We start from the raw sequence: 144179 nt of genomic DNA, 5'->3' as shown, positions 1-144179 counted from the left end.
AAGAGTAAGGTTGAAGGCCCACTTCTCTGAGAAGGAGCACTCACCACATATAACGGTTGTGGATGAAGGTAACCAGAGAGGGCACTATGTTAAAATTGGCAGACATGGGTTTGCGGTTGGAAAGTAAGTTTACCTGTAACAGGGCGCCGAAGGCGCACACGGTCTCCCATCAGCCGCAGACCTGCTGCTTAGCTTCAGGAGCGAGGATCTGTATTTGGCCTCGTTCTAAGGGTGGCTTTGCTAGCTGGGAGGCTCCCTGCTCCTAGGTCTGCCTTGAGCGCCGAGCTGATCACTCGGTGCTCAACTTGTCTGTCAGTCATGTGACTCTGGCCACGTCACATGACCCTCACTCCTCACTATAATTACAGGCGGCCTGCTGACTACAGGTTGCCTGTGATTTTCGTCCTATAGGCTGTGTACTTTATTGTTATTAAGCTACCTCTGGAATTGAACCTCAATCCACCTCTTGACACCTCTTGTGCCTGCTCCCTGTACCTTGACGCTACCTCTTGGACTTTGACCTCGGGTTGTTTACAGATTTGTCTTTGCCTCTTCCCTTGTTCTGACGTGACCTCCTGGACTGACCTCGGCTAGTTGACCCGCCTCGCCTTTCGTTTTTGTTCTACCTCTTGTCCGCTTATTGTAACTTCTCAGTGGCTGTCCTCTTCCCTGCTGTCTCTTTCTCTCTGCTTGCACTTAGTAGGTTAGGGACTGTCGCCCAGTTGAGCTCTGTCACCTAGGGCGGGTGGTGCAAGTAGGCAGGGGACCGGGTGGCAGCTCAGGGGGTGCACCTCCGCTCTATCTTGATTCCCGTGACTCTACCCGTGACATTACTCCTCCCAAGAGTCATCATCCCGTGGAAACTTTTGTACATCCAGTGACTATGGAAACACAGCACACGCTAGAGATGGCTAGGAGAGGCGACCTACATATTAAACAAAATGTTACAATGGAGGAAAGACAAGCTATACATGCTTTAATGAATGACTCATCATTGATTGTTAAACCCGCCGACAAAGGCGGCTCCATTGTTATAATGGACAAAGAGAAAAATATATGTGAGGTTTATCGCCAACTCTTGGATACTGCCACTTATAAAATGCTTGATCATAATCCCGTATTCCAGATTAAAACGAAGATCATGGATGTGGTGATGGGTTATAGACATCGGGGAATTATTGATGAAAAGTTATGTGATTTTTTGGTTAACCGTTCACCAGTGATGGCGGTGCTTTATATCCTCCCAAAGGTACATAAAACCTTGATAGATCCCCCCAGATGACCGATTGTGTCTTCAGTCGACTCTGTGTTGTCACCCTTAGCGATTGTTTTGGAGAAAGCACTGACGCCACTGGTGAAAGTTACGGCCTCTTTCTTGTTGGATACTTCACATTTTATCAAGTGATCAGGGAATTGGGGAATGTCCCGTAGGATTGCTGGCTTGTGACTATAGACGTGGTAAGTTTGTACACGTCCATTGATCATAGTAAAGGTATAGATACGGTGACATTGATGCTACAGCAGAGCAATTATTCTGTTGAACAGCAGCAATTTTTTATTGATTTATTGAGGTAGGTTTTGTATGAGAACTACTTTCTGTTTTGTGATCAGTTTTTCTTGCAGCGACGGGGTACGGAGATGGGCACAAATGTGGCCTGCCCTACACAAATATTTTCATATCATCATTTGAGGAGCATTATGTTTATACGAATGTGAGTTTTTGCGAATTCGCAATAGTCTGGAAAAGATTCATTGATGACATGTTTTGCGTATGGGAGGGGCCACTCGCACCTCTCTTGCTATTCTTTGAACATTTGAATGATGTATGGAGCGAGTTGAAATTCACGATCACATATGACCAGAACACTGTACATTTCCTAGATGTCATGGTGAGGAAGCAAAGCGGTGGTTATTTATGTAATCATTTGTATAGAACACGTTTGCTGGGATTACTTTCGGAATTGATTGATGGGGATTGCCCCTTCCCGTGCAACGTAATTGGAGGATCATGAGCTGTCTGACCCAAGCTTAGTCTCAAGAAGATGACGGTGGTGAACTGCAATCATTTGTTCACGAGGTGGATGATGAGGAGACACAGTTGTCAATCACTGAGGTTGTGGTTAGGTCAAGTCAGGAGGATGAGCAGAGTGAGGAAGTGGGAGAGGAGGTGGTTGACGATGAGGTCCCTGACCCAACATGGGAAGGTGAAAAGCAAGCGAGGACAGCAGTACAGAGGGGGAGGGATCCGCAGCATCGCAACAGGCTGGAAGAGGCAGTGGGGTGGCAAAAGGGAAAAAAAAGTCGGCCCACACCAAACAGGCCTGCAACCGTTACACCGAGCACCCCTATGCGTAAATCTACTTTTCCAAGTGGTAGGTGTTCCGAAGTATGGCGCTTTTTTAAGGAACAACAAAAGAGTGGTAGTTTGCAACCTGTGCCGTACCAAAATGAGCCGGCATATATACCATTTAATATGCCAAAGGCGAGAAGTAAGAGACGGGGAAGTGGCTCTGCTGCTGATGGGGCACGCAGAGGCCGTGGCCCTGGGCGCGGTGAAACTGTGTCTGCTGCCAGAGCACAAGAAACACACTCATTCACTATAGCTAGCTTCATGTCCCAGTTTTCAGGGCTGCACAGGACACCAATCTCGAAGTCACACCAGTGCGACCAGGTGGTCGGTTGGATTGCAGCAGATAATGCTTCCAGTCGTTTAAGCACCACCCTGTCTTCCACAAAGTCCAGTCTCAGTAGCCAGGAGTCTGGTCAACAGAATCCTCGCCCTGATTCTCCTTCCGCCCACCATGGAGTCTTGCTAAACAAGTGATCCCACACTCGGATATTCCGAGGAGCTCTTTTCATCGCCATTCCTTGATTTGGCCCTCTCGCCAAGCCCGCTTGAAGAGGGACATGAGGAGATCTTGTGCACTGATTTCCAAACTCTTGAGCATCCACAGTCAGAAAAAGATGACGGTGGAAATGGCAATTAGTTTTTCATGAGGTGAAAAATGACGATGAGACACAGTTGCCAATAAGTCAACCGCAATTACTGTCTCAAGAGGTTCATGATGAGGATGGGACACAGTTGTCAATAAGTGAGGTTCTTGTTAGGTCAAAAAGTCAGGAGGATGACCAGAGTGAGGAAGTGGAAGAGGAGGTGGTGGACGAAATCTCTTACCCAACCTGGGAAGGTGGTGTCACGACTGTGACTGATCCAGACAGGTCTGGGAGGAGAAGGTCGCAGCGACTTGCTACTCGCGATAGCTTGTGAGTTTGCTCCGTGGTTCAGGGTATGTCATCTGGGTTTTGCCTTGTGAACCTTTTTGTCCTGACTGGGAGTTTGTAGGCATCCTTCTCAGGTGAGTCCTGTCTGCCACTCCCAGCTACTATATTAGTTTCACTTTCACTTGCAGTCATTGCCAGATATAGTCCTTACTTCCAGTTCTATTCTGACCTTTGAAGGAGATCGTTTGATGGTGTTGCTGTGGAGCTCTTGTCCGGCGTGGACTGTCGTGATTGGGATCGCCTTCTCTGCTCGTGACTGGATAAGTCTATCTCTGATATAGTTTGTTTGTTGCTGTCTTCCCCTGCTGTTCTCCTAGACATGAGTGATGGTGACTAGTGCTCCCATCGGCCTTTCCCCACTCTAGGCTTGTTAGGGTGACTGAAGGTTTTAGGCATCCTGCTCGCCGCACGGGTTCACACCCCGTCTAGGGTATCAGGGCAGACAGGTGCCAGCTTAGGGTTAGTCAGGGGTGGCCATACTATTCCCATCCGTAGATAGGGTCCCCCTTCCCCTCCGTCTGGTGCGACACGACTGCTGCTGGGGTAGCGGTCATAACAGTATATCTAGCCTTTTAAAAAAAAAAAAAAAAAGTGACATTTCTTTTTTTTTTTTTTTTTGCTTTCTGTTTTGCTTTGTATTTTTCTGTTCCACTATGGATCCGGTTACGGTTTTGGCAAAACAATTACAGAGATTATCCCTTGAAGTGGCAGGATTAAAAGCAACAGTGCTGCAGGAGCAGCAGCCATCCTTGGGTTCCACCGTTGCTACGGGAAACCAAGGTACTCCTGAGCCAAAAGTGGCTTTACCTGATAGGTTCTCAGGAGGGAGAGACCAATTTGTAACCTTCAGAGAAGCTTGCAAATTGTTCTTCAGGTTACGCCCTAGATCCTCCGGCGGTGAGGAACAACGGGTGGGTATTGTAATTTCTCTCCTTCAAGGAAATCCGCAGGCTTGGGCTTTCACCCTACCATCAGACTCTCTGGCCTTACGATCAGTGGAGGAGTTTTTTGAAGCCCTGGGTCTCGTGTATGATGACCCGGACAGGGTCTCACTGGCTGAGTCTAAGCTGCGTGGACTTCGGCAGGAGAACCGGTCTGCTGAACTATATTGTTCCGAATTCCGTAGGTGGGCTACTGATACGTTATGGAACGACTCGGCCCTTAGGAGTCAGTTCTGCCAGGGGTTGTCTGAAAAATTAAAAGACGCGCTGGCGGTATACGAGGTCCCTGGGTCTCTGGAGGCTGCTATGTCTCTGTCCATAAGAATCGACAGACGACTCAGGGAGAGACTATTAAATTTTACGGAGGCCTCTATAGGGCAGGGATCAGTTTGTTATGATCCAGTCGAACCAATGCAAATAGGGGGCGCCACTAGACGGGTGAATCCTCCTAAGTTCCGCTGTAGGTCAGAGGTTTGTTTTCGTTGTGGGGGGAGGGGTCATTTTGTAAAGGTTTGTCCCTCAGAACCCAAGAGACCACAAACAAAGGAGCCGCCGGGAAAACTAGAGTCCCCAGATTGTGCGGAGGATAACAGTCTGGGCGTATTCGTTTCCTCTATACGCATGTCTCAGTTTTTGTTGTCCTCTACCGTTGAGGTGGGCAATAAGACTCAGATCTGTTCCGTCTTTTTGGACAGTGGAGCGGAGGTCAACTTGGTGGATTCACGGTTTGCTCAGGCTCTGGGTTTTACTCCAGAACCGATACGCAGAACTATTCCTGTTTTTGCCATCAACTCCTCCCCTCTTACTCAGAAAGAGTTAACTCAGATCATTCATAATATCCATCTGCAGGTAGGGGACCTCCATAAAGAGCATATCTCGTGTTATGTCCTGGACGGTCTTCCGGCTCCTATGGTATTGGGGCTTCCCTGGCTGGTGACTCACAATCCAGTGGTGGATTGGCAGGCCGGGGAGATTGTGGAGTGGAGTGAACATTGTAAGGACCACTGCTTGAGTAGTAGGTGCTGTACACTCTCTGTAACATCTTTACCTGCCTTTCTGTCAGATTTTTTGGATGTGTTCTCTGAGAAGGGTTGTCAGGGGTTACCACCTCATCGTCCATATGATTGCCCGATTAATCTACTACCTGGGGCCAAACTACCTAAAACCCGGTTATACAATCTTTCCGGCCCGGAGAGGAAGGCTATGAAAGATAATATTTCGGAGAGTTTGGCTAAGGGACACATCAGACCCTCTTCTTCACCTGTGGCTGCAGGGTTCTTTTTCGTTAAAAAGAAAGATGGGGGCCTACGTCCTTGCCTGGATTTCCGGGAATTAAACCGGATAACTATCCGAGATCCCTATCCTCTTCCTCTCATTCCCGACCTCTTTAATCAGGTTGCTGGTGCTAAATGGTTCTCCAAAATGGATCTCAGAGGAGCCTATAACCTGGTTCGCATCAAAGAGGGGGATGAGTGGAAGACGGCTTTTAATACTCCGGAAGGTCATTATGAAAATCTGGTCATGCCATTTGGTCCTACTAATGCGCCTGCGGTATTCCAACATTTTGTCAACGATATTTTTAGTCACCTTATCGGGAGATTTGTTGTGATATATCTTGATGACTTCCTGGTCTATTCCCCGGATCTGGATACACATAAGATCCATGTGAGACAAGTGCTGCAGATATTAAGGGCCAACAAATTGTTTGCTAAGTTAGAAAAATGTGTGTTCGCCGTAAAAGAACTGCCATTTCTGGGGTATGTGTTGTCAGATTCAGGTTTCCGCATGGATCCAGAGAAAGTCCGGGCGATTATAGACTGGGATCTGCCTGAGAATCTGAAGGCATTGCAACGCTTCCTGGGGTTTGCCAATTTTTATAGAAAGTTTATAAAAAACTATTCCTTGGTGGTCAAACCACTGACGGACATGACCCGAAAGGGATCCAATTTTTCCAAATGGTCACATGCAGCCAAAACTGCCTTTGCATCTCTGAAGGAGAGATTCACCTCGGCCCCTATTCTCGTACAGCCAGATGTCTCGCTTCCTTTTATTGTAGAGGTTGACGCATCAGAGGTGGGGGTGGGAGCGGTACTATCTCAGGGCCGGTCCCCTGGTGAATGGCGTCCGTGTGCTTTCTTTTCGAAGAAATTGTCTACTGCAGAAAGGAACTATGATATTGGCAACAGGGAACTTTTGGCTATTAAGTTGGCTTTTGAGGAGTGGCGTCATTTTTTGGAGGGGGCGGTTCATCCCGTCACGGTGATTACTGATCACAAAAACTTATTATATCTGGAGTCTGCTAAACGTCTCACCCCTAGACAGGCTCGGTGGTCCTTATTTTTTACTAGGTTTAATTTTGTAATAACCTATCGCCCGGGGGCAAAAAATACTAAGGCGGATGCATTGTCTCGAAGTTTTCCTGGAGGGGGTGATGTTGAGGTACCAGAGCCCATTTTGCAAAAGGGGGTGGTGGTCTCTGCATTACACTCAGGTTTGGAGGGGAGGGTGTTGGAAGCTCAGGGGGACGCCCCGGCCTCCTGCCCCTCGGGTAAACTGTTTGTGCCAGAAAATTTACGACTGGAGATACTAAAAGAACACCATAACTCCACACTGGCAGGACACCCAGGTAGTAGGGCAACCTCTGAGTTAGTGTCTCGTCGGTTCTGGTGGCCTAAATGGCGCCAGGAGGTGTTGAATTTTGTGTCTGCATGTGCTACCTGTGCTCGTTCTAAGGTAGATCATACTCGTCCGGCAGGGCGTCTTTTACCTCTGGCCATCCCCAACAGGCCTTGGACGCACCTGTCAATGGATTTCATTACGGATCTACCAGTATCAGCGGGGAAGACGGTTATTCTTGTAGTTGTTGACAGATTCAGTAAAATGGTGCACTTTATTGCTCTTGCCGCATTGCCTAATGCTAACACACTGGATCAGGTTTTTATTGACCACATCTTTCCATCCACAGTCCAACGGTCAAACTGAACGTACCAATCAAAACCTAGAGACATATTTGAGATGCTTTGTTTCCGAAAATCAGGAGGAATGGTCATCCTATTTACCGTTAGCCGAGTTTGCCATTAATAATCGTCGTCAAGAATCCACCGATAAGTCACCATTTTTTGGTGCGTATGGTTTCCATCCTCAGTTTTTTACGTTTAGTGAGGGGGGGCAGTCTGGGATTCCCGAGGAGGAACGATTTGCGTCTTCACTTTCTTCAGTGTGGCAGAGTGTGCAAGAAAGTTTGAAGAGAAGTGGTGGTAGATACAAACGTGCGGCTGATAGGAAGCGCTCTGAAGGTCCGGACCTTGGGGTGAATGACTTGGTGTGGTTGTCTACCAGAAATATCAAGTTGAAGGTTCCCTCGTGGAAATTAGGTCCGAGATTTATTGGTCCTTATAGGGTAATTAAGATCATTAACCCGGTGGCTTTTCGTCTGGAGCTACCTCAGACTCTAAGGATCCATAATGTCTTCCACAGATCTCTGCTTAAGAGATATGTAGAACCTCCTGAACCATTGCCACTACCGCCTCCACCGGTGGTTGTTGATGGCAGTCTTGAGTTTCAGGTAGAAAAGATTGTTGATTCACGATATGTTCGCCGCTCTCTTCAGTACCTGGTGCACTGGAAAGGTTATGGTTCCGAAGAGAGAATGTGGGTTCCAGCATCAGAGATAAAAGCGGACAGACTCATTCGGGCTTTTCATAGCTCCCATCCGGAGAGGCCTGGTCTTGAGGGTCCAGGGGCCCCTCGTAGAAAGGGGGGTACTGTCACGACTGTGACTGATCCAGACAGGTCTGGGAGGAGAAGGTCGCAGCGACTTGCTACTCGCGATAGCTTGTGAGTTTGCTCCGTGGTTCAGGGTATGTCATCTGGGTTTTGCCCTGTGAACCTTTTTGTCCTGACTGGGAGTTTGTAGGCATCCTTCTCAGGTGAGTCCTGTCTGCCACTCCCAGCTACTATATTAGTTTCACTTTCACTTGCAGTCATTGCCAGATATAGTCCTTACTTCCAGTTCTATTCTGACCTTTGAAGGAGATCGTTTGATGGTGTTGCTGTGGAGCTCTTGTCCGGCGTGGACTGTCGTGATTGGGATCGCCTTCTCTGCTCGTGACTGGATAAGTCTATCTCTGATATAGTTTGTTTGTTGCTGTCTTCCCCTGCTGTTCTCCTAGACATGAGTGATGGTGACTAGTGCTCCCATCGGCCTTTCCCCACTCTAGGCTTGTTAGGGTGACTGAAGGTTTTAGGCATCCTGCTCGCCGCACGGGTTCACACCCCGTCTAGGGTATCAGGGCAGACAGGTGCCAGCTTAGGGTTAGTCAGGGGTGGCCATACTATTCCCATCCATAGATAGGGTCCCCCTTCCCCTCCGTCTGGTGCGACACGACTGCTGCTGGGTTAGCGGTCGTGACAGGTGGCAAGCCGAGTGAGGACAGCAGTACAGATTGGGTGGGATCTGCAGCACTGCAACAAGCTGGAAGAGGCAGTGGGGTGGCAAAAGGGATGGGCCACACCCAAAGATGGGCCACACCAAACAGGCCCGCAACTGTTTCCAGGAGCACCCCCTTACGGTAATCCCTCTTGCCAAGGGGTAGGCGTTGCACAGTCTAGCGATTTATTAAGGAAAGTGTGGATGATAAAAGAATTGTCATTTGCAACCTGTGCCATACCAAAATGAGCAGGGGCGTGAACACTAGCAACCTCACCACCACCAGCATGTTCCACCACATGGCATCAAAGCACCCTAATAGGTAAGGCCGAACGCCTGGGTCCACAATCAGTGTCTGCGGATAACACATGTTTTTTGCAGGAAGAGTTGATGTTTTTTTTGGTACAATTTTTGGGTACAAATGATTTTTTTTATCATTCATTATTACACTTTATAATGCAAGGTGACCAAAAAATTGGTTGTTTTAGTACAGTTTATATTTATTTATTTTTACAGAAGTCACCTGAGGGGATAAGTCATGTGAGATTTTTAAAGAGAAGGTTGTTACGGACGCGGCAATACGTAATATGTATACTTTTGAATATTTTTTTAAGTTTTACACAATAATAGCATTTTCGAAACAAAAAAAATGATGTTTTAGTATCTCCACAGTCAGGTAGCCATAGATTTTTTATTTTTTGACCGATTGTCTTAGTTAGGGTCTCATTTTTTGCGGGATGAGGTGATGGTTTTTTATTGCTATTATCTTGGGGGGGGGATATGCCATTTTGATCACTTGGTGTTGCACTTTATGTGATGTTAGGTGACAAAAAATGCCTTCTTTGGTGCTGTTTTTATTTTATTTTTATTAAGGTGTTCACGTGAGGGGTTAGGTTAGGTCATGTGATATTTCTATAGAGCTGGTTGTTATGAACGCGGCAATACCTAATATGCATACTTTTTTTTTTATTTCACTTTAACACAATAATAGCATTTTTGAAACAAAAAATGATGTTTTAATGTTTCCATGTTCTAAGAGCTACAGTTTATTTTTATTTTTTTGAGAGATGTTCTTATGTAGGGGCTCATTTTTGTGGGATGAGATGACGGTTTTATTGGTACCATTTTGTGGGACATACGCCTATTTGATCACTTCGTGTTGCACTTTTTGTGATGTAAAGTGACAAAAATGTCTTTTTTTGACAAAGTTTTTATATTTTTTTTATGGTGTTTATTGGACGGGGTGAATCATGTGATATATTTATACAGCCGGCCATTACGGATGCGTCAATACCAAATATGTCTATTTTATACTTTTTTAATATTTTTAATTTTTTTTTTTAATTACTTAATTGGGTTTTTATTTTTTTATTTAAAACCTTTTTTTATTTCTTATTTTTAAAACACTTTATTTATTTATTTATTTATTTATTTTTTATTCATTATTTTACACTTTGTGTCCCCCGTGCGGTCGTACAAGACCTCTGGGGGACATTTAACTTCATTTTTTTTTTTTTCACTATTGATTCCTCCTGTAACTGGGGCTGACAGAGTAGCCCCATTACAGGGGACATACACCCCCCAGAGAGGCTGTACAGAATTATACAGCGCTGTACAGCCTCAGTGCATGGCTGATCGAGGTCTGTGGAAGACACGACAGCTCCTGCATTTACCCGGCCTCGGTGATCACATGACCACCGCATAGCGCTTCCTGATCTGTATACACAGCGCTCTCTAAGCGCTCTCTGCCTGCTGGGAGACTCTGCAGCTTGTTGTATGTGTAGGACTACAAGTCCCAGCTGTATAATGACACTGCTAAGGGAGTGAATACAAGAGCTGCCCTGAGTGACATGTCTGCCTGCTGGGAGACTCTGCAGCTTGTTGTATGTGTAGAACTACAAGTCCCAGCTGTATAATGACACTGCTAAGGGAGTGGATACAAGAGCTGCCCTGAGTGCTGGGAGAAAACAGCAACTTGTAAGTGTAGAACTACAAGTTCCACTTATATAATGACACTGCTGATACACACAGGATCTTCCCCCTACCTGTAAAGCTTTGCAGAACTTCTCTTTCAGCTCCTGTGCTCAGCATTTGTCTCCTCACTGCCTGCAGCTACACAGTAAACACTTCAGCCCTGAGTCTGTGCAGCTGAAGGGGTTAAGAATCCTAGGAGAGAGGTAGTGAAGGGGGGCGTGGCCAGCACAGTGACGTTTCGTTTACAGGCTTGTAAACAACCTTTATCAAAGCAGGGAGAGAAGCTGACATCACAGGTCATGTGACCGTCAGTGAAATCTGAGAAAGCAGCCACTGGAGATAAAGTGAGCTAATTGGAAAGCTGTTACATTTGCCCAGTTAGGAACATAGAAAGAACAAAAAAATAACTTGGATAACCCCTTTAATGAACATATTAGGTATTGCCACATCCATAACGGCCTGCTCTATAAAAATATCACATGATATAACCCCTCAGGTGGACGCTGTAAAAATAAATAAGTAAAAACTGTGCCAAAACAACCAAATTTTTGGTCACCTTGCCCCATAAAGTGTAATAATTAATGAACAAAAAATCATATGTACCCAAAAATGATTCCAATAAAAACGTCAACTCTTCCTGCAAAAAACGTGCCCCTGCACAAGACGATCGGCAGAAAAATGTAAAAAACATGGCGATCATAAATTGGAAACACAAAAACATAATGTTTTTTAAAAATGTTTATTATGTAAAACTGAAACAAGCAAACAAACAAAGTAGACATATTTGATATTGTCGTGTCCGTAACAACCTGCTCAATAAAAATAGCCCATGATCTAACCTGTCAGATGAAAATTGTAAAAAACTAAAAATGAACAGCCATTTTTTTGTTACCTTGCCTCACAAAAAACTTAATAGAGCGATTAAAAATCATATGTACCCAAAAATACCAATAAAACTGTCACCTTATCTTGTAGTTTTCAAAATGGGGTCACTTTTGGAAGTTTCTACTGTATGGGTGCATCAGGGGAGGCTGCAAATAAAACATGGTGTCTAAAAACCAGTCCAGCAAAATCTGGGGTCCCCAATGCACGGAACGGCCGCTTAACGGCTGTGTGCATGAGGCCTAAGTAAAAGTGTTCCAAAGTTTTTACCACATAAAGTGACACGTCATATTTGCAAAAATTGGCTTGGGCAGGAGGGGGAACACTGGCCTGGGCTAGAAGGGGTTAAAACACGGTTGACATGTTTATTAATGGTTTTGTTTAATAATGTATTTTTGCTTATGACAACGGACATGATTCTTGATATTGGCTATGGCAGCTTGAATATTCTTTTGTGTTCATGTACTTTTTTTTTTTTTTTTCGAATGAAGACACTTTACAATATTTTATATGTTTTAGTAGTTTTATCCCTGAGAAAATGAAACACATTTAAAAATGAATCACCTATCATGTTATTAACCGAAAGTGGAAATTAAACTAAAATTGGTGCCTAGTGTTTAACTTTAAAGTCACACAACAGTACATGGTGCAGAGTAATAAAAGCTTTCACAAAATGTGTTCTTTATTTTCAATAAATGTGATTCCACATACAATGTGATTTATTTGTTAATGAAAACTCATTCCACCTGCTTAATTTCCTGCCTGAATAAAACGTCTGGGATTCCTCATTCTTATTAGTGCCTGCTCTATATTTGTTCCTTGAATATATTTGCCTTTTCAATGAGCTGAATTCAATTACAATTTAAAGCACTTTCTGAGGTTGCATCAGAGAATTTCTACAACAATCTTTATTTTTGTCATATCAGTGCTATTACTGTACAGTGAAAATGTAAATTTCTGGGTTCACTATAATTACAGACTGACAATAATACGCACAAAACCGAAGATAATATCAATTTTAGAGGAAATTTTTTTAGAAAACATTCTTTCCTGTATATTTACTTGTATATAAAGTTCAAGTGCTGCCAAAAATTACAAGGAAGAGGCACTCCAAAACAAACGGTATATCACATAAAGGAGGGCCTCATTCACATTGTGGTACAATTGCTCAGGTAGTGGGACTCCTACACTCATAAAGCCTATGCACTAAGGGAAAGGGCTGCCAAAAATTACAAGGCACTCAAATACACCCTTTATTACACATAAAGGAGGGCATCATACACACCCTTAAAAAATTATGATTGATGGCCTGCTGGTGACCATCTAAAAAATGTTGTGGGCGAGGGTCTGATGCCGGGCTGACCATCTAAAAAATGTTGTGGGCGAGGACCTGCTGCCGAACTGACAATCTAAAACATTATGGGCGAGGGCCTGCTGCCGAGCTAACCATCTAAAAAAAATTGTGGGCGAGGGCCTGCTGCCAAACTGACCATCTAAAATTTTTTGTGGACGAGGGCATGCTGCCTGATGCCAAGCTGACCATCTAAAACATTATGGGCGAGGGCCTGCTGCCGAGCTGACCATTAGTGTTGATGGAGCACCAAAGTGCTCGGGTGCTCGGGCCGAACACCTCGGGATGCTCGGGTGCCGAGCACAATGGTAGTCAATGGGAAAATCCAAGCATTAAACCAGGCACTCCCTGCTCTGGTTCACAAGAAAAGGTCAGAAATTGATGGAAATACCACTGAAATGATTCGGGAACAGCATGTGGAGGTTGTCTAGATTCATCTTGGACTCCAGGGTCGCTGCTGGGAACAATGTTGTCCGAGTAATGTGTCAGACTGACAATAATAAGCACAAAACCGAAGATAAAATCGATATTCGAGGAAAAATTGTTAGGAAACATTCTTTCCTGTGTATTTACTTGTATACAAAGTGCAAGTGCTGACAAAAATTACAAGGAAGAGGCACTCCGATAAAACCTGTATATCACATAAAGGAGGGCCTCATTCACATTGTGGTTCAATTGTTTCGGTAGTGGGACTCCTACACTCATAAAGCCTATGCACTAAGTGAAAGGGCTGCCAAAAATTACAAAGAACCGGCACTCCAATACACCCTTTATTACACATAAAGCAGGGCATCATACACCCTTGAAAAATTATGATTGATGGCCTGCTGGTGAGCTGACCCTCTAAAAAATTTAATGTGAGTGCCTGCAGGCGAGCTGACCCTGTAAAAGATTGTAGGTGAGGGCCTGCTGTTGAGCTGACCCTGTAAAACATTATATGCAAGGGCCTGAAGGTAAGCTGACCATCTAAAAAATAATATGCGAGGGCCTGCAGGTTAGCTGACCCTGTAAAAGATTGTAGGTGAGGGCCTGCTGGTGAGCTGACCCTGTAAAACATTATATGCGAGGGCCTGCAGATGAGCTGACCCTGTAAAACATTATATCCGAGGGCCTACAGGTGAGCTGACCCTGTACAACAATATATGCGAGGGCCTATAGGTGAGATGACCCTCTAAAAAATTATATGCGAGGGCCTGCAAGTAAGCTGACCCTCTAAAAGATTATATGCGAGAACCTGCTAGTGAGCTGACCCTGCAAAAGATTGTAGGTGAGGGCCTCTAGGTGAGATGACCCTGTAAAAGATTGTAGGTGAGGGCCTGCAGGTGAGCTGACCCTGTAAAACATATAGGAGGGCCTGCAGGTGAGCTGACCCTGTAAAACATTATATGCGAGGGCCTACAGGTGAGATGACCCTGTAAAACATTATATGCGAGGGCCTGCAGGTGAGATGACCCTCTAAAAAAATTTGATGCAAATGCCTGCAGGTGATCTGACCCTCTAAAAAATTATGTGTGAGAACCTGTAGTGGGGCTGACCCTGTAAAAGTTTGTAGGTGAGGGCCTACAGGTGAGCTCACCCTGTAAAAGATTGTAGGAGAGGGCCTGTAGGTGAGCTGACCCTTTAAAACATTAAATGCGAGGGCCTGTAGGTGAGCTGACCCTGTAAAACATTATATGCGAGGGCCTACAGGTGAGCTGACCCTGTAAAACTTTATATGCGAGGGCCTGCAGGTGAGTTGACCCTGTAAAATATTGTAGGTGAGGGCCTGCAGGTGAGCTGACCATCTAAAAAATTATATACGAGGGCCTTCAGGTGAGATGACCCTGTAAAACATATGCGAGAACCTGCAGGTGAGCTGACCCTCTAAAAAATAATATGCGAGTTCCTGCAGGTGAGCTGACCCCGTAAAAGATTGTATGTGAGAACCTCCAGGTGAGCTGACCCTGTAAAAAATTATATGTGAGGGCCTGCAGGTGAGCTGACCTTGTAAAACATTATATGCGAGGGCCTACAGGTGAGCTGACCCTGCAAAAGATTGTAGGTGAGGGCCTGCTGTGAGATGACCCTGTAAAACAATATATGAGAAGGCCTGCAGATGAGCTGACCCTCTAAAAAATTATATGCGAGGGCCTGTAGGTGAGCTGACCCTGTAAAACAATATATACAAGGGCATATATGCCAGGGCATTAGATTCGACGGATAAGCATGTTGATATGATGTAAGAGGCAGAGGAGGATGAGAAAATTAAGATTCAATCATATACCCTTGTTTGTGGTGGAAAGGGTGCATGGGAATACAGTGTATTCAGTACATTATAAACAACACATTTAAAGTGCCTTTATGTTCATCAGCTTTCCTCTGGTGGAGTCAAGAAGTCATGGTCAATCCAGGCCTTGTTCATTTTTATAAGAATCAACCTGTCAGTATTTTCAGTTGATCGGCGTATATGCTTATCTGTTATAATGCCACCAGCAGCACTAAATATCCGCTCAGACAAAACACTGGCAGCAGGGAAGGTCAGCACCTTCAAGGCGTAGAGCGCTAGTTCATGCCACGTGTCCAGCTTGGACACTCAGTAGTTGTAAGGCACTGAGAGACCATTGAGGATGCTGACATGGTCTGCTATGTACTTCTTCACCATCTTCCAAAATGTTTCCCTCCTAGTGACACTAGTCGGCGCATCAGGGTGAGGGTGCTGGCAGGGTGTAATGAAACTGTCCCAGGCTTTGGAGAGTGTTACCCTGCCTTTGTGGGAACTGCTGTGTGTTCACCTTGTCTCCCCTCCTCGGTTGCGAAAGGAACTACCGACTCTGCCGCCAGCGTTGTCAGATGGAAATTTTTGGAGCAATTTTTTAACAAGGACCTTCTGGTATTGCACCATTTTGCTCGTCCTCTCCACCAGAGGAATGAGAGATGGGAAGTTCTCTTTGTAGCGGGGGTCGAGACGGGTGAACGACCAGTAATCTGTGTTGTCTAAAATGTATATAACGCGCGGGTCGCTGGAAAGGTAACCTAACATGAAGTCAGCCATGTGTGCCAGAGTACCAACAGGCAAGACTTTGCTTTCGTCATCAGAAGGATGACTCTCAATCTCCTCATCCTCTTCCTCCTCTTCTGCCCACCCATGCTGAACAGATTAAATTAAACTTCCATGGGTACTACCCTCTGTAGCGGAGGCAACAGTCTCCTTCTCCTCCTCCTCCTCCTCTCCATCATCCAATTTGCACTGAAAAGACAAACTGAGGGTTGTCTGGCTATTACCCTGTGTAATTTCTTCCCCCATTTCCACTTCTTCCACTTGAAAAGCGTCGTCCTTAATTGTGAGCAGCAAGAGTTTGAGTAGACACAGATGTGGGATGGTTACGCTGATAATAGCGTTATCGCCACTCGCCATCTGTGTTGATCCTCAAAGTTTCTTAAAACCTCACTGGGGTCAGACATCCATGCCCACTCCTCGCTTGTAAATAGCGAAAGCTGACTGGAAAGGCGACGACCATGTTGCAGCTGGTATTCCACTACTGCCCTCTGCTGCTCACAAAGCCTGGCCAACATGTGGAACATCGAGTTCCAGCACGTGCTCACGTCGCACAGCAGCCGGTGAGCTGGCAATTTCTAGCGCTGCTGCAGCGTTGACAGACCAGCTGAAGCTGTCGATGACTTGCGGAAATGTGCGCACACGCGGCGCACCTTCACCAGCAGCTCAGGAAAATTGGGGTAGGTTTTGAGAAACCGCTGAACCACTAAGAGTAAGACGTGGGCTAGGCATGGGATATGTGTGAGCTTGCCGAGCTACAAGTTACGGCCATTATCAGAAACAACAATGCCTGGTTCTAGGTTGAGTGGCGAAAGCCACAGCTCAGTTTGGTCTCTTATTTCCTGCCACAGCTCTGCAGCGGTGTGCTGTTTGTCCCCTAAACATATCAGCTTTAGCACGGCCTGTTGCCCCTTTCCCACTGCAGTGCTACACTGCTTCCAGCTACAGACTGATGGCTGACTTGTGCTGCACGCGGATAATTCGGTGTTGGAAGTGGAGGAGGAGGCGGAGGAGGAGAAGTGGGGGTTGCAGCCACTAACGTAGATGGCAGCGTTAACCCTGATGGAAGTAGGGCCCAGAATCCTTGACATTGGTAGCACCTGTGCCATTCCATGGTACGACTCGCTCCTGGCCCCCACAAACTTCACCCAGTGTGCTGTCAGGGAAATGTAGCGCCCCTGGCTGAATGCACTTGTCCATGTGTCCGTAGTTTAGTGGACCTTCCCAGTAACTGCGTTAGTCAGGACACGTGTGATGTTACGGGACACATGTTGGTGTAAGGTGGGCACGGCACACCTTGGAAAATATTGGTGGCTGGGGACAGAGTACCGCGGGACAGTTGCCGCCAACAGGCTGTGGAAGACTCAGTGTCCACAAGCCTAAATGGCAACATTTCCAGGGCAACCAATTTGGAAAGATGTGCATTTAGTGCTATGGTCTGTGGGTGGGTGGCTGGGTATTTGCGCTTTTGTTCAAAGACCTGAGGTACAGACATCTGTACGCTGCGCTGGGACACGGAAGTGGATGTGGTCGCTGATGGTGCTTGCGAAGGTCCAGGTGCAGGGCGTGAGGCATCCGGGCCTGCTACTTCGACAGGGGAATGACCAGCACATAACACAGGGGAAGAGGAGGCAGTGGTGTGACCCGAAGACACATATTATGGACCAAGGCGTTCGTCCCACTTATTACGGTGATTGGATGCCATGTGGCCGATCATGCTGGTGGTGGTGTGGTTGCTAGTGTTCACTCTCCGGCTCATTTTGGTATGGCACAGGTTGCAAACTACAGTACTATTATTTTAAGTGACAAAAAATGGAAAACAGCGACTCCACCTATCGGCCGAATGGATCAGGGTGCTCACCTCCCATTCCACCCAGATCGTCTGGAAGAAAATAGTAAGGTGGTAAGGGATATCCTCCATTATTATTACTACCTGGTCATCTGGCTGGGTTAGCGGGACCTATCCTGGACATTGTGTAGTGCTAATATTGCTGTGAAGAGTTTGTCCTTCCATCTGGTGCCATTAAAGCCCGTTGCTGGGCTATAGACAGGGACTACCATTCACAGACTGCCGATATTTCCTGCGATTATTTGGAAGCAGAAGGGTATTGGGACTGCAATCTTTTATATTGTTTTATTGTATGTATGTTTATATTGCTGCTAACATATCAATTGGCTCATCGTATTAAATATCAAATATTCGATTCATAGACTACCATTATTTTGAGGTGACTTCATCGTCCACCACCTCCTCTTCCACTTCCTCACTCTGCTCATCCTACTGCTTGTTGACCTAACCACAACCTTAGTGATTGACAACTGTGTCTCATCCTCTTCATCAACCTTTTGAGACAGTAATTGCCATTGACTTATTGGCAACTGTATTTTATCATCATCCATCTCATTAAACAGAAATTGCCATTTGCCACTGTCATCTTCTTCTGACTGTGGATGGTCAAAAGTTTGGGAATTAGGGCACAAGTTCTGTCCCTCTTTAAGCGTGCTTGGTGAGAGGGCCAAATAAAGGAATGGTGCTGAAAAGAGCTCCTCTGAATATTCGAGTGTGGGATTGCTTGTTTGCCCAGACTCTCCATGGTGGGAGGAAGGAGTATCAGGGTGAGGATTGTGTTGAGCAGACTCTTGGCTACTGAGACTGGACTTGGTGGAAGACAAGGTGGTGCTTAAGCGACTGGAAGCATTATCTGCTGCAATCCAACCGAACGCCTGGTCGCACTGGTCTGACTTAGAGAGTGGTGTCCTGCACCACCCTGCAAACTAGGACATGAAGCTAGGTATCATGGATGATTGTTTTTCTTGTGCTCTGGCAGCAGGCACAGTTTCACCGCTCCCAGGGCCACGGCCTCTGCGTGCATCATCAACATCACGGCCACTGCCACATCCCTTACTGCTCGTCTTCTTCATATTAAACGTTATATATGCTTGAAAGTCTGTCACATGTACAGTAGCGTAGGATTTGGAAGTGTATGTGCAAACAAATTTTAAAAAGTATTTGGGATGTGGAAATGGAGTGGAGATATCCCACAGATAATGTCAATGCTGTCGCCAGCGGCTAATAAAAAATTATGAGGAATGTCACAGGTATTTGGGATGAGGAAACATTAACCAGGAGAGGAACCACCGGTAATGTCACTATGATTGATGGCCTGCTGGTGATCCTCAAAAACATTATAGATGATGGCCTGCTGGTGACCATCTAATAAATTTTGTGGGCGAGGACCTGCTGCAGAGCTGACCATCTAAAAATTTAGGTGGGAGGGTCTGCTACTGAGCTGACCCTCTAAAACATTATGGTTGATGGCCTGCTGGTGACCTTTAAAAACATTATAGGTGATGACCTGTTGGGGACCCTCTAAAATATTATGGGTGAGGGCCCGCTGCTGAGCTGACCCTCTAAAAAATTAGGAGTGAGTGCAGCCTAATAAGCATGTTGATATGATGGAGGATGAGGAGGAGGACGAGAAAAGGGAGATTGAACCATATACCCTTTTTAGTGGTGGAAGGGGTGCATGGGAATACAGTGTATTCAATACACCATAAAAGCCACATTTAAAGGGTTTCTATCACTTCGTTTTACATATTTAGCTGTCAGACTCTAGCGATCCGCTAGTGTCTGCTCTGCCAAACCATCCTAATATAACTGCTTTTGGGGCAGCCGTTTTTTAAAAAAAAGAACTTTTATTAATATGCAAATGAGCCTCTAGGTGCTATGGGGGCGTCATTAGCACCTAGAGGCTCCGTCTACCTTCAAAAACTGCCGCCGCCCAGCGCGTCCCTCCAGCCCACCCATCTCCTCCTGAATGCGATCCTCCCTGTGAGCGCCTGTATTCGGCGCATGCGCAGTGAATGTCTGGTCGCTTCCCTGCTCAGACATCTCCACTGCGCCTGCGCGATGACGTCATACTGCTCCGAGGAACAGGCGCAGTGGAGATGTCTGAGCAGGGAAGCAGTCAGACATTCACTGCGCATGCGCCGAATACAGGCGCTCACAGGGAGGATCGCATTCAGGAGGAGATGGGCGGGCTGGAGGGACGCGCTGGGCGGCGGCAGTTTTTGAAGGTAGATGGAGCCTCTAGGTGCTAATGACGCCCCCATAGCACCTAGAGGCTCATTAGCATATTAATAAAAGTTCTTTTTTTAGCAAAACGGCTGCCCCAAAAGCAGTTATATTAGGATGGTTTGGCAGAGCAGACACTAGAGGATCGCTAGTGTCTGACAGCTAAATATGTAAAACGAAGTGATAGAAACCCTTTAAAGTGTCTTTATGTTCAGCCACTTTCCTCTGGTGGAGTACAGAAGTCAGGGGCAATCCAGGCCTTGTTCATTTTTATAAGAATCAATCGGTCAGTATTTTCAGTTGACAGGCGGATGACCTTTTAAGTTATTATGCCCCCAGCAGCACTAAATACATGCTCTGACAAAACACTGGCGGTGGGGCAGTCCAGCACCTCCAAGACGTAGAACGCCAGTTTGTGCCACATGTCCAGCTTGGTAATGTAAAGAGTAGCTTGGATGCAGTCAGCAGATGTTGAGCCTTGTCCCTGGAAGTAGAGCTCCTACCCCGTTAAGTGTAGCTCAAAATAACTCCAGTGACATAAGTAAATGTTCTTGAATAGTGATTTTTAAGTATTATGCGTCTTAGATGTGACGTTTCGGGCCAACACAGCCTTTTTCAAACTGGTGCCTCTCTGTGAGGAACTTGGAAGTTGATGGCTAAGTCTCACCAAATGTGCTGCTGCACTACCGGAGGATGCCATGGCCTTAGCCATCGACTTCCAAGTTCCTCACAGAGCGGCACCATGGTGGGTGGAAGGAGTATCAGGGTGAGGATTCTGCTGACCAGACTCTTGGCTACTGAGACTGGATTTTGTGGAAGACAGGGTGGTGCTTAAACGACTGGAAGCATTATCTGCTGCAATCCAACCGACCACCTGGTCGTACTGGTGTGACTTTGAGAATGGTGTCCTGCGCCGCCCTGCAAACTGGGACATGAAACTAGGTATCGTGGAAGAGCAACAGATGTTATTTCATATTCTTCCAACTGTAATGGCACTCATATGATGCAGTTTGGCAATTTTCTTGGCCAAGATACCGCTGTCGATGAGCTGATTATGCTGTTTCTCTTTTTTTAGGAAATTTTCTTCATGACAGCTCCTAGATTCAAACTAATGAGTATGTCCTTGCACTTGGGAATTATCCTAATAGCACACTGAACTATTAAGGAATGTGAGTGCAGGTTGCAATTTGAGCATACAAGAAGAAAATAAATTGTTCCACCACCAGTAACAATGCAGTTACATGACAAGAATCTGCACAACTAATCATATGCTAAATAGTTGTCCAATTTATGTATGAGATAGCCAAGATGATTATCTATAAAATGATGGTAAGATACGGAGCCTGAAACTCAAAAGTTCAAAACACTGCTACTCTTTTGCTAGTCAGTGTATATATTTGTCACTTCATCTTACAAAAAGATAAATAAAAGGTTATCAAAAAGTCATACACACCCTAAAGTAGTATCAATAAAAACTAAACTGTTCCTCAAAAAATTAGCCCTCACACAGCTCCGTAGATGCACCTGGGTTTTAAAGTAGGAAAATAAGGAACACATATTTTTCATCAGACCTCAAATCAGACCCCAATCCTCTTCAGACATAGGATCAGACCCTCAATTCTCAGAAAACCACCAGATCAGACCCCATTCTTCAACAGACCTAAGATCAGACCCCAAAGTCAGACCCCCAAGCTTTATGAGACCTCAAATCAGACCCCCAACCTCATCAGTCTCAGATCACACACCCATCAGACTCACCCAGCCTCCATCAGCCTCAGATCAGACACCCATCAGCTTCAGATCAGACCCCATTAAGAATGATGCGGGAAAACATCATGTTTTTAAATTGTAGCACAAGGCCGTAACCTAACAAATGTGAAAGAAATGAAAGGGTTTGAAGACTTTTCAAATGCACTTTATGCAAGATTGAAACAGCTTCTAGATTTTGGCTCAGCATAGAGAATTTATGCTGGAGTGACATTTCTATTGATCTTTATATTATGGAATGGACATTGAGGTGGTGTACTATAAGTACCTGGGTGTTCACCTGAACAACAAACTAGACTGGAACCATAACACTGATGCTCTTTTCAAAAAGGGTCAGAGCAGACTCTATCTGTTGAGGAGACTGAGGTCCTTTGGAGTGCAGAGGACGCTCCTAAAGACCTTCTTTGACTCAGTGGTGGCATCAGCCATATTCTATGGTGTGGTTTGTTGGGGGAGCAACTTATCTGTGGCTGAGAGACAGAGATTAGATAAGCTCATTAAGAAGGCCAGCTCTGTCCTAGGTTGTCCCCTTGAACCTGTGCAGGAGGTGGGTGACAGAAAAACTATAGCAAAATTAACATCACTGTTAGACAATGTCTCCCACCCCATGCACAAAGCTGTTGTGGAGCTGGAGAGCTCCTTCAGTGACAGACTGCTGCATCCTAGGTGCACGAAGGAACGTTATTGGAGGTCCTTCCTCCCAGCAGTGGTTAGGATTTATAACCACCACTGTTCCCAGAAACCCAGTATTGAATTTTTAAGTAAGTTCTGGGTTATGTTTTTCTTGTATTTTACTCTTTAATTTCTAATTATCAGAATATCATGTGAACTGGGTATCTTAAAACATAACTTTTACTATGTATTTTTTAAAAACTCTCTCCCAAACTACCACAACTGGCGGTGAGACACAGGTGGACAGGGGACACTTCCCTACACCTGAACTTGGACGCTTGCTAATAAAAGTCCATACAGTGAATACGACGGGGAACCTGCCTTTAGTCGATTCTATATTCCCTTAAGTTCATTGAAGTCCCCTGATGAGTTCTGGCAATTCGGGACGAAACATGGCATGTAGGGCTTTGGAAAATAGGGTATAATAGGGAATAGACCCCAATACAGGGATAGGTTCCGTATGGGGTCGCCCCTATCGAGGCGGGTGCTCTGTGTCTGGTAGGCAGGTGACCTGTATAGCCCCTAACCCTCCATTTAGGTAGGGCCTTAATTTTAGGGCATAACAGGAGATTCCATCACTGCCGTCAACCACTTGTGTGACGGTCACATTTGTCCTTCTGTCGTCCACGAAAGGACCATCATGCCATCAGGTGTGGATCTCCCAACTGAATTTGGTAAGATCCACCCTTTTTCTTTTTTCCATTAACCCTATGGAACGAGTACTTGGCGTTCTTACTTATTTGTGTTTTGTCTCACAACATATGTGGTTTACTCAAAACCTATTTAAAAAATACATAGTAAAAATTATGTTTTAAGATACCCAGTTCACATGATATTCTGATTATTTGTTTGGGTAGTGATCTTATACCTCTGCACGTCTATCTAGTACGGAAGGTATTACTGAAATATTGTTAATTTCTAATTACTCATATTTTTGCCGCTATTGTGAATGTGATTGCTGCTGTTATGCCAAAATTTCCCCACTGAGGGACAATAAAGGGATTTCCTTCTTCTTTTCTTCTTCTTCTATAGTATATAATATCAGGCAAGTGTCCAGGATGCTTAGATTTTTGGCAGTTGAGTTCAATGCAGTTCTTTTTGCAGTGCTACATAAGAATTCTACAGAAATTGGATGATTCAATAAGTATGATCAACAAGTAACACCTTTCTATGAATGCTCAAATCTTTCTTGTCTGGTGGAAGTATTTGAAGTAAATAAGACCCTTTACCTTGTATAGGGGTGTAACTTTAGGGGGTCCAGAGGTAGCAATTATTAGTCCCTGAAAAAATGAAAGAGTTTCATACGTCCCTCTGCCATATAAAAAAAACATCATTCGTATAAATAGCACATAGTATGTTGGGTTTCAATTAGAGATTTTGCACTAGAGCCAAGGCCCTTCAAGTTACATCTCTGTATCTGTTCACTGGATGTACATCACCACAGCTTTTTCTCATCTGATTACTGGTACAGTGTGGTGTGCAGCTATTAGATTTCACATTTCAGGAACTGTTGTGCTACCAGCAGGGGCGTACATAGAAATCAGTGGGCCTCATAGCAAGAATCACTCCCTGCCCTGCCCTGACCCCGGCCCCTCCCACTACCCACATGGCCCCTTCTTGTGCCATTCAGGCACTGCAAATCTGGATTCTCTTCGGCAGACTTCCCCCACACCATGATGGACTGCAACAATCTTACCAGCCACTTCCCCTCAGCCACCATTATGCCCTCTTGAACTGTGTCTGTAGTCCTATCAACCCCCCCATGAACTGCATTGTGACTGCAGTCTTATGAGCCACCCATAGTACCCCTTAGGTTCTGTGCACATCTGCTGCAGAGGTTCTGGCTGGAGCCTCCATTGCAGTTAACAGCAAAAATAAATGGCAAAAGAATGCTGTATGCTGTATTTCGTCAGGCAAAATGCCTGTACTCATGCTGGATCCTGATGGACCCCATTATTGTGATTGGGATCCAGTGGGTTCCATTGGTATTAAGCATCTGCAGGATCTGGCAATTCCGGTATTCTGCTCCTATGCTGGAACAGAATACTGAAATCTTGTTGCAAGTGTGCACCTAGCCTTACACAATGAACTGTGCCCACTGCTGCTGCTTTTAATATAGTGTGCCATCATTCACCCTGGACTGTGCCTGCTGTTGCTTATTATACCCCATACCCCAACCCTGAATCATCCCCCATGAACTACTGTCTGCTTCTGTTTCACCTTTTTTCCCCCCTCTACCCTCCCATTGTTGATTTACTGGGTATGCCTCTATAGCTGGCTGTCAATGTGACAGAGAGCAGTCAGGGTGTGGAGCAAATCTTCACAGTGCTAGACTGGAGTCTGGACTGGTGACACTGATGGATCAGGTCAGGTCCGGACCAGATAGCCAGGTCTCAGTTTGACGCATGCTGACAAGGATGGGACCGAAACAAGGAACAAAGTAGTTTGGTGCCCTAGGCAAGTTAGACAAATAGCTATCCCTTTGTAGAATCAATTAAAAACTACTTTAGCTTCTAATAAAATACATTTTAAAACATTTTACAAGGTGCAGACACAGAATACTAAAATATTTCATTCAGTCACAACTAATGTTTCTCTACTGAAGTTGTACACTTTTTTTCTTCTCCATTCACCCAAAATCATCAGGAATAGTTCTCCCAAAGACTGCATGGTCTATTTGGCCAGTGATGCAACTATAGGGAGTTATGAGGTAGTAGTGCTAATCTAGGCCTGCGGGCCCCAAAAACCTCCATCAAACCAGTATTATAAATGAAACATAGTACCTTTAGGACAATTAGCTTTAGCGCAAGATCAGGTGCTGCAGAACCTCATAATACACACCCCAGCTGCTACAGAACATGGTACTACACACCTCAGCTGCTGCAGAACCCTATAATACAAAACTTAACTGCTGCAGAACCTCATAATACACACCTCTGCTGCTACAAAATCTGATTATTTGATGCTACAGAACATATAATGCTTTGATCTCATCTGTGTGCCACCATTGTAGATTGTCATAAATGCTGACTTTGCAGCATACCAGGTTCCATGATGAAAACCCATCAGATCTCATCATAGTCAGTGGGGTCCATCAGGTGTCGTCCACCATGTGCCAGATACAATACTACTGTGATTGTCCTTATTATACTTCTATGACAGAGCAGAATGAGGAAAGTCACTAATGTAGATATGAACAAAGCCTAAAACACATTCGATGCTACACAAATCTAATTTTGACTGGGTTATTGCTGAAAATTAGTGGGAAATACATGGAGTGGTAAAAGAGAAGTGAACTATAACCCCCAAGCATTACCAGACCGTCATTGACTGTTATTATACAGCCTCAGTGGACATTAAAAGAGAAGAGAACTCCCAACATGTTTGCTAATTTATTGAAAAGGAAAAACTAAAATATTGCATTGAAATAAGTATACAGACCCTTTACAACCCCCAGTCTTGGATTTGGGGATTTTCTGACATTCTTCCCTGCAGATGCTCTCAAGTTGACAGTTTGGATTGGGACTGTCAGTGGACAGCCATTTCCAGGACTCTCCAGAGATGTTCAATTGGGGTCAAGTCAGGGCTCTGGATGGGCCACTCAAGGACATTAAGAGTTATCAGACTAGAGAATCTTGTTTCATATAGTCTGAGAGTTCTTTAGGTGCCTTTTTTGCGAACTCCATGAGGGGTTGCAAGTGTCTAAGGAGAGGCTTCTTTCTGGCCAGTCAGCTATAAAGCCCAGATTGGTGAAGTGCTGAAGTGATGTTTGACCTTCTGGAAGTTTTTCCCATCTGCAGAAAGGATCTTTGTTGCTCAGCCAGAGTAGCCATTGGGTTCCTGGTCACCTCTCTTACCAAGGTGCTTCTCCTCTGATTACTTAGTTTGGTGGGGTGGCTAGCTCAGAAAGAGTCCAGGTTGTTCCAATCTTCTTCCATTTTTTTTTACCCTTCTTCAGATCCGTGTCTTCACAGAATCATGTCTCTGAGCTCTACAGGCAGTTTTTTCCTCCTTGTTGCTTTGTTTTTGCTCTGATATGCATTTTCAGCTGTGAGACCTTATATATACGGATGAGCGAACTCAGACAGTACTTTTCGAGTTCGTACCGAACACTACAATGTCCAGGAACCCGAACACTGACCTTGGTGCCAAAGTCCGTGTTTGTTGTTCTTATTTTAAATAAAGCTTGTTAAAAGGCTGCAGTGCAGCCAATCAACAAGCTTTTAAGCTGTGGGCACTTGGAAGCCTTCACAGTCATGCCTAGTATTGGCATGGCTGTGATTGGCAGGCGCAACATGTGACCCTGCATGCATAAATGCCAGATCACATATTGCGCTGCCATTCTGCTCTGACTAAGGTAGGGACAGGAAGCTGCTGCACTGAGGGACAGTGTTAGGATTTTAATGTTTTTGATAACTCTGTGGGTGACCTATAGGCATTTTTATGGGTGCAAGTGTGGGGGAAAGGGGGCTTGCTCTGATTAGCTCCCTGGCTGACAAACAGACTAGATTAATCAATCAGCGCTGCAGCAGGTAGGTAGGTGCCCTTGCAGAAAGAGCCGAACGTCATTCTGTGTTGGGCTGTTAATGAGGGTGGATGGGTATAGCAGTAAATGATCGTAGGGATAGTCCAAAGTCATACTCAAGCTTCTATTCTACTGCCAGGAACATTGAAGGGAAATGCTAGAATTAGAAAGAAGAAAAAGAATTGTGTAGAATAGAGACAGGCAGGGAAAGCTGTCAGACAAGGAGTGAGAAGTAAGGAGCTGAAGCTGGGTGTTTCTCCTAGCACAACTGCAGCAGCTGTAAGGCTGGGTTCAGACCTGAGCGTATTTGATATGCGCGTTTAACGCGCGTTTTTGTCCATAGTCAACACGCGTATTACGCGCGTTTGTGTGATTAACAGCAGTGTCCTATGGCTGCAAACGCGCGACAAAACGCCCCAAAGAAGCTCAAGAACTTTTTTGAGCGTAGGGCGTTTTTCAGCGCGTTCAAACGCGCTGTAAAACGCTCAAGTGAGAACCAGGGCCATAGGGAAGCATTGGTTTTCATGTGTTGAGCGTTTTACAGCGCGTTTGAACGCGCTGTAAAACGCTCAAGTGTGAACCCAGCCTAAACCTCAAAAGCAGCTACCTGCAAGGACATTTCTTTCATTTCATATTTTAACAGAAGTATATTTTTGTGTGGTTGGGGGTTGGGAGTGGTTATAAGCACAAAACTGTACATGTGTGTTACCATCCAGACAATAGATGTATCATTTGAAATCTCAGTGAAAACACAGGGCATCTCCACCTAGTTTTGAAAACCAGTATGTAGATGTGTTTTACAATGCGCAGAGTAGCAGACAAATATAGCTGTGAGTGATAACGTGACACATTAGACATAAATCTGTCTTTTTCCATTTTCACACAACTTCAAATAAAAAAAAATTGTTTCAAAACTAGCATATTTGTGCCTTACAATATGCAGGGTGCGGATAAAATTATCTGTGAATGATAATATGACATATTAGGCCTAAATCCGTGTTTTTTCATTTCCACACAGTTCAAACGTAATTTATTTTTGCAAAGAAAAAAATATAAGGGGTTGGGTCAGCACAACCTGCCTGTAGGTGCAGATCACTATGGCGAAATACATATACAAACGGAAAATACAAATGTGATCGCACACTACATCCAGCACTCTGCCCTCCATGCTGGATGAGACATTGGTTTATATTTTGGCCAAAGCATAGTAAGCCACTCACCGCGTCAAGGTTGTCTCATGAGTGGTCCCTAACTCTTGTTCCTACCTGTTCATGGGCCATGACAGCCACATAAAATCCAGGGAATGCAGGTCAGCATGCAAGCCAAGTACACTTTGCTTGTAACCCTGTCCGGTGCCATTACAGCTTTCATCGGATCCAGGGATGCAAGTACCAACATGCATGCTGAACCCACCATATACTTCTCCTGGAGCCAGATGGCTAATGGTAGGTTCTATACAAGCAGACTCAGTTTTATACTGACTTTAAAACCAGCCTCAAGGACAGATTAACTAGTCAGGTGTGCAATGACTCCAAGGAGATCGCCACGCCTCCAATATATACTACAAAGAAAAAAATATAAGGGGTTGGGTCAGCACAACCTGCCTGTAGGTGCACATCACTATGGCGAAATACATATACAAACGGAAAATGCAAATGTGATCGCACACTACATCCAGCACTCTGCCCTCCATGCTGGACGAGACATTGGTTTATATTTTGGCCAAAGCATAGTAAGCCACTCACCGCGTCAAGGTTGTCTCATGAGTGGTCCCTAACTCTTGTTCCTACCTGTTCATGGGCCATGACAGCCACATAAAATCCAGGGAATGCAGGTCAGCATGCAAGCCAAGTACACTTTGCTTGTAACCCCGTCCGGTGCCATTACAGCTTTCATCGGATCCAGGGATGCAAGTACCAACATGCATGCTGAACCCACCATATACTTCTCCTGGAGCCAGATGGCTAATGGTAGGTTCTATACAAGCAGACTCAGTTTTATACTGACTTTAAAACCAGCCTCAAGGACAGATTAACTGGTCAGGTGTGCAATGACTCCAAGGAGATCGCCACGCCTCCAATATATACTACAAAGAAAAAAATATAAGGGGTTGGGTCAGCACAACCTGCCTGTAGGTGCACATCACTATGGCGAAATACATATACAAACGGAAAATGCAAATGTGATCGCACACTACATCCAGCACTCTGCCCTCCATGCTGGACGAGACATTGGTTTATATTTTGGCCAAAGCATAGAGAGCCACTCACCGCGTCAAGGTTGTCTCATGAGTGGTCCCTAACTCTTGTTCCTACCTGTTCATGGGCCATGACAGCCACATAAAATCCAGGGAATGCAGGTCAGCATGCAAGCCAAGTACACTTTGCTTGTAACCCCGTCCGGTGCCATTACAGCTTTCATCGGATCCAGGAGAAGTATATGGTGGGTTCAGCATGCATGTTGGTACTTGCATCCCTGGATCCGATGAAAGCTGTAATGGCACCGGACGGGGTTACAAGCAAAGTGTACTTGGCTTGCATGCTGACCTGCATTCCCTGGATTTTATGTGGCTGTCATGGCCCATGAACAGGTAGGAACAAGAGTTAGGGACCACTCATGAGACAACCTTGACGCGGTGAGTGGCTTACTATGCTTTGGCCAAAATATAAACCAATGTCTCGTCCAGCATGGAGGGCAGAGTGCTGGATGTAGTGTGCGATCACATTTGCATTTTCCGTTTGTATATGTATTTCGCCATAGTGATGTGCACCTACAGGCAGGTTGTGCTGACCCAACCCCTTATATTTTTTTCTTTGTAGTATATATTGGAGGCGTGGCGATCTCCTTGGAGTCATTGCACACCTGACCAGTTAATCTGTCCTTGAGGCTGGTTTTAAAGTCAGTATAAAACTGAGTCTGCTTGTATAGAACCTACCATTAGCCATCTGGCTCCAGGAGAAGTATATGGTGGGTTCAGCATGCATGTTGGTACTTGCATCCCTGGATCCGATGAAAGCTGTAATGGCACCGGACGGGGTTACAAGCAAAGTGTACTTGGCTTGCATGCTGACCTGCATTCCCTGGATTTTATGTGGCTGTCATGGCCCATGAACAGGTAGGAACAAGAGTTAGGGACCACTCATGAGACAACCTTGACGCGGTGAGTGGCTTACTATGCTTTGGCCAAAATATAAACCAATGTCTCGTCCAGCATGGAGGGCAGAGTGCTGGATGTAGTGTGCGATCACATTTGCATTTTCCGTTTGTAATTTATTTTTGGTTGCAGTTATTAAAACCAGCAAATACGTGTCTTACAATACGCAGGGTAGTGGACAAAATCATCTGAATGATAATGATAACGTGACATATTAGGCATAAATCTGTTCTTTTCCATCTCCACACAACTGTACATTTAATTTTTTTGGTTCAAGTTTTTAAAAGCAGCATATAAGTGTCTTTTAATACACAGGATAGTGCACAAACTTATCTGAGAGTGATAACGTTACATATTAGACCTTAATCTGTGTTTTTTTATCTCCACACAACTGTAGATTAAATTTTTGTGGTTCAAGTTTTCAAAACCAGCATATTCATGTCTTTCAATATGCAGGGTAGCAGACAAAAATATCTGTGAGAGATAAAGTGACATATTAGGCATATGTCCATCTAAGCACAGTTCAAATTTTATTAATTTTTTGTTGAAGTTATTAAAACCAACTAATATGTGTCTTACAATATGCAGGGTATCAGACAAAATTAGCTGTGAGTGATGATGTACGGTAAGATACCATATTAGGCATAAATCTTAGTTTTTCCATTTCTACACAACTTCAAATACATTTTTGTTGATTTAAGTTTTAAAAAAAAGCATATAAATGTTTTATAATACGCAAGGTAGCAGACAAAATTATCTGAGAGAGCAGCAGGGAAGGTGAAGACTCTGATAATGATTGTGTGGTGGACAGGACCTGGGAGATGGATCGTAGTGCTGAGGAGGAGGCAACATAAGAGGAGGAGGGTGATGGTGGCAGCAGCAGCAATAAAAAGCAGAGGCAACGTACTTTCCAAAGATCAGCCAGGAACATGTCTGCTACGGGATCTGGAGATGCTGCTGACATTTTGGTTGGGTAAATACCAAACATGCCAAACCTAAGCCACGCTAGGCTGCCTCTAGCTCTGCACGAGTATCTGCCATGTGTAGGGGTGTAACTACTATAGTGGCAGACCATGCGAGTGCCATGGGGCCCAGGGCAAGAGAGGGCCAAGTTAAGATCATCCCTCTTCTACTGGGGGTGAAAATTTGGTCAGGACTCTACCCTCTAAAGGAACAACTTTTAGCAAATGAGGCAGTGGAAAAAATGGCCCATGGGTAATTGAAAGGGGTTTAAGAGGAAACCCTTCTGTACTGTGTGGGGGGCCTGGTTTGATCCTTGCTATGGGGCCCTTACTTCTCTATGTACGCCACTGGCCATGTGGCAGTTTTTCTCCACGCTGCCAGAAGACAGAAGTATTGCGCTGTGCAAGCTATGCAAGAACAAAATAAGATGTGGACAGGCAAATAGCCTGGCGGTTCGCCCCGCGGTCGTTTCGCGGCAAACTTTGTTTGTTCGCAGTTCGCCGAACGGGCGAACATATGACGATGTCCGCCGGTGCCATATTCTTTTACATTAGGAAGAACTTTGACCCATGACACATCCATAAGGTGGTACAGGACAGCCAATTGAGAAGTTTCAACACATGGACATACCCCCTACCTTATAAATAAACCCAATCTTGCCGCCATTTTACATTCAGTCTTTTGCCAGTGTAAGGAGAGGTTGCTGTGTGGAGCAGGGACAGACTGTTAAAGACACCAAACGCTAGATAATAGGGCCACAAAAGTCCTTTTAAGGTATAGATGTGCTATCGATAGGTGTGACTTACTGAGGGGTGTCATATACTTATAATATACTTTCTAACATAGAAAGTATATTATAGTGCATTTGTATTGTGCAGCAGTTGTGTGCGGTTCTGCTGCGATACTGCAGCTACACAGCCAAACGCTATTGGAACAAATAATTTCTAGTGGTGTGATATTCCAGTTGCCCCCCAAAAAACTGATTGAAGCAGGGGTGTTATATACCCATAATATACTTTCTATACAGTGCATTTAGGTAGTGCAGCATTTGTTTGCGGTTTTGCTACGTTACCGCAGCTACACACAGTGACAGACACCATTGGAATAAATAAGGGAGCCACTTGAGGGAGACTCTGAGGCCTTTAGAAAATTTGTGGCCATTAGCACACTGCAATGGAAGGTCCCCGGAAGGAAATATTTCTCCCAGAAGGGCATCCCGGAGCTATATGGCCTAGTTTAGCGGCAATTGAATATATCTCTGGGACACAGTGTCGGTGCCAAGATACATCTGACCACAGACACGTGGTCTAGCAAATAGAGATGTCGCGAAGATAACATTTTCCGTTCGTGAACGGCAAGCGCGAATTTACGCAAATGTTCTCGAATGGGCGAACCGCCATAGACTTCAATAGGCAGGCGAATTTTAAAACCCACAGGGACTCTTTCTGGCCACAATAGTGATGAAAAAGTTGTTTCAAGGGGACTAAAACCTGGACTGTGGCATGCCGGAGGGGGATCCATGGCAAAACTCCCATGGAAAATTACGTATTTGACGCAGAGTCGGGTTTTAATCCATAAAGGGCATAAATCACCTAACATTCCTAAATTGTTTGAAATAACGTGCTTTAAAACATCCAGTGTGTGTATACGATCAGGTATGATGTTGTATCGATCAGGTAGTGTAAGGGTTACGCCCGCTTCACAGTGACAGACCAAACTTTGACAGACCAAACTCCCCGTTTAACGCACCGCATACAACCGCAAAGAGTTGTCAATAGTTGACACACTCATGACATAAATTTTATTTGTCTATGCATCAATCTTGGTGTAGTGATGACTGTGCTCGTGCGCACGTTCGGGAGATTGCAGGCGATGGTGGTTTTTCAAAGCCTATGGTCGTGCTGAGGTAGTTCAGTGACAGTTAAGTGACCCAGAAAACAATGATTCTGCGGTGTGGGCCCATTGTTGGTCTAGTAGGCTTTAATGATCACCTTAGATCAGGCATCCTCAAACTGCGGCCCTCCAGCTGTTGTAAAACTACAACTCCCACAATGCCCTGCTGTAGGCTGATACCTGTAGGCTGTTCGGGCATGCTGGGAGTTGTAGTTTTGCAACAGCTGGAGGGCCACAGTTTGAGGATGCCTGCCTTAGATGATCACAAAGAAAATTAATGTTTTTTCTATGAAAAATTATCCAGCCGATCGCTTTTGGTCTGTTCACAATGAAGCAACGACCTTATCATCTGGGGTGTGCCAACATTGCCAACACACTCATAGAGGTGATCGCTTCATTGTGATACGCAAGCCCCTTCACCACACAAAGGTAACGATCACGAAGGGGAATTGACACATGTATGTGCCTTTTTTTGTTTTGTTTTTGCAGCCACAGTGCAGCACCAGAGGCCAGAAAAATTAGGCATATACAGTACACATGCCTGAAAAATTAGGTATTGCCGGAAAAATTTATGTTTTCCAGGCAGAAAGTGTACTAAAACATTGCGGCTTGAACCCTAGTTGGTGGCGGAGAAATCACGCAAGTCATCCGGCATGCAGAGATAAAATACAGCAGCGTGGGGACCATATTTAGCCCAAGGCATCTCATCAGGCCTTTTTTAGTCAAGTGCATCACCCACTGTCAGTCCCTTTGGGATCCATGCCTCATTCATCTTAATAAAGGTGAGGTAATCTAGACTTTTTTGACCTAGGCGACTTTTCAGTGACCATACCTCCTGCTGCGCTGAAGGTCCTTTCTGACAGGACTCTTGAAGCGGGGCAGGCCAGAAGTACTATCGCAAATTGGGATAGCTCAGGCCACAGGTCAAGCCTGCACACCCAGTAGTCAAGGGGTTCATCGCTCCTCAGAGTGTCGATATCTGCAGTTAATGCGAGGTAGTCTGCTACCTGTCGGTCGAGTCGTTCTCTGAGGGTGGACCCCGAAGGGCTGTGGCGATGCGTAGGGCTTAAAAAGCTCTGCATGTCCTCCATCGACATCACGTCTGTAAAGCGTCCTGTCCTTGCCAGCGTGGTCGTGGTAGGAGGAGGATTACTTTCATCTCTTCCCCTGTTAGATTCCCGTTGTGCTGTGACATCACCCTTATACGCTGTGTAAAGCATACTTTTTAACTTGTTTTGGAACTGCTGCATCCTTTCCGACTTCCGGTAATTCGGTAACAATTTAGCCACTTTCTGCTTATACCGGGGGTCTAGTAGCGTGGCCACCCAGTACAGGTCTCCTTCAGCCTTTTAATACGAGGGTCCCTCAACAGGCATGACAGCATGAAAGACCCCATTTGCACAAGGTTGGATGCCGAGCTACTCATGTCCCGTTCCTCGTCCATACTGATCTCATTGAAGGTCTGTTCTTCCCCCCAGCCACGTACAACACCACGTGTCCCAGATAGGTGACAACGAGCACCCTGGGATGCCTGCTATGGTTGGTCTTCCTCAAAGCCACATTCCTCCTCTGACTCCTCTTCCTCAGACTCCTCTTCCAGCGTTGCAGCAGGTCCAGCAAGCGATGCTGATAAGGCTATTTCTGGTGGTGATGGTGACCACAACTCTTCCTCTCCAGCACTCTTCGCAGGGCACGCTTCAGGAAGAAAACAAATGGGATGAGGTCGCTGATGGTGCCTTCGGTGCGACTGACTAGGTTTGTCACCTCTTGAAAAGGACGCATGAGCCTACAGACATTGCGCATGAGCGTCCAGTAACGTGGCAAAAAAATAAAATAAAAATAAAAATAAAAAAATACCCAGCTCGGGGGGCGGAGCTAGCGCCAGACGGAGATGGTCGCATAGCTCTCTGCTCTGTGAGGAGACTCGTCCCTAATGCCAGCAAAAATCTGCTTTCATTAGCTAAAATGGTCAAGATCGGGAATGCCAGACACGGTGACACACCTGCTCCCTCTAAGAACCAAACATCGAGCGGGGATATGGAGAAATTTCTCAAAAAGGCTGCCGCCACGATCGCGGCCAGAGAACCTAAGATGGCGCCGACGCCACAGCCTAAAGCTCTGAAGCGCGCACCTGCATTGTCGGAAGGGGAAAGCGACTCAGAAGGCTCACACCCCACTACAGAGCTTCCGATTACAAGAAGGTACCTCGACCGTGCTCTAAATAGAGTAATGGAGCCGATCCTGACGGAACTTTCTGCATGCAGGCACGAGGTGAGACAAATAGGGGAACGTGTGGAGTCTTTGGAAACACACCAAGCAGCGATATTAAACCACCAGGCTTCGGTGTCAGACTCCTTCCGACGCTGCGCCTCATACCTTAACGACCTCCACAACTCACTAGAGGACCAGGAGAATAGGGGGCGCCGAAATAACCCGAGATTTAGGGGTGTGCCAGAATCGGTCCCTCCTGGTGAAGTGTCAGCCGCCATTATAGAAATCTGCTGATCGCTATTGGGCCCCGATCACCCGCAAGAAATTATTATAGAACGGGCGCATAGAGCCCTGAGGCCCAAGCCAAAGCCAACAGAACCACCCAGAGATATCATTTGCAAATTTCTCAACTTTCAAGTGAAGACAGCTGTCCTGGACTCTGCAGGCAATCACCCGGATTTGGCCTATGAAGATTCCAGGGTCGAGATATTCCAAGATTTAGCCCCATCTACCTTGAAGAAGCGTAGATCCCTCAAGCCCCTGACGGATTGGCTTCGGTCCAACAAAGTGCTATATCGCTGGTCCTACCCATTTGGACTAACCTTTTCATACGCAGGCAAAAGGGTTAATGTTTCTTCCTTCACAGATCTAATAGCAGTGTATGATCTATTAAAAGTGCCTCCAATGCCAATTGAAAACTGGAAACTCTTTCAAGACCTAAGCATCCTGCCTGATATTCCCAGCGTGGTCCCTTTTGAAGTCCTCCGTACACCGAAGTCTTCCCGCTCTAAGAAAAGAGGCCAGCATCTTACCCCTAGAAGCCTCTCACAAGAGCAATAGATGGACGTATGGAGTCTTTACCTAATTGTATTAGTTTATAATGTTATCTGGAATCCTCAGTTCTGTGTAACTTAATGTCAGAGTTTCACCATTGCATTTCCTAATGTGACTTTTCCCTGAAAGGAAAAGTCTTTTCTTCCCTTTCCTGCCAAAATACGGCCCATACCTGGGCGTTACACGGTCTCCTAACCGGTCTACCGACCACTTAAACCCCCCCCATCAATACGACATACCTTACTATGTCTGTTTTCTTATATTATGTTTGTTTAACCCGTTATGTCCTGTTTTCCCTTTCCTTTTCTATCCCTATTCCTCGACCAAGGTATTTGCCTCCACCATTGACATGGATTGAACTCCTTTCTTCCACATCTTCTCTGATACACCGAACAGTAGACCCCCACAAGCCTGATATGCTCTCTTGGGAAAGATCACACCAGCTACAAGGTAATTCCGCACACACCCCCACCAATGGCTGACCTCTTGGTAGCTTCTTATAATGTCAAAGGTTTTCACTCCCCATCAAAACGGAGCCAAATCTTTGCCATTCTGAGAAAAGCCGGAGCTGGGGTGATATTTCTACAGGAGACACATTTCCGCTTTAACCATTACCCTGATATGCGCTTCTCCCATTACTCCAACTGGTATCATTGTGGGGGAGGTTCTTCAGCTTCTAGCGGAGTCAGCATAGGGCTACAAAGGAAAATCCCTTTCAAATTTATCAGCCAAATACTAGACCCGGAGGGAAGGTACATCCTACTTAAAGGTACTATTGGACCGCAGACTTACACCTTAATCAACCTATATGCCCCCAATTCTAGCCAGTCCCGCTGGTTCTCTGACATTTTCCCTGTCATAGAATCCTTCAAAGAAGGTATAGTTATTGCAGGTGGCGATTTCAACGTGGCTCTACTACCGCAATTAGATATATCCTCCCACAAATCATCCCACTCTAACAAGTCCTTAAGAGCAATTAGGAACCTCTTATGGGAATCACATCTGGTAGATGTATGGCGATCTCACCATCCTAACACCTCAGATTTCACATTTTATTCCTCTATGCATGGATCCTATCATAGAATAGACTACCTGTTTATCTCTAAAGAACACATACATCTATGTAAAGAGTCATCTATAGGCTCTATACATTTATCGGACCATTCTCCCATCTTTATATCAGTTCTAGCTCCCCATGAAACCCCAACGTGCTTTAATTGGCGCCTAAATGAGTCTCTCCTGGGATATCAGGATTCAATCGAGGCAATATCTAAACATATCACAGAGTACTTTTCCCTTAATAAGAACCCGGAACTCCAGATAGATACTCTCTGGGACGCCCATAAACCAGTAATTAGGGGTCACTTCATTAGCATAGGCACTCATTTAAAGAAAGTTAGAGAAAAAGAAATTGATGAAGCTCTAAAAAATATTCAGAGGCTTGAATCCCAGCACAAAATTAAGCCCTCCGACCCAAAATTCCAAGAGCTGTCGAGATATAGAGCCAAACTCAAATCCCTCCTAAATTCCAGAGCAGCCAAATTCTATATGAACTCCCAACATAAATTCTTTGCCCATGGAGACAGGGCCACCAAGTTTGTCATGAGCAGGATTAAAGGGAGGAGATCTGCAAACTATGTCCACCAATTATCTTCGCAAGATGGGACCCCCATCTTCTCCTCTACCCAGATTGCTGCCCATTTTCGCTCCTACTACAACGACCTCTATAATCTTCCCCCTAATGCAGATTTGGAAACCCATGCCTCTGCTACATCAACCTTTTTAGAAGCCGCTAAACTACCAAACATTTCCCCAGCACAGAAGTTAGCCCTAGAAGTCCCCTTTTCCCTAAATGAGCTCAAAAAAGCAATGAACCAAATGCCGTCAGGAAAGAGCCCAGGCCCCGACGGTCTTCCGTTAGCCTACTACAAAACATTTCATGAACTTCTATTCCCTCATCTCTTAGAAATTTGCAATCAGACTCTCCAGGGAACCCCTCTTTCCAGAGATATGACAGCGGCCAACATCACCCTTATTCCTAAAAAAGGGAAAGATGCTAAATTGTGCCCCAGCTATAGACCCATCTCCCTCCTAAACATAGACCTCAAACTCCTGGCCAAGATGCTTGCTAACAGATTAGCTACTCTCCTCCCCCAACTAATTCATGGAGATCAGGCAGGCTTCATCCGCAACAGAGAAGGCAAAGATAACACTACTAGGGTGATCAATACCCTCTGCCATGCCAAGCGGATTTCCTCTCCCCTGCTTCTACTTAGCACAGATGCAGAAAAAGCATTCGACAGGGTCAACTGGTCATACTTAAAACACGTTCTGTCGAAATTTGGCATACCTGACTATTTCATCCAGGCGACCTTTTCGATGTATAAACAAGCTACTGCATCTGTCCTAATCAATGGTACCATATCTCCCCCATTTTCTATTAGAAATGGGACACGCCAGGGTTGCCCCTTATCACCGCTCCTATTTATATTGTCCCTTGAGCCGCTACTAGCATCTATAAGATTGGACCGGGAGGTGAGGGGTCTATGTTTGGGAGGCAGGGAACAGAAATTAGCTGCCTTTGCGGATGACGTCTTGATAATGACGATCAATCCGAAGGTCTCACTACCTCGAATCCAGACCCATTTAAATACATATAGCATTTTGTCAGACTTCAAAATTAACTCCAGCAAGCGATTGGTCCTCTGTTCAGGCATATCACAGACAATTAGACACCAATTGATGGTAGATTCCCCATTCAATTGGTCCTCACCCAATATTAAATACTTGGGGGTAAGGATCAGTTCTGAAATAACTGAACTCTTTTCCCTTAATTATACCCCCTTAAAGCAATCACTTTTTGACACAATAGATAATCTGGCCCGATCTAGCCCGACACTGTCCTGGTTCGGTCGCAAAAACCTTCTCTCCTCCTTAATACTCCCCCGACTCACCTACTTACAGCAAACCCTCCCCATCCCAGTCCCCAAAAGCTACTATAACTCTATCATGCAAAAATTCAGGTCCTTCATCTGGAATGGAAGGAAAGCGAGATTGTCATCTGCTCTTCTCACTAAGCCCAGACATGCAGGGGGAATAGGCTTACCAAATCCTGAAATGTACGGAAAGGCCATTCTCCTCTCACGTGCTATTGCATGGTTACGCCCCTCTTCACCTTCTTTAGCGGTACAGGTAGAACTAGAGATATTAAACAGGCCAGCCAGAGCACTTCTCCTAGGCCATAAATTGTTTCTCCCCGGCTCTATGTCCCACTACCCAATTCTTAAAGCCACGCTTGAGACATGGAAGTGGATATCCTCCACACATTGCCATATCCCATTCCCCTCCCCAACGCTATCAGTGTCTGATGTTTTAAACACAGCCCCTCCTGTCCTAAGAAATGCAACCTCAACAGGACTTTTATCCTCAGCTACCTCTGTGATTTCTCTCGCCCTCCCAACTGGAGAATGGATGGATCTAAAAGCTACAAATGATAAAACATCAAGATATGCCGTGTCTGCTTCTGACATTTGCTGGAGGTGCCTTGGGGAGAAGGGAACTTTTTTCCACATCTGGTGGACCTGCCCCCTTATCCTTAAATGGTGGGGCGAGGTCTTTTCGGTTGTAAACAAAATTTGTGGCACCTCAATCCCTCCCTCTCCACAAATTGCTCTTCTATCTTTTTTCCATGGCATGGGAGATGCAAAACCCCCATTTGTATTCACACAGATGTTGCTCGCAGCTAGGTTACAGATCCCGAAACACTGGTTACAACCTGTAGCCCCATCACTAGAACAATGGATTCAAAAAGTGGATCAGATCCATAGGTTTGAAGAATTGTCATCCTGGGAAACACGTACGCATGTAACTTTCCTCAAAAAATGGTCCTTGTGGTCCAAGTATAAATCCCCCACAACGTAATCACTTAGCAAACCATCTTACACTCTGGGGCTCTAGAGTGAAAGGCATACTCTTTCCATGTTATAGTCTTTAATGCTCTGTTGACAGCCTCTTGACTACTTTCCACTACATGTGCCTCCTTGATCTATACCACTCCAAAGATGGATAGAGATTGATTTGTGTACCATATCGTGAAAGGCGCTACACTGCTGTATCTACCATTTATCTACTCTGTATCTATACTATTTTAATATGGCCTGCGAGCCGAAACCTTGGTATCCCTGTTACCTATTGTTATACTTGAAAACTTATAATAAAAATATAAATAAAAAAAATAATAAAAAAATACCCAGCTCCGCAGAGGCTGTCCTAGTACCGCGGTCATAAAAATACTCGTTGACGGCTTTTTCTTGTTGGAGCAGGCAGTCGAACATTAGGAGTGTTGAATTACAACGTGTCGGGCTGTCGCAAATCAAGCGCCTCACTGGCATGTTGTTTCGCCGCTGAATATCGGAAAAGTGCGCCATGGCCGTGTAGGAACGCCTGAAATGGCCACACACCTTCCTGGCCTGCTTGAGGACATCCTGTAAGCCTGAGTACTTATACACAAAGCGTTGTACGATCAGATTCAACACATGTGCCACGCACGGCACATGTGCCAACTTGCCCAAATTCAATGCCGCCAACAAATTGCTTCCGTTGTCCCACACCACTTTGCCGATCTCCAGTTGGTGCGGGGTCAGCCACTGATCCACCTGTGCGTTCAGGGCGGACAGGAGTGCTGGTCCGGTGTGACTTTCTGCTTTCAGGCAAGTCAACCCCAAGACGGTGTGACACTGTCGTATCCGGGATGGGGAATAGCCCCTGGGGAGCTGGGGGGGGGGGTGCAGTTGATGTGGAGCAAGACGCAGCAGCAGAAGAGGACTCATCCGAGAAGGTTAGCAAAGAGGATGGAGTAGGAGGAGTAGAGGAGGTGGCAGCAGGCCTGCCTGCAAGTCGTGGTGGTGTCACCAACTCCGCTGCAGAGCCACGCATTCCATGCTTGTCAGCCGTCAGCAGGTTTACCCAATGCGCAGTGTACGTGATATAACTGCCCTGACCGTGCTTTGCAGACCAGGTATCAGTGGTCAGATGGACCCTTGCCCCAATACTGTGTTCCAGACATGCCATGACTTCCTTTTCCACAATAGAGTACAGGTTGGGGATTGCCTTTTGTGAAAAAAAAATTCGGCCGGGTACCTTCCACTGCAGTGTCCCAATAGCTACAAATTTTTTGAAGGCCTCAGACTCCAGCAGCTTGTATGGTAAAAGCTGGCGGGCTAAGAGTTCCGACAAGCCAGCTGTCAGACGCCAGGCAAGGGGGTGACTCTGTGACATTGGCTTCTTACGCTCAAATATTTCCTTGACAGACACCTGACTGTGGGCAGATGAGCAGGAACTGCTGAATGTGAGAGGCGGAGTGGCGGGTGGTTAAGAGGGGGCAAGTAGGACAGCAGTGGTTGACGTGGCTGAAGATGCTGAACCAGGAGGAGGATGATGGCTTTGAGTTTGTGTGCTGCTTGTACTCATGTGTTGATCCCATAGGCGTTTGTGATTTGAGATCATGTGCCTTCGCAAAGCAGTTGTACCTATTTGGGTGTTGGACTTCCCACGACTCAGTTTCTTTTGGCACAGGTTGCAAATGGCATCGCTGTTATCAGAGGCAGACACAAAAAAAATGCCACACTGCTGAGCTTTGCAATGACAGCATTCTGGTGGTGGCAACAGCATGCGTTGATTGGCGTGCTGTCTGGCTGACCCCGGGTGCCGATACATGCTGTCTGACTGTGCCACTAGCTCCTTGCGACGACCTCCCCCTGCTTCCAACTCGTCTCCTCCTCCTCTCTGTCTCCCCATCTGAACTTTCCCCCTGTTCTTCTTCTCCTAGAGCAGGCACCCACGTGAAATCCACGGACACATCGTCATCATCAACCGATTCACTTGCATCTGACAACTCAGCAAAGGAAGCAGCAGCGGGTACAACATCATCATCATCACACCGTACGTCCATGTGTGTAATGCTGCCTGACTGAGACATATCCCTGTTATCTACATCCTCTGGCAATAATGGTTGCGTATCACTCATTTCTTCCAACTGATGTGTAAATAACTCCTCTGACAGATCAAGTGAAGCGGCTGTGGTGCTAGTGTTGGTGGTGGTGGCGGGCGGGAGAGTGGTAACTTGAAAGGTGCCCGAAGCTGAGCTGGAGGAGGATGGTGCGTCAAGGTTCCGAGCGGAAGCTGTAGAAGATTGGGTGTCCTGTGTAAACCAGTCAACTATGTCCTCAGAATTTTTCGATTACAAGGTACGTTGCCTCTGAACACTGGGCATTATTCTAGGGCCAAAGGAAATCACAGAACCAGGACCACGACGGCCCCTGCGGGGTGGCCTGCCTCTGCCTGTCATTTTTTTTTAGATTAGTGGTACTATGCGTGCAAGGTAGTGTGCCACCCTATATGAGTAGTGGGCACAGTGCAGTCAGTGGGCCTGACACTCACTGGCAGGCAACTGCAATTATACTACAGAGAAAAAATTTAATTACTTTTTTATCAGCAAGATACTGCGCTGTATGCAAGAGCGGGGAGGGACTGGGAGGAGGAGCTGGGGGCTGGCAATTGCGGCGGGGCGGTGCAGTCACTGTACTATAGCCCCGCCGCTCCAGTGCTGCAGTATACAAATATAAAATGTCTTATTCAATTAAAAGTGATTAAACATGCCCCCCCACTCCTAATATTACCGTGCATCCTAACACCTTCTGTAGAATGCAGGCAGGCAGGCTGGGCGGGCGGCAGCGTAACGCCCTGATGTCACGTGCCTGCGCCGCCTACTTTATGAATGAAGCAGGCGGCGGAGGCAAGTGACATCAGTGAGTGACGCGCCAGATGTCCGGCCTGCCTGCCTGCATTGTACAGAAGCTGTTAGGATGTACGGTAATATTAGGAGTGAGGAGGCATGTTTAATCACTTTTAATTGAATGAGACATTTTATATTTGTATACTGCAGCACTGGAGCGGCGGGGGGGGGGATCTGTGGATGACAGTTTTATGGGGAACATCTGTGGATGGCACAGTTAAGGGGTGGGGGGTCCGTGGATGGCACTGTTATGGGCTGGGGGGTCTGTGGATGGCACTGTTATGAGGTGGGGGGTCTGTGGATGGCACATATATAACAGTGCCACCCACAGATCCCCCATAACAGTGCCACCCACAGATTCCCCCTGTAACAGTGCCAGCCACAGATCCCCCCTGTAACAGTGTCCATCACAGATCCCCCATAACAGTGCGTCATCCACAGATCCCCCCATAACAGTGCGTCATCCACAGATCCCCCATAACAGTGCATCATTCACAGATCCCCCCATAACAGTGCGTCATCCACAGATCCTCCCATAACAGTGCGTTATCCACAGATCCCCATAACAGTGCATTATCCACAGATCCCCCCATAACAGTGCGTCATCCACAGATCCCCCCATAACAGTGAGTCATCCACAGATCCCCCCATAACAGTGCGTCATCCACAGACCCCCCATAACAGTGCGTTATCTACAGATCCTTTCATAACAGTGCGTTATCCACAGATCCTTTCATAACAGTGCGTCATCCACAGATCCCCCCATAACAGTGTCCTTCACAGATCCCCCCATAACAGTGCCATCCACAGATCCCCAGTAATAGTGCCATCCACAGACCACCATTAGTTCCAAACCCACCAAAAGCACACCTTTTGGTTAAAAATTTATTTTTTCTTATTTTCCTCCCCAAAAACCTAGGTGCGTCTTATAGGGCGAAAAATACGATACTGTGCCACCCTATATGAGTGGTGGGCAGTGGGCACAGTACAATCAGTGGGCCTGACACTCACTGGCAGGCAACTGCAATTATATTACAGAGGAAAAATGTAATGACTTTTTTATATGCAAGGTACTGTGCCACCCTTTATGAGTGGTGGGCAGTGGGCACAGTACAGTCTGTGGGCCTGACACTCACTGGCAGGCAATTGCAATCATATTACAGAGGAAAAATGTAATGACTTTTTTATCTGCAAGGTACTGTGCCACCCTATATGAGTGGTGGGCAGTGGGCACAGTACAGTCTGTGGGCCTGACACTCACTGGCAGGCAACTGCAATTATATTACAGAGGAAAAATTAAATTACTTTTTTATCTGCAAGGTACTGTGCCACCCGATATGAGTGGTGGGCACTGGCAGTGGGCACAGTACAGTCAGTGGGCCTGACAATCACTGGCAGGCAACTGCAATTATATTACAGAGTAAAAATGAAATGACTTTTTTTATCTGCAAGGTACTGTGCCACCCTATATGAGTGGTGTGCACACAGTACAGTCTGTGGGCCTGTGGCCTCTCATTGTCACCGCCAGATCTCTGAGAAGTTCTGACAGACGTTCTTCAGTACCTCCTGCATGATGTTCTTTTGTTTTGGTTTCGCTTTGACATCTCTTCTCCCTCTCCCAGCTGTCATCTATTAGCAGTGATTGCTTCCCTTTATATCCCCTCCCATACTGTCTCACTTTGCGGTTTATTCTACTTCCTGGATTGTGCTCTCTGCTAGAAGCTGCAACTGCTGGTTCCTCAGATAAGTCTCTTCCTTTATTTGTGTTTTTCTGCTGGCTTGATTCTAGGTGACCCTGACTCCCTCCGTATTGAGTGCAGGGAACCGGTGGTCGTGTCCCCTCACTATTGTAGGGTTTTCAGGTGTCATATAGTCGAGGCACGAGGGCATGCAATTGTCTATCATAGAGATCTTTGCATGGGCTGAGCAGTAAGGGAGAGATCTAGGGCCTTTACAGGGCTTACCCATATGTTCCTTAGTTTGGGATCAAGTCAGTCTGATGTTTATTTGTGACTTCCAGTCTTCTGCAACACCATCCGTGACATTATAAACCGCCAAAACCGTCTTAAGCATGGATCTGGTTTCAGCCTTGATTGACCGTGTGCAGGGTCTTTCACTAAAGGTAGCAGAACTCCGTAAAACTGTCTCTCAGTTTCAGGTGACCGGTTCTGCTTGCGTTCATGGAGGTTGTTCTGAGCCTAAGATCTCGCTTCCGGATATGTTCTCCGGGGGTAGTGAGAATTTTGTTCGTTTTAGAGAGGCTTGCAAACTCCATTTTCGCCTACTTCCCCATTCCTCTGGTGATGAGGAGCAGAGGGTGGGGATCATCATCTCACTGCTCAGGGATAACGCTCAGTCCTGGGCCTTTTCGCTGCCAGTGGGGGCACGGCCCCTCCGATCAGTGGATGAATTTTTTGTTGCCCTGGGTCAGATATATCATGATCCGGATCGTATTGCTCTGGCTGAATCTAAACTACGTCTTTTATGCCAGGGTAAACAGTCCGCAGAGATATGCTGTTCAGAATTTCGGAGATGGGCAGCTGATACTGGTTGGAATGATGCTGCACTCCGAAGTCAATTTTGCCATGGTTTTTCAGAGGGATTAAAAGATGCATTTGCCTTTCATGAGAGACCTACCTCCTTGGAGTCTGCCATGTCTCGGGCTGTTCATATTGACAGGCGTCTTAGAGAGAGAGGAGAGATCACTCCTTCCTGTCATACTCAGTCCAAGGACAGTGGGGCGCTCTCATTCAGTGCGCAGGAGCCTCAGTCTCTCTCAATCCCCTCTGAGCAGGAGCCCATGCAGCTGGGTTTGCTTGCCTCTAACAATAGAGGATTCAGCTCTCAGAGGAGGGTTTGTTTCTGTTGTGGAGGTATAAATCATTTGGCAAATGTTTGTCCCTCTAGGAGATTCAGGGAGTTTTTTGAGGGTAATAAAGAAACAAAAAGAAAAAAGTCCTCTAAAAATGTTCCATCTGTTACTATTGGCAAGGTTGATGCGAAAATTGAAGGTTTTCCGTTTGCTTGTAGTTCACGTTTTGTCCAACCTGCCAGGGTGGCGCTACAGAGCAAGAACATTTTTTGTGAGATTTTTTTAGATAGTGGAGCAGCTGTCAATCTCATTGATAATCAATTTGCTATAACACATGGTTTCCAGGTATGCACTTTGGGAAAGGACATACCTGTTTTTGCTATTGATTCCGCTCTACAGGGAGTGCAGAATTATTAGGCAAGTTGTATTTTTGAGGATTAATTGTATTGTTGAACAACAACCATGTTCTCAATGAACCCAAAAAACTCATTAATATCAAAGCTGAATATTTTTGGAAGTAGTTTTTAGTTTGTTTTTAGTTTTAGCTATTTTAGGGGGATATCTGTGTGTGCAGGTGACTATTACTGTGCATAATTATTAGGCAACTTAACAAAAAACAAATATATACCCATTTCAATTATTTATTTTTACCAGTGAAACCAATATAACATCTCAACATTCACAAATATACATTTCTGACATTCAAAAACAAAACAAAAACAAATCAGTGACCAATATAGCCACCTTTCTTTGCAAGGACACTCAAAAGCCTGCCATCCATGGATTCTGTCAGTGTTTTGATCTGTTCACCATCAACATTGCGTGCAGCAGCAACCACAGCCTCCCAGACACTGTTCAGAGAGGTGTACTGTTTTCCCTCCTTGTAAATCTCACATTTGATGATGGACCACAGGTTCTCAATGGGGTTCAGATCAGGTGAACAAGGAGGCCATGTCATTAGATTTCCTTTTTTTATACCCTTTCTTGCCAGCCACGCTGTGGAGTACTTGGACGCGTGTGATGGAGCATTGTCCTGCATTAAAATCATGTTTTTCTTGAAGGATGCAGACTTCTTCCTGTACCACTGCTTGAAGAAGGTGTCTTCCAGAAACTGGCAGTAGGACTGGGAGTTGAGCTTGACTCCATCCTCAACCCGAAAAGGCCCCACAAGCTCATCTTTGATGATACCAGCCCAAACCAGTACTCCACCTCCACCTTGCTGGCGTCTGAGTCGGACTGGAGCTCTCTGCCCTTTACCAATCCAGCCACGGGCCCATCCATCTGGCCCATCAAGACTCACTCTCATTTCATCAGTCCATAAAACCTTTGAAAAATCAGTCTTGAGATATTTCTTGGCCCAGTCTTGACGTTTCAGCTTGTGTGTCTTGTTCAGTGGTGGTCGTCTTTCAGCCTTTCTTACCTTGGCCATGTCTCTGAGTATTGCACACCTTGTGCTTTTGGGCACTCCAGTGATGTTGCAGCTCTGAAATATGGCCAAACTGGTGGCAAGTGGCATCTTGGCAGCTGCACGCTTGACTTTTCTCAGTTCATGGGCAGTTATTTTGCGCCTTGGTTTTTCCACACGCTTCTTGCGACCCTGTTGACTATTTTGAATGAAACGCTTGATTGTTCGATGATCACGCTTCAGAAGCTTTGCAATTTTAAGAGTGCTGCATCCCTCTGCAAGATATCTCACTATTTTTGACTTTTCTGAGCCTGTCAAGTCCTTCTTTTGACCCATTTTGCCAAAGGAAAGGAAGTTGCCTAATAATTATGCACACCTAATATAGGGTGTTGATGTCATTAGACCACACCCCTTCTCATTACAGAGATGCACATCACCTAATATGCTTAATTGGTAGTAGGCTTTCGAGCCTATACAGCTTGGAGTAAGACAACATGCATAAAGAGGATGATGTGGTCAAAATACTCATTTGCCTAATAATTCTGCACTCCCTGTACTTTCTCAAAAATCGTTAAAGGGCATAGTTCACAATATCCGTTTGACTGTGGGTGATGCTCATGTTGAGGATGTGTCATGTTTTGTCCTAAGCGGATTACCTACTCCTCTAGTGTTGGGCCTACCCTGGCTCACTAAACATAACCCCACCATTGATTGGCAAGCGAGGCAAATAAATGGTTGGAGTGACTTTTGCAGAGAGAATTGCCTCTCAACGTCTCTTTCAGAGGTTTCTACTAAGACTGTACCATTTTTTCTCTCTGAATTTTCGGATGTGTTTTCTGAGAGTGGTGTTCAGGAGCTGCCCCCTCACCGGGAGTATGATTGCCCTATTAATCTCATCCCAGGCGCCAAGCTGCCTAAATCTCGTTTATACAATCTCTCTCAACCTGAAAGGGTCGCTATGCGTACTTAAATCTCTGAGAGCCTGAGAAAGGGACACATACGACCCTCGAAGTCACCTGTTGCCGCTGTTTTTTTTTTGTTAAGAAAAAAGATGGTTCTTTAAGACCATGTCTGGATTTCAGGGAGCTGAACAGTATCACAATTCGTGACCCTTATCCGCTTCCTCTAATCCCGGACTTGATTAACCAGATTGTTGGATTTAAGAGGGGCATGCAACCTGGTCAGGGTCAGAGAAGGGGACGAATGGAAGACGGCCTTCAATACCCCTGAGGGCCATTTTGAGAATTTGGTTATGCCTTTTGGTTTGATGAATGCTCCAGCCGTCTTCCAACATTTTGTGAACAGCATTTTTTATCATTTAATGGGGAAATTTGTACTAGTGTATCTAGATGACATTTTGATTTTTTTTTCCTGATTTAAAAACTCAAAGGGACCACCTACGTCAGGTCTTGCTCTTTCTGCGGGAGAATAAATTGTACGCTAAACTGGAAAAATGTGTGTTTGCGGTTCCAGAAATTCAATTTCTGGGTTTTCTTCTCTCCGCTTCTGGTTTTCGCATGGACCCCGAGAAGGTCCGCGCTGTGCTTGATTGGGAGCTTCCTGAGAATCAGAAGTCGCTGTTGCACTTTTTGGGTTTTGCCAACTGTAACGGATCCCCTTCCGTTAATGAACGCTTCCTAGCTTGCGCCGAGGACCACAAGCACCGCACTGGACACCACAACCACCGCAGACTCCACAACCGCCGTAGCTTAACTGGAGCCGCACCGTCTTCCTTCCACCCTGAATGAACCTCCAGCATTCAGGACCGTGTGGAAAAGATCTCTCCTCCAGGGAATATGCAGAGCATAGCAATCCCCAGCGTGATACAGCAATTCCCTCCAATAACGAGACACAGCTGCTTTTTGAATGGTTAGAAAAACAGGAACTGAACTGAACTGACCTCTTTATTGAGGGCTACCCGCCCGTATTTATGCAGGTCCCCACAATGCATCATGGTTTCCTCCTCTCTGCCCTGGAGACACCCGAAGTGCAATTCAATTATCTCCCAGGACAAAGGGAGATCACCAATACACATGTGGGAACAATAGGAGAGGAATCCCCACCCGAATACACAAAATCCTCCCTTCTGTCTGGGATATAATTATGGATTAACATAACTATCACATACAGTAAAAATACAGTTTTTAAACATACACTGTAACTTTAGAACCATACATTCCATCTACATAAAAATTACATATTTAAACTCAGCATACATCAAACATAAACACTTCCAAAAATCACACAAATCCCTCCAGCGGATTAAAAGTTTAGTGGAAGTCCTTTATGACCGACCGCAAGCACAATTTCCTGCCCAAAACAGTTCCATAGATTTGGGCTGTGCGGTCGGTCAATTTCATGCAGAAAACGACTAAGTCCCATCTTCAAACGGGACTTAGTCTCTGGAGCTGAAAGTTCAGTATGGAAGAAGGAAATATGTCCCGGGGCCATAGTCGTAGAGCAGGAGGCTAGCCATAAGTTTTCTACAATGCCCAGTGGCAAATGGCAGTTTGTCACACATCTCCCCTTTGGGGGGAAGACTAACCAGGCACCTGACCTTCTGTCGGTCAGTGCCTCCGTTAGTCGATCCACCAACCCACAGTAACCAGATGCCCGAGTAGCCCACCCACAACAAACAGGTACAAGGGTGACCCACCCACAAGAACAGTTACTGCACCTGGGTATTTTGCTGTGGTGATGGGGCAACATGCTGTGGGGACTTGAGGGAGGGCAGAGGCCGACTGCACTCTGCCCAGCTGCCAGCTCTTCTGCTGGGGTGCTGAGACCATAGTCCGGCTCAGTAGCCAGAGGAACATGGGAGTCAGCAGGGGTTAACATCGCCTCTGTTAACCCTAAAGCCACGTTAGGAGTTAACTGGGGATGGGAATTTGTACTTACCCCCTCCTCCTGTTGTCCTGGTGAGGGTAGTGGGGGATCTGGACAGGCTGTCCAGCATCCCGGTAGGTCAGGTGCAGAGACCACGGTCCCATCTGCGCCGTCTGGGCGTTTGGTGTCTCCCCTTGTTATGGTAAGCTGCCGCTGGGGAGAGAGGGTGCTTCGCTCCTCTCCCTGAAACACAGGCTGCCGCTGGGGAGGAGGACGACACCTTCAGCTCCCTGGAGTACACACTGCCGCTGGGGGGGAAGGAGGACACCTTCAGCTCCCTGGGGTTCACACTGCCGCTGGGGGGGAAGGACGACACCTTCGGCCCCCTGGGGTACACACTGCCGCTGGGGAGGAAGTACGACACCTTCAGCTCCGTGGGGTACACACTGTCGCTGGGGGGAAGGACGACACCTTCGGCCCTCTGGGGTACACACTGCCGCTGGGGAGGAAGTACGACACCTTCAGCTCCCTGGGGTTCACACTGCCGCTGGGGGGGAAGGACGACACCTTCGGGCCCTTGGGGTACACACTGCCGCTGGGGGGGAAGGACGACACCTTCGGCCCCCTGGGGTTCACACTGCCGCTGGGGGGGAAGGACGACACCTTCGGCCCCTTGGGGTACACACTGCCGCTGGGGGGGAAGGACGACACCTTTGGCCCCCTGGGGTTCACACTGCCGCTGGGGGGGAAGGACGACACCTTCGGCCCCTTGGGGTACACACTGCCGCTGAAGGGGAAGGACGACACCTTCGGCCCCCTGGGGTACACACTGCCGCTGGGGGGGAAGGACGACACCTTCGGCCCCTTGGGGTACACACTGCCGCTGAAGGGGAAGGACGACACCTTCGGCCCCCTGGGGTACACACTGCCGCTGGGGGGGAAGGACGACACCTTCGGCCCCTTGGGGTACACACTGCCGCTGGGGGGGAAGGATGACACTTTCGGCCCCCTGGGGTTCACACTGCCGCTGGGGGGGAAGGACGACACCTTCGGCCCCCTGGGGTACACACTGCCGCTGGGGGGGAAGGACGACACCTTCTTCCCCCTGGGGTACACACTGCCGTTGGGGGGGAAGGACGACACCTTCGGCCCCCTGGGGTACACACTGCCGCTGGGGGGGAAGGACGACACCTTCGGCCCCTTGGGGTACACACTGCCGCTGGGGGGGGAAGGACGACACCTTCGGCCCCCTGGGGTTCACACTGCCGCTGGGGGGGAAGGACGACACCTTCGGCCCCCTGGGGTACACACTGCCGCTGGGGGGGAAGGACGTCACCTTCGGCCCCCTGGGGTACACACTGCCGCTGGGGGAGAAGGACGACACCTTCGGCCCCCTGGGGTACACACTGCCGCTGGGGGGGAAGGACGACACCTTCGGCCCCCTGGGGTACACTCTGCCGCTGGGGAGGAAGGACGACACCTTCAGCTCCCTGGGGTACACACTGCCGCTGGGGGGGAAGGAGGACACCTTCAGCTCCCTGGGGTTCACACTGCCGCTGGGGGGGAAGGACGACACCTTCGGCCCCCTGGGGTACACACTGCCGCTGGGGAGGAAGGACGCCACCTTCAGCTCCCTGTAACACACACTGCCGCTGGGGGGGAAGGACGCCACCTTCAGCTTCCCGGGGTTCACACTGCCGCTGGGGGGGAAGGACGACACCTTCGGCCCCCTGGGGTACACACTGCCGCTGTGGGGGAAGGACGACACCTTCGTCCCCCTGGGGTGCACACTGCCGCTGGGGGGGAAGGACGACACCTTCAGCTCCCTGGGGTTCACACTGCCGCTGGGGGGGAAGGACGACACCTTCGGCCCCCTGGGGTACACACTGCCGCTGGGGGGGAAGGACGACACCTTTGGCCTCCTGGGGTACACACTGCCGCTGGGGGGAAGGACGACACCTTCAGGCCCCGTGGGGTACACACTGCCGCTGGGGGGGAAGGACGACACCTTTTGCCCCCTGGGGTACACACTGCCGCTGGGGGGGGAAGGACGACACCTTCAGCTCCCTGGGGTTCACACTGCCGCTGGGGGGGAAGGACGACACCTTCGGCCCCCTGGGGTAAACACTGCCGCTGGGGGGAAGGACGACACCTTCGGCCCCCTGTAACTCACGTTTTTGCTGGGGCGCAGTGACGGAATACTTCGCTATCTCTGCCCGATATTCTGCTTCCTGCTGCAGATACTCCGCCAGTTCTCTCCTCACTTCCGGTACAAGTTCCTCTGTTAGGTGGGGCCCGTAGATAGCCAACCGCCTCTTCAGCATAGCATCAAACCGTACGTGACTATACCAATAATCCAGCTCTGCTTGGTGTTCCCAGGATGCTGCTCCTCGCACTAGGGAAGCCATCCCACCGCTTGCCACCAATGTAACGGATCCCCTTCCGTTAATAGACGCTTCCTAGCTTGCGCCGAGGACCACAAGCACCGCACTGGACACCACAACCACCGCAGACTCCACAACCGCCGTAGCTTAACTGGAGCCGCACCGTCTTCCTTCCACCCTGAATGAACCTCCAGCATTCAGGACCGTGTGGAAAAGATCTCTCCTCCAGGGAATATGCAGAGCATAGCAATCCCCAGCGTGATACAGCAATTCCCTCCAATAACGAGACAAGGCTGCGTTTTGAAGGGTTAGAAAAACAGGAACTGAACTGAACTGACCTCTTTATTGAGGGCTACCCGCCCGTATTTATGCAGGTCCCCACAATGCATCATGGTTTCCTCCTCTCTGCCCTGGAGACACCCGAAGTGCAATTCAATTATCTCCCAGGACAAAGGGAGATCACCAATACACATGTGGGAACAATAGGAGAGGAATCCCCACCCGAATACACAAAATCCTCCCTTCTGTCTGGGATATAATTATGGATTAACATAACTATCACAGACAGTAAAAATACAGTTTTTAAACATACACTGTAACTTTAAAACCATACATTCCATCTCCATAGAAATTACATATTTAAACTCAGCATACATCAAACATAAACACTTCCAAAAATCACACAAATCCCTCCAGCGGATCAAAAGTTTAGTGGAAGTCCTTTATGACCGACCGCAAGCACAATTTCCTGCCCAAAACAGTTCCATACATTTGGGCTGTGCGGTCGGTCAATTTCATGCAGAAAACGACTAAGTCCCATCTTCAAACGGGACTTAGTCTCTGGAGCTGAAAGTTCAGTATGGAAGAAGGAAATATGTCCCGGGGCCATAGTCGTAGGGCAGGAGGCTAGCCATAAGTTTTCTACAATGCCCAGTGGCAAATGGCAGTTTGTCACACATCTCCCCTTTGGGGGGAAGACTAACCAGGCACCTGACCTTCTGTCGGTCAGTGCCTCCGTTAGTCGATCCACCAACCCACAGTAACCAGATGCCCGAGTAGCCCACCCACAACAAACAGGTACAAGGGTGACCCACCCACAAGAACAGTTACTGCACCTGGGTATTTTGCTGTGGTGATGGGGCAACATGCTGTGGGGACTTGAGGGAGGGCAGAGGCCGACTGCACTCTGCCCAGCTGCCAGCTCTTCTGCTGGGGTGCTGAGACCATAGTCCGGCTCAGTAGCCAGAGGAACATGGGAGTCAGCAGGGGTTAACATCGCCTCTGTTAACCCTAAAGCCACGTTAGGAGTTAACTGGGGATGGGAATTTGTACTTACCCCCTCCTCCTGTTGTCCTGGTGAGGGTAGTGGGGGATCTGGACAGGCTGTCCAGCATCCCGGTAGGTCAGGTGCAGAGACCACGGTCCCATCTGCGCCGTCTGGGCGTTTGGTGTCTCCCCTTGTTATGGTAAGCTGCCGCTGGGGAGAGAGGGTGCTTCGCTCCTCTCCCTGAAACACAGGCTGCCGCTGGGGAGGAGGACGACACCTTCAGCTCCCTGGAGTACACACTGCCGCTGGGGGGGAAGGAGGACACCTTCAGCTCCCTGGGGTTCACACTGCCGCTGGGGGGGAAGGACGACACCTTCGGCCCCCTGGGGTACACACTGCCGCTGGGGAGGAAGTACGACACCTTCAGCTCCGTGGGGTACACACTGTCGCTGGGGGGAAGGACGACACCTTCGGCCCTCTGGGGTACACACTGCCGCTGGGGAGGAAGTACGACACCTTCAGCTCCCTGGGGTTCACACTGCCGCTGGGGGGGGAGGACGACACCTTCGGGCCCTTGGGGTACACACTGCCGCTGGGGGGGAAGGACGACACCTTCGGCCCCCTGGGGTTCACACTGCCGCTGGGGGGGAAGGACGACACCTTCGGCCCCTTGGGGTACACACTGCCGCTGGGGGGGAAGGACGACACCTTTGGCCCCCTGGGGTTCACACTGCCGCTGGGGGGGAAGGACGACACCTTCGGCCCCTTGGGGTACACACTGCCGCTGAAGGGGAAGGACGACACCTTCGGCCCCCTGGGGTACACACTGCCGCTGGGGGGGAAGGACGACACCTTCGGCCCCTTGGGGTACACACTGCCGCTGGGGGGGAAGGATGACACTTTCGGCCCCCTGGGGTTCACACTGCCGCTGGGGGGGAAGGACGACACCTTCGGCCCCCTGGGGTACACACTGCCGCTGGGGGGGAAGGACGACACCTTCTTCCCCCTGGGGTACACACTGCCGTTGGGGGGGAAGGACGACACCTTCGGCCCCCTGGGGTACACACTGCCGCTGGGGGGGAAGGACGACACCTTCGGCCCCTTGGGGTACACACTGCCGCTGGGGGGGGAAGGACGACACCTTCGGCCCCCTGGGGTTCACACTGCCGCTGGGGGGGAAGGACGACACCTTCGGCCCCCTGGGGTACACACTGCCGCTGGGGGGGAAGGACGTCACCTTCGGCCCCCTGGGGTACACACTGCCGCTGGGGGAGAAGGACGACACCTTCGGCCCCCTGGGGTACACACTGCCGCTGGGGGGGAAGGACGACACCTTCGGCCCCCTGGGGTACACTCTGCCGCTGGGGAGGAAGGACGACACCTTCAGCTCCCTGGGGTACACACTGCCGCTGGGGGGGAAGGAGGACACCTTCAGCTCCCTGGGGTTCACACTGCCGCTGGGGGGGAAGGACGACACCTTCGGCCCCCTGGGGTACACACTGCCGCTGGGGAGGAAGGACGCCACCTTCAGCTCCCTGTAACACACACTGCCGCTGGGGGGGAAGGACGCCACCTTCAGCTTCCCGGGGTTCACACTGCCGCTGGGGGGGAAGGACGACACCTTCGGCCCCCTGGGGTACACACTGCCGCTGTGGGGGAAGGACGACACCTTCGTCCCCCTGGGGTGCACACTGCCGCTGGGGGGGAAGGACGACACCTTCAGCTCCCTGGGGTTCACACTGCCGCTGGGGGGGAAGGACGACACCTTCGGCCCCCTGGGGTACACACTGCCGCTGGGGGGGAAGGACGACACCTTTGGCCTCCTGGGGTACACACTGCCGCTGGGGGGAAGGACGACACCTTCAGGCCCCGTGGGGTACACACTGCCGCTGGGGGGGAAGGACGACACCTTTTGCCCCCTGGGGTACACACTGCCGCTGGGGGGGGAAGGACGACACCTTCAGCTCCCTGGGGTTCACACTGCCGCTGGGGGGGAAGGACGACACCTTCGGCCCCCTGGGGTAAACACTGCCGCTGGGGGGAAGGACGACACCTTCGGCCCCCTGTAACTCACGTTTTTGCTGGGGCGCAGTGACGGAATACTTCGCTATCTCTGCCCGATATTCTGCTTCCTGCTGCAGATACTCCGCCAGTTCTCTCCTCACTTCCGGTACAAGTTCCTCTGTTAGGTGGGGCCCGTAGATAGCCAACCGCCTCTTCAGCATAGCATCAAACCGTACGTGACTATACCAATAATCCAGCTCTGCTTGGTGTTCCCAGGATGCTGCTCCTCGCACTAGGGAAGCCATCCCACCGCTTGCCACCAATGTAACGGATCCCCTTCCGTTAATAGACGCTTCCTAGCTTGCGCCGAGGACCACAAGCACCGCACTGGACACCACAACCACCGCAGACTCCACAACCGCCGTAGCTTAACTGGAGCCGCACCGTCTTCCTTCCACCCTGAATGAACCTCCAGCATTCAGGACCGTGTGGAAAAGATCTCTCCTCCAGGGAATATGCAGAGCATAGCAATCCCCAGCGTGATACAGCAATTCCCTCCAATAACGAGACAAGGCTGCGTTTTGAAGGGTTAGAAAAACAGGAACTGAACTGAACTGACCTCTTTATTGAGGGCTACCCGCCCGTATTTATGCAGGTCCCCACAATGCATCATGGTTTCCTCCTCTCTGCCCTGGAGACACCCGAAGTGCAATTCAATTATCTCCCAGGACAAAGGGAGATCACCAATACACATGTGGGAACAATAGGAGAGGAATCCCCACCCGAATACACAAAATCCTCCCTTCTGTCTGGGATATAATTATGGATTAACATAACTATCACAGACAGTAAAAATACAGTTTTTAAACATACACTGTAACTTTAAAACCATACATTCCATCTCCATAGAAATTACATATTTAAACTCAGCATACATCAAACATAAACACTTCCAAAAATCACACAAATCCCTCCAGCGGATCAAAAGTTTAGTGGAAGTCCTTTATGACCGACCGCAAGCACAATTTCCTGCCCAAAACAGTTCCATACATTTGGGCTGTGCGGTCGGTCAATTTCATGCAGAAAACGACTAAGTCCCATCTTCAAACGGGACTTAGTCTCTGGAGCTGAAAGTTCAGTATGGAAGAAGGAAATATGTCCCGGGGCCATAGTCGTAGGGCAGGAGGCTAGCCATAAGTTTTCTACAATGCCCAGTGTGCAAATGGCAGTTTGTCACACCAACTATTGCAGGAAGTTCATTTTGAATTATTCCTCTGTTGTTAAGCCACTCACTGATATGACTAGAAAGGGAGTAGATTTTTCCTCCTGGTCGGTAGATGCGCTTAAGGCTTTTTCTAGTATCAAAGAGAGTTTTGCTTCCGCTCCCATCTTGGTACAACCTGATGTCTCTCTGCCCTTCATTGTTGAGGTGGACGCTTCTGAGATGGGTGTGGGTGCGGTCTTGTCTCAGGGTCCCTCTCCTGCCAAATGGCGACCGTGTGCCTTTTTCTCAAAGAAACTCTCCTCCGCAGAGAGAAATTACGATGTGGGAGATGGAGAGTTGTTGGCCATCAAGTTAGCTTTTGAGGAATGGCGCCATTGGCTAGAGGGAGCCAGACACCCTATTACCGTGTTTACAGACCATAAGAATCTGGCCTACTTGGAGTCAGCCAAGCGTCTGAATCCGAGACAGGCCAGATGGTCTTTGTTCTTTTCAAGGTTTAATTTTGTTGTCACGTTCCGCCCTGGGGTTAAGAATGTGAAGGCGGATGCCCTGTCATGTTGTTTTCCGGGAGGGGGGAACTTTGAAGACCCGGGTCCCATTTTGGCTGAAGGAGTGGTTGTCTCTGCTCTTTATCCTGAATTGGAGGCAGAGGTTCAGGCAGCCCAGGCAGAGGCTCCTGATCTTTGTCCTCCTGGGAGGTTGTTTGTGCCTCTCGCTTTACGACACAAGGTTTTTAAGGAGCACCACGATACTGTGCTTGCTGGGCACCCGGGGGGTAGAGCCACAGTGGATCTCATTGCTCAGAGATTCTGGTGGCCGGCTCTTCGTAAGTTGGTTGAGGGTTTTGTGGCAGCCTGTGAGACCTGCGCTCGTGCCAAAGTCCCTCATTCACGGACATCAGGTCCTCTCCTCCAGTTACCGATTCCTTCCTATCCTTGGACACATCTGTCCATGGACTTCATTACGGACCTGCCTCGTTCCTCGGGGAAGACTGTGATTCTGGTGGTGGTGGACCGTTTTAGTAAAATTGCGCATTTCATTCCTTTTCCTGGGTTGCCCAATGCTAAAACGCTGGCGCAAGCATTTGTTGATCACATTGTCAAATTGCATGGCATTCCTTCAGACATAGTCTCTGATAGGGGCACGCAGTTTGTTTCCAGATTCTGGAAGGCTTTCTGTTCTCGCTTGGGGGTTCGGTTGTCATTCTCTTCTGCTTTCCACCCGCAGTCGAATGGCCAGACAGAGTGCGTCAATCAGAATCTGGAGACATATCTGGCCTGTTTTGTGGCGGAGAATCAGGAGGATTGGTGTTCTTTTTTGTCCCTTGCTGAGTGATTTAAATAGTCGTCGTCAGGAGTCCTCTGATAAGTCACCATTTTTTGGTGCATATGGGTTTCATCCGCAGTTTGGGACATTCTCTGGAGAGGGGTCTTCTGGTTTACCTGATGAGGAGAGATTCTCCTCGTCTTTGTCATCTATTTGGCAAAAGATTCAGGATAATCTAAAGAGTATGAGTGAGAGATATAAGCGTGTGGCGGATAGGAGATGTGTGCCTGGTCCGGACCTGAATGTTGGTGATCTGGTGTGGTTGTCTACTAAGAATATCAAATTGAAGGTTCCCTCCTGGAAGTTGGGTCCTAAGTTTATTGGACCTTACAAAATCTTGTCCGTCATCAATCCCGTTGCCTTCCGTCTTGATCTTCCTCAGACTTGGAAGATCCATAATGTTTTTCACAAGTCCCTATTAAAACCTTATGTCCAACCCACTGTACCCTCCTCTTTGCCTCCTCCTCCGATTGTGGTTGATGGTAATCTTGAATTTCAGGTCTCTAGGATTGTGGATTCTCGTATTATCCGCGGTTCTCTCCAGTACTACGTTCATTGGGAGGGTTATGGTCCTGAGGAGTGGATGTGGGTCCCAGTGGCGGACATTAAGGCCACTCGTCTTATCAGGGCGTTCCATAGGTCCCATCCTGAGAAGGTGGGCTCTGAGTGTCTGGAGTCCATTCGTAGAGGGAGGGGTACTGTCACCGCCAGATCTCTGAGAAGTTCTGACAGACGTTCTTCAGTACCTCCTACATGATGTTCTTTTGTTTTGGTTTCACTTTGACATCTCTTCTCCCTCTCCCAGCTGTCATCTATTAGCAGTGATTGCTTCCCTTTATATCCCCTCCCATACTGCCTCACTTAGCGGTTTATACTACTTCCTGGATTGTGCTCTCTGCTAGAAGCTGCAACTGCTGGTTCCTCAGATAAGTCTCTTCCTTTATTTGTGTTTTTCTGCTGGCTTGATTCTAGGTGACCCTGACTCCCTCCGTATTGAGTGCAGGGAGCCGGTGGTCGTGTCCCCTCACTATTGTAGGGTTTTCAGGTGTCACATAGTCAAGGCACAAGGGCATGCAATTGTCTATCATAGAGATCTTTGCATGGGCTGAGCAGTAAGGGAGAACTCTAGGGCCTTTACAGGGCTTACCCATATGTTCCTTAGTTTGGGATCAAGTCAGTCTGATGTTTATTCGTGACTTTCATTATTCTGCAACACCATCCGTGACACTCACACATGGGCAGGCAACTGCAATATACAGGGTGGGCCATTTATATGGATACACCTTAATAAAATGAGAATGGTTGGTGATATTAACTTCCTGTTTGTGGCACATTAGTACAGTGGGATGCGAAAGTTTGGGCAACCTTGTTAATCGTCATGATTTTCCTGTATAAATCGTTGGTTGTTACGATAAAAAAATGTCAGTTAAATATATCATATAGGAGACACACACAGTGATATTTGAGAAGTGAAATGAAGTTTATTGGATTTACAGAAAGTGTGCTATAATTGTTTAAACAAAATTAGGCAGGTGCATAAATTTGGGCACTGTTGTCATTTTATTGATTCCAAAACCTTTAGAACTAATTATTGGAACTCAAATTGGCTTGGTAAGCTCAGTGACCCCTGACCTACATACACAGGTGAATCCAATTATGAGAAAGAGTATTTAAGGGGGTCAATTGTAAGTTTCCCTTCTCTTTTAATTTTCTATGAAGAGTAGCAACATGGGGTCTCAAAACAACTCTCAAATGACCTGAAGACAAAGATTGTTCACCATCATGGTTTAGGGGAAGGATACAGAAAGCTGTCTCAGAGATTTCAGCTGTCTGTTTCCACAGTTAGGAACATATTGAGGAAATGGAAGACCACAGGCTCAGTTCAAGTTAAGGCTCGAAGTGGCAGACCAAGAAATATCTCGATAGACAGAAGTGACGAATGGTGAGAACAGTCAGAGTCAACCCACAGACCAGCATCAAAGACCTACAACATCATCTTGCTGCAGATGGAGTCACTGTGCATCGTTCAACCATTCGGCGCACTTTACACAAGGAGTTGCTGTATGCGAGAGTGATGCAGAGGAAGTCTTTTCTCCGCCCACAGCACAAAAAGTGCCGCTTGAGGTGGGCTAAAGCACATTTGGACAAGCCTGCTTCATTTTGGAATAAAGTGCTGTTGACTGATGAAACTAAAATTGAGTTATTTGGCCATACCAAGGGGCGTTATGCATGGGGGAAAAAGAACTCAGCATTCCAAGAAAAACACCTGCTACCTAAAGTAAAATATGGTGCTGGTTCCATCATGCTGTGGGGCTGTGTGGCCAGTGCAGGGACTGGGAATCTTGTCAAAGTTGAGGGACGCATGGATTCCACTCAGTATCAGCAGATTCTGGAGACCAATGTCCAGGAATCAGTGACAAAGCTGAAACTGCGCCGGGGCTGCATCTTTCAACAAGACAACGACCCTAAACACTGCTCAAAATCCACTAAGGCATTTATGCAGAGGAACAAGTACAACGTTCTGGAATGGCCATCTCAGTCCCCAGACCTGAATATAATTGAAAATCTGTGGTGTGACTTAAAGAGAGCTGTCCATGCTCGGAAGCCATCAAACCCGAATGAACTAAAGATGTTTTGTAAAGAGTAATGGTCCAAAATACCTTCAACCAGAATCCAGACTCTCATTGGAACCTACAGGAAGCGTTTAGAGGCTGTAATTTCTGCAAAAGGAGGATCTACTAAATATTGATTTCATTTCTTTTTTGTGGTGCCCAAATTTATGCACCTGCCTAATTGTGTTTAAACAATTATAGCACACTTTCTGTAAATCCAATAAACTTCATTGCACTTCTCAAATATCACTGTGTGTGTCTCCTATATGATATATTTAACTGACATTTTTTATCGTAACAACCAACGATTTATACAGGAAAATCATGACGATTAACAAGGTTGCCCAAACTTTCGCATCCCACTGTATATGTGAGGGGGGAAACTTTTAAAGATGGGTGGTGACCATAGTGGCCATTTTGAAGTCGGCCATTTTGAATCCAACTTTTGTTTTTTCAATAGGAAGAGGGTCATGTGACACATCAAACTTATTGGGAATTTCACAAGAAAAATAATAGTGTGCTTGGTTTTAACGTAACTTTATTCTTTCATGAGTTATTTACAAGTTTCTGACCACTTATAAAATGTGTTCAATGTGCTGCCCATTGTGTTGGATTGTCAATGCAACCCTCTTCTCCCACTCTTCACACACTGATAGCAACACCGCAGGAGAAATGCTAGCACAGGCTTCCAGTATCCGTATTTTCAGGTGCTGCACATCTCGTATCTTCACAGCATAGACAATTGCCTTCAGATGACCCCAAAGGTAAAAGTCTAAGGGGGTCAGATCGGGAGACCTTGGGGGCCATTCAACTGGCCCACGACGACCAATCCACTTTCCAGGAAACTGTTCATCTAGGAATGCTCTGACCTGACACCCATAATGTGGTGGTGCACCATCTTGCTGGAAAAACTGAGGGAACGTGCCAGCTTCAGTGCATAAAGAGGGAAACACATCATCATGTAGCAATTTCGCATATCCAGTGACCCCCTTAGACATTTATCTTTGGGGTCATCTGAAGGCAATTGTCTATGCTGTGAAGATACGAGATGTGCAGCACCTGAAACTACAGATACTGGAAGCCTGTGCTAGCATTTCTCCTGCGGTGTTGCTATCAGTGTGTGAAGAGTGGGAGAAGATGGTTGCATTAACAATCCAACACAATGGGCAGCACATTGAACACATTTTATAAGTGGTCAGAAATAGAGTTGAGCGAACACCTGGATGTTCGGGTTCGAGAAGTTCGGCCGAACTTCCCGGAAATGTTCGGGTTCGGGATCCGAACCCGATCCGAACTTCGTCCCAAACCCGAACCCCATTGAAGTCAATGGGGACCTGAACTTTTGGGCACTAAAAAGGCTGTAAAACAGCCCAGGAAAGAGCTAGAGGGCTGCAAAAGGCAGCAACATGTAGGTAAAGCCCCTGCAAACAAATGTGGATAGGGAAATGAATTAAAATTAAAATAAAAAAAATAAAAATGAACCAATATCAATTGGACAGAGGTCCCATAGCAGAGAATCTGGCTTCATGTCAGCAGAGAATCAGTCTCTTCATGCCATAGCAGAGAATCTGGCTTCATGTCAGCGCAGAATCAGTCTTCATGTCATAGCAGAGAATCAGGCTTCACGTCACCCACCACTGGAACAGGCCACTGTCACACATTTAGGCCCCAGCACCCAGGCAGAGGAGAGAGGTCCCGTAACAGAGAATCTGGCCTGATGTCAGCACAGAATCTGTCTTCATGTCATAGCAGAGAATCAGGCTTCACGTCACCCACCACTGGAACAGGCCACTGTCACACATTTAGGCCCAGGCACCCAGACAGAGGAGAGAGGTCCCGTAACAGAGAATCTAGCCTTATGTCAGCGCAGAATCTGTCTTCATGTCATAGCAGAGAATCAGGCTTCACGTCACCCACCACTGGAACAGGCCACTGTCACACATTTAGGCCCCGGCACCCAGACAGAGGAGAGCGGTCCCGTAACAGAGAATCTGGCCTTATGTCAGCGCAGAATCTGTCTTCATGTCATAGCAGAGAATCAGGCTTCACGTCACCCACCACTGGAACAGGCCACTGTCACACATTTAGGCCCAGGCACCCAAGCAGAGGAGAGAGGTCCCGTAACAGAGAATCTGGCCTTATGTCAGCGCAGAATCTGTATTCATGTCATAGCAGAGAATCAGGCTTCACGTCACCCACCACTGGAACAGGCCACTGTCAAACATTTAGGCCCAGGCACCCAGGCAGAGGAGAGAGGTCCCGTAACAGAGAATCTGGCCTTATGTCAGCGCAGAATCTGTCTTCATGTCATAGCAGAGAATCAGGATTCACGTCACCCACCACTGAAACAGGCCACTGTCACACATTTAGGCCCAGGCACCCAGGCAGAGGAGAGGTTCATTCAACTTTGGGTTGCCACGCAATATAATGGTAAAATGAAATTAAAAATAGTATTGAATGAGGAAGTGCCCTGGAGTAGAATAATATATTGTTAAGGGGAGGTAGTTAATATCTAATCTGCACAAGGGATGGACAGGTCCTGTGGGATCCATGCGTGGTTCATTTTTATGAACGTCAGCTTGTCCACATTGGCTGTAGACAGGCGGCTGCGTTTGTATGTAATGACGCCCCCTGCCGTGCTGAATACACGTTCAGACAAAACGCTGTCCGCCGGGCAGGCCAGCACCTCCAAGGCATAAAAGGCTAGCTCTGGCCACGTGGACAATTTGGAGACCCAGAAGTTGAATGGGGCCGAACCATCAGTCAGTACGTGGAGGGGTGTGCACAGGTACTGTTCCACCATGTTAGTGAAATGTTGCCTCCTGCTAACACGTTCCGTATCAGGTGGTGGTGCAGTTAGCTGTGGCGTGGTGACAAACCTTTTCCACATCTCTGCCATGCTAACCCTGCCCTCAGAGGAGCTGGCCGTGACACAGCTGCGTTGGCGACCTCTTGCTCCTCCTCTGTCTTCGCCTTGGGCTTCCACTGGTTCCCCTGTGACATTTGGGAATGCTCTCAGTAGCGCGTCTACCAACGTGCGCTTGTACTCGCGCATCTTCCTATCACGCTCCAGTGTAGGAAGTAAGGTGGGCACATTGTCTTTGTACCGGGGATCCAGCAGGGTGGCAACCCAGTAGTCCGCACACGTTAAAATGTGGGCAACTCTGCTGTCGTTGCGCAGGCACTGCAGCATGTAGTCGCTCATGTGTGCCAGGCTGCCCAGAGGTAAGGACAAGCTGTCCTCTGTGGGAGGCGTATCGTCATCGTCCTGTGTTTCCCCCCAGCCACGCACCAGTGATGGGCCTGAGCTGCTTTGGGTGCCACCCCGCTGTGAACATGCTTCATCCTCATCCTCCTCCACCTCCTCCTCATCCTCGTCCTCCTCGTCCTCCAGTAGTGGGCCCTGTCTGGCCACATTTGTACCTGGCATCTGCTGTTGCAAAAAACCTCCCTCTGAGTCACTTTGAAGAGACTGGCCTGAAAGTGCTAAAAATGACCCCTCTTCCTCCTCTTCCTCCTGGGCCACCTCCTCTTCCATCATCGCCCTAAGTGTTTTTTCAAGGAGACATAGAAGTGGTATTGTAACGCTGATAACGGCGTCATCGCCACTGGCCATGTTGGTGGAGTACTCGAAACAGCGCAACAGGGCACACAGGTCTCGCATGGAGGCCCAGTCATTGGTGGTGAAGTGTGTCTGATCCGCAGTGCGACTGACCCGTGCGTGCTGCAGCTGAAACTCCACTATGGCCTGCTGCTGCTCGCACAGTCTGTCCAGCATATGCAAGGTGGAGTTCCACCTGGTGGGTACATCGCATATGAGGCGATGAGCGGGAAGGCCGAAGTTACGCTGTAGCGCAGACAGGCGAGCAGCGGCAGGGTGTGAACGCCGGAAGCGCGAACAGACGGCCTGCACTTTATGCAGCAGCTCTGACATGTCGGGGTAGTTGCGAATGAACGTCTGCACCACCAAATTCAACACATGCGCCAGGCAAGGGATGTGCGTCAAACCGGCTAGTCCCAGAGCTGCAACGAGATTTCGCCCATTATCGCACACCACCAGGCCGGGCTTGAGGCTCACCGGCAGCAACCACTCGTCGGTCTGTTGTTCTATACCCCGCCACAACTCCTGTGCGGTGTGGGGCCTGTCCCCCAAACATATGAGTTTCAGAATGGCCTGCTGACATTTACCCCGTGCTGTGCTGAAGTTGGTGGTGAAGGTGTGTGGCTGACTGGATGAGCAGGTGGAAGAAGAGGAGGAGGAAGCTGAGTAGGAGGAGGAGGAGACAGGAGGCAAAGAATGTTGCCCTGCGATCCTTGGCGGCGGAAGGACGTGCGCCAAACAGCTCTCCGCCTGGGGCCCAGCCGCCACTACATTTACCCAGTGTGCAGTTAGGGAGATATAGCGTCCCTGGCCGTGCTTACTGGTCCACGTATCTGTGGTTAGGTGGACCTTGCCACAGATGGCGTTGCGCAGTGCACACTTGATTTTATCGGACACTTGTTTGTGCAGGGAAGCCACGGCTCTCTTGGAGAAGTAGTGGCGGCTGGGAACAACATACTGTGGGACAGCAAGTGACATGAGCTGTTTGAAGCTGTGTGTGTCCACCAGCCTAAATGATAGCATTTCATAGGCCAGTAGTTTAGAAATGCTGGCATTCAGGGCCAGGGATCGAGGGTGGCTAGGTGGGAATTTACGCTTTCTCTCAAATGTTTGTGAGATGGAGAGCTGAGCGCTGCCGTGTGACATGGTTGAGATGCTTGGTGACGCAGGTGGTGGTGTTGGTGGTACATCCCATGTTTGCTGGGCGGCAGGTGCCAACGTTCCTCCAGAGGCGGAGGAAGAGGCCGAGGCGGCGGCAGCAGCAGAAGAGGCCGAGGCAGCAGCAGCAGAAGAGGTAGCAGGGGGAGCCTGATTGACTTCCTTGTTTTTAAGGTGTTTACTCCACTGCAGTTCATGCTTTGCATGCAGGTGCCTGGTCATGCAGGTTGTGCTAAGGTTCAGAACGTTAATGCCTTGCTTCAGGCTCTGATGGCACAGCGTGCAAACCACTCGGGTCTTGTCGTCAGCACATTGTTTGAAGAAGTGCCATGCCAGGGAACTCCTTGAAGCTGCCTTTGGGGTGCTCGGTCCCAGATGGCAGCGGTCAGTAGCAGGCGGAGTCTCTTGGCGGCGGGTGCTCTGATTTTGCCCACTGCTCCCTCTTTTGCTACGCTGTTGGCTCGGTCTCACCACTGCCTCTTCCTCCGAACTGTGAAAGTCAGTGGCACGACCTTCATTCCATGTGGGGTCTAGGACCTCATCGTCCCCTGCATCGTCTTCCACCCAGTCTTGATCCCTGACCTCCTGTTCAGTCTGCACACTGCAGAAAGACGCAGCAGTTGGCACCTGTGTTTCGTCATCATCAGAGATGTGCTGAGGTGGTATTCCCATGTCCTCATCATCAGGAAAAATAAGTGTTGTGCGTTAGTGCTTTCTATCTCTTCCACCCCTGGGGAAGGGCTAGGTGGATGCCCTTGGGAAACCCTGGCAGCAGAGTCTTCAAACAGCATAAGAGACTGCTGCATAACTTAAAGCTCGGACAGTTTCCCTGATATGCATGGGGGTGATGTGACAGACTGAAGGGCTTGGTTTTCATGCACCATCTGTGCGCTTTCTGCAGAAGACTGGGTGGGAGATAATGTGAACGTGCTGGATCCACTGTCGGCCACCCAATTGACTAATGCCTGCACCTGCTCAGGCCTTACCATCCTTAGAACGGCATTGGGCCCCACCAAATATTGCTGTAAATTCTGCTGGCTACTGGGACCTGAGGTAGTTGGTTCACTAGGACGTGTGGCTGTGGCAGAACGGCCACGTCCTCTCCCAGCACCAGAGGGTCCACTAACACCACCACGACCATGTCCGCGTCCCTTATTAGATGTTTTCTTAATTGTTCCCGTTCACCACAATTTTGAGAATGGCAAATTTGGGAATGGTTTTTCAACCCAGAAAAAAAAGTGTGCTTTTACGGTCACTACAAATAACTTGACCAGCTAAAACAGTACAGATTTGGTTAAATAGAGATGTGAGGCCTGTATTTTTTTGCGCTGTGTGACAGGTATAGGTTTAATCACAGAATCAGACTTCTATCTGCACGCTAGCGTGTGTCTTAGGTTTTTCTGAATGACACTATCACTAGCTTCAATGTAAGATATTCTTTTTGGGATAGATTTCAAGTAGGCCTCAAATACCAGAAACTAGTTATTTTGAGAATGGCAAATTTGGGAATGGTTTTTCAACCCAGAACAAAAAGTGTGCTTTTACGGTCACTACAAATAACTTGACCAGCTAAAACAGTACAGATTTGGTTAAATAGAGATGTGAGGCCTGTTTTTTTTTGCGCTGTGTGACAGGTATAGGTTTAATCACAGAATCAGATTTCTATCAGCACGCTAGCGTGTGTCTTAGGTTTTTCTGAATGACACTATCAGTACCTTCAATGTAAGATATTCTTTTTGGGATAGATTTCAAGTAGTCCTCAAATACCAGAAACTAGTTATTTTGAGAATGGCAAATTTGGGAATGGTTTTTCAACCCAGAAAAAAAAGTGTGCTTTTACGGTCACTACAAATAACTTGACCAGCTAAAACAGTACAGATTTGGTTAAATAGAGATGTGAGGCCTGTTTTTTTTTGTGCTGTGTGACAGGTATAGGTTTAATCACAGAATCAGACTTCTATCTGCACGCTAGCATGTGTCTTAGGTTTTTATGAATGACACTATCACTAGCTTCAATGTAAGATATTCTTTTTGGGATAGATGTCAAGTAGGCCTCAAATACCAGAAACTACTTATTTTGAGAATGGCAAATTTGGGAATGGTTTTTCAACCCAGAAAAAAAATTGTGCTTTTACGATCACTACAAATAACTTGACCAGCTAAAACAGTACAGATTTGGTTGAATAGAAATGTCAGGTCTATTTTTTAGGCGCTGGGTGACAGGCTCAACTTGCCCCTGATGTAATATATGGCCAAAAAATATCCACACTGTTGATGGTTAAATGCACTTGGGTGACACAGGCTCAGCCTGCACCAGATGTAGTATATGGCCAAAAAATAATCAGACTGTCGATGGTTAAATGCACTTCGGTGACACAGGCTCAGCCTGCAGCTGATGTAGTATATGGCCAAAAAATAACCAGACTGTTGATGGTTAAATGCACTTCGGTGACACAGGCTCAGCCTGCAGCTGATGTAGGATATAGCACAAAATAACCACACTATCGATGGTTAAATACACTTGGTGATAGCTTGTGCTGGCGCACCACAAGTCACAAAATGGCCGCCGATCACCCCAGAAAAAAAGTGATCTAAAAACGCTCTGGGCAGCCTCAAAAAAGTGAGCAAGTCAATAATAGCACTTCAATGATCCACAGCTGCAGATCGATCACAGAATGAAGTCTTTTGGAGGAGTTAATCTGCCTAATCTCGCCCTAACGTCGCAGCTGCAACCTCTCCCTATACTGATCATAGCAGAGTGACGTGCGGCGCTACGTGACTCCGGCTTAAATAGAGGCTGGGTCACATGCTGCACTGGCCAATCACAGCCATGCCAATAGTAGGCATGGCTGTGATGGCCTCTTGGGGCAAGTAGTATGACGCTTGTTGATTGGCTGCTTTGCAGCCTTTCATAAAGCGCCAAGAAAGCGCCGAACACCGAACCCGAACCCGGACTTTTACGAAAATGTTCGGGTTCGGGTCCGTGTCACGGACACCCAAAAATTCGGTACGAACCCGAACTATACAGTTCGCGTTCGCTCATCCCTAGTCAGAAACTTGTAAATAACTCATGAAAGAATAAAGTTACCAATAAATAGAATAAAACCAAGCACATCATTGTTTTTCTTGTGAAATTCCCAATAAGTTTGATATGTCACATGACCCTCTTCCTATTGAAAAAACTAAAGTTGGATTCAAAATGGCCAACTTCAAAATGGCCACCATGGTCACCACCCATCTTGAAAAGTTTCCCCCCCACATATACTAATGAGCCACAAACAGGAAGTTAATATCACCAACCATTCCCATTTTATTAAGGTGTATCAATATAAATGGCCCACCCTGTATATATAGAAAAATAAAATAAAAGCAGACTGATGTACCAGCCCTAAAAAGGGCTTTTTGTGTGCTGTCAGGACGCTGTCCTTACAGAAGATGAGTCTTTGAGGACTGGAGTGGACACTGAAGATGTGTTGGTAACTTCAGATATGAGATCATTCTTGCAGCAAACCCATCCACAGCTGCCATCCGGATCCAGCCTCAGGGAACGCCTAGACCGACAGGTGTCCGACTACATCGGGTTAACGGCCGATGTGGACGCTATGAGAAGCGAGGAACTCCTGGACTACTGGTTGTGCAAGCTTGACCTGTTGCCAGAGCTGGCACAATTTTCCATGGAACTCTTGGCTTGCCCCTCATCAAGTGTCCTGTCCGAAAGGATGTTCACCGCAGCAGGGGGGAACGTGACCGATAAGCGCACTTGCCTAGCTCACGACAGTGTGGACTACCTCACATTTCTAAAAATGAATGAGGCATGGATCTCGGAGGAATTCAATACATGTGACGACCACATTTAATAGAATTTCCTCATTACAGCCCACAAATATCCGGCACCACCCAGAACAAATAATGGTCCCTGTCTTAAGAAAATACATTGGCATAAAATGACTTTTCTGTCTGTTGAATGCCTAATATTTTGGTCCTGGGAAGAATTGAACACCTGTGACGACCACGTGTTTCAACTATTATCATTAGTTTATTTTTTCAAGAGGGGGTATTTCGGTAGCCATGTTTTTAATCCAATTTTATATTTTTTTATTTCTTTTAAACATATGTATTTGATCTGTATTTGCACTGGCCTTCAGTAAAATTGATATCCATTGACCGTCTACCTCCATCCACATACTTATTTGTTCTTTTATGTACGCTGAATGCATAATTCTTGGGGCCTATAGTCCACTGGCCTACTGTAAAATTGATATCCAATGACCGTGTAATCTTCCTCCACCCACATACTTACTTGTTCTTTTATGTACGCTGAATGCATAATTCTTGGGGCCTGTAGTCCACTGGCCTGCTGTAAAATTGATATCCAATGACCGTGTAATCTACCTCCACCCACATACTTACTTGTTCTTTTATGTATGCTGAATGCATAATTCTTGGGGCCTGTAGTCCACTGGCCTGCTGTAAACTTCGTGTCACTTCAGAGCACAAAGGCTAATAATCACTTTTTTTTTCTCTAATACACCACAAAAAAGGCTTAAAAACATATAACTGCACCGCTGAACGGAAAATAAGACTATTTTTCCACTAATACACCCCAAAAAAGGCTATAAATTTTGTCACTTCACAGCAAAAAGGCTAGCAAGCCTTTTTTTCCCCACTAATACACCTGAAAAAAGGCTTTAGAACATATAACAACACCGCTGAAGGGCTAATAAGACTTTTGTTTCCACTAATACACCACAAAAAAGGCTTTAGAAACTATAACTGCATCACTGAACCACAAATAAGCCCTTTTTTTCACTAATACACCCGAAAAATACACCATTTTTTTTATACAAAGTTGGCATTTGACCGAGATATTTCTCTCACCTACAGATTTTGATTTCAAACTACTTCTCACACATTCGGGCCCCTAAAATGCCAGGGCAGTATAACTACCCCACAAGTGACCCCATTTTGGAAAGAAGACACCCCCAGGTATTTCGTGATGGGCATAGTGAGTTCATGGAAGTTTTTATTTTTTGTCACAAGTTAGTGGAATATGAGACTTTGTAAGAAAAAAATAAAGAAAAAAAAATCATCATTTTCCGCTAACTTGTGACAAAAAATAAAAAATTCTAGGAACTCCCCATGCCCATCACGGAATACCTTGGGGTGTCTTCTTTCCAAAATGGGGTAGTTATACTTCCCTGGCATTCTAGGGGCCCAAATGTGTGGTTAGTAGTTTGAAATCAAAATCTGCACAAAATGGCCGTTGAAATCCTAAAGGTGCTCTTTGGAATGTGGGGCCCTTTGCCCACCTAGGCTGCAAAAAAGTGTCACACATGTGGTATCGCCGTACTCAGGAGAAGTTGGGGAATGTGTTTTGGGGTGTAATTTTACATATACCCATGCTGGGTGAGAGAAATATCTTGGCAAAAGACAACTTTTCCCATTTTTTTATACAAAGTTGGCATTTGACCAAGATATTTATCTCACCCAGCATGGGTATATGTAAAATGACACCCTAAAACACATTGCCCAACTTCTCCTGAGTACGGGGATACCAGATGTGTGACACTTTTTTGCAGCCTAGGTGGGCAAAGGGGCCCACATTCCAAAGAGCACCTTTCGGATTTCACCGGCCATTTTTTACAGATTTTGATTTCAAACTACTTCTCACGCATTCGGGCCCCTAAAATGCTAGGGCAGTATAACTACCCCACAAGTGACCCCATTTTGGAAAGAAGACACCCCCAGGTATTTTGTGATGGGCATAGTGAGTTCATGGAAGTTTTTATTTTTTGTCACAAGTTAGTGGAATATGAGACTTTGTAAGAAAAAAATAAAGAAAAAAAAATCATCATTTTCCGCTAACTTGTGACAAAAAATAAAAAATTCTAGGAACTCGCCATGCCCCTCACGGAATACCTTGGGTGTCTTCTTTCCAAAATGGGGTCACTTGTGGGGTAGTTATACTGCCCTGGCATTCTAGGGGCCCAAATGTGTGGTAAGTAGTTTGAAATCAAAATCTGCAAAAAATTGCCGGTGAAATCCGAATGGTGCTATTTGGAATGTTGGCCCCTTTGCCCACCTAGGCTGCAAAAAAGTGTCACACATGTGGTATCGCCGTACTCAGGAGAAGTTGCGGAATGTGTTTTGGGGTGTCATTTTACATATACCCATGCTAGGTGAGAGAAATATCTTGGCAAAAGACAACTTTTCCCATTTTTTTATACAAAGTTGGCATTTGACCAAGATATTTATCTCACCCAGCATGGGTATATGTAAAATGACACCCCAAAACACATTGCCCAACTTCTCCTGAGTACGGAGATACCACATGTGTGACACTTTTTTGCAGCCTAGGTGGGCAAAGGGGCCCACATTCCAAAGAGCACCTTTCGGATTTCACCGGCCATTTTTTACAGATTTTGATTTCAAACTACTTACCACACATTTGGGCCCCTAGAATGCCAGGGCAGTATAACTACCCCACAAGTGACCCATTTTGGAAAGAAGACACCCCAAGGTATTCGCTGATGGGCATAGTGAGTTCATAGAAGTTTTTATTTTTTGTCACAAGTTAGTGGAATATGAGACTTTGTAAGAAAAAAAAAATCACCATTTTCCGCTAACTTGTGACAAAAAATAAAAACTTCTATGAACTCACTATGCCCATTAGCGAATACCTTAGGGTGTCTATGTTCCGAAATGGGGTCATTTGTGGGGTGTTTGTACTGTCTGGCTATTGTAGAACCTCAGGAAACATGACAGGTGCTCAGAAAGTCAGAGCTGCTTCAAAAAGCGGAAATTCACATTTTTGTACCATAGTTTGTAAACGCTATAACTTTTACCCAAACCATTTTTTAGAGACATGTAGAACAATAAATTTAGAGAAAAATTTATATATGGATCTCGTTTTTTTTGCTAAATTTTACAACTGAAAGTGAAAAATGTCATTATTTTGCAAAAAAATCGTTAAATTTCGATTAATAACAAAAAAAGTAAAAATGTCAGCAGCAATGAAATACCACCAAATGAAAGCTCTATTAGTGAGAAGAAAAGGAGGTAAAATTCATTTGGGTGGTAAGTTGCATGACCGAGCAATAAACGGTGAAAGTAGGGTAGGTCAGAAGTGTAAAAAGTGGCCTGGTCATTAAGGGTGTTTAAGCTATGGGGGCTGAGGTGGTTAACTACACCGCTGAACAGCTAATAATATTTTTTGTTCTACTAATACACACCAAAAAGGCTGTATTGTTGTCATTTAAACGCAAAACGGCTAACAAGCCTTTTTGTCTCCACTTATACACCACAATAAAGGCTTTAGAACATATATCTGCACCGCTGAACGGCTAATAAAACTTTTCTTTTCCACTAATACACCACAAAAAAGGCTTTAGAACAAATAACTGTACTGCTAAAGGGCTAATAATACTTTTTTCTCCACTAATACACCACAAAAAAGGCTTTAGAAACTATAACTGCACCACTGAACCACAAATAAGCCCTTTTTTCAACTAATACACCCGAAAAAAGGCTTCAGATGATATAACTGCCCCTCTGAATGACTAATATCACTATTTTTTTCACTAATACACTCCAAAAAAGGCTGTAATTTTGTCACTTCAACGCACAACGGCTGAGGCCTTTCCCCCCCTCTAAAACACCCCAAAAAAGGCTTTAAAACATATAACAGCACCGCTGAAGGGTTCATGAGACTTTTTTCCACTAATACACCACAAACTTTTTTTTAGAACATATAACTGCACTGCTGAACTGTTAATAAGATTTTTTTCCCCATTAATACACCCCAAAAATGCTATAATTTTGTCACTTCACCCCACATTGGCTATAAAGACCCTTTTTCCACTAATACACCACAAAAAAGGCTCTAAAACATATAACTACACTGCTGAATGCTAAATAAGCCCCTTTATTTTCCACTAATGCACCCCAAAAAATGCTTTATAACATATAACTGCACCGCTGAACAGCAAATATGCCAGTTTTTTTTTTTCCACTAATAAACACCATAAAGGCTTTAGAACATAACTGCACCACTGAACGGCTAATAAGAAAGGCTGTCATTTTGTCACTTCACCGCACAACGGCTAACAAGCCTTTTTTTTAAAACTAATACATCCCAAAAAAGGTTTTAGAACATATAACAGCACTGCTGAACAACTAATAAGACTTTTTTTTCCCCACTAATACACCACAAAAAAGGCTTTAGAACATATAATTGCACTGCTAAACAACTAATAAGACTTTTTTCCATTAATACACCCCAAAAATGCTGTAATTTTGTCACTTCACCGCACAACATCTAATAAGACTTTTTTCCACTAATACACCCAAAAGAAGGCTGTAATTTTGTCACTTCACAGCACAAAGACTAATAATATTTTTTTCCCCCTCTAATACACCACTAAAAAGGTTTTAGAACATATAACTGCACCGCTGAACACCTAATGAGACTTTTTTTCCCCCACTAATACACCTCAAAAAAGGCTGTAATTTTGTCTCTTCACAGCACAACAGCTAACAAGCCTTTTTTTTCCCACTAATACACCACAAAAAAGGCTTTAGAACATTTAACTATGCCGCTGAATGGCAAATCAGCCTTTTTTTCCCACTAATACATCCTGAAAAAGGCTTTAGAACATATAACTGCACCACTGAACGGCAAATAAGCCCTTTATTTCCACTAATACACCCCATAAAAGGCTGAAATATTGTCAGTTCACTGCACAGCGGGAAATAAGCCCTTTTTTTTCCACTAATACAATCCAAAAAAGGCTTTAATTTGTCACTTTACCACACAAAGGCTAATAGGCCCTTTTTTTCCCACTAATACACCCAAAAAAAGGCTACAGGAAATATAATTACACCGCTGAATGGCTAATCACACCTTTTTCCCACTAATACACCCCAAAAAAGGCTGTAATTTTGTCACTTCACCACACAACGGTAAATATGCCCTATTTTCTTCCACTGATACACCTGAAAAAAGACTTCAGAACATATAACTGCACCGCTAAATGGCTAATAACACTTTCTGTTCCACTAATACACCCCAAAAAAGGCTGTAATTTTGTCATTTCACCACACAATGTCTAGCAAGCCTTTTTTTTCCACTAATACACCCCAAAAAAGGCAGTAATTTTGCCACTTCACAGCACAAAGGCTAATAATCACTTTTTTCCCCCCTCTAATATACTACAAAAAGCCCTTAAAACATATAACTGAGACGCTGAACGGCAAATCAGGCCTATTTTTTCACTAATACACCCTAAAAAAGGCTTTAGAACATATAACTGCACCGCTAAACGGCTAAAATTATTTTTGTTTCCACTAATACACCCGAAAAAAGGCTTTAAAACATATAACTGCACAGCTGAACGGCTAAGGCTACTTTCGCACCTGCGTTCGGGTGTCCGCTCGTGAGCTCCGTTTGAAGGGGCGCACAAGCATCAATCTGCCAGCGTTCAGCCTCCGCTCCGCTCAGCAAGTGGACACCTGAACGCTGCTTGCAGCGTTCGGGTGTCCGCCTGGCCGTGCGGAGGCAAGCGGATCCGTCCAGACTTACAATGGAAGTCAATGGGGACGGATCAGCTTGAAGATGACACCATATGGCTCAATCTTCAAACGGATCCGTCCCCCATTGACTGTCAATGTAAAGTCTGGACGGATCCGTTCAGGCTACTTTCACACTTAGAATTTTTTTTAAACTATAATGCAGACGGATCCGTTCTGAACGGATCCAAATGTCTGCATTATAGGAGCGGATCCGTCTGAGCAGACATCGGACCCGCTCTGAACGGCAGTGTGAAAGTAGCCTAAGGCTACTTTCACACTAGCATTTTTTTGTGGATACGTCATGGATCTGCAAAAACACTTCTGTTACAATAATACAACCACATGCATCCATCATGAACGATCCGGTTGAATTACGTTATGTCTTCTATTGTCTGGAACACCATTGAAAGTCAATAGGGGACGGATCCGTTTTCTATTGTGCCAGATTGTGAGCGGATCCATTTCGATTCAGAATGCATTAGGGCAAATCTGATCCGTTTTGGACTGCTTTAAAGAGCCCTGAACCATGACGGTAACCAATTAGAGAGATTGACCCCTGACCTCTGTAGTGGCAGGAACAGAGAAAGAATAAATTACCCCCTCCCACCACCGTTCACCAGTGTGTTCCTGCCCCTACAGTCGTCAGGACAGAGGAAGGCCTCTCTGCCAGTCAGGGAGGTGAAAAGGATTGTTATATTTATTTCTTATTTTTTACACGGGCACCGCATCAGGAGTCTGCACTTCCCTTGAGGTAATCTGCTCCTAGGTACGTCCCCTGGCCTCTGGCGGTGTATTCCAATGCTGGCAGGGAGGCGGCAGGGTCACGCTCCCTGTTGATCAGGAGCCTACCCTGATGTTGCCACTGCCTGGGCATAGTAGTTGCCACTGTCTCTGTTTGGGGGGGATGTGTTTTTCTCTCCCTCTCCCTTAATGGAGTGATTTCTGGGGCATGGCTCCTGCATATATTTCTGGCTGAGTCAGCATGCCCTGGGCATATACATGCAGATATATTTAAGGAATTCTGCACTGATGGTCTTACTCTCTTGCTATAGGTATCTAAAGTGGCTTTGAAGAAGCCCAAGAGAAGTATAAAATGCATTCAATGCTATGCAAAACTTTCTGAACAATACTCTAAAAAACTTGAATACCACACCTCGTGCCTGCTTGACGTCACGGGGCGCCAAAGGCGCACTCGGTCTCCCATCAGCCGCAGACCTGCTGCTTAGCTTCGGGAGCGAGGATCTGTGTTTGGCCTCGTTCCCAGGGCGGCTTTGCTAGCTGGGAGGCTCCCTGCTCCTAGGTCTGCCTTGAGCGCCAAGCTGATCACTCGGTGCTCGACTTGTCTGTCTGTCGGTCATGTGACGCTGGCCACGTCACATAACCCTCAGACCCCACTATAAATACAGCCAGCCTGCTGGCCACAGGTTGCCTGTTTATTCTAGGTTCCTGGCTATTTGTTGGACTACTGAATACTCACCTGATCCTGTTCCCTGACGATCCTTTGCCTGCTCCTCCTGTACTGTGCATCCCTCCTGGTATTGTGACCTCGGCTCCCACCTGACTACTCTTTGCGGACTCCTCTGGTACTTCTCTACTCTCCTGGTATTTGACCCCGGATTCTCCTGATCATTCATTGCTTAACCCTTTGTACTGAGTAGCTCTCTTGGTTCTGACCCGGTCCGTTCACGTTCCGTATTTTGTCTTGTCTGTCTTCCCTGCACATATCCTAAGTAAAGGAATGTCGTCCAGTTGTCCCCTGTCATCAGGACTCGTGAGGCAAATAGGCATGGCCAGGGGTGAGGGTGGAGCGCAGTGGTCACTATCCTTCCCCCTGTGTGTGTGTGGACGTGACCGTTACAGTCGAGCTCATGCTCCTCTCCCCGCCTATGGGAAGGGTCCACTCCTTCTCTGGTGCTGGCAGAAAATGACCCATAAAACCCCTTAGGGCTCATAGCCCCAGTCCAGAATGTCGCAGGAAGATGGTTCCGGGCCCAATTGATCCGCCTGGGTTCCGACTACAACTAGAGAACTGTTCTTTCCGTCTGAGAGTAAGGGGCTGTCTGAGACAGCGGAGCGTTTGTCATCCCTGTTTTGGCCAGCCCCCTACAGTCAGAGGGACAACAGTTTTCTCCATCTGAATGTAGGAGGCTGTCTGAGACAGCGGAGCGTTTGGCTCCCCTGTTTTGGCCAGCCCCCTATAGTCAGAGGGACAACTGTTTTCTCCGTCTGAGTGTAAGGGGCTGTCTGAGACAGCGGAGCGTTTGGCTCCCTGTTTTGGCCAGCCCCCTATAGTCAGAGGGACAACTGTTCTCTCCGTCTGAGTGTAAGGGGCTGTCTGAGACAGCGGAGCGTTTGGCTTCCCTGTTTTGGCCAGCCCCCTATAGTCAGAGGGACAACTGTTCTCTCCGTCTGAGAGTAAGGGGCTGTCTTAGACAGCGGAGCGTTTGGCTCCCCTGTTTTGGCCAGCCCCCTATAGTATAAGTTAGACATAGCATAGAACATGGATGTTTTATTTAACGGACAATTATTTACTTTCCTTTTTTTTTTCCTACAGAAGTGCCAGCAGCACTCGGGAGCCTGAACAACCTCCTGAGGCGGAACCAGAACGGATCGCCAGCGCCAGCCCTCCTGTCCCTCATGCATCGGCTTAGGACAATCCGGGTCCCCTACCAGATCCCTCCGCTCAACAGAGGCTCTTTGGTTTCCGCCAAAATTTGAGAGCCCTGGTGAGCAGGCAGAGATCCGGTAGGCCAAATCGAACTGATTATGCGAAGGAGTTTAGTGCTGACTTGATTCGCCGCTGGGAGGGGGCGGAGTTGGCGATTCAACACAGCCCAAACTACCATTATAGGCTAAGCATAATCAGTTTGATGGACTCAATGACATCCGAGCAGTTGCATGAGTTTAAGATCATGCTAGAGAACGGGTCATGGGAGATTATGCACCGCCCATGGTATTTTTTTTTTTTTTTCAAAACAGCATTTTAGTGCCAATATTGCAAGAACCATGAACATGACCATCAATAATGAGCTTTCTTTTTGCTCTTTATTGATCGTAGACCCTCTGATTGGCACATGAACAAGCAAATGCCTGTTCATTGTTCAATCTTGTGCCCTTTCATATGAGCCTTTGTGGGAGTCACGGTCCATCAGCATCATCAGGAATTAATTAACTAATTGTAATTTTACAGTTTGATTAATGACTGATAGGTTTAGGTTCAATCGCTGGGACCCGCACCTATATCGAGAACTGAGCAGGGAGCACTGTTGCTGAAGGACCACAGATTTCCCGGGGTCCGTCCAATACCAAGCGCTAATCCCCGCCTCTCCCATAGAAATGAATGGAGGGCGGCTGCGCATGCGCAGTGCACCCTCCTCCACTTTCGGGGCTCCTTTTTCATTAAAGGGGTTGTCCGAATTATGAAAAAAAAATAATATAGCACTGAAAATCTGATATATAACTGAGCTAAGCATTTCCCTGGTTCTTTTCTGGCCCTTTGTATATACGATAGTGCCTGCCCTAACGCTATTGTGTTTTCTCTATATGCACTCAGGCAGACAGAGCCGCTGCTTGGTACCTAAATGGATTACGGCTGCTCCGATCCAAAGTAGTGAATAAAACAAAGAAATTGAACAAACTGATGTTCGGTACCAGCGCTGGGGTTGTAATGGGATAGATAGGTTTGGTAATTACCTTGTCCTGGCGGGACCTGGGGTATAATCGGAAGGAGTAAACACCGACTGTCCGGTAGGCAGTGGGATAGAATGATTCTGCAGTACTTCTTGTTTGCTGTTGCTTCTTGCTCTACCTCTCAGCGCGTATGCCGCCCCGGCCGGTGGCTGGCGTGCGCGCGAGGGAGCGATGTTGGTGCAGGGTTCCGGAACGTGCGGCGTGACGTCACGACTGACCTACGGAATAATCCAAAGACCAAAAAACGATCCAACGCGTTTCAAAGCCTACGGGCTTCTTCGTCAGGGATAGTTGTTCTGTTTGTGTTCTGGGTTAAGTAGGCGCCCGGTCCCCATGGCAACTGTTAATTTTTTACTTCATCAAACGTACTGCATAGAGTCCCGCATAAAATCCTATATAGATAAGGGTAACATCTACTTGTCCATAAAGAACATCAACTGGGCTTCACAATAATGGTTATTTAAAATGCAAATAACTCCATCTCGCGATTGAGGCCATTTGGCGCTAGGGAGTTCAATCTGAAAATCCACTTACTTTCGCATCTTGACATTTGTTTGATGATGTCTCCACCTCTCAGATTTGGTTTTATTTTTTCAATACCCCCAAAAAAAGAACCAGCAAAAATACCTCCGTGGTATTGGGTATAATGACGGGACAGAGGATGTCCCTCATATTTTTTCTTTATATTATTGAGATGTTCCCCCATCCTAGTTTTTAATTCACGTTTGGTTCGGCCCACATATATTTTAAAACAAGGACATTTGATAAAGTATATCACACCTCGGGTATTGCATGAAATGTACTGATTGATTTTGTATTTATGGTGATTGTCCCCTATTTCTCTAATGGGGAACTTGGTTGTACCGTGTTTGATTTTCCTGCAATTTTTGCACATTTTGCATGGGAAAAAGCCTTTTTGTGTCAAGTGACTCAATTTCTTTGTTTGGGGCAATTTAACAGTGGGCGCTACCATAGTACACAAATTGAGCGCTTTCCTGAAGATAAAAGTGGGATTTTTGGGGATCCTGTCACCTATTAATTTATCTTGTCGCAACATTTCCCAGTGTTTTTTGACAATTCTTTTAAGAGTTGTTGCCCCTTCATTAAAAGTAGTAATTATTGGAATTTTAATGGGGGCATTGGTACAATCATTTGCAGCAAGTTTTTCTGGATCCTGCACTTTATCCTTCAATAATAGGTTGCGGTTTACCTCTCTAATTTGTTTAATGGTAGGTTCCAAGTCCTCCATTTTATACCCCTTTTCAATAAATTTAATATTGAGGTCTCTAGTTTCTTCCTCAAAATGACCAATATTAGTACAATTCCTACGTATCCTAATGTATTGGCTACGAGGAATGTTAGTGAGCCACGTGGGTAGGTGACAGCTTCTGAGAGGGATGTAGCTATTGCAGTCCGTTGGCTTACAGTATGTCTTGGTGTGAATCTGCCCTTCCTCAATAAATATCGTGAGATCTAAAAAATTAACCTGCTTTTTACTGAATATGGGTGTAAACTCTAGATAAAATTCATTTTTATTTAAATCATTTAAAAAGTTGTTCAATGCAGGTTCCCCACCCTTCCAAATAAAAACAATGTCATCGATAAAACGTCTCCATAGGACCAGATTCGCACCGAGTGTGCCCTGGGGGAAGATATAAGTATCCTCCCAGTGGCCCATATATAAATTAGCGAAACTCGGTGCGAATCTGGTCCCCATTGCGGTGCCCCATGTCTGCAGATAAAACTCCTGGTTGAATTTAAAATAATTATGTGTAAGAATAAAACTAATGCATTCGCCAGTGAAATTTATTTGTTCTTTCGGCATATTACCATCTTTTTCTAAAAAGTATTCAGTGGCTGTTCTCCCTTTTGTATTCTCAATCACGGTATATAGGGAGGTGACATCAAGGGTCCCCAGGATATAGTCATTCTCCCATTTTATATCTTCCAGGAGTTGTAAAATATGTTTCGTATCTTTAAGATACGCTGGAAGTTTCTGAACATGATTCTGTAATAAGGTGTCCACATATTTGGATAAATTGGCCGTCAAACTGTCTATCCCTGAGATGATCGGGCGACCCGGTGGGTTTGTTTGATTTTTATGGATTTTTGGCAAATAATAAAAGATCGAAATCTTGGGGCATTGGTTGTTAATAAATTGTGCTTCATCACTAGTTAAAATGCCTATCATTTTACCTTTTTTGGCAAGGGATCCGAGTTGTTGTTTGTATATATTGGTTGGATCAAAACTCAGTTTTTTATATGTTTTTTTGTCACTGAGAAGTCGTATTGATTCAATATTATAGGAGTCTTCGTCCAAAATAACAATGCCCCCCCCTTTGTCTGCAGGCCTAATCACAATCTGGTTATTAGTTTGTAGTGTCCTAATGGCCTTTTTTTCCCAAAGAGATAAGTTTTGAGGGCCCTTTCGCTTGCCATTAGGATTAATTTTACGTAAATCTCTCAATACCAGAGCCTGAAAAGCAGTAAAAGCATCGGAGTATTCTCCGAGAGGATTAAAATGTGATTTAGGTCTCAACGTAGTATGTAAAGGGGTCCTAATAGTAATACCTGGGTCAGCAGTATGCTGTGGTCCCATATTGATTTGTAAACGATTAGTAGGTACTATAGATGTTGTTATTCCAACCGTTGGCATAATTTTATTTTTGTTTGGATACGAGATAGTGTTCATTTTTAAGAAATATTTCTTTAAAGCTAAATTTCTCAGAAATGTCTTAATCCCTACAAAAGCATAAAAGGGACAGAACTTTGAGGTGGGGGCAAATTTGAGGCCCTTCTCTAATAATGCCAGCTCATTATCTTTTAGGGTATAGCGACTGAGATTGTATATACCCCGCCCTCTCTTACGTTTAGTTTCAAGCTTCTTAGTTATTCCTTTCCCTCTTTTACCTCTTTTTGTTTTTTTCTTTGTGAGGGTCTTGCCTGAAAAAAATCCCTTTTTACTGTCTTTCTTTTTGTTTTTATTATGTTATCCGTCTTTAGGGTTTTATCTTTAGCTCGTCTATTGGTGTTCCTTTTTACTATTGAGCTGTAACTATGTGGCATTTGATGGTGTATACCAATATTAGAAGTTCCTTCATGATGTGATGGAACATGGTTATCTACACTATCTGCTGTAGTGATGGAGTCATTATGATTGGTATCTTCATCCAATGATTCCAATATGTCATACCGATTACTAGTTTGAATGGATCCATTAGTTGGAATGGCCTGTATCATTACGTTCGGTATTAGGGGCTGTTGTTCAGATATATTATCTATATCAAACTTGGTTCCAGATTGTGTTTTAGATCTTCTTGTCCCCGTATTCGTAGACTGATCATTGGAATCATCATCATAGACAGAGAAATCACTATAGTAGGAATCCTGGTCTTCACACATAGTTTTATCTATCGTGTTGTAGTGGGTGCTAACACTCTGTTCTATATTTGTTACAGCCCTACCTCTAGTTACTGTTGATGTGACTAAATCCCTATCAAATTTTTTAGTTTTAGTATTAATAATTTCGTTCTCTTTAGTTCTTATCCGGGTTTTGATGGATCTAGAGATTTTGATTATTTCTTTGTGATTTTTATATGGCTTAAGATTTTGAAATAGTTCCCCAAAAATCCCACTTTTATCTTCAGGAAAGCGCTCAATTTGTGTACTATGGTAGCGCCCACTGTTAAATTGCCCCAAACAAAGAAATTGAGTCACTTGACACAAAAAGGCTTTTTCCCATGCAAAATGTGCAAAAATTGCAGGAAAATCAAACACGGTACAACCAAGTTCCCCATTAGAGAAATAGGGGACAATCACCATAAATACAAAATCAATCAGTACATTTCATGCAATACCCGAGGTGTGATATACTTTATCAAATGTCCTTGTTTTAAAATATATGTGGGCCGAACCAAACGTGAATTAAAAACTAGGATGGGGGAACATCTCAATAATATAAAGAAAAAATATGAGGGACATCCTCTGTCCCGTCATTATACCCAATACCACGGAGGTATTTTTGCTGGTTCTTTTTTTGGGGGTATTGAAAAAATAAAACCAAATCTGAGAGGTGGAGACATCATCAAACAAATGTCAAGATGCGAAAGTAAGTGGATTTTCAGATTGAACTCCCTAGCGCCAAATGGCCTCAATCGCGAGATGGAGTTATTTGCATTTTAAATAACCATTATTGTGAAGCCCAGTTGATGTTCTTTATGGACAAGTAGATGTTACCCTTATCTATATAGGATTTTATGCGGGACTCTATGCAGTACGTTTGATGAAGTAAAAAATTAACAGTTGCCATGGGGACCGGGCGCCTACTTAACCCAGAACACAAACAGAACAACTATCCCTGACGAAGAAGCCCGTAGGCTTTGAAACGCGTTGGATCGTTTTTTGGTCTTTGGATTATTCCGTAGGTCAGTCGTGACGTCACGCCGCACGTTCCAGAACCCTGCACCAACATCGTTCCCTCGCGCGCACGCCAGCCACCGGCCGGGGCGGCATACGCGCTGAGAGGTAGAGCAAGAAGCAACAGCAAACAAGAAGTACTGCAGAATCATTCCATCCCACTGCCTGACCGGACAGTCGGTGTTTACTCCTTCCGATTATACCCCAGGTCCCGCCAGGACAAGGTAATTACCAAACCTATCTATCCCATTACAACCCCAGCGCTGGTACCGAACATCAGTTTGTTCAATTTCTTTCTTTTCTGGCCCTTTGTTTACATGCAATAAAAACAATCTCTGCCCCTCCCCCTGCACTGCTAAGGGAGTGAATACAATAGCTGCCCTGAGTGACATGTCTGCCTGCTGGGAGACTCTGCAGCATGTTGTATGTGTAGGAATACACGTCCCAGCTGTATAATGATACTGCTAAGGGAGTGAATACAAGTGCTGCCCTGAGTGACATGTCTGCCTGCTGGGAGACTCTGCAGCATGTTGTATGTGTACGACTACATGTCCCACCTGTATAATGACACTGCTAATACACACAGGATCTTCCCCCTACCTTCTTGTCTAATGCTCTCTCTAGTATGTCAGATCATGTGCCCAGAACTGCCTCCTCACTGCCTGCAGAACTACCCAGTGTGTGCAGCTGAAGGGGTTAAGAATCCTAGCAGAGAGTATACGGCAGTGAAGGGGGGGGCGTGGCCAGCACAGTGAAGTCTCGTTTACAGGCTTGTAAACGACCTTTATCAGAGCAGGGAGAGAAGCTGACATCACAGGTCATGTGACCCTCAGTGAAATCTGAGAAACCAGCCACTGGAGATAAAGTGAGTGAATTGGAAAGCTGTTACATTTGCTTAGTTAGGAACATAGAAATAACAAAAAAATAACTCGGATAACCCTTTAAAGGTGCGGGTACCAGCGGTAGAACCATATCCTAGCAATATGCCCTCATTGACTGAGATGAGAAAACCCCTTTAAGGCCTCTTGCACACGACTGTATGCCCTCAGAGTCAAAAGGGATGTGAGCGGGCCATATGTCCCGTAGTGGCATTGATCGTGCGCACAAGAGTACACAGCATCATAGTGTACAATGATTCTGTGCAAGTCGAGCTGCCCGTGGGGCTATTGTCTTGCACTAATAGATCATAAGACTTTTTTTTCCCACTAATACACCGCAAAAAAAGGCTTTTGAACATATAACTGCACTGCTGAATGGCAAATAAGCCCTTTTATCCCACTAATACACCCAAAAAAAGGCTTTATAACATATATTTGCACTGTTGAATGGCTAAAAAGATATTTTTTTCACTAATACACCCCAATAAAGGCTTTAAAACGAATAACTACACTGCTGAACGGCTAATAATACTTTTTTTTTCCACTAATACACCTAAAAAATGCTTTTAAACATATAACTGCACTGCTGAATGGCAAATAAGCACTTTTATCCCACTAATACACACAAAATAGGCTTTAGAACATATAACTGCACTGCTGAACGGCTAATAGGACTTTTTTTCCCACTAATACACCCCAAAAAAGGCTTTAAAACATATAACTACACCGCAGAACAACTAATAATACTTTTCTTCCCACTAATACACCTCAAAAAAGGCTTTTGAACATATAACTGCACTGCTGAATGGCAAATAAGCCCTTTTTCCTTCTAATATACCCCAAAAAAGGCTTTAGAACATATATTTGCACTGCTGAACGGCTAAAAAGATTTTTTTTCCCACTTAACCACCATGAAAAAGGCTTTAGAACATATAACAGCACCTCTGAAGGGCAAATAAGACTTTTTTCCACTAATATACCACAAAAAAGGCTTTAGAACATATAACTGCACTGCTGAACGGCTAATAATACTTTTTTTCCCACTAATACACCACAAAAAAGGCTTTAGAACATATAACTGCACCGCTGAATGAATAATAAGACTTTTTTTCCCCATTAATACACCCCAAAAAAGGCTGTAATTTTGTCACTTCACCGCTCAACGGCTAACAAGACTTTTTTTCCCACTAATACACCACAAAAAATGCTTTAAAACATATAACAGCACCTCTGAAGGGCAAATAAGACTTTTTTTTCACTAATACACCACAAAAAAGGCTTTAGAACATATAATTGCACTGCTGAACGGCTAATAATACTTTTTTTTCCCATTAATACACCCCAAAAATGCTGTCATTTTGTCGCCACCGCACAATGGCTATAAATACTTCCCCCCCTCCCCCACTAATACACCCCAAAAAAGGCTTTGAAACATATACCTTCACTGCTGAACGGCTAATAAGACTTTTTTTACCCACTAATACACCCCCAAAAAAACGTTAGAACATATAACTGCACCGCTGAATGGCAAATAAGCCTTTTTTTCCCACTAACACACCCAAAAAAAGGCTTTAGAACATATATTTGCACCACTGAACGGCCCAAAATTCTTTTTTCCACTAATAGACCACAAAAAAGGCTTTAGAACATATAACTGCACCGCTGAACAGCTAAGGCTACTTTCACACTAGCATTTTTGCCGGATCCGTCATATATCTGCAAAAATGCTACCGTTAACCTGCATGCATCAGTCATGAACGGATCCAGTTGTATTATGTCTTCTATAGCCATGACAGATCCATCTTGAACACCATTGAAAGTCAATAGGGGATGGATCAGTTTTCATCTGTGCCAGATTGTGTCAGAGAAAACTGATTCATCCTCATTGACTTACATTGTGTGCCAGGACTGATCCGTTTGGCTCCGCTTCGCCAGGCCTACAGCAAAACGCTGCAGGCAGCGTTTTAGTGTCTGCCTCCAGAGCGGAATAGTGACTGAACGGAGGCAAACTGATGCATTCTGAGCGGATTCTTTTCCATTCAGAATGCATTAGGGCAAAACTGATCCGTTGTGCACTGCTTTTGAGAGCCCTGAACGGATCTCACAAACAGAAAGCCAAAATGCTACTGTGAAAGTAGCCTAATAAGACTTTTTTTTCATTAATTTACCCCCAAAAAGTCTGTAATTTTTTTACTTCACTGCACAATGGCTAAAAAGTTTTTTTTTCTCCACTAATACACAACAAAAAAGGATTTTGAACAACGTGGTGAGCACGGTGACGTCACCGCAGATCCTTTCACAGGTCCTGAAGAAAGGAAGATACCGGCTGCGCGATCAAGTGGATGAGGTGTTTTTTTTTTTTTTTTTAACCCCTCAATAGACATTTTATTTAGCATTCTGTTTTAAGAATGCTATTATTTTCCGTTATAACCATGTTATAACGGAAAATAATAAAGTCACCCAAACACCGAACCCGAACTTCAGTAAAAAAGTCCGGGTTGGGGTCCAGGTACCCGAACTCGCAAAATTCGGAACGAACCCGAACTTTGCAGTTCGGGTTCGCTCAACTCTACTTTAAAATATATAACTACACCGCAGAACGGCTAATAAGACTTTTTTTCCCACTAATACACCCCAAAAGAGGTTGTAATTTTGTCACTTCACCGCACAACGGCTAATAAGACTTTTTTTTTCTCCACTAATACACCTCAAAAAAGGCTTTTGAACATATAACTGCACTGCTTAATGGCAAATAAGCCCTTTTATCCCACTAATATATCCAAAAAAAGGCTTTATTACATATATTTGCACTGCTGAACGGCTAAAAAGATATATTTTTTTTCACTAATACACCCAAAAAAGGCTTTAGAACATATAACTGCACTGCTGAATGAATAATAAGACTTTTTTTCCCCATTAATACACCCCAAAAAAGGCTGTCATTTTGTCACTTCACCGCTCAACGGCTAACAAGACTTTTTTTTCCCACTAATACACCACAAAAAATGCTTTAAAACATATAACTACACCGCAGAACGGCTAATAAGACATTTTTTTCCACTAATACACCTCAAAAAAGGCTTTTGAACATATAACTGCACTGCTGAATGGCAAATAAGCCCTTTTTTCCCCACTAATACACCCAAAAAAAGGCTTTAGAACATATATTTGCACCGCTGAACAGCTAAAAATATTTTTTTCCCACTAATACACCACAAAAAAGGCTTTAGAACATATAACAGCACTGCTGAACGGCTAATAAGACTTTTTTTCCCCATTAATACACCCCAAAAATGCTGTCATTTTGTCACCACCGCACAATGGCTATAAATACTTTTTTCCCCCCACTAATACACCCCAAAAAAGGCTTTAAAACATATACCTACACTGCTGAACGGCTAATAAGACTTTTTTTCCCCACTAATACACCCCAAAAAAAACTTTAGAACATATAACTGCACCACTGAATGGCAAATAAGCCCTTTTTTTCCACTAATACACCCAAAAAAAAGCTTTAGAACATATATTTGCACCGCTGAACGGCTAAGGCTACTTTCACACTAGCATTTTTGCCGGATCCGTCATAGATCTGCAAAAATGCTACCGTTAACCCGCATGCATCAGTCATGAATGGATCCAGTTGCATTATGTCTTCTATTGCCATGACAGATCGATCTTTAACACCATTGAAAGTCAATAAGGGACCAGATTGTGAAAGTCAATAATTGTGCCAGATTGTGTCAGAGAAAACTGATTCATCCTCATTGACTTACATTGTGTGCCAGGACTGATCCGTTTGACTCCGCTTCGCAAGGCATACAGCAAAACGCTGCAGGCAGCGTTTTGGTGTCCGCTTCCAGAGCGGAATGGTGACTGAACGGAGGCAAATTGATGCATTCTGAGCGGATCCTTTTCCATTCAGAATGCATTAGGGCAAAACTGATCCGTTGTGCACCGCTTTTGAGAGCCCTGAACGGATCTCACAAGCAGAAAGCCAAAATGCTACTGTGAAAGTAGCTTAATAAGACTTTTTTTTCCATTAATTTACCCCAAAAAAGTGTGTAATTTTTTTACTTCACTGCACAATGGCTAAAAAGTTTTTTTTTCTCCACTAATACACAACAAAAAAGGATTTTGAACAACATGGTGAGCACGGTGACGTCACCGCAGGTCCTTTCACAGGTCCTGAAGAAAGGAAGATACCGGCTGCGCGATCAAGTGGATGAATTTTTTTTAGCATTCTGTTTTAAGAATGCTATTATTTTCCGTTATAACCATGTTATAACGGAAAATAATAAAGTCACCCAAACACCGAACCCGAACTTCAGTGAAAAAGTCCGGGTTGGGGTTCGGGTACCCGAACTCGCAAAATTCGGAACGAACCCGAACTTTGCAGTTCGGGTTCGCTCAACTCTACTTTAAAATATATAACTACACCGCAGAGCGGCTAATAAGACTTTTTTCCTAATACACTCCAAAAAAGGTTGTCATTTTGTCACTTCCCCGCACAACGGCTAATAAGACTTTTTTTTCTCCACTAATACATGACAAAAAAGGCTTTAGAACATATAAGTGCACCGCTAAATGGCTAATAAGACTTTTTTTTCCCCATTAATACACCACATAAAAGGCTGTAATTTCGACACTTCAACGCACAATGGCTAACAAGCCTTTTTTTTCACTAATACACCACAAAAAAGGCTTTAGAACATATAACTGCACCACTGAAGGCCTAATAAGACTTTTTTTTCCATTTATACACTCCAAAAAAAGGCTGTAATATTATCACTTCACTTCACAACGGCTAAAAATACTTTTTTTCCCCACTAATACACCACACAAAAGGCTTTAGAACATATAACTGCACTGCTGAATGGCTAATAAGACATACAAATATTTCCTGGTAATACACCATGTTAATGGCTGTATCACACACCACTTTCACCCTAAAAACAAGCAAGGTTTGCTGGAAACACAGAAGTATCATCTATTGCAAACCTGAAAGCAGTAGTTGTCACGCCCTGCCCTGTGAGAAGATCTGACAGACTTGCTTCACGTGAGTCTATCTAACAGATTGTTCTGTTTCTCTTTGTTGTGGTTTTGGGCAGGATCCCACCTCCCCACAGATTCTGCTCATTAGCTATTTAGTGAAGCTATTTATACCCGCCTCTCACTATAACCCTTGCGGTTTACTGTATATTTGATTCTGGAGTTCTCTACTGGTGTTTGGTGGATCTCCTGCTCCCTGTCCGTCTTAAGCTAAGTCCTACTGCTTCCCTTTTGTTGTGTGTTCTGGCTAGGCCTCAGGAAGATGCTGGTTCCTGCACCTTGTGCTAGGAACCGGTTGTCTTATCTCCAGCTCCCTAGCTGAGGGTTTGTTTCAGTTTCAGCTAGGCTTAGATTCCAGCGCATGAGCACTTCCACCCTAAGGATTTTCTCATGTTGTCAGCAGTCAGGGAAAGGCTCAGGGATTGTCAGGTGGTGACCTTTCCCTGTTCCATAGCTTTAGGGTCTAGACTGGTGTTTTGTTGCTTTTGTTGTATTTGGTTTGCTTCCCTTCCCTGACCTACCGTGACAGCAGTATAATGGCAATTTGGATCCCCAGTCAGTGCAGCAAGGTGTAATAGGATTTTTCCTATTACCCAGGCTCTACACTCCCCTATTGGACCCTGTCCTGCTTTTATAGTGTGGAATAATTCCTCCCTATTCTTTCCCTACACTTCTAATGATCTTTCCCTGAACTTCTTTTCAGCCCCAAAAAAGTTTTAAAGTCTTTTCTAACACTTTCCCTCGCGCCTGTCTTGTCTTTCCCTGCACTAAGCACACTGGAAAATGGCTGAATCTAAGATGGCTGAGGCTATTTATAGGGCTGTGACATCATAGGGCTGGCTGGCTGCTGATTGGCTGCATGCATGGCATTGAGGGTGATCCCTCGTTCCCAGAGTTATTTGCTCCATGTCCTAACACGTGCAGCAGTCATTTTAGGAAAAAATGCTTTTTGTTACCACGAAGCGTGAGGAAATTTGGATTTGGTGTAAATCAAATTTTTCTTGAAATTCGGATCGAATTCCACTTCGTTAACTTCGACTTGCTCATCTCTATCCACAAGAGATATCAGGAACATAACCAAGTTCACAGTCAGAATGTATAAAAACAGGAGCTAGAAATGGGTATGAACATAAATCAGCAGACATCATGGTACAGATGAAGTCTCTTTTAATAATTCAACAGTGTCTGACATAAACCTAGGGCACCATTTGTCTTGACAACCCAAACCTGCTGTGCACAAAGTGGAAAATAATTGTGGCTCAATCCAGCAGGGCAGTGGCAGAAGACAACTTTTTGAGGAACAACAATATAGTTGAATGTATTTATATTATCATTACACCTCCTCCTACTCACAGAGCTTGTATTTTACAAAATAACATTATAATACACATTTTTCTGTACCTGGAGGAGATCACGTTTGGGCCATCGTCTAGGGCTAAACTACATGAATATGCATCAATTGTGCAGAAATTATATAAACCTCTGCTGAGTTCTGTATATAGGCCAATCATTTTCTCATCTTCTCTGTTTCGGTTCTTTGTGAATGCTAAACAATTTTATTCTATTTATACTACACTTTACTCTATAAAATCATCCTACATTCCTTACCAAAGAAACTATGTGAATTATGCATGTTGAGTTCATTTTCTCCAATAAATGCATTTCTTGGCATGAAGGAAAACTGCAAAAGAATAAGGGAGAGGAAAAAAAAAAGGATTATTAACGCGCTATTTTTGCAGGGTTTGGATTTAGTTGTTGAGGTTGCTTTGAAAATGCCGTGGCGGGCACTCAATCAGAAAAAAGCTACTGTGAGTCAACATAATCCCTGAATAAGAGGAAAAAAAATCAACATATTACTGATTCTGTATTCTCTCGAGGCAAAAGGGACTAAAATGAAGCTTTTCAGAAGAGATTTCATGTACAGGTCTTTGAAATAGAGCTATAATTTCACAATTTTGATATAGTTTGGCGCCTCAAGCTTAACTGTTCGAAAAAGCCATTTGTTTTTGTCTTATTAACTTTTCCATTCTCCATGATGTATCTACTGTGTGTGTATATATATATATATATATACACACACAAATATATATATATGTTTTTTTATATTGTTTTGTTAATTTTTTTAATAAATTTTTGCTCTTTCTCTCCCTCTTCCCTCCTCCATAAACTCTTCAATGTAATGACAGCAATAGTAAATAATGTCTGAGTGACACTGACATATATAGCTATGGGTAAACGCATCTTTGACAGTGTTAACAAACAGCATTTTTTAAAACACACCGTGCTATCACATATGTTATGAATTTTCATATTATAAAGCTTGGCTGGTGTTTAAACACACACTGTGTTATGGGAAATAGACAGCGGCTTGTTGGGACCATCGTTACCACAAAAGGCCCAGGTTTGACATTAATGAAAGGTTCAATGGCCCGAGGCCATCTAATACCTGTTTTCAGATATTCTAATAAAACATAACATTTAATCTTGACTTTTAAAATAAACTACCCAAAACAATACAATGATTAAAAGTTGAAAATGACCCTGTGTTTATATCAAGTAATTCTAGTATTTCTCTAGCTCTCAGTATTAACTGTGAGCCTATATCACTGATAATGATTTATGTAGGGAGATTCAAGGAAATATTGATTTCATATCCCTTATAATCTCCTGCAGCCATGTCAATTATTTATTGTATACACTCTGCTGTCATATATATATGTGCGTTTATTACAGCTGTGACTATAATTTGCTGCAGTATACATAATGGGTAATTATATCAATATAGTGAGTAATTCGGCACTCCTATGTATGTTTTCTGGTGTATGTTATCACTCCTTCCTTTTATAGTAGTACCATCACTGAGTGTCTGATTATGGTCACTATACCTCCCTAGCTATAATATATTTTGCATAAGCACTTAGACTACGGTGCCTGCAGTAACACCATGTCGCCGCGCTATGAAACACGAGGTCAGATTCTAATTAAAAAACATTGCACACATCGCTCCACCTACATTTTTCACCACTAAACGTGGTGTCCTCAGAGGTAATGGAGAAATAGCAAACACGAGCATTGTCAGTTAATTCTATTTATGTCTGATGGTCGGGTTTGCCTCTTCCCTTATCCAATATTCCTTCATTACTCATTTGATTGCTAGGGGGTAGGGATGAGCGAACCCGAAATGTATAGTTCGGGTTCGTACCGAATTTTGGGGTGTCCGTGACACGGACCCGAACATTTTCGTAAAAGTCCGGGTTCGGTGTTCGGCGCTTTCTTGGCGCTTTTTGAAAGGCTGCAAAGCAGCCAATCAACAAGCGTCATACTACTTGCCCCAAGAGGCCATCACAGCCATGCCTACTATTGGCATGGCTGTTATTGGCCAGTGCAGCATGTGACCCAGCCTCTATTTAAGCTTGGGTCACGTAGCGCGGCACGTCACTCTGCTCTGATCATTGTAGGGAGAGGATGCAGCTGCTGCTGTTAGGGCGAGATTAGGCAGGGATTTATTTACTGAAGTGATCGATATACAGCTGTGTATCATACAACCTCTGCTATTCAATTGCTCACTGTTTAAAGGCTGCCCAGAGCGTTTTTCAGTCACATTTTTCTGGGGTGATCGGCGGCCATTTTGTGTCTTGTGGTGCGCCAGCACAAGCTGCCACCAAGTCCATTTTTAACCATCAATAGTGTGTTGTTTTTTTTTGCTATATCCTACATCAGGGGCTTGGCTGTGCTTGCTATTTTATTGAGGGGTAAAATACAATTGCCAAAATAGCAGTACCCTAAATCTGGTGTTTCAGCTGTGGCTAGCCAATTGTAATACTGTCTGCTGTCTGCCGAAGCACAGTTTTTGTTCTGGGTTGAATACAATTCCCAACTTAGCAATTCTCTAAATTAGTGGTTTCTGCTCTATCAGGCCAAGTTTAACCACTTAAGGACCACAGGTTTATACCCCCCTAAAGACCAGGCCCTTTTTTACAAATCGGCACTCCACAACTTTAGCGGTTTATTGCTCGGTCATGCAACTTACCACCCAAATGAATTTTACCTCCTTTTCTTCTCACTAATAGAGCTTTCATTTGGTGGTATTTCATTGCTGCTGACATTTTTACTTTTTTTGTTATTAATCGAAATTTAACGATTTTTTTGCAAAAAAATGACATTTTTCACTTTCAGTTGTAAAATTTTGCAAAAAAAAAACGACATCCATATATAAATTTTGCTCTAAATTTATTGTTCTACATGTCTTTGATAAAAAAAAAAATGTTTGGGTAAAAAAAAAAATGGTTTGGGTAAAAGTTATAGCGTTTACAAACTATGGTACAAAAATGTGAATTTCCGCTTTTTGAAGCAGCTCTGACTTTCTGAGCACCTGTCATGTTTCCTGAGGTTCTACAATGCCCAGACAGTACAAACACCCCACAAATGACCCCATTTCGGAAAGTAGACACCCTAAGGTATTCGCTGATGGGCATAGTGAGTTCATAGAACTTTTTATTTTTTGTCACAAGTTAGTGGAAAATGATGATTTTTTTTTTTTACAAAGTCTCATATTCCACTGACTTGTGACAAAAAATTAAAACTTCTATGAACTCACTATGCCCATCAGCGAATACCTTGGGGTGTCTTCTTTCCAAAATGGGGTCACTTGTGGGGTAGTTATACTGCCCTGGCATTCTAGGGGCCCAAATGTGTGGTAAGTAGTTTGAAATCAAAATGTGTAAAAAATGACCGGTGAAATCCGAAAGGTGCTCTTTGGAATGTGGGCCCCTTTGCCCACCTAGGCTGCAAAAAAGTGCCACACATGTGGTATCGCCGTACTCAGGAGAAGTTGGGGAATGTGTTTTGGGGTGTCATTTTACATATACCCATGCTGGGTGAGATAAATATCTTGGTCAAATGCCAACTTTGTATAAAACATGTGTGACACTTTTTTGCAGCCTAGGTGCGCAAAGGGGCCCACATTCCAAAGAGCACCTTTCGGATTTCACCGGCCATTTTTTACAGATTTTGATTTCAAACCACTTCTCACGCATTCGGCCCCTAAAATGCCAGGGCAGTATAACTACCCCACAAGTGACCCCATTTTGGAAAGAAGACACCCCAAGGTATTTCGTGATGGGCATAGTGAGTTCATGTGTGACACTTTTTTGCAGCCTAGGTGTGCAAAGAGGCCCACATTCCAAAGAGCACCTTTCGGATTTCACCGGCCATTTTTTACAGATTTTGATTTCAAACCACTTCTCACGCATTCGGCCCCTAAAATGCCAGGGCAGTATAACTACCCCACAAGTGACCCCATTTTGGAAAGAAGACACCCCAAGGTATTTCGTGATGGGCATAGTGAGTTTATGGAAGTTTTTATTTTTTGTCACAAGTTAGTGGAATATGAGACTTTGTAAGGAAAAAAATTAATAAAAAATAAATCATCATTTTCCGCTAACTTGTGACAAAAAATATAAAATTCTAGGAACTCGCCATGCCCCTCATGGAATACCTTGGGGTGTCTTCTTTCCAAAATGGGGTCACTTGTGGGGTAGTTATACTGCCCTGGCATTTTACAGAGGCCCTAATGTGTGGTAAGTAGGTAAATGACCTGTGAAATCCTAAAGGTGCTCTTTGGAATGTGGGCCCCTTTGCCCACCTAGGCTGCAAAAAAGTGTCACACATGTGGTATCGCCGTATTCAGGAGAAGTTGGGCAATGTGTTTTGGGGTGTCTTTTTACATATACTCATGCTGGGTGAGAGAAATATCTCGGCAAAAGACAACTTTTCCCATTTTTTTATACAAAGTTGGCATTTGACCAAGATATTTATCTCACCCAGCATGGGTATATGTAAAATGACACCCCAAAACACATTGCCCAACTTCTCCTGAGTACGGCGATACCAGATGTGTGACACTTTTTTGCAGCCTAGATGTGCAAAGGGGCCCACATTCCTTTTAGGAGGGCATTTTTAGACATTTGGATCCCAGACTTCTTCTCACGCTTTAGGGCCCCTAAAATGCCAGGGCAGTATAAATACCCCACATGTGACCCCATTTTGGAAAGAAGACACCCCAAGGTATTCAATGAGGGGCATGGCGAGTTCATAGAATTTTTTTTTTTTGGCACAAGTTAGCGGAAATTGATTTTATTTATTTTTTTCTCACAAAGTCTCCCTTTCCGCTAACTTGGGACAAAAATTTCAATCTTTCATGGACTCAATATGCCCCTCACGGAATACCTGGGGGTGTCTTCTTTCCGAAATGGGGTCACATGTGGGGTATTTATACTGCCCTGGCATTCTAGGGGCCCTAAAGCGTGAGAAGAAGTCTGGAATATAAATGTCTAAAAATTTTTACGCATTTGGATTCCGTGAGGGGTAGGGTGACTTCATGTGAGATTTTATTTTTTGACACAAGTTAGTGGAATATGAGACTTTGTAAGAAAAGAAAAAAAATTTCCGCTAACTTGGGCCAAAAAAATGTCTGAATGGAGCCTTACAGAGGGGTGATCAATGACAGGGGGGTGATCAATGACAGGGGGGTGATCAATGACAGGGGGGTGATCAGGGAGTCTATATGGGGTGATCACCCCCCTGTCATTGATCACCCCCCTATAAGGCTCCATTCAGATGTCCGTATGTGTTTTGCGGATCCGATCCATGTATCCGTGGATCCGTAAAAATCATACTGACATCTGAATGCAGCCTGACAGGGGGGGTGATCAATGACAGGGGGGGTGATCAATGACAGGGGGGTGATCAGGGAGTCTATATGGGGTGATCACCCCCCCTGGAAGGCTCCAGGGAGACGCCTGTGTGTGTTTTGCGGATCCGATCCATCTATCAGTGGATCCGTAAAAATCATGCGGACATCTGAATGGAGCTTTACAGGGGGGTGATCAATGACAGGGGGGTAATCAATGACAGGGGGGTGATCAGGGAGTCTATATGGGGTGATCACCACAGTCATTGATCACGCCCCTGTAAGGCTCCATTCAGACGTCCGTATGCGTTTTGCGGATCCGATCCATCTATCAGTGGATCTGTAAAAATCATGCGGACATCTGAATGGAGCTTTGCAGGGGGGTGATCAATGACGGGGGTAATCAATGACAGGGGGGTGATCAGGGAGTCTATATGGGGTGATCACCACAGTCATTGATCACGCCCCTGTAAGGCTCCATTCAGACGTCCGTATGCGTTTTGCGGATCCAATCCATCTATCAGTGGATCCGTAAAAATCATGCGGACATCTGAATGGAGCTTTACAGGGGGGTGATCAATGACAGGGGGATAATCAATGACAGGGGGGTGATCAGGGAGTCTACATGGGGTGATCACCACAATTATTGATCACACCCCTGTAAGGCTCCATTCAGACGTCCGTATGCGTTTTGCGGATCCGATCCATCTATCAGTGGATCCGTAAAAATCATGCGGACATCTGAATGGAGCTTTACAGGGGGGTGATCAATGACAAGGGGGTAATCAATGACAGGGGGGTGATCAGGGAGTCTATATGGGGTGATCACCACAGTCATTGATCACGCCCCTGTAAGGCTCCATTCAGACGTCCGTATGCGTTTTGCGGATCCGATCCATCTATCAGTGGATCCGTAAAAATCATGCGGACATCTGAATGGAGCTTTACAGGGGGGTGATCAATGACAGGGGGGTGATCAATGACAGGGGGGTGATCAATGACAGGGGGGTGATCAGGGAGTCTATATGGGGTGATCAGGGGTGATCAAGGGTGAATAAGGGGTTAATAAGTGACAGGGGGGGTGGTGTAGTGTAGTGGTGCTTGGTGCAACATATTACTGAGCTACCTGTGTCCTCTGGTGGTCGATCCAAACAAAGGGGACCACCAGAGGACCAGGTAGCAGGTACTAGACGCTGTTATCAAAACAGCGTCTAATATACCTGTTAGGGGTTAAAAAAAATCACATCTCCAGCCTGCCAGCGAACGATCGCCGCTGGCACGCTGGAGATCCACTCTCTTACCTTCCGTTCCTGTGAGCGCGCGCGCCTGTGTGCGTGCGTTCACAGGAAATCTCGGCTCATGCGAGATGACGCCAATCGGCGTTAGCGTAGCCTGGGAGCGCCGCAGAGATGACGCCTTTCGGCGTTAGCTTAGCGGTAAGTGGTTAAATCTATCCATAAAAGGGTATATTAGATTGAAGGTGCGGATAGGGTCATCCTCAATAACTTCACACGCTACCGTGCATTTCCAAGTCTAATTCTGTCCGTAAAAGGGATACCTGTCATCCAGGGCCTAAATACTAGGCCTACAATTTATATTCAGCTAAATCTGTCATTACTGATGTGCCTGTATTAGTGTAATACGGTACCTAAATAGATAGCCAGATAGTGTTAGGTGCCTGTAAAAAAAGGCCTGTATTTGAATTCAATACATTAGGCCAAATAATTTTTTTCGTATTGTGGTGAACGGTAACAATGAGGAAAACATCTAGTAAGGGACGCGGACGCGGACATGGTCGTGGTGGTGTTAGTGAACCCTCTGGTGCTGGGAGACGACGTGGCCATTCTGCCACAGCCACACGTCCTAGTGAAACAACTACCTTAGGTCCCAGTAGCAGCCAGAATTTACAGCGATATTTGGTGGGGCCCAATGCCGTTCTAAGGATGGTAAGGCCTGAGCAGGTACAGGCATTAGTCAATTGGGTGGCCGACAGTGGATCCAGCACGTTCACATTATCTCCCACCCAGTCTTCTGCAGAAAGCGCACAGATGGCGCATGAAAACCAAGCCCATCAGTCTGTCACATCACCCCCATGCATATCAGGGAAACTGTCTGAGCCTCAAGTTATGCAGCAGTCTCTTATGCTGTTTGAAGACTCTGCTGGCAGGGTTTCCCAAGGGCATCCACCTAGCCCTTCCCCAGTGTTGGAAGACATAGAATGCACTGACGCACAACCACTTATGTTTCCTGATGATGAGGACATGGGAATACCACCTCAGCACGTCTCTGATGATGACGAAACACAGGTGCCAACTGCTGCGTCTTTCTGCAGTGTGCAGACTGAACAGGAGGTCAGGGATCAAGACTGGGTGGAAGACGATGCAGGGGACGATGCAGGGGACGATGAGGTCCTAGACCCCACATGGAATGAAGGTTGTGCCACTGACTTTCAGAATTCGGAGGAAGAGGCAGTGGTGAGACCGAGCCAACAGCGTAGCAAAAGAGGGAGCAGTGGGCAAAAGCAGAACACCCGCCACCAAGAGAGTCCGTCTGCTACTGGCCACCGCCATCTGGGACCGAGCACCCCAAAGGCAGCTTCAAGGAGTTCCCTGGCGTGGCAGTTCTTCAAACAATGTGCTGACGACAAGACCCGAGTGGTTTGCACGCTGTGCCATCAGAGCCTGAAGCGAGGCATTAACATTCTGAACCTTAGCACAACCTGCATGACCAGGCACCTGCATGCAAAGCATGAACTGCAGTGGAGTAAACACCTTAAAAACAAGGAACTCACTCAGGCTCCCCCTGCTACCTCTTTTGCTGCTGCCGCCGACTCGGCCTCTTCCTCCGCCTCTGGAGGAACGTGGGCACCTGCCGCCCAGCAAACAGAGGATGTACCACCAACACCACCACCTCCGTCACCAAGCATCTCAACCATGTCACACGGCAGCGTTCAGCTCTCCGTCTCACAAACATTTGAGAGAAAGCGTAAATTCCCACCTAGCCACCCTCGATCCCTGGCCCTGAATGCCAGCATTTCTAAACTACTGGCCTATGAAATGCTGTCATTCAGGCTGGTGGACACACACAGCTTCAAACAGCTCATGTCGCTTGCTGTCCCACAGTATGTTGTTCCCAGCCGCCACTACTTCTCCGAGAGAGCCGTGCCTTCCTTGCACAACCAAGTATCCAATAAAATCAAGTGTGCACTGCGCAACGCCATCTGTGGCAATGTCCACCTAACTACAGATACGTGGACCAGTAAGCACGGCCAGGGATGCTATATCTCCCTGACTGCACACTGGGTAAATGTAGTGGCGGCTGGGCCCCAGGCGAAGAGCTGTTTGGCGCACGTCCTTCCGCCGCCAAGGATCGCAGGGCAACATTCTTTGTCTCCTGTTGCCTCCTCCTCCTACTCGGCTTCCTCCTCCTCTTCTTCCACCTGCTCATCCAGTCAGCCACACACCTTCACCACCAACTTCAGCACAGCCCGGGGTAAACGTCAGCAGGCCATTCTGAAACTCATATGTTTGGGGGACAGGCCCCACACCGCACAGGAGTTGTGGCGGGGTATAGAACAACAGACCGACGAGTGGTTGCTGCCGGTGAGCCTCAAGCCCGGCCTGGTGGTGTGCGATAATGGGCAAAATCTCTTTGCAGCTCTGGGACTAGCTGGTTTTACGCACATCCCTTGCCTGGCGCATGTGCTGAATTTGGTGGTGCAGAAGTTCATTCACAACTACTCCGACATGTCAGAGCTGCTGCATAAAGTGCGGGCCGTCTGTGCGCGCTTCCGGCGTTCACACCCTGCCGCTGCTCGCCTGTCTGCGCTACAGCGTAACTTCGGCATTCCCGCTCACCGCCTCATATGCGACGTGCCCACCAGGTGGAACTCCACCTTGCACATGCTGGACAGACTGTGCGAGCAGCAGCAGGCCATAGTGGAGTTTCAGCTGCAGCACGCACGGGTCAGTCGCACTGCGGAACAGCACCACTTCACCACCAATGACTGGGCCTTCATGCGAGACCTGTGTGCCCTGTTGCACTGTTTCGAGTACTCCACCAACATGGCCAGTGGCGATGACGCCGTTATCAGCGTTACAATACCACTTCTATGTCTCCTTGAGAAAACACTTGAGGCGATGAAGGAAGAGGAGGTGGCCCAGGAGGAGGAGGAGGAAGAGGTGTAATTTTTAGCACTTTAAGGCCAGTCTCTTCGAAGTGACTCAGAGGGAGTTTTTTTCCAACAGCAGAGGCCAGGTACAAATGTGGCCAGACAGGGCCCACTACTGGAGGACAAGGAGGACGAGGATGAGGAGGAGGTGGAGGAGGATGAGGATGAAGCATGTTCACAGCGGGGTGGCACCCAACGCAGCTCGGGCCCATCACTGGTGCGTGGCTGGGGGGAAACGCAGGACGATGACTATACGCCTCCCACCGAGGACAGCTTGTCCTTACCTCTGGGCAGCCTGGCACACATGAGCGACTACATGCTGCAGTGCCTGCGCAACGACAGCAGAGTTGCCCACATTTTAACGTGTGCGGACTACTGGGTTGCCACCCTGCTGGATCCCCGGTACAAAGACAATGTGCCCACCTTACTTCCTGCACTGGAGCATGATAGGAGGATGCGCGAGTACAAGCACACGTTGGTAGACGCGCTACTGAGAGCATTCCCAAATGTCACAGGGGAACAAGTGGAAGCCCAAGGCGAAGGCAGAGGAGGAGCAAGAGGTCGCCAACGCAGCTGTGTCACGGCCAGCTCCTCTGAGGGCAGGGTTAAGCATGGCAGAGATGTGGAAAAGTTTTGTCACCACGCCACAGCTAACTGCACCACCACCTGATACGGAACGAGGCAACATTTCACTAACATGGTGGAACAGTACGTGTGCACACCCCTCCACGTACTGACTGATTTTTCGGCCCCATTCAACTTCTGGGTCTCCAAATTGTCCACGTGGCCAGAGCTAGCCTTTTATGCCTTGAAGGTGCTGGCCTGCCCGGCGGCCAGCGTTTTGTCTGAACGTTTATTCAGCACGGCAGGGGGCGTCATTACAGACAAACGCAGCCGCCTGTCTACAGCCAATGTGGACAAGCTGACGTTCATAAAAATGAACCAAGCATGGATCCCACAGGATCTGTCCATCCCTTGTGCAGATTAGACATTTATAACTACCTCCCCTTAACCATATATTATTGTACTCCAGGGCACTTCCTCATTCAATCCTTTTTTTATTTTCATTTTACCATTATATTGCGGGCAACCCAAAGTTGAATGAACCTCTCCTCTGTCTGGGTGCCTGGGCCTAAAAATATCTGACAGTGGCCTGTTCCAGTGTTGGGTGACATGAAGCATGATTCTCTGCTATGACATGAAGCCTGAATCTCTGCTATGAGACCTCTCTCCTCTGTCTGGGTGCCGGGGCCTAAAAATATCTGACAGTGGCCTGTTCCAGTGTTGGGTGACATGAAGCATGATTCTCTGCTATGACATGAAGCCTGATTCTCTGCTATGGGACCTCTCTCCTCTGTCTGGGTGCCGGGGCCTAAATATCTGACAATGGCCTGTTCCAGTGGTGGGTGACGTGAAGCCTGATTCTCTGCTATGACATGAAGCCTGATTCTCTGTTATGACATGAAGCCTGATTTTCTGCTATAGGACCTCTCTCCTCTGTCTGGGTGCCGGGGCCTAAAAATTTCTGACAATGGCCTGTTCCAGTGTTGGGTTACATGAAGCCTGATTCTCTGCTATGACATGAAGCCTGATTCTCTGCTATGGGACCTCTCTCCTCTGTCTGGGTGCCGGGGCCTAAATATCTGACAATGGCCTGTTCCAGTGGTGGGTGACATGAAGCCTGATTCTCTGCTATGACATGAAGCCTGATTCTCTGCTATGACATGAAGCTTGATTCTCTGTTATGGGAACTCTCTCCTCTGTCTGGGTGCCGGGGCATAAAAATATCTGACAATGGCCTTTTCCAGTGGTGGGTGACGTGAAGCCTGATTCTCTGCTATGACATGAAGCCTGATTCTCTGCTATGGGACCTCTCTCCTATGTCTGTGTGCCGGGGCCTAAATATCTGACAATGGCCTGTTCCAGTGGTGGGTGACGTGAAGCCTGATTCTCTGCTATGACATGAAGCCTGATTCTCTGCTATGACATGAAGCCTGATTCTCTGCTATGGGACCTCTCTTCTCTGTCTGGGTGCCGGGGCATAAAAATATCTGACAATGGCCTGTTCCAGTGGTGGGTGACGTGAAGCCTGATTCTCTGCTATGACATGAAGCCTGATTCTCTGCTATGAAACCTCTCTCCTCTGTCTTGGTGCCAGGGCCTAAATATCTGACAATGGCCTGTTCCAGTGGTGGGTGATGTGAAGCCTGATTCTCTGCTATGACTTGAAGCCTGATTCTCTGCTATGACATGAAGCCTGATTCTCTGCTATGGGATCTCTCTACTCTGTCTGGGTGCCTAAATATCTGACAATGGCCTGTTCCAGTGGTGGGTGACGTGAAGCCTGATTCTCTGCTATGACATGAAGCCTGATTCTCTGCTGACATGAAGCCTGATTCTCTGCCATGAGACCTCTCTCCAATTGATATTAGTTCATTTTAATTTATTTTATTTTTATTTTAATTCATTTCCCTATCCATATCTGTTTGCAGGGGATTTACCTACATTTTGCTGCCTTTTGCAGCCCTCTAGCCCTTTCCTGGGCTATTTTACAGCCTTTTTAGTGCCGAAAAGTTCGGGTCCCCATTGACTTCAATGGGGTTCGGGTTCGGGGCGAAGTTCGGGTCGAGTTCGGATCCCGAACCCTAACATTTCCGGGAAGTTCGGCCGAACTTCTCGAACCCGAACATCCAGGTGTTCGCTCAACTCTACTGACGATCTCTCCTCAGGATAGATCATCAGCATCTGATCGGCGGGGGTCCGACAGCTGGAACCCCCCACGATCAGCTTTTTGAGAAGGTAACGGCGCTCCAGCAGCGCCGCGGCCTTCTCACTGTTTACCGCAGGCCCAGTGACGTTGCGACTAGTATCAACTGGCCTGGGCGCGGCTAAGCTCTGTTCACTTGAATGGAGCTTAGCCGGTCAGATGCTAATAATCTATCCAGTCACATATAATGTAATGATGGATGTGGAAAAACCAGCACTCACTCAGGTGCACGTTGCTCGGGAGAGGACGTCAATCCACAGCAATATTATAAGAAAGGATTCCCAGCAGTCGTGTCTTGATGTGAACAAACCAAAAAGCAAAAAACACTTGGATACATATTCTATATTACATATTGTAGAAAATTTTCTTATGCATGTTCAGATATTCAACGTCTGAAAAAAAAATGATACATATATTGTAAACATGTAACAGAATTATTTCGATATACAAATGCATGACCTCATATTCCCTATTGAGGCCTCTAGGGTGTAATGTGTCCAGCGTGTGGATCCAAAAGGCTTCCCTCCTTAACAGAATTTTCTTGATGTCACCCCCCCTCCGTGGTCTAGTCACCTGTTCTAGAACCTGAAATTTCAGCTGGGCAATAGAATGTCTACATTTTTCAAAATGGCTTGGTATGGGTAATAACAGATTTTTGGTTCTAATAGTTGATTTGTGTTTATTAATTCTGTCCCTCACTGCCTGCATTGGCTCACCAACGTATAGCAGACCACAAGGGCATTTGATAAGATAAATGACATTTGAGGACTCGCATGTAAAAAAAAAACTTTTTACTTCAAATGGATGTCCAGTATGTGGATGATAAAATGTAGGGCCCTTTATGATATGCGAACATTGGAGACAATGCAGGCAGGGGAACGTACCTCTACGTGGTGTCGATAGTACACTTTGGCGCAACCGATGTTTGGTACCCCCTATGTCTGCTTTAACTAACATGTCCCTATAACTAGGATTCTTCCTATTGCAGATTAGGGGTGGACTTTTAAATTCCAAGACCCCTGGATAGGCCTTACCCAACAAATGCCAGTGTTTTCTGACAATATTATCGATCTGTATGTTGAAAGGGTGAAATTTATGTATAAATGCTATTCTAGCATCGTCCCTTTTCTGGGGTTTTATTCTTACAATCAATTAGTCAGCACCACTATTAGATAATATATCTAAAGGGTATCCTCGTTTTTTAAATCTGGTTGTCATTTCCCCCAGCCTCTGATTCTGTATCCGAAACAATCCGCTTCACACGCTGGTATTGGGATTTAGGTATTGATCTTTTTAAAGATGGGGGGTGTGCACTTGAATAGTGTAAAATACTATTTCGATCCGTTGCCTTCCTATAGAGGTCAGTGGATAATTGACCATCCTGTTTTTTTATCACCAGTGTATCCAAAAAGCTAACTTTGTCTCTATCGCATGACATGGTAAACCGCAGACCCTCACATGCTACATTTAAATGGTCTATGAACGCCAATAGGGTCTCACGTGGCCCCGCCCATATGCAAAAAATATCATCAATAAATCTTTTCCAAATTAGGATATTCTCACCGTATAACACGTTAGTATAAACGTATACTTCTTCGAATGCAGCCATGAATATATTTGCATAGGGCGGGGCCACGTTCGACCCATCGCGGTCCCACGCTTCTGGAGATAATAACTATCCCCAAATAGAAAATAATTATCCCTCAGAACGATGTCCAACAGATGTAAAAGAAAATCACGTGTAGATGATGTATATTCACTAGTTTCTAGAATCTTAGAAACTGCCTGAATCCCCTCCCTGTGACCAATCGACGTGTAAAGACTAACAACGTCGATGGTCACAAGGAGGCTGTCTTCAGGAACATGACCCAAATCATAAATCATTCTTAAAAAGTGAGGTGTATCTAATAGAAAGGACTTAGTATCTTTAACCAGTGGCGTCAGGGCTTTTTCTAATACCATGGCCAATGGACTAAAGATAGAATCTACTGAGGACACAATAGGGCGTCCTGGGGGGTCTATAAGGGTCTTATGCACTTTTGGCAAAATATATAATATCGGGGTGATGGGGGATTGCTTAATCAAGAATCTACTCATATCTGAGTCAATAGTCTCAGCTGTTTCAAAGCGCTTGACCAGGGTGATCATTTTCTCTTTAATTCTCCAAACCGGATCTCTATCAAGCAATTCATATGTTTGAACGTCAGACAGCTGTCTCATGACCTCATTGATATATTTCTCCCTATCCATCACTACAATCGAGCCCCACTTATCAGCAGGTTTTATCATGAGAGTATTGTCCTCCATAAGAGCCCTGATCGCTCCTTTCTCTTCTCCAGTAATGTTTGGAGTCATGTACAGTCCACCATGCTTTATCTTGTCACAATGCTCAAAAGCGTCACCTGGAAAGGGAATTAAGGAGACTGAACTTGTATGAACTTCATGCGGCTACACTAGCCGAATATTACAAAGTGAATAGAATTCCAAGAGGTCTCAGAGTGCATTTATGTCCTACCTTCTTTGCTGAGGACAGGGAATATTGTAAGGATTTTGACCGTATCATTAACAAATGTTTATATGACCTGATCTTACTCACGATTAATCGTATCCAAAAAGCGATTGGTGACATTAAAGAGCAAGTGGTAACTACAGAGCAACAACTACAGGATTCATTAACTCCCAATGAGTTTAAGAAACTGAAAGAAACTGTAGACACCTATATTGCAACTTACAAGAGAGAGACGGAGGACAGAAAACGATCCAAGTTCCTACGAGACTGCGAGGACTATCACCTGAACAAGGTCTACAGATGGCAAGACACGTCATTCCGTCAGCGACCAGGATTCAGAAGACCCGCGAGATCGGGATCTTTCACTTCAAGCTCTGGCAACGAATCAACAGGCGCACGATTGGCGCGCCCTTTTCAGAGAGGCAGACGGCGTCCGCACGGCGGAGGAGGCATAGGCGAGCAGGCCGTAAACATCGCCGGCATCGCACCGGAGACGGGACTGCATCAAGTACAGACTCGGTCTCAGGTAAGAGTCAATCTCTGATTATAAACCTATCGTCCCGGTGCCTCAGCAGCCAGCAGGTTGAAGCACTGCAGAAAGGCCCCTCACCTAGATTTGATAGCTTCCAAATGGACATAGACATACAACTATTTCTTCGCAAGGTGAGGCTAAAAGCACACTTTGCACAACCTGCCCTGTCTGTCCAACATATTGATATCGCATCAGATAAAACATGCTTACATCTGAAGGATCTGGGACTCAGTAATAAGTCCACATTCATGCCCCCGAAAGTATATCATCCGGTGGAAACGTATGCACAATTGATACTTAAAGAGATAAGAGAGCATTGTGACAAGATAAAGCATGGTGGACTGTACATGACTCCAAACATTACTGGAGAAGAGAAAGGAGCGATCAGGGCTCTTATGGAGGACAATACTCTCATGATAAAACCTGCTGATAAGGGGGGCTCGATTGCAGTGATGGATAGGGAGAAATATATCAATGAGGTCTTGAGACAGCTGTCTGACGTTCAAACATATGAATTGCTTGATAGAGATCCGGTTTGGAGAATTAAAGAGAAAATGATCACCCTGGTCAAGCGCTTTGAAACAGCTGGGACTATTGACTCAGATATGAGTAGATTCTTGATTAAGCAATCCCCCATCACCCCGATATTATATATTTTGCCAAAAGTGCATAAGACCCTTATAGACCCTCCAGGACGCCCTATTGTGTCCTCAGTAGATTCTATCTTTAGTCCATTGGCCATGGTATTAGAAAAAGCCCTGACGCCAATGGTTAAAGATACTAAGTCCTTTCTATTAGATACACCTCACTTTTTAAGAATGATTTATGATTTGGGTCATGTTCCTGAAGACAGCCTCCTTGTTACCATCAACGTTGTTAGTCTTTACACGTCGATTGGTCACAGGGAGGGGATTCAGGCAGTTTCTAAGATTCTAGAAACTAGTGAATATACATCTTCTATACGTGATTTTCTTTTACATCTGTTGGACATCGTTCTGAGGGATAATTATTTTCTATTTGGGGATAGTTATTATCTTCAGAAGCGTGGGACCGCGATGGGATCGAACGTGGCCCCGCCCTATGCAAATATATTCATGGCTGCATTCGAGCATTCGAGAAGTATATGTTTATACTAATTCGTTATACGGTGAGAATATCCTAATTTGGAAAAGATTTATTGATGATATTTTTTGCATATGGGCGGGGCCATGTGAGACCCTATTGGCGTTTATGGACCATTTAAATGTAGCAGGTGAGGGTCTGCGGTTTACCATGTCATGCGATAGAGACAAAGTTAGCTTTTTGGATACACTGGTCATAAAAAAACAGGATGGTCAATTATCCACTGACCTCTATAGGAAGGAAACGGATCAAAATAGTATTTTACACTATTCAAGTGCACACCCCCCATCTTTAAAAAGATCAATACCTAAATCCCAATACCAGCGGGTGAAGCGGATTGTTTCGGATACAGAATCAGAGGCTGGGGGAAATGACAACCAGATTTAAAGAACGAGGATACCCTTTAGATATATTATCTAATAGTGGTGCTGACCAATCGATTGTGAGAGTAAAACCCCAGAAAAGGGATGATGCTAGAATAGCATTTATACATAAATTTCACCCTTTCAACATACAGATCGATAATATTGTCAGAAAACACTGGCATTTGTTGGGTAAGGCCTATCCAGAGGTCTTGGAATTTAAAAGTCCACCCCTAATCTGCAATAGGAAGAATCCTAGGTATAGGGACATGTTAGTTAAAGCAGATATAGGGGGCACCAAACATTGGTTGCGCCAAAGTGTACTATCAACACCACGTAGAGGTACGTTCCCCTGCCTGCATTGTCTCCAATGTTCGCATATCATAAAGGGCCCTACATTTTATCATCCACATACTGGACATCCATTTGAAGTAAAAGTTTTTTTTACATGCGAGTCCTCAAACGTCATTTATCTTATCAAATGCCCTTGTGGTCTGCTGTACATTGGTGAGACAATGCAGGCAGTGAGGGACAGAATTAACAAACACAAATCGACTATTAGAACCAAAAATCTGTTATTACCCATACCAAGCCATTTAGAAAAATGTAGACACTCTATTGCCCAGCTGAAATTTCAGGTTCTAGAACAGGTGACTAGACCACGGAGGGGGGGTGACATCAAGAAAATTCTGTTAAGGAGGGAAGCCTTGGGGGGGGGGGGGGACCGCTCGCTCCATCCTGTCATTGGATGCCTCTAAGGCCTTTGACAGGGTGGAGTGGCGCTTCCTCTGGAAGGTTCTGGCAAGGATGGGCTTTGGGGAAAGATTCATAGGTATTCTAAAACTATTGTATAGATCTCCCAAGGCAAAATTGAGTCTCAATGGGATCCTGACCACTAGTTTCGATTTAAATAGAGGCACGCGTCAGGGCTGCCCACTATCCCCATTGTTATTTGATATTTATATTGAACCCCTTGCGATGGCCATTAGGCAGGACGATCAGGTTAAAGGATTTGGTACGCTAGGAGTGCAAGACCGTATCTCCTTATATGCGGATGATGTTCTTTTTTTTATAGACCATACGGAAACAACTCTTCCCAGAATTATTCAAATGGTTAAATCATTTGGTGAGGTGTCCGGTCTTCTTATAAACTGGTCTAAGACCAGTTTGATGCCAATAGACCCCCTGCCACAGAAAGAGGTTCTTGTGACACAGTTGGACATTGTCGACACTTTTCAATACCTGGGTTTGAGTATATCACCCAGGGTTGAAAATTTTGCACAACTTAATTTGATCCCGATAATAGCAAAAACTAGAGCTAAAATAGGGATCTGGCTGAGGCTTTCCCTATCTAGAGCCGACCGAGTTTCACTGGTCAAAATGGTGATATTACCACAATTTCTTTATGTGCTTAGGAATACACCTATTTGGATAGAAGATAAATATTTTAAACTTATGGAAAGAATAATTAATGATTTAATATGGGGAAGAAAACGAGTTTGAATAAAGTTGGAATATCTGTATAAATCACTGGAGTGCGGGGGTTTAAATCTCCCTTACCTTAAAGGGTATTTTATTGCTGCCCAGCTATTGACGTGCTATGAATCAGAAAACAGTGCACTTTTAGGGAAGTTAGTAGGGAGCTACGCTCATAATAATATATTTACTCTTTTGGAATCCGGGCTACTGAAGAGCCATGAGCGGGGCTACAGAGAGACTATAAAACTATTCCTGAAAGTGTGGGCTACTACTAGGACATAGTTGAAGGTAAAGGGTTCACTTACATTCACGCCTCTTTGGCATAATACACACCTACAAAGGTTAGATGGTATTGCAGTGGACACATTTTGGCAAAAGAATAGAATTTTGTATATTTCACAGGTAGTTAAGGATAGAGAGATTAAGCCATTTATAGAGATATCACATAATATAGAAAACTTTTCATGGTTTAGGTACTTTCAATTGCGTTCAGCATTATCTAGTCTGGACGATAAACTGGTGTTGGATATAGATAGTTCATTCTTCCTGAATGATTGGGCAGGGAGGACACTGCCTAGAATGAAGATTTCAAATATATATAAGCTAATACTCAAAGCACGGTTTAGTGATACACAGTCACCAGGACAAAGAGCGTGGGAGATGGACTGTCCGAATATACAATCAGAAGGGTGGGAGAATATTTTTGGGAATCTAGGTTCATTATCCCAGAACTTTAACCATGTTCTAGTACAATTTAACATTTGCCACAGACTATATATCACCCCTATATGGATGAATAAATGTGGGCTAAGAGACACATCTAAGTGCCCTAAATGTGACACCTCAGGTGTGGACTATCTCCATATGATCTGGACCTGTCCAGAACTTATAAAATACTGGAATAGCATCAATAACTTTATCACATACAAACTAAAAATACGAATCCCTTTTGAACTACAAGTGTTTTTGCTTAACGACCTTTCCAAAATAAATAGCCATAAGTATCAAAAGATCTTTCTAGGTAGGATACTGTTGCTGGCCAGAGTTCTGGTTAGTCGGACCTGGTTTGCTCGACATACTCCAGAGATAAATATATGGATAAACCTAATTAATAAGGTAAAAAACTATGAGCAAATCATGTATAAACAGAGAGAAGCTGATGAGAAGTGGATTAAGATATGGGGTGGTTGGAAGATTTGATTAGTTGTGATAACTGTTTCTTTCTTTTTTTTTTTTTTCTTTTTTTTCTTTTTTTTTTTTTTGGCGCACCACAGGTATGGGGAGGGGGGTGGGTGAAGGGAATGGGGATAAGGGGAAAAAAATATTGCTTTTTGGTTTATTCACTTAATATTGATTGCACCTGTCTTTTTGTGGCCACTCCCTTTATGGGATAAACCTCCTGCTCCTGTGGGTGGTGACTATAGTATATATAGCTTGTTAGAATTACTTTTGGATATACCTGTTGATGAAGGCACATCGCCGAAACGCGTCCTGGTTATAGGACTATTTCCGTTTATGGAATAAAAAGATACCTAATTTACATCAAGACACGACTGCTGGGAATCCTTTCTTATAACATATAATGTAATGTCTCGAGGTTATATCAGCACTGGAGCGTTATAAGAGGAGCAGCTGATATCAGTCTCATATGATGCAATGTCTCTGGAGGTTATATCCACTCTGGAGCATTATTAGAGGAGGGCTGATATCAGTCACATATGATGCAATGTCTCTGGAGGTTATATCAGTGCTGGAGCATTATAAGAGGAGCGGCTGATATCAGTCACATATGATGTAATGTCTCTGGAGGTTATATCCACTCTGGAGCATTATAAGAGGAGCAGCTGATATCAGTCACATGTGATGTAATGTCTCTGGAGGTTATATAAGCGCTGGACCATTATAAGAGGAGTGGCAGATATCAGTCACATATGGTGTAAATGTTTTTGGATGTTATATCAGTGCTGGAGCGTTATAAGAGGAGCGGCTGATATCAGTCACATATGACGTAATGTCTTTGGAGGTTATGTCAGCGCTGGAGCGTTATAAGAGGAGGGGCTGATATCAGTCACATATGATGTAATGTCTCTGGAGGTTATATCAGCTCTGAAGCATTTTAAGAGGAGTGGCTGATATCAGTCACATATGGTATAAATGTCTTTGGAGGTTATATCAGTGCTGGATCATTATAAGAGGGTGGCTGATAGCAGTCACATATAATGTAATGTCTCTGGAAGTTATATCAGTTCTGGAGCGTTATAAGAGGAGCAGCTGATATCAATCCCTTATGATGTAATGTCTCTGGAGATTATATCAGTTCTTGAGCGTTATAAGAGGAGCAGCTAATATCAGTCACTTATGATGTAATGTCTCTGGATGTTATATCAGCGCTGAAGTGTTATAAGAGGAGCGGCTGATATCAGTCACATATGATGTATGTCTCTGGTGGTTATATGAGCGCTGGAGCATAAGAGGCGCGGCTGATATCAATCACATGTGATGTAATGTCTCTGGAGATTATATCAGTGCTGGAGCATTATAAGAGGAGCGGCTGATATCAGTCATTTATGATGTAATGTCTCTGGAGGTTATATCAGCTCTGGAGCGTTATAAGAAGAGCGGCTGATATCAGTCATTTATGATGTAGGTTATATCAGTGCTGGAGCATTATAAGAGGAGCGGCTAATATCAGTCACATATGACGTAATGTCTCTGGAGGTTATATCAGCTCTGGAGCGTTATAAGAAGAGCGGCTGATATCAGTCACATATGATGTAATGTCTCTGGAGATTATATCAGTGCTGGAGGATTATAAGAGGAGCGGCTGATATCAGTCACACATATGATGTAATATCTCTGGAGGTTATATCAGTGCTGGAGCATTATAAGAGAAGTGGCTGATATCAGTCAGATATGTGTTAATGTCTCTGGAGGTTATATTAGTGCTGGAGCGTTATAAGAGAAGCGGCTGATATCAGTCATTTATGATGTAATGTCTCTGGAGGTTATATCAGCGCTGGAGCATCATTAGAGGAGTGGCTGATATCGGTCACATGTGATGTAATGTCTCTGGAGGTTTTATCAGTGCTGAGATATTATAAGAGGAGCGGCTGATATCAGTCACTTATGATGTAATGTCTCTGAAGGTTATATGAGCGCTGGAGCGTTATAAGAAGAGCTGACGATATTAGTCACATATAATGTAATGTCTCTGGAGGTTATATCAATGCTGGTGCGTTATAATAGGAGCGACTGATATCAGTCACATATGATGTAATGTCTCTGGAGGTTATATCAGTGCAGGAGCATCATAAGAGGAGCGGCTGATATCAGTCACATATGATGTATGTCTCTGGAGGTTATATGAGTGCTGGAGCATAAGAGGCGCGGCTGATATCAATCACATGTGATGTAATGTCTCTGGAGATTATATCAGTGCTGGAGCATTATAAGAGGAGCGGCTGATATCAGTCATTTATGATGTAATCTCTCTGGAGGTTATATTAGTGCTGGAGCATTATAAGAGGAGTGGCTGATAGCAGTCACATATGATGTAATGTCTCTGGAGGTTATATCAGTGTTGGAGCGTTATAAGTGGAGTGGCTGATAGTCTCATGTGATGTACTGTCTCTGGAGGTTATATCAGCGCTGGAGCGTTATAAGAGGAGCAGCTGATATCAGTCACATGTGATGTAATGTCTCTGATGTTATTTCAGTGCTGGAGCGTTATAAGAGGAGCGACTGATTTCAGTCACATATGATGTAATGTCTCTGGAGGTTATATGAGCGCTGGAGCGTTATAAGAAGAGCGGCCGATATCAGTCACATATGATGTAATGTCTCTGGAGGTTATATCAATGCTGGTGCGTTATAATAGGAGCGACTGATATCAGTCACATATGATGTAATGTCTCTGGAGGTTATATCAGTGCAGGAGCATCATAAGAGGAGCGGCTGATATCAGTTACATATGATGTATGTCTCTGGAGGTTATATGAGCGCTGGAGCATAAGAGGCGCAGCTTATATCAATCACATGTGATGTAATGTCTTTGGAGATTATATCAGTGCTGGAGCATTATAAGAGGAGCGGCTGATATCAGTCATTTATGATGTAATGTCTCTGGAGGTTATATTAGTGCTGAAGCATTATAAGAGGAGCGGCTGATATCAGTTATTTATGATGTAGGTTATATCAGTGCTGGAGCATTATAAGAGGAGCGGCTAATATCAGTCACATATGACGTAATGTCTCTGGAGGTTATATCAGCTCTGGAGCGTTATAAGAAGAGCGGCTGATATCAGTCACATATGATGTAATGTCTCTGGAGGTTATATCAGTGCTGGAAGATTATAAAAGGAGCGGCTGATATCAGTCACACATATGATGTAATGTCTCTGGAGGCTATATCAGTGCTGGAGCATTATAAGAGAAGTGGCTGATATCAGTCAGTTATGAGTTAATGTCTCTGGAGGTTATATCAGTGCTGGAGCGTTATTAGAGAAGCGGCTGATATCAGTCACATATGATGTAATGTCTCTGGAGGTTATATCAGCGCTGGAGCATCATCAGAGGAGTGGCTGATATCAGTCACATATGATGTAATGTCTCTGGAGGTTATATCAGCGCTGGAGCATAAGAGGAACGGGTGATATTAATCACATGTGATGTAATGTCTCTGGAGGTTATATCAGTGCAGTAGCATCATAAGAGGAGCGGCTGATATCAGTCACATGTGATGTATGTCTCTGGAGGTTATATGAGCGCTGGAGCATAAGAGGCGCGGCTGATATCAGTCACATGTGATGTAATGTCTCTGGAGATTATATCAGTGCTGGAGCATTATTAGAGGAGGGCTGATATCAATCACATATGATGTAATGTCTCTGGAGGTTATATCAATGCTGGAGCGTTATAAGGGGAGCGGCTGATATCAGTCACATATGACGTAACCATGTTATAAGGGAAAATAATAAGGATCGGGTCCCCATTCCGATCGTCTCCTTAGCAACCATGCATGAAAATCGCACCGCATCCGCACTTGCTTGCGGATGCTTGCGATTTTCACGCAGCCCCATTCACTTCTATGGGGCCTGCGTTGCGTGAAAAACACACAATACAGTGCATGCGGTAATTTTCACGCAACGCACAAGTGATACATGAAAATCACCGCTCATGTGCACAGCTTTATAGAAATGAATGGGTCCGGATTCAGTGCGGGTGCAATGTGTTCACCTCACGCATTGTACCCACGCGGAAAACTCGCCCGTGTGAAAGGGGCCTAAAAATAAAACATATTTTGAATATAAGCTATACAATATGGCAATGAGGCACAAGCTAAGCATGTCCAAATGACTGTCATTTTTCTTAGTTTGTTTTCTATTTTTTCAGCAAATAAAAACCCTAAATTTGTATACATGATTGTGAAAATGATTGAACAGAAGACTGCATGTCCTGTTTTATGGCAGTGACCGTTTCAAGGACAAGCTAAAGCACATTTTAAAATAAGTCATGATATTGTATAAAAGGCCTCGAGGGTCACAATTACTGAGGCATGAGATACTTCACAAAGAACCTAGAGATCTCTCACATAGGTTGCCTCAGAAGTCTCTATACATATTCCCTCCAGTTGCATAGATTTTCCTTTAGATTGGTTAGATAGAAGTATTGGAATATCTTTAAACCGCAAGACCAGAGGCATCACAAAGACACAAATGTTTAAGTAACTCTTTATGAACCAGCTGCATCTAGTAAATGTTGGGTACTGTCAGTATTATTTGAAAAAAATTGAATATTACCAGCTCTTTCACCATCTTCTTCTTTACTTTTTATGTATGTGAAATTCATTTTTTCATTTGCACTACACTGTAGGATATTTTGTTCCAGAGCTGGCCATGTATAGCAAAGAATATACTGTACCAAGGAACATTTTTGCTATTTATTGCTTGATGCAGTGAGATTCTAAAATCGAGTGTGTAGATGTCTCAATTAATTTGCTCACTTTCACAACAGTAGTCACCGAACCATTTGTAGTTTAAGCTGCATTCAATAGTATCTTATACAAGTAAAGGTTATTCAGAGTAAGGTTTGTAGGGTATTCTAGGATAAAAAAAAACAAAAAAAAAAACACCTACGGACAGTTGAATTGCCAAGAAACACCAGTCATGTGCCGTCAAAAAGGTTTTAGCCGATTCTTGTTTGTGCTTTCGACAATCAGAACGCTTCATTTTACTTATAAAGAACATGGGCTATGGGGCAGTATGCTGTGAATAATGTGAGTAATCTCTTCAATTGGTGCAAACTTGTCTTAAAGAGGTTGTTCCCATGACATACACGTATATTATTGTATGATCAGTGGGGGTCTAATCGCTGTGTTCCTTCATTTGAATTACTGCTACATTTACTATAATAGCTGACCTACCAGATCAATATGACAACAAGAGACTTACCATACCTCTCTCTCTGGGCCTATGGCTAGAAAATGAAATAAGAATACGTAGGAGACAGCTTTATTATATATTCATTGTAAACAGTCTTGGACAGGTGGGTGGTGCAGGAATAAGGAGGGTCCATCCCCATATGAACAATACAGTCGTGGCCAAAAGTTTTGAGAATGACACAAATATTAGTTTTCACAAAGTTTGCTGCTAAACTGCTTTTAGATCTTTGTTTCAGTTGTTTCTGTGATGTAGTGAAATATAATTACACGCACTTCATATGTTTCAATGGCTTTTATCGACAATTACATGACATTTATGCAAAGAGTCAGTATTTGCAGTGTTGGTCCTTCTTTTTCAGGACCTCTGCAATTTGACTGGGCATGCTCTCAATCAACTTCTGGGCCAATTCCTGACTGATAGCAACACATTCTTTCATAATCACTTCTTGGAGTTTGTTAGAATTAGTGGGTTTTTGTTTGTTCACCCGCCTCTTGAGGATTGACCACAAGTTCTCAATGGGATTAAGATCTGGGGAGTTTCCAGGCCATGGACCCAAAATGTCAACGTTTTGGTCCCCGAGCCACTTAGTTATCACTTTTGCCTTATGGCACGGTGCTCCATCGTGCTGGAAAATGCATTGTTCTTCATCAAACTGTTGTTGGATTGTTGGAAGAAGTTGTTGTTGGAGGGTGTTTTGGTACCATTCTTTATTCATGGATGTGTTTTTGGGCAAAATTGTGAGTGAGCCCACTCCCTTGGATGAGAAGCAACCCCACACATGAATGGTCTCAGGATGCTTTACTGTTGGCATGACACAGGACTGATAGTAGCGCTCACCTTTTCTTCTCCGGACAAGCCTTTTTCCAGATGCCCCAAACAATCGTAAAGAGGCTTCATCAGAGAATATGACTTTGCCCCAGTCCTCAGCAGTCCATTCACCATACTTTCTGCAGAGGATCAATCTGTCCCTGATGTTTTTTTTGGAGAGAAGTTGCTTCTTTGCTGCCCTTCTTGACACCAGGCCATCTTCCAAAAGTCTTCGCCTCACTGTGCGTGCAGATGCGCTCACACCTGCCTGCTGCCATTCCTGAGCAAGTTCTGCACTGGTGGCACTCCGATCCCGCAGCTGAATCCTCTTTAGGAGACGATCCTGGCACTTGCTGGACTTTCTTGGACGCCCTGAAGCCTTCTTAACAAGAATTGAACCTCTTTCCTTGAAGTTCTTGATGATCCTATAAATTGTTGATTGAGATGCAATCTTAGTAGCCACAATATCCTTGCCTGTGAAGCCATTTTTATGCAACGCAATGATGGCTGCACGCGTTTCTTTGCAGGTCACCATGGTTAACAATGGAAGAACAATGATTTCAAGCATCACCCTCCTTTTAACATGTCAAGTCTGCCATTTTAACCCAATCAGCCTGACATAATGATCTCCAGCCTTGTGCTCGTCAACATTCTCACCTGAGTTAACAAGACGATTACTGAAATGATCTCAGCAGGTCCTTTAATGACAGCAATGAAATGCAGTGGAAAGGTTTTTTTGGGATTAAGTTAATTTTCATGGCAAAGAAGGACTATGCAATTCATCTGATCACTCTTCATAACATTCTGGAGTATATGCAAATTGCTATTATAAAAACGTAAGCAGCAACTTTTCCAATTTTCAATATTTATGTAATTCTCAAAACTTTTGGCCACGACTGTACAATACAAAAGACATTCGCACTAACAAAGTGTCTTAAATGGCCAGGTGCAAATATGTATTGCATTGTACATGTGGGGTGGCTACTATGTCCATCTTGGTTTGTGCACACCTCCCACCTGCCCAGGCTATTTTAAGTATAAACTAAGGAAGTGTTTACACCTTCAGGTTTCTTTATGCAGTTGAAGCCAAAGCCAGGTGTGGATAATAAATGAAGGACACTTATAAGGCCTCTTGCACACAAACATTTTTTTTTCAGTTTACACTCCGTTTTTTGCGTTCCGTATATGGACCGTATAAAGAACCATTCATTTCAATGGATCTGCAAAAAACACGGAAGGTACTCCGTATGCCTTCCGTTTCCGTATTTCCGTTTTTTCTGCTCCGTTCAAAGATAGAACTTTTCCTATTATTGTCCGCATAACGGACAAGGATAGTAGAACAGTACTATTTTGACGCTCTTTCTGCTGAGCTGTGCAAGAGAGGTTACTATGACAGCCCCGGGAAGCCTCTGCAGGCCCCAAGCTGTCATGGTAACTCATCAGAGCCCTGCAATTTCACTCCAGGGGTTCTGATCGAAATGTAGAGGGAGCCTTATCCCCCTGCCTTACCTAACAGATGCCGCAATGACAGGGCTCGGCATGATTGCTGTTCCTCGTCATTGCGGTTGGCTGCTTGCTGTATCATACAGCTGGCACCCGCTGTATCTGGAACGGGCTCACTACAGCAGCCAGCTGCATACATTCCCTCACACATGATGTACATGATAATGCGTGAAGGGGTTAAAGAACTTAAAAGAAAGCAAAATTTTTAAAAATAAAAAAATATAAAAAGATATAAAATATTAAAAAATATAAAAAAAAATATTAAAGATATAAAGATATAAAAAATATTAAAATATATAAAAATCTGAGTCCTAGGGCACCTCAGACTGTTTTATGGCAATTTTAATGCCAATTAGACCATGTTTGATTTGTGTAAAATCGACCCAGGCATGAATCAATTTTTTTTTTTACTGAATCGGATATGAAATGAATTTCAAGAAGTTTGCCCATCTCTGATTCTTAATATATTATCTATGTGCACTGTAAATGTGTATGCTATTTACTGTTTCCAAAGTCTACTTTGTCACCTGATATATTTTCATAGACTATTTTAATATCTCATTTCTTTTTAAGGATGTTTCATGGTTTTGGATATTTTTCCTTTTGTTGTTTTAGCAGAATAAAATCTCATTAGCACAGAGTTTAAAGATGTGAGGATTGCTTTTAATACATTTTCTCACCTTAGAGTGTAACATTAAATATATTTGTCAAAATATGCTAATTCCGTAATTTTATTTTTTGTTGAATGTGTTAGAGGTAGATTTATGGAGAGGTACATGACCTCCTTTCAACCCGTCAACTTTAAAGAGTTCCACAAGTTGTCAGACAAGCAGAACATAAAATACTATATAGATATATAAAATCTTAGTCCAGCATTACGGTAATAGATCACAAAGAAAAATGTTGTCACAAGGGGCACTCTATGACCAGAAACATAGCTATAGGGGTGCAGAGGTCACACAAGGGCCCTAGTTACTGTAGGGAGCCAGAGGCCATATCGTCAGATTAGTATAACAAATGGTTTACGGTAGACTGAGTCTGTTACAAATTTAGAATTGTGGACTAGAAGTTTCAAGTTATGGCTATGTTTGTGTCACATCTATGTCCTTGAGAAAGAGAGAAAGGAATAAAAGAATAAAGAAAAAGGTAAAAAAAAGAGGTAGGAGAATGGTAGAATTGTCAAGTAAAAGACATATGAAAGAGAATACAGATGATGTGCTTGCATTTTACATACAGAAGATTAAAAACTGAGGCCAGGATCTTGCATCTTACATTGGATGAATTACTATTAGCTAGGCCATCACTGCTAATTTCAATCAATCTATATACACATCTAAATATTGAGTCCCAAATAGTGTTGAGTGAAGCGAAAAATACAAATCAGAATTCGGTCAGAAGTTTAGGAAAACTTTGATCCTAAATTAATCCAAATTTTCTTACGCTTCAAATTAGGTTTTCCTAAAATGGCGGCTGCACATGTTACAAAGTGAAACTAGGTGTAGAGGAGACAAGCCCGGGAACGCAAGCTTACCCATAATGCCATGCAGCCAGCCGCTATGCAGATGACAATCCCCTGTGATGTCACAGTCCTATAAAACTCTCATCCCTCGAGGTCTCCGCCATTGTCCTGTGAGCTGAGCATAGGGAGAGACGTAGTAAGCGCTCATGCGCTAGGGACAGGGTTGCTGAAAACAATTAAACGGGTTGACCACTTTCTGGCTACTTGTGACTAGCGATGGATGAACAACTGCCGGGACGGTTCGCAAACGTCACTTTAATGGTAGGCGAACCTGAAAAACCTTCAGCTCATATTTGCAAATACTTAGTATAAGTGTATAAATAGTCCCACAACATGGACAGTGACATACTAGAGGGGTATCAATGACAAAAATTCCAACAAAAAATATGTATCTTAATCAGGGGACATTTTTATGCGTCTTAAAGGGAAATTCTTTGAAATGTGCCCTGTTGTAGCTTACAAAAATTTTATTTTAGGCCACGGTATGATTATGTGGCTCAAGGTACATTATGTGGTCAATGGATAAAAATGTTACTGTAGGCCACTGGACTACAGGCCCCAAACATTAGGCATTCACCAGACAGAAAAGATCAAGTGATTATGTGGCCGGAGGAATATTACATGGTCAATGGATATCAATTTTACTGCAGGCCAGCACAAATACAGGTCAAATACATATGTTTAAAATATAAAATTGGATTAAAAACATGGCTAACAAAATCCTCCCTCTTGAAAAAAACCCTAATGATAATAGTTGAAATTCGATAACACGTGGTCGTCATGGTTGTTGAATTCCTCCAAGGCGGCAACAATTAATCATTCAGCGTACATAAAAAAACAAGTAAGTATGTGGCTGGAGGTAGATTACACAGTCATTGGATATCAATTTTCCAGCAGGCCAGTGTACTACAGGTCCCAAAAATTATGCATTCAGCGTACATAAAAGAACAAGTAAGTATGTGGCTGAAGGTAGATTACATGGTCATTGGATATCAATTTTACAGCAGGCCAGTGTACTATAGGCTCCAAAATTATGCATTCAGCGTACATAAAAGAAAAAGTACTTTTCGCTTTATAAGACGCACTTTCCCCCCCAAAAGTGGGGGGGGGGGAAATGTCAGTGCGTCTTATAAAACGTATACTAGTGAGTGCTTCCATTATGGCCCACTAGTATGTATTTGGAGTGGAGAGCGAAGCGCCGCAAGCACAGGTAATACTTACCCTCCCTGGTCTGCGCCAGGGTCTGAAGAGGCTTCAGCTGTCGTGCTCCCATCTTCCTGGCCTGTGCTGCACTGTCCTGACCCCGTACAGCATCAGGTCGTAGTGCGTGCACTATGACCTGACGCTGCACGCAGTCTTGTGACAGTGCTGCGCAGGCAGGAAAATGGGAGCACGACAGCTGAAGAAGAGCCACAGCGCAGGACAGGTAAGATGATTTTTTTTATTTTAGTCTGATGGGGGTACTGATGGGCTATTCTGAGGACTGGGGGTACTGATGGGCTATTCTGAGGTCTGGGGGTACTGATGGGCTGATTTGAGGTCTGGGGGTACTGATGGGCTGATCTGAGGTCTGGGGGTACTGATGGTCTTATCTGAGGTCTAGGGGTACTGATGGGCAAATGTGAGGTCTGGGGGTACTTATTGGCTAATCTGAGGTCTGGGGGTACTGATGGGCTAATCTGAGGCCTGGGGGTACTGATGGGCTATTCTGATGTCTGGGGGTACTGATGGCCTAATCTGAGGTCTGGGGGTACTGATGGGCTGATCTGAGGTCTGGGGGTACTGATGGTTTTATCTGAGGTCTAGGGGTACTAATGGGCAAATGTGAGGTCTGGGGGTACTGATTGGCTAATCTGAGGTCTGGGGGTACTGATGGGCTAATCTGAGGCCTGGGGGTACTGATGGGCTAATCTGAGGTCTGATTGGGGGTACTGATGGGCTAATCTGGGGTCTGATGGGCTACTCTGAGGTCTGATGGGCTAATCTGAGTTCTGATGGGGTCTGATGGGCTAATCTGAGGCCTGATGGGGGTCTGATGGGCTAATCTGAGGTCTGATAAGGGTCTGATGGGCTAATCTGAGGTTTTATAAGGCTCTAAGTGGGCTTATATGAGGTCTGATAAGGGTCTGAGTGGGCTGATATGAGGTCTGATGAAAAATATTTTTTTCCTGTTTTGCTACTCTAAAATCTGGGGTACGTCATATCATCGGGTGCATCTTATAAAGCAAAAAATACGGTAAGTATGTGGCTGGAGGTAGATAACACGGTCATTGGATATCATTTTTCCAGCAGGCCAGTGTACTACAGGCCCCACAAATTATGCATTCAGCGTACATAAAAGAACAAGTAAGTAAGTGGCTGAAGGTAGATTACATGGTCATTGGATATCAATTTTTCAGTGTATTACAGGTCCCAAAAATAATGCATTCAGCGTACATAAAAGAACAAGTAAGTAAGTGGCTGAAGGTAGATTATACAGTCATTGGATATCAATTTTCCAGCAGGCCAGTGTACTACAAGCCCCAAAAACTATAAATTCAGCGTACATAAAAGAACAAGTAAGTATGTGGATGAAGGTAGATTACACGGCCATTGGATATAAATTTTCCAGCAGGCCAGTGTACTACAGGCCCCAAAAATTGCATTCAACGTACATAAAAGAACAAGTATGTGGCTGGAGGTCTATTAGATGGTCAATGGATATCAATTTTACTGAAGGCCAGGGCAAATACAGGTAAAATACAGTACATATATTTAAAAGAACTAAAAATATAAAATTTAATTAAAAACATGGCTAACGAAATTCCCCCTCTTCAAAAAAAAAACCCTAATGATAATAGTGGAAACACGTGGTCGTCACAGGTGTTGAATTCCTCCGAGGCCTAAAACATTAGGCATTCAATGGACAGAAAAGGCCTTTTATGCCGCTGTATTTACCTAAGACAGGGACCAATATTTATTCTGTGTGGTGGCGGATATTTTTGGGCTGCCATGAGGAAATTCAATTAAACGTGGTTGTCACAGGTGTTGAATTCCTCCGAGATCCATGCCTCATTGATTTTTATAAATGTGAGGTAGTCCTCACTGTCGTGAGCTAGGCGAGCGCACTTATCGGTCATGATTCCCCCTGCTGCGCTGAAGGTCCTTTCAGACAGGACACTGGACAAGGGGCAAGCCAACAGTTCCATGGCAAATTGTGCCAGCTCTGGCCACAGGTCAAGCCTGCACACACAATAGTCCAGGGGTTCCTCGCTTCTCAGAGCATCCACATCGGCCGTTAACCCGATCTAGTCAGACACCTGTCAGTCTAGGCGTTCCTTGAGGCTGGATCCGGAGGGCGCCTGTCAATGGGTTGGTTGCAAGAATAATCTCATATCCGAAATGACCAACACATCCTCAAAACGCCCTCTTCTTGGATGCGCTGTTGGATTGGTACCCGCAACTATTTCTCAGTGAGGGGAAATTCCTCTGCCAGCGCCCGCAAAAGCAGAATGCAGCATTTCTCGAAGCAAGGCCTGGAAGTGCTGCATTCTGACAGCCCTCTTTGATGGTGGTAACATGTCAGCCATTTTGTGTTTGTACCGGGGGTCTAAGTACATTGCCACCCAGTACTGGTCCTTGCCCTTTATGCTTTTTATACAGGGGTCCCTCTTCAAACACTGGAGCATGAAGGCCCCATTTGCACTAAACTGGAAGCGGTGGAGTGGCCTTGCTCATCGTCCAGGATAATTTCGTCTTCGGTCTCCTCCCCCCAGCCACGGACAACACCAGGGATACCAGAAATGTTTAAAGCATGCTCTTCTTGCTCCTCCTCCACCCCGTCACCATCCTCCTCTGACTCCTCTTCAGACTACTGTTGACTTGTTTCAGATGGAGTAGCTCCTCGTGGGAATTCATTTAGCATTGCGACTTCCTCATCTTCCTGCTCCTGCTCCTTGATGGCTTGATCAATGACACGATGCAATGCACGCTCCAGAAAAAAGTCACGAGGTACGATGTCACTGATGGCGCCCAGGCTGTGACTGACCAGTTTGGTGATCTCATCAAATGGCCACAGAAGTCAGCATGCGTCGCGCATGAGCAGCCACTAGCGCGGTGAAAAGAAACCAAGCTCCCCAGAACCTGTCCTGCCGCATAGTTCGTACAAGTAGTCCTTAACTGCACGTTTCTGCTGGAGCAGCCTATCAAGCATATACAAGGTGGATTTCCATCACATCGGGCAATCAAAAATCAGAAGTCTGACGGACAGGTGGTGTCACCGCTGAACGTCAGCAAGGCGAGCCATGGCCGTGTAAGATCTTCTAAAATGGCCAGAGATTTTCCTGGCCTGCCGTAAGATGACCTGGACCCCGGGGTATTTGGCAACGAATTGCTGCACAACTAAGTTCAGGACGTGTGCCATGCACGGCTTGTGTGTCATTTTGCCTTGTTTCAGCACGCTCAGCAGATTGGCACGGTTGTCTGACACCACTTTACCAACTGTCAAATTGAGTGGAGTTAGCCACTGATCGGTTTGTGTCCGCAAAGCTGAATGTGTCCGCAAAGCTGAAAGGAGTGCAGGACCAGTGTGGCTCTTGGCTGTACCTTCCTTCCTTGCACGTGTTGGCTAGACCACTATTGTCAGCAGCGGACACTTTAAAAATAGCCCACACTGCGGAGCCACCTGCTGGTGTCCTGGGAGCGCCAGATGTTACCGTGCATGGTGGATGGCTCGTTCCAGATACATTAGCAGTCTGCTTTTTTGCCTCCTGTGCACTGTAAATTTAGCCTGGTACTCCTCCTTTTCCTCCCTATCTGCTGCTTCGTCTCTCCCTCTGAACTCCCCTCCTCTTCCTATCTGTAGCTGAGGTAACGCAGATAAACCACTAACAAATGCTGCACTACCCAAATACACTATATAGAAAGTATATAATTGATATATAACACCCCTGCTTCAATCACTTTTTTTTTGGGGGGGGGGGGGCAACTGGTATATCACAGCAGTAGAAATTATTTGTTCCAATGGCGTTTGTCACTATCTGTAGCTGAGGTAACGCAGCAAAACCGCAAACCAAAGCTGCACTACCCAACTGCACTATATAGAAAGTAAATCATTGGTATATAACACCCCTGCTTCAATCAGTTTTTTTGTGGGGCAACTGGTATATCACACCAGTAGAAATTATTTGTTCCAATGGCGTTTGCCTCCATCTGTAGCTGCGGTAACGCAGCTAAACCTCTAACAAATGCTGCACTACCTAAATGCACTATATAGAAAGTATATTATTGGTAAATAACACCCCTGCTTCAATCAGATTTTTGCGTGGCAACTGGTATATCACACCAGTAGAAATTATTTGTTCCAATAGTGTTTGGCACTCTGTGTAGCTATGTTAGAAAGTATATTGTAGGTATTTAACACCCCTCAGTAAGTCACACCTATCGATAGCACACATATACCCGTCCTTATAAGGACTTTTGTGGCCCTATTAGCTAGCGTTTGGTGTCCCTAACAGTCTGTCCCTTCTCCACATAGCAACCTCTCCCTACACTGGCAAAAGACTAAATGTAAAATGGCGGCCAGATCAGGTTTATTTATAAGGTAGGGGGTATGTCCATGTGCTGAAACGTCTCAATTGGCTGTCCTGTACCACCTGATGGATGTGTCATGGGTCAAAGTTCTTCACAATGTAAAAGAATATGGCGCCGGTAGACATCTCCATATGTTTGCCCGTTCGGCGAACCGCGAACGAGCAAAGTTCGCCACAAAACGACCGCCGGGGGAAGCGCAAGGCCATCTCTACTTGTGACTAATTTGTATGTAAGATGACCATAAAGCGCTCACTAATGTAATCTTTGTTGATATTGTGTGCCCGTAGCTATATTTCATAAGCCATAAGCAAATCTTCTGTGCTGTCCATAACAGAGATCCTTTCCATAAAGTGGCCATTGATGGAAGATCATGTGACCAGGAAGATCACCTCCATGTGATGTCTCCTGCATTCTAGCACACTGCGCCTGCACTAAACTCCCAACAGTGCCTGTACAGAGGTTAGGTGCAATGTATTAGAATGGAGGAGGTATTGCATAGAGGTGATTTGCCTGGTCACATGACCCTCCATCAGCAACCATTTTATTGGCAAGACCTATGTGAGGACAGCACAAAAGATTTGTCAAACAAAGGGGCATACCTTATGAAATATAGTGCAGAATTTCAACAAAGGCTATATGAGTAAGTGCAATATAATCATCGTATATACACATTGGTCAACGGTAACAAGAAATTGGCTAACCCCTTTAATACAGGAAAATTGGGGAGGGAGAGTGCAGGGAGACTTATTCTGAGTCTGTTTTATCTATTTATTCCTACATTTACCTATTCCTATATCAGCCATATACTATGATATGTAAATCAATACCAATAAGATGGAAGCCTTTATTATTCCACTACCATCATGCCAAACAATACCATCCAGTCTGAACCCCATAGGTGGGCCAGGTCTTAACACCATAAGAACCCTGTTATTTAGCAAATCTGTCACTTTATGTGGTGATATCTTTAAAACACTTTTACTTATCCAGGCCATTCTGAGATTGTTTTCTCAACACATATTGTACTTCATGACAGTGGTAAAATGGAGTAAAAAAATGACATTTTTATTTATAAACAAATACCAAATTTACCCAAAATTTGGAAAAAAAATTAAATTTCCAAATCTCTATTTCTCTACATTCCCTATATATCTACTTCATGTTTGGATCATTTTGTGAATGCCACTTTATTTTTTGGGGATGTTAGGGGGCTTAGAAGTTTAGAAGCAAATCTTGACATTTTTCTGAAAATTTGCAAAACCCACTTTTTAAGGACCAGTTCAGGTCTGAAGTCATTTTAGAAACTACACCCCTGAAGGTATTCAAAACTATTTTTACAAATGTTGTTAACACTTTATGTGTTCCACAAGAATTAATGGCAAATGGAGATGAAATTTCAGTATTTCACTTTTTTGGTAGATTTTCCATTTTTATCCACTTTTTCCAGTAACAAAGCAAGGTTAACAGCCAAACAAAACTCAATATTTATTGCCGTAATTCTGTAGTTTACAGAAACAGCCCATATGTGATCGTAAACTGCTGTACGAGCACACAGCAGGGCGCAGAAGGAAAGGAAAGTAATGCCATATGGTTTTTGGAAGGCAGATTTCACTGGGATAATTTTAAGCTGCCATGTCACATTTGATTACCCCCTGATGCCCCCCTAGAGTAGAAAGTCCAAAAAAGTAACCCCATTTTGGAAACTGCAGGATAAGGTGGCAGTTTTGTTTGTACTATTTTAGGTTACATATGATTTTTGGTTGCTCTATATTACACTTTTTGTGAGGCAAGGTAACAAAAAATAGCTGTTTTGGCACAGTTTTTTTTATTTTTTATTTACAACATTTTTATTTATTATTTTTATAGAGCAGGTTGTTAGGGACGTGACAATACCAAATATGACGTAATATTTTTGGTTGTTTGTTTTAATTTTACATAATAAAGCATTTTTAAAAATATTCTGAAAGCCATTTTTTTTTTGTTTTTTTTGGGCGACTGTCTTATTTAGGGGCTCATTTTTTCTGGTATGAGATGACGGTTTGATTGGTACTATTTTAGGGTGCATATGACTTTTTGATCGCTTACTATTGCACTTTTTGTGATGTAAGGTGACAAAAAATGGCTTTGACACTGTTTTTATTAATTTTTTTTCACTGTGCTTACTTTTATTGGTTAGCTCATGTGATATTTTTATAGAAAAAGTCGTTACGGACGTGGCAATACCTAATATGTATACTTTTTTTTAAGTTTTACACAATGGTATAATTATTATTTTTTTACGCTGTTCACCTGATGTGTTTGGTCATGTGATGTTTTTATACAGCAGGTTCTTACGGATGTGGCGATACCTAAAATGTATACTTTTTTTATTTATTAAAGTTTTACACAATAACAGCATTTTTGAAACAATTGTTTTAGTGTCTCCATAGTTGTTGTTTTTTTGGGAGATTGTCTTAGGTAGGGTTTAATTTTTTGTGGGATGAGATGACGGTTTGATTGGTATGATTTTGGGGTGCATATTACTTTTTGATCACTTTTTGATCTCTGTAAGGTGACAAAAAATTACTTTGACACTGTTTATATTTAATTGCTTTCTCTGTGTTCACCTTTAGGGGTTAGCTCATGTGATATTTTTATAGAGCAGATCGATACGGACGTGGCAATACCTAATATGTATACTTTTTTATTTTTTACACAATGGTATCATTTTCGAAACAAAAAAATAAAAAATTATGTTTTTTTTAAGCGATTGTCTTAGGTAGGGTGTCATTTTTGCAGGATGAGATGACAGTTTGGCACTAATTTGGGGTGCGTATGACTTTTTAAATACTTGCTATTACAATTTTTATGATGCAAGGTGACAACATTTTTATTTTATTTTTATTTTTTACGGTGTTCACCTGAGGGGTTAGGTCATGTGGTATTTTTATAGAGCAGGTTGTTACGGATGCGGCAATGCCTAAATGAGAGCCATCTTTTTAAAAAAAAATTTAGTTGATTATCTTAGGTAGGGGCTCATTTTTTGTGGGATGAGGTGACTTTAAATTGGTACTATTGGTACTTTTGGGGGGCATGCACCTTTTTGATCGCTTGGTGTTGCACTTTTAGTGATGCAAGTTGACAAAGAAATGTTTTCTTAGCACAGTTTTTATTTTAATTTTTTGGCAGTGTTTACCTGAGGAGTTAGGTCATGTGATATTTTTATATAGCCGGTTTATACGGACGCGGCGATACCTAATATGTCTACTTTTCTTTTTTTTCCCTACTTTAAAAAAAATATATATATATTTTATTTTGGGAAAACTTTTTTATTTACTACTTTTTTTTTTTTTTCCCAATATGGGACTTCAACATTTCATGGTCTGATCCCTGTTTCGATTCAGCACAATACATTTGTATTGTGCTGTATTGAACTGTCAGTGTCTTACACTGTAAGACGCTAACAGTTGCCTAGGAGACTCAGTCCTGGGGCTGGATCTCCTGGGCTTCCGTAGCTGCCAGTCCCGATACCTGTTCAAGGCATTGGGGCTGCCATATCAACCATCGGGTCCACATCACCGTAGCACAGGGACCCGATGGGGATGTACAAGCTGCCGCAAACCCCCTGTATGCCGCGGTCATCGTGACCACTACATACAGGGGGTTAATCCGCCGGCATCAGTGTTTTTACCCATGATGGCAGATATAGCAGGGGCCCGGCTGTCAGTATCAGCTGAGCCCCTGCTATTTATCGCGGCAGTGCATGTGGGGCAGTCGGTTAACCCTAGGATGAGAATACTCCTCCTAGTTCATTAAGTACCGGCCAGTTAGGACTAGAATTCTCGTTCTAGGTCGGCAGCCCTATTAACTTCTATAGGGCCAGCATTGCGTGAAAATCGCAGAATATAGAACATATACGTATATAGGTGAACAGGGCACTCAAGGATAGCTGCGACCGTGTATTTAAGGCAAAGATGAGCTTTATTGATAATATAAATATATTTGATGCATAAAACAATCAAGAATGCAGTAGAATAAATAGGTTATTAACAAATAAATATAATGAATATTCGACAGAGCAAAGGCTATTATTCGATTAATCAGCAAATATTCAATAGTCCAATATTGTAAATCTTGGATCCAATGATTGTGAACATCCAAAGACTTGTTTGCAATAAGTCTATTCGTTTTTTACTTTCATATTGAGACAACAGTCATATGCTTTGCAGTTATTCAAATAGTCGCGGCGGCGTCCCGCCAAAGCGACGTGAATGGCAGCAACTCACTGCTGAAAAGCTTGCAAGCGAATTAAGTCCATTACCTTTGTATCGACCAAGTGTTCGTCCGAAATAATCACAAGAGCCTTCAAGTGTACTTACTCCCAGGATCTGCCTTTAGATATTTGTAGCAGTATTCAATCAGGAGATTAAAGCCGGCTCTCTGTTCGGTTATGGTCGATTTAATGGTAAGGTAGGTTTTTCAGTACAAAGATGGGGTGTAGCACCAGACGCGTTTCGGGGTCCAACCCCTTCCTCAGTGGTATGCTTCACCCCATCCATAACCCCTCTTTTATACTGGATGTTACTTGTTTAACTTGGTCTCAATCCAATCTTCATTTCCTGTCTGTCGGTACTCAGGTGTTCCACATTGAATCACAATCACAAAGAGAGATGTCAGATGTGGAAACTAAAAAATACTTTTGCTGACTTTTGCAATGCATCATATTTCTGCAATTTCACCCAGTTATATACTTTAAATTTCTACATCCATTGATGCAAAAAACGCATCTGGACACCATGCGTTTTTAATGCGGTTTCCATGCGTTTTTCGCATTTTCACTTAAATAAAGGTACATATTGCCCATCAACAATATATATTAATTTTAAAACATTGAGAACAATATCAAATACCATTTCTGTCTGTGATACTCTGGTATTCCACATTATATCACAATCACAAAAAGAAATGTCATATATGGAAGATAAAAAATAAAATGTCATATGTGGAACCTAAAAAATGCTTTTGCTGGCTTTTGCAATTCATCACATTTCTGCAATTTCACCCAGTTATATACTTTAAATTTCTGCATCTATTGATGCAAAAAACGCATATGGACACCATGCGTTTTTGATGCGTTTTTTGATGCGGTTTCCATGCGTTTTTTTTTTTGTTTTTTTTTTGCATTTTCACTTAAATAAAGGCACATATTGCCCATCCACAATATATCTTAGTTTTAAAACATTAAGAACAATATCAAATACCACTAAAAGTCTCTATTACAACTTTAAAAGGGAAATATAGACAGGATTATAATCTACCAAATGACTCCTAAATAAATATGTTAAAATGCACAAATTCTATAAAACTGTCAATATAGACATAAAAGATATAAAAATGATTCATGTTAATACGAGGGGCAATGTGGATGGGCAATATGTGCCTTTATTCAAGTGAAAATGCAAAAAAAAACCAAAACAAAAAAACGCATGGAAACCGCATCAAAAAACGCATCAAAAACGCATGGTGTCCATATGCGTTTTTTGCATCAATAGATGCAGAAATTTAAAGTATATAACTGGGTGAAATTGCAGAAATGTGATGAATTGCAAAAGCCAGCAAAAGCATTTTTTAGGTTCCACATATGACATTTTATTTTTTATCTTCCATATATGACATTTCTTTTTGTGATTGTGATATAATGTGGAATACCAGAGTATCACAGACAGAAATGGTATTTGATATTGTTCTCAATGTTTTAAAATTAATATATATTGTTGATGGGCAATATGTACCTTTATTTAAGTGAAAATGCGAAAAACGCATGGAAACCGCATTAAAAACGCATGGTGTCCAGATGCGTTTTTTGCATCAATGGATGTAGAAATTTAAAGTATATAACTGGGTGAAATTGCAGAAATATGATGCATTGCAAAAGTCAGCAAAAGTATTTTTTAGTTTCCACATCTGACATCTCTCTTTGTGATTGTGATACAATGTGGAACACCTGAGTACCGACAGACAGGAAATGAAGATTGGATTGAGACCAAGTTAAACAAGTAACATCCAGTATAAAAGAGGGGTTATGGATGGGGTGAAGCATACCACTGAGGAAGGGGTTGGACCCCGAAACGCGTCTGGTGCTACACCCCATCTTTGTACTGAAAAACCTACCTTACCATTAAATCGACCATAACCGAACAGAGAGCCGGCTTTAATCTCCTGATTGAATACTGCTACAAATATCTAAAGGCAGATCCTGGGAGTAAGTACACTTGAAGGCTCTTGTGATTATTTCGGACGAACACTTGGTCGATACAAAGGTAATGGACTTAATTCGCTTGCAAGCTTTTCAGCAGTGAGTTTCTGCCATTCACGTCGCTTTGGCGGGACGCCGCCGCGACTATTTGAATAACTGCAAAGCATATGACTGTTGTCTCAATATGAAAGTAAAAAACGAATAGACTTATTGCAAACAAGTCTTTGGATGTTCACAATCATTGGATCCAAGATTTACAATATTGGACTATTGAATATTTGCTGATTAATCGAATAATAGCCTTTGCTCTGTCGAATATTCATTATATTTATTTGTTAATAACCTATTTATTCTACTGCATTCTTGATTGTTTTATGCATCAAATATATTTATATTATCAATAAAGCTCATCTTTGCCTTAAATACACGGTCGCAGCTATCCTTGAGTGCCCTGTTCACCTATATACGTATATGCTTTTCTAAATTGAGTGAGTGGCCTCAATTTACAGGAGCACCTGGTGTCGTTTGAGTGTTCTTAGTGCGACATCTTACTCAATTTTACATTTATACCTTTCCGCTCATGATGTCTGCACAAGATACTTTAAACACCATGGATATCTGGGACCATGTAGAAACTAAAAGGTTGAAAGTTGAGAATTTCATGTTTAACCAAAATGAGACTAATGTGGAAAATGATATGATGATGAAAAACACATTTAGGGAATTGGAAAATGTATTGGTGAAGCAACTAAGACAGCGATGGGAGATCAAAACACTGTGCAGGTTTGTGGAATGTGGTAAAGCCCCAAAAGGCTTGACCTTGACTAAATCCCCTGCTCAGGATCTCCAAAGTCCCACATTTAATACTGAATGGGACAAATTGCTTCACCAATACTCCCTTTCCCTAGTAGAGCTGATCATGAAAAGGAGGAAAGAAATATTGAGTGATGTTACAGATAAAATTAATGAGATGAAAATAATTATGGGCAAATTGCCTAAAAATGATGAATATAATTATTGGCAATCTAAATTATGTAATAATCTTGATAAAGTAGAGCAAGATATAATGGAAAAGAAAATTAAAAAGTTACATTTTATACCTAAAAATGGGCAAAATTTAATCACTAATGAAAACACAAATATAGACACTGTAAATATAGGGACAATATTAGAGGAATCACAGGATGTGGTGAGTAGAGAAAGGCCACATAATTTGAATAAATACACAATACCAACACATAATCGGTTTGAAGCACTTGAAGAGAGGCAGGTTTTTTTAGACAGGACCCCACCACACCACAGGACACGGACAAGACACATACCACAACAAGAAGAATCACAGGTACACAATACCAATCACCAGGGGGACCATCAATACAATTTGAGGAACAGGCCTCAAACATTTCATATACCATATCACCAACAAGTAGACAAATCACAACGCCATCACGTCCCTCATCAGGAACACTACACTGCACAGCAGAATCACTATCAACAACCTTATTACCCAAAAAGGATAAAATCGTACGAGGGAGACAGACCAAAATACGGAGAGGAGGAAGGAAGAAAAAGGGGGCACCGCAGATAAATCAAGAGCCAATAGAAAATGATTCTATTATTAATTTGAGCTCTACAACCCTCACAGAATCTCAAAAACAACTATTGAATAAGGGTCTGAAATTTGCCCCCACAATCACCCTTAACAAATTTGATACGTTTATAGGGGTGGAGAAGTTTATAAGGCGTTTGTGCCTTAAAAAGTATTTCCTTAAAAATCCAGTTACAAGAGATATCGATAATGGTGACCAATATGTACATACAACTTGTAAAAATAGGTCCAAGAAATACCCAAGAAACGAGATCAGTCACGAAATGGCAAGTTTTAAAAAATGCGTAGAAAGCGATATACGGAAAATAAAGAATAGCACCAAATATAGACGGAATAATTTGACAAATGATGAAATAAAAGCTCTAAAAACTTTACAGAAAGAGGAAAATATAGTAATACGTCCAGCGGATAAGGGAGGATCCATTGTGATCCAGGACATTCAGAAATATAACACAGAATGTCTCAGACAGTTACAGGATACAAATACATACTGTAGACTACCAAGTGACCCTACTAACCAATTTTATTTAGAACTTTTAGCATTTTGTAATAGAGGTTATAAGAAAGGACTTTTAACAGATGAGGAACACAAATTTTTATTGAATAAAACTCCGCGTATACCTATGTTTTATTGTGTACCAAAAGTACACAAGGACCAAGAAAATCCTCCAGGCCGACCTATAGTGTCAGGAATAGGATCCCTTACGTCAAATTTATCTCAGTATATAGATCAAATGTTGCAGCCCAGGGTTCAAAAAATAGAGTCATATACAAAAGACACCACACAAATTATTCAAATAGTGGAGAAATTGAAATTTAAGGACACCTGGATTATGGGATCCTTGGATATACAATCTCTATATACAATAATAGAGCATGATAAGGGTAAACAGGCTGTTAGGTCCCAACTTACATTGGAAGGTAGACTAGGAGTGGAACAAATTGAGTTTATAATTGAAGGGATAGACTTCATTTTAAATCACAATTATTTTAATTTTGAGGGGAATTTTTACTTACAAACACAGGGGACCGCCATGGGCACCAGGTTCGCCCCCAGCTATGCCAATTTGTTTATGGCAGAGTGGGAACGGCAGATCATACAGCCCAAGCTGGGGACGGACCTGGTGCTCTGGCAACGCTATATTGATGACATCCTGTTTGTTTGGCAAAGTGGTAATGAGAGTCTACAATTATTTTTGAAAGATATTAATTCTAATGATAGAAACCTCAAATTCACAGGGGTAACAAGCCAGGAAAAAGTAGAATACCTGGACTTGAATATTAGCATTGTGAATCAAGATATAGTATGCAGTACTTTCATTAAACCTACCGCCAAAAACAGTTACATCTTATTTAACAGTTGTCACCTGCCTAGCTGGTTATCAAATATCCCACAAGGACAATTCCGAAGAATTAAGAGGAATTGCACATTGGAAACCCAATATAAGTTGGAGGTTGACGAGATGAGAGATAAATTTTTGGAGAAGAACTACCCCACAGGAATTTTGGATAAAGCATTAGAGCAAGTTAACAATATGGATAGGAAATCCTTTTTTGGGGAGAAGACACAATCTGTGGACCCTCCCCAAGAAATATTACGTTTAATCTTGCCCTTTAGTGACGATTATAAAAAAATACGCCAAATTGTGACCAAACATTGGCATTTGTTACAAAAGGACAAGATTATAGGAACCTTAATGCCGGTTAATCCAAAAATCACCTTTACAAAGGCACCTAATTTAAGTATAAAAGTGGCCCCTACGGTGAAAAAACAATTAAATAGGGAATCCACCATTTCAAGTTGGATAGGTCTACAGGGCTTTTTTAGGTGTGGTACCTGTAGGAACTGCAAACTAACATCTTTCCAAAAAAGAACCAACGAATTGGTGTCCATTAATAACAATCATCGTCATCTAATAAAGGATTGTCTAACGTGCAATTCAGAGAATGTTATTTACGCTATGGAATGCCCGTGTAAATTATTATACATAGGCAGAACTAAAAGATCTTTAAAAAAACGTATTTCGAAGCATATAAATAATATACGGAAGGGATTTGAGAACCATTCGCTATCATACCACTTTAAAATTACACATAATCAGGATCCCTCAGGTTTGAGGTTTTTAGCCATTGATAAAGTGGAGAAAGAATGGAGAGGTGGCAACCATATTGAAAGGATGTCGAGACTTGAAACCAAGCGAATCTTTGAATTCGATACTCTGATACCAAGAGGACTCAATGCAGAGTTTGAACTCTTTGGATTCTTATAAGTAATTGGTGGGCGCCGACGTTTCGACGTTTAACTGACTGTTTATATTACAGTCGGTTTTTCCTCTAGACGTGGGCGCCCCCCCTAACACATCCCTCGTATTAACATGAATCATTTTTATATCTTTTATGTCTATATTGACAGTTTTATAGAATTTGTGCATTTTAACATATTTATTTAGGAGTCATTTGGTAGATTATAATCCTGTCTATATTTCCCTTTTAAAGTTGTAATAGAGACTTTTAGTGGTATTTGATATTGTTCTTAATGTTTTAAAACTAAGATATATTGTGGATGGGCAATATGTGCCTTTATTTAAGTGAAAATGCAAAAAAAAAACAAAAAAAAAAACGCATGGAAACCGCATCAAAAAACGCATCAAAAACGCATGGTGTCCATATGCGTTTTTTGCATCAATAGATGCAGAAATTTAAAGTATATAACTGGGTGAAATTGCAGAAATGTGATGAATTGCAAAAGCCAGCAAAAGCATTTTTTAGGTTCCACATATGACATTTTATTTTTTATCTTCCATATATGACATTTCTTTTTGTGATTGTGATATAATGTGGAATACCAGAGTATCACAGACAGAAATGGTATTTGATATTGTTCTCAATGTTTTAAAATTAATATATATTGTTGATGGGCAATATGTACCTTTATTTAAGTGAAAATGCGAAAAACGCATGGAAACCGCATTAAAAACGCATGGTGTCCAGATGCGTTTTTTGCATCAATGGATGTAAAAATTTAAAGTATATAACTGGGTGAAATTGCAGAAATATGATGCATTGCAAAAGTCAGCAAAAGTATTTTTTAGTTTCCACATCTGACATCTCTCTTTGTGATTGTGATACAATGTGGAACACCTGAGTACCGACAGACAGGAAATGAAGATTGGATTGAGACCAAGTTAAACAAGTAACATCCAGTATAAAAGAGGGGTTATGGATGGGGTGAAGCATACCACTGAGGAAGGGGTTGGACCCCGAAACGCGTCTGGTGCTACACCCCATCTTTGTACTGAAAAACCTACCTTACCATTAAATCGACCATAACCGAACAGAGAGCCGGCTTTAATCTCCTGATTGAATACTGCTACAAATATCTAAAGGCAGATCCTGGGAGTAAGTACACTTGAAGGCTCTTGTGATTATTTCGGACGAACACTTGGTCGATACAAAGGTAATGGACTTAATTCGCTTGCAAGCTTTTCAGCAGTGAGTTGCTGCCATTCACGTCGCTTTGGCGGGACGCCGCCGCGACTATTTGAATAACTGCAAAGCATATGACTGTTGTCTCAATATGAAAGTAAAAAACGAATAGACTTATTGCAAACAAGTCTTTGGATGTTCACAATCATTGGATCCAAGATTTACAATATTGGACTATTGAATATTTGCTGATTAATCGAATAATAGCCTTTGCTCTGTCGAATATTCATTATATTTATTTGTTAATAACCTATTTATTCTACTGCATTCTTGATTGTTTTATGCATCAAATATATTTATATTATCAATAAAGCTCATCTTTGCCTTAAATACACGGTCGCAGCTATCCTTGAGTGCCCTGTTCACCTATATACGTATATGCTTTTCTAAATTGAGTGAGTGGCCTCAATTTACAGGAGCACCTGGTGTCGTTTGAGTGTTCTTAGTGCGACATCTTACTCAATTTTACAGAATATAGAACATGCTGCGATTTTCACGCAACACAAAGTGATGCGTGAAAACCACCGCTCATGTACACAGATCCATTTAAATGAATGGGTCCAGATTCCATGCGGACGCAATGAATTTGCATCACGCATTGCACCCGCGTGGAATTCTCGCTCGTGTGAATGAGGCCTAAGGCAGAGTGGCCTGCGTATATCTGATTTATAGCGATTCATTCGGAACAAATCAAATTTCTTGGCGAATTTCAGAAAGTTGCTGAATCACATTTTTCTAAACTTCACTCATCTCTAATCACAACAGTTCACATTACTTTTGGTCGAGGACATAAAATTGTATTTTATGATACAATGCAAATATGTTAAAACATTAAGCAATGTAAATATTTAAAAAATATAAGGGACCTCTAATGTCATCTTTAACCCTGAGACTCCTTTCACACCATCTACCGAGGCAGCCATGGTAAGTTTCACAGAGAATGGAGGTTGGACCGGCACTCAAAACACTAAGAGAGATGTGGAACCAAACACATTTATTTGAACACAATAAAATAAATCGAATCTAGGTACTGACATCAATTATACAGTCTATCGATAGAATATCGATTATAAAAAATTGATTGGGATAAATTGATCGATTAAAATCGAATCAAATAAAATACATTGAATAGAACAAACATAAAATGCAATATTCTAAATCGATTGCTATTAGATTTCTTCTGGAGACCTATATATATCAGTGAAAGTCACATATGTATGGGTGAGTCCCAATGGCAAGTATCAAGATATATGAGGCCCTCAGTCCTTATATAAAGGGCACCATTTTGCCTAAGTTTCAGGCCTGCATAGTTAATCGATACAACCAGCTTTCAGGAATAGATTTATGTTTTTTGGTTACTCACAACTAGGGATGAGCGAACCCGAACTGTATAGTTCGGGTTCGTACCGAATTTTGGGGTGTCCGTGACACAGACCCGAACCCGAGCATTTTCGTAAAGGTCCGGGTTCGGTGTTCGGCGCTTTCTTGGCGCTTTTTGAAAGGCTGCAAAGCAGCCAATCAACAAGCGTCATACTACTTGCCCCAAGAGGCCATCACAGCCTTGCCTACTATTGGCATGGCTGTGATTGGCCAGTGCAGCATGTGACCCAGCCTCTATATAAGCTTGGGTCACGTAGCGCTGCACGTCACTCTGCTGATTCAAGCATAGGGAGAGGTTGCTGCTGCGACGTTAGGGCGAGATTAGGCAGATTAACTCCTCCAAAAGACTTCATTCAGTGATCGATCTCCAGCTGTGGATCATTGAAGTGCTGATATTGAATTGCTCACTTTTTTTAGGCTGCCCAGAGCGTTTTTAGATCACTTTTTTCTGGGGTGATCGGCGGCCATTTTGTGGCTTGTGGTGCGCCAGCACAAGCTACCACCAAGTGCATTTAACCATCAATAGTGTGGTTATATTTTGCTATATCCTACATCAGGTGCAGGCTGAGCCTGTGTCACCCAAGTGCATTTAACCATCAACAGTGTGGTTATTTTTTGGCCATATACTAAATCAGGTGCAGGCTGAGCCTGTGTCACCCAAGTGCATTTAACCATCAACAGTGTGATTATTTTTTGGCCATATACTACATCAGGTGCAGGCTGAGTCTGTGTCACCCAAGTGCATTTAACCATCAACAGTGTGGTTATTTTTTGGCCATATACTACATCAGGTGCAGGCTGAGCCTGTGTCACCCAAGTGCATTTAACCATCAATAGTGTGGTTATTTTTTGGCCATATACTACATCAGGGGCAAGTTGAGCCTGTCACACAGCGCGTAAAAAATAGGCCTGACATTTCTATTCCTCCAAATCAGTACAGTTTTAGCTGGTCAAGTTATATTTAGTGACCGTAAAAGCACAGTTTTTGTTCTGGGTTGAAAAACTATTCCCAAATTTGCCATTCTCAAAATTAGTAGTTTCTGCTATATCAGGCCTACTTTAAATCTATCCCAAAAAGGATATCTTAGATTGAAGGTGCTGATAGTGTCATTCTGAAAAACTTAACACACACGCTACAGTGCAGATACAAGTCTAATTCTGTGATTAAAGGTATTTCTGTCACACAGCGCGTAAAAAATAGGCCTCACATTTATATTCAACCAAATCTGTACTGTTTTAACTGGTCAAATTATTTGTAGTGACCGTAAAAGCACAGTTTTTGTTCTGGGTTGAAAAACTATTCCCAAATTTGCCATTCTCAAAATTAGTAGTTTCTGCTATATCAGGCCTACTTTAAATCTATCCCAAAAAGGATATCTTAGATTGAAGGTGCTGATAGTGTCATTCTGAAAAACTTAACACACACGCTACAGTGCAGATACAAGTCTAATTCTGTGATTAAAGGTATATCTGTCACACAGCGCGTAAAAAATAGGCCTCACATTTATATTCAACCAAATCTGTACTGTTTTAGCTGGTCAAATTATTTGTAGTGACCGTAAAAGCACAGTTTTTGTTCTGGGTTGAAAAACTATTCCCAAATTTGCCATTCTCAAAATTAGTAGTTTCTGCTATATCAGGCCAACTTTAAATCTATCCCAAAAAGGATATCTTAGATTGAAGGTGCTGATAGTGTCATTCTGAAAAACTTAACACACATGCTACCGTGCAGATACAAGTCTAATTCTGTGATTAAAGGTATATTTGTCACACAGCGCGTAAAAAATAGGCCTGACATTTCTATTCCTCCAAATCAGTACAGTTTTAGCTTTTCATTTTACCATTATATTGCGGGGCAACCCAAAGTTGAATGAACCTCTCCTCTGTCTGGGTGCCGGGGCCTAAATGTGTGACAGTGGCCTGTTCCAGTGGTGGGTGACGTGAAGCCTGATTCTCTCCTATCACATGAGACTGATTCTGTGCTGACATGAAGCCAGATTCTCTGTTACGCGACCTCTCTCCTCTGCCTGGGTGCCTGGGCCTAAATATGTGACAGTGGCCTGTTCCAGTGGTGGGTGACGTGAAGCCTGATTCTCTGCTATGACATGAAGACTGATTCTGTGCTATGACATGAAGCCAGATTCTCTGTTACGGGACCTCTCTCCTCTGTCTGGGTGCCAGGGCCTAAATATGTGACAGTGGCCTGTTCCAGTGGTGGGTGACGTGAAGCCTGATTCTCTGCTATGACATGAAGACTGATTCTCTGCTGATATGAAGCCTGAATCTCTGTTATGGGACCTCTCTCCTCTGCCTGGGTGCCTGGGCCTAAATATGTGACAGTGGCCTGTTCCAGTGGTGGGTGACGTGAAGCCTGATTCTCTGCTATGACATGAAGACTGATTCTCTGCTGATATGAAGCCTGAATCTCTGTTATGGGACCTCTCTCCTCTGCCTGGGTGCCTGGGCCGAAATATGTGACAGTGGCCTGTTCCAGTGGTGGGTGACGTGAAGCCTGATTCTCTACTATGACATGAAGACTGATTCTGTGATGACATGAAGCCAGATTCTCTGTTACGGGACCTCTCTCCTCTGTCTGGGTGCCTGGGCCTAAAATATGTGACAGTGGCCTGTTCCAGTGGTGGGTGACGCGAAGGCTGATTCTCTGCTATGACATGAAGACTGATTCTCTGCTGACATGAAGCCAGATTCTCTGTTACCGGACCTCTCTCCTCTGCATGGGTGCCGGGGCCTAAATATATGACAATAGACTGTTACAGTGGTGGGTGACGTGAAGCCAGATTCTCTGCTATGGCATGATATTGGTTTATTTTTATATATTTTATTTTTATTTTAATTAATTTCCCTATCCACATTTGTTTTCAGGGGATTTACCTACATGTTGCTGCCTTTTGCAGCCCTCTAGCTCTTTCCTGGGCTGTTTTACAGCCTTTTTAGTGCCGAAAAGTTCGGGTTCCCATTGACTTCAATGGGGTTCGGGTTCAGGACGAAGTTCGGGTCGGGTTCGGATCCCGAACCCGAACATTTCCGGGAAGTTCGGCCGAACTTCTCGAACCCGAACATCCAGGTGTTCGCTCAACTCTACTCACAACCTTTTGCGCTGATCAAGAGATTCTTTATGTTGGAGTTATTTCAGGTGGCGTCCCACCATTCGCTTCCCAATCCAGCAGTGTTGGTTTCTCTTTGCAGCGACTCTCAGGATCTCGTCTCAAATCTCATGGGACTGTCATGGTCTCACCTGCTTGCTGCTCTCCTTCGTTTGACATGTGCTGGCGGCCATCTTGGTTTCTGGGTTTCTTGTAGCCTTCCACCCTGCGGCTCCTCCTTCCCCTGGGAGGAGCTGGATGCCTAGCTCATATATATAGGAGGTCTGTGGCTTCAGTTCCTTGCTTGGTCCTCTTGTGTTCACATGCTTCTAAGACTGCTGCTGCTTCTGGTTCCTGATCCTGGCTTCGTCTGACTACCCTGCTGGTTCCTGATCCTGGCTTCGTCTGACTACCCTGCTGGTTCCTGATCCTGGCTTCGTCTGACTACCCTGCTGGTTCCTGATCCTGGCTTCGTCTGACTACCCTTCTGGTTCCTGACCTCTGGCTTCGCAAAGACTCTGCTCGGTTTCACCATCCGTTTGGACTTTAGCTTTACAGCTTTATTTTCAATAAAGCCTTCTTATTTTCACTTCTCTTGTTGTACGTCTGGTTCATGGTTCCGTGACATTAGGACCAAGCCATGAATTCTGACGGTACAGGGCCATCCTCGCTACCCACGCTGGTTGCCAGACTTGATCAGCAGGATCACCTGTTGGGTCGGTTCGCTGTGGCGTTGCAAACCCTGCTTGAACGCACGGCTCATTTCGCTCCCGTTGCCGATGGGTCGGTTGTCGCTCCTGGGCTCGCTCCTACTGCCGCTCCGGTTGTTGCGCCAGAGTCTACCCCGACACCTGTTGTTGCGCCTGCGGTGTTTCGGGGTATGACCGGTTCTGCCCCTCTTCTACAGCGCTTTGGGGGAGAGCCAACTCAGTGCCGAGGTTTCATTAACCAGGTGGGCATTTATTTCGAGTTGCTGCCACATGCCTTTCCTACTGAGAGATCAAAGGTGGGCTTCTTGATCTCGCTGCTCTCGGACAAGGCCTTGGCCTGGGCCAGCCCTTTATGGGAGAACAACAATCCGGTGGTTGCCGAGTTTTCCGGTTTTGTTGCTTCTCTTCGGAAGGTATTCGATGTGCCGGCTCGTGCTGCCTCTGCTGCGAAGCTCCTTATGTCCATCAGACAGGGTTCACGATCCGTAGCTGAATACGCCATTGAGTTTCGTACCCTGGCAGCAGAGGTGGGCTGGAATAATGAGGCTCTGGTCGCTGCTTTCTCTCATGGTCTCTCGGATGCCTTGAAGGATGAGGTTGCAGCTAAGGACCTACCAGTTGAGCTCGAGTCTCTTATTTCTTTCCTGATTTTGATTGACACCAGACTCAGGGAGAGACCTTCCTTTAAGGAGAACCTGCGGAGGTCTTCTAACAGATTGGTGCCTACGTTTGCTGTCCCACCCGTGCCTCCCTCTCCTCCCACGCCTCCTGGGGATGACTTGTCTGGGGGTGAACCCATGCAGCTGGGGTTTGCTCGCCTGTCCGAGGGGGAGAGGGCACTCCGGAGACGCGAGGGCCGATGCATGTACTGTGGTCTCGGTGGGCATTTTCGGTTGGCATGTCCGAACCGTCCGGGAAACGCTCGTTCCCTGAGATCCTGTCGGGGGCAGATCTTGGGTGGAGTCTCCTCGTCCCCGGTTTCCCGTGTTGACAAACCACTGATCACTGTTGTCCTCTCCTGGGTCGGGGGCTCGGTGACGACCCAGGCGTTGGTGGACTCTGGTGCTGGTGGTTTGTTCATTGATAGTGTGTTCGCTGCCGCCAATTCCATTCCTCTGCAGGCTCGAGGTTCCCCACTGGCTCTTGAGGCGATAGACGGCAGACCCCTTCTGCCGCCACACGTGACTCATGAGACCCTTCCAGTGGGGATAGCCATTGGTGCCGTTCACAGAGAGTCGGTCTGCCTCCAGGTTATTTCGTCTCCACACTACTCGGTGGTCTTGGGGTACCCCTGGCTCCAGAAGCATAATCCGACTTTCGATTGGAGATCGGTCGAGATCCTCTCGTGGTCACCGCAGTGTGGGGCTAGTTGCATCCATGGGTCTGTCAAGTTGCTGTGTACTTCCTCGGACTCTCTGTTGCCTCCTGAATACGAGGAGTACCGGGATGTATTCGATAAGGTGCGCGCGGTTGCCCTACCTCCGCACCGCCCATACGATTGTGCCATAGAGTTACAATCTGGTGCCGTTCCTCCTCGTGGCAAAGTCTATCCACTGTCGGTAGCGGAGAATGAGGCCATGGAGGAGTACGTGAGGGAGGCGCTTTCACGCGGACACATTCGCAAATCTTCGTCCCCGGCAGGGGCTGGATTTTTCTTTGTGAAGAAGAAGGGCGGTGAGTTGAGGCCTTGCATCGATTACAGGGGTCTCAATCGCATCACGATCAAGAACGCTTACCCGATACCCTTGATTTCCGAGCTGTTCGATCGCCTTAAAGGGGCCACGGTCTTTACCAAACTCGACCTGAGGGCGGCATATAACCTGGTAAGGATCAAGGCGGGCGATGAGTGGAAGACCGCGTTTAACACCAGGACCGGTCATTACGAATCCTTGGTTATGCCCTTTGGGTTGTGCAATGCGCCCGCAGTCTTTCAGGAATTCATCAACGATGTTTTCCGTGACCTGTTGCAGCAGTGTGTGGTAGTCTATTTGGATGACATCTTGGTATATTCTGAATCCATGGAGGCCCACATTCTGGATGTCAGACGAGTGTTGCAACGGTTACGAGAGAACAAGCTGTTCGGTAAGCTTGAGAAATGCGAATTTCACCGATCCCAGGTAACCTTCTTAGGTTACATCATTTCCGCTGAGGGGTTCTCCATGGATCCTGAGAAGGTTTCGGCTGTCTTACAGTGGCCCCAGCCCAGTGGTCTTCGTTCCCTGCAGCGCTTTTTGGGCTTCGCCAATTATTATCGGAAGTTCATCAGGGACTTTTCCATGCTGGCCAAGCCTCTCACGGATCTGACCAGGAAGGGCAGTAATTCCCAGGTCTGGCCGCTCGAGGCCATCCGAGCTTTTGAGGCCCTAAAGTCCGCCTTTGTGTCGGCTCCGATTCTGTCGCATCCCAACCCTGGGTTGCCCTTTGTCCTCGAGGTGGACGCGTCTGAGACGGGAGTAGGCGCCCTTCTGTCTCAGCGTAGAACACCAGAGGGCCCTCTGCTTCCTTGTGGGTTTTACTCCCGGAAACTGTCTTCCGCGGAGTGCAACTATCAGATTGGTGACAGGGAGTTATTGGCCATCGTGCAGGCCCTTAAAGAATGGAGGCACTTGCTCGAGGGTTCGGTGGTTCCGGTTCTCATCCTGACGGACCACAAGAATCTGACCTACCTTTCTGAGGCCAAGAGATTGACACCACGTCAGGCCAGATGGGCTCTGTTCTTGTCACGTTTTAATTACGTGGTCTCCTACCTACCCGGTTCCAAGAACATCAGGGCGGATGCCTTATCACGGCAGTACTCCGAGCTGTCCAGGGAGGAGTCGATTCCGACTTCGGTCATACCTCCGAATCAGATCCTGGCCGCCATTCGCACCAGCCTGACCTCTCCCCTGGGTGAGCAGATTTTGGCGGCTCAATCTGGTGCTCCCTCTGGGAGACCCAACGGCAGATGTTTTGTGCCTGAGGAGTTGCGCACTCGGTTGTTGCGAACCTACCATAACTCCAAGACCGCGGGGCATCCTGGAAAGAATCAGCTGTCCTGGGCTGTTTCACGTCTGTTCTGGTGGCCATCCCTACGTTCCGACATCGCCGCATATGTAGCGGCATGCTCCGTTTGTGCCCAGAGTAAGTCCCCTCGGCACCTTCCGTTGGGCCTTCTGCAACCCATAGCCACCGGGGAGCGC

This window comes from Bufo bufo, chromosome 3 (genome assembly GCF_905171765.1).
Source record: "Bufo bufo chromosome 3, aBufBuf1.1, whole genome shotgun sequence".
NCBI lineage: Eukaryota > Metazoa > Chordata > Amphibia > Anura > Bufonidae > Bufo > Bufo bufo.
Note: the sequence above shows the minus strand (reverse complement) of the source record.